This window comes from Saccoglossus kowalevskii, chromosome 15 (genome assembly GCF_978046115.1).
Source record: "Saccoglossus kowalevskii chromosome 15, keSacKowa6.1, whole genome shotgun sequence".
NCBI classification, from domain to species: domain Eukaryota; kingdom Metazoa; phylum Hemichordata; class Enteropneusta; family Harrimaniidae; genus Saccoglossus; species Saccoglossus kowalevskii.
In genome coordinates this window covers 31,329,074-31,473,252 of record NC_140655.1, presented here as the reverse complement: position 1 = coordinate 31,473,252, position 144,179 = coordinate 31,329,074, and the positions used below count along the sequence as shown (strand labels likewise).

At 38.8% G+C, this 144,179-nt stretch overlaps 1 protein-coding gene, 1 long non-coding RNA gene and 1 pseudogene across 4 annotated transcripts; 2 read left to right on the top strand and 1 right to left on the bottom strand.

Moving 5' to 3' along the window:
* Positions 1–48,206: 48,206 nt before the first annotated feature.
* Positions 48,207–54,456, top strand: LOC144342278 (uncharacterized). 2 transcript variants are annotated; one of them, XR_013418744.1, is made up of 4 exons: positions 48,207–48,288; positions 50,695–50,826; positions 53,712–53,858; positions 54,306–54,456. It is a non-coding gene; the product is annotated as an uncharacterized LOC144342278 (long non-coding RNA). The 2 variants fall into 2 exon arrangements; XR_013418742.1 differs by having other exon boundaries at positions 48,212–48,288; positions 50,764–50,826.
* Positions 54,457–62,317: 7,861 nt separating this feature from the next.
* Positions 62,318–113,275, top strand: LOC144364510 (uncharacterized; annotated as a pseudogene). Its single transcript, XR_014931738.1, has 12 exons — positions 62,318–62,445; positions 63,253–63,361; positions 63,697–63,885; positions 67,148–67,210; positions 69,145–69,344; positions 80,104–80,773; positions 81,325–81,398; positions 82,534–82,617; positions 83,028–83,160; positions 111,002–111,121; positions 112,490–112,620; positions 112,853–113,275. The product of XR_014931738.1 is annotated as an uncharacterized LOC144364510 (transcript).
* A 4,841-nt stretch (positions 113,276–118,116) lies between these two features.
* LOC102807499 (uncharacterized) lies at positions 118,117–143,612 on the bottom strand. Its single transcript, XM_085508394.1, has 11 exons — positions 143,308–143,612; positions 140,308–140,499; positions 138,629–138,691; positions 137,587–137,786; positions 130,734–131,139; positions 128,890–128,963; positions 121,916–121,999; positions 120,688–120,826; positions 120,255–120,374; positions 119,702–119,832; positions 118,117–119,221 (listed from the first exon to the last, which is right to left on the bottom strand). Exons 1-11 carry the CDS (start codon positions 143,387–143,389, stop codon positions 119,102–119,104), a joined length of 1,611 nt encoding a protein of 536 aa, XP_085364520.1. The 5' UTR covers positions 143,390–143,612; the 3' UTR covers positions 118,117–119,101.
* Between the last annotated feature and the right edge of the window lie 567 nt (positions 143,613–144,179).

Below are 144,179 nucleotides of genomic sequence, written 5' to 3'. Positions count from 1 at the left end.
CAGATAGGTCATTGATGTATATGTTAAATAATAATGGGCTTAAGTTGCATCCTTGTTTAACACCACTAGATGATACAAATGGTTTGGTGCACCCCTGACCAGTCTTAATAGCATAGCTAGTATTTGAATACATTGATTGAATCAAATTTATACATTTTCCTGTCACTCCTGCTTTCCCTAATTTAAATAATAGCCCTTCACGCCAAACACTATCAAAAGCTTTGCGTAAGTCAACAAAGCAGGCATAAAGATATTTCTTGCCAATGCTATTTGTATATTTATTGATAATTGACTTAAGAATGAAGATGTTGTCTGTTGTCCTCCTATTCTTTCTAAATCCAAATTGAGAATCTTGTAAGAAATTATTATTGTTAAGAACATTTTGAATTCTATTATGAATAATGCTATTAAAAATTTTAGATGTACCATTAGAAAGGGCTATTCCCCTGTAATTATTGATATCTGAAATGTTTCCAGATTTGTGAATAGGGACTATATAACTTGTATTCCACTCTGCTGGAAAACATCCACTTGATAAAATTTGATTGAATAGTTTATTAATACAAGCTAATAGTAATGGGTTATAGCACTTAAACATTTCATTGATAATAGAATCAGGACCTGCTGATTTACCACATTTAGTTTTTTTAATTGCAGTAATGATTTCATTGTTGGTAATTTGTTTATCAAGATCTGGATTACCATTGGATTTTTTGTTCAAGCTGTTGACAAAATATTTAACTTCAGAATCAATCTCTGAATTAGAATTTAATGGTTGAAATTTAATGTTTAACAGTGCTGAAAAATAGTCAGTCCAGTCAGTAGTTTGAATTGGGGGTAAATGATTAGTGCTGTTAGCGCTATTGAACTCTTTAATATTTTTAATAGCCTCCCAAAAATCTTTTGGGTTTTTATTTTCCAAATTCATTAAATTTTGAAGTAACATCGACTTGAATTCATTTTTCTTAAATTTAACTAGTTTTTTGTAGTTTTTGTTCAAGTTTTTTCTCTGTATTCTCAAGTTTTGATCAAATGGAAATTTGTCGAGTTGTTTAGAAATATCTTTTAGGCTTTTACGCACTTGCTCTAGATCACCGTTAAACCATTTCTGTTTTTTACGTATACCGCTTTGATTTGTTTTCCTAGTCTTAATTTTAATAAATTTCACAGCTTTATCAGCTGCACTATACATAATGTTATTGAATGCTGGGATAGCTTCATTATTCTGATCTAAAATGTTTTTAAGCAGAAAAGTTTTCATTTTATTAGTTGACTCTTCAGAGTTAAGCTGTGTAATGAAATTAACTTTAGATGTGCTATTCCAAATGTATTTTTTGTATGGATTTAATGCAATGTCATTGCTATTTTTTAGAGTAAAATTAGTCTTGATAGCTAATGATAGTGAGCAGTGGTCTGATACATGACTAAGAGTATTAACTTTTAAATAATTAATCTGTGGCAAAAATGATTTTTGTACAACACAATAATCTACTTGACTCACTCCATTATATTGGAAGCATGTGACTCTTCCTGACAAGTCCCCTATAATACGCCCATTGGCAATAATCATGTCAGTAGTAATACAAAGATTGCATAGGTGATGTCCATACTTATTGTTAACAGTATCCATAGATTGTCTGTTATCATTAATAATATTAGTATATGGAATTTGAATGTCTGACATACTAATCTCCTCTCCTAAAGTATCACTAAGACCAGTAGTCCTAGAGTTAAAATCACCCATTAAACAAATATCCCCATGACAGGAATATTTTAGTGCTTCATCTGTAATAATATTAAAGATGTCTTCAGCAGCAAGCTCACTGCTATTATAGTATGATGAACCAAGTGGAGGAATATAAGTAATAAAAATGTAGAGATCTTTTACTAAACCAAAGAAATCCTTACTGAGTTTAAGCCAAAATGACTCTTTGTATTTGCTTTCAATTTTAGTGATTCCTTTACTGAATTTAGATCTGAAAAGAACCATAATACCTCCAGAGGCTTTACGAGCATTTCTACTTTTCTTTCTGTCAGCCCTAAAATAAGAAAAACCACTAGGAAATCTAAAACAATCACTACTGTCTAACCAAGTTTCTAAAAGACAAATAATATCATGACTAATAATAAAACTAATAAATGATTGATCATAAATACTTGATTTGAGTCCATGAATGTTCCAAGAGGCTACCTTGAGCTGCTCTTTGTATTTTTCCATTTATGAACTAAACGGGTATCCCCATGGTGGATAAGAGAATGGTATTGAAGGAAGATATCTGTTGTATATTTGAGGCAATGACATTCGTCGATCCATGAGTGGTGGTGGTGGAGGTGGTGGCTGTAAGCCATATTGATACCAGTTTGACATTGCCATGTTACTTAGCCTTTGTGGATTTTGAAAAGTTTGTGAATTGTTTTTAGAATTGTTGTCATCTGCAATATAGCTTTGCACGTTTTCATTTGTTGAATTATTGATGATATTAGCTCCTGTTGTCATAGTACTATGCAATGGTTCATTGTTACTTTGATGAACACTGTTGTCACTAGTCAACATATTGCTGATATTTGGCTCACTGTTATTTCGGTTATCAATGCTGCTACCATCTTCTCTCTTGTATCTATCTTCTGTCTCTTGACGGTTTGGTCTCTTTTGATTTCTAGATGAGTGCTGTGCATTTCTTGACTGATGATTGGCTTTGCTATTTCTGAAATTAGTTTCCCTAGTACGAGTACTATAGTTTTTTCCTGTAATTGCATTAATAAGATTAGATGCAAGGACTTTAGTTCCAATGTCATTAAGGTGAATACAATCCTGATTATAGTATTGCCTTGATCTGTACAATTTTCTGTGGTGAACAAATACAATGTTCTATTTATTTTCTATCCTAGACTGAATACTTACGTTAACATTCTTAATCACTTCATTTAGTTCTGGATTTCCTCTAGGAAGGATGCCAGAAATGATAATGGTGGATGCTCCATTCATGTGGGTCTCAGTATAGTTTATTATAATATAATATTATATTATGTGTATAATTGGCTAATGTAATACTCCATATGTGTATAATTGACTAATGTAATACTCCCTATGGGTATAATTGATTAATGTGATACTCCCTATGTGCATAATTGACTAATGTTATACTCCCTATGTGTACAATTGGCTAATGTAATACTCCCAATGTGTATAATTGGCTAATGTAATACTCCCTGTGTGTATGATTGACCAATGTAATACTCCCTATGTGTATGATTGGCTAATATAATACTCCCTATGTGTATAATTGGCGAATGTAATATTCCCAATGTGTATAATTGACTAATGTAAAACTACCTATGTGTATAATTGACTAATGTAATACTCCCAATGTGTATAATTGGCTAATGTAATACTCCCTATGTGTATAATTGGTTAATGTAATACTCCCTATGTGTATGATTGGTTAATATAATACTCCATATGTGTATGATTGGCAAATGTAATACTCCCTATGTGTATGATTGGTTAATATAATACTCCCTATGTGTATGATTGGCTAATGTAATACTCCCTTGTGTATGATTGGCTAATGTAATACTCCCTATGTGTATGATTGGCTAATGTAATACTCACTGTGTGTATGATTGACTGATATAATACTCCCTGTGTGTATGATTGACTAATATAATACTCCCTATGTGTATTATTGGTTAATATAATACCTCCTATGTGTATGATTGACGAATGTAATACTCCCTGTGTGTATGATTGGCTAATGTAATACTTTCTATGTGTATGATTGGCTAATGTAATACTCCCTATGTGTATAATTGGCTAATGTAATACTGCCTATGTGTATGATTGGTTGGTGTAATACTCCCTATGTGTATAATTGGCTAATGTAATACTCCATATGTGTATAATTGCTAATGTAATACTCCCTATGTGTATAATTGACTAATGTAATACTCCCTATGTGTATAATTGACTAATGTAATACTCCCTGTGTGTATGATTGGCTAATGTAATACTCCCTGTGTGTATGATTGGCTAATGTAATACTCCCTATGTGTATAATTGACTAATGTAATACTCCCTGTGTGTATGATTGGCTAATGTAATACTCCCTATGTGTATAATTGACTAATGTAATACTCCCTATGTGTATAATTGACTATTGTAATACTCCCTATGTGTATAATTGACTAATGTAATACTCCCTGTGTGTATGATTGGCTAATGTAATACTCCCTGTGTGTATGATTGGCTAATGTAGTACTCCCTATGTGTATAATTGACTAATGTAATACTCCCTATGTGTATAATTGACTAATGTAATACTCCTTGTGTGTATACTTGACTAATGTGATACTCCCTATGTGTATAGTTGGCTAATGTAATACTCCATACGTGTATAATTGACTAATATAATACTCCATATGTGTATGATTGACTAATGCAATACTCCCTATGTGTATAATTGACTAATGTAATACTCCATGTGTGTATACTTGACTAATGTGATACTCCCTATGTGTATAATTGACTAATATTATACTCCATATGTGTATAATTGGATAATGTAATACTCCCTATGTGTATAATTGACTAATGTCATACTCCCTATGTGTATAATTGACTAATGTAATACTCCTTATGTGTATAATTGACTAATGTAATACTCCCTATGTGTATAATTGACTAATGTAATACTCCCTGTGTGTATAATTGACTAATGTAATACTCCCTGTGTGTGTGATTGGCTAATGTAATACTCCCTGTGTGTATGATTGGCTAATGTAATACTCCCTATGTGTATAATTGACTAATGTAATACTCCCTGTGTGTATGATTGGCTAATATAATACTCCCTATGTGTATAATTGACTAATGTAATACTCCCTGTGTGTATAATTGACTAATGTAATACTCCCTATGTGTATAATTGACTAATGTAATACTCCCTGTGTGTATGATTGGCTAATGTAATACTCCCTGTGTGTATGATTGGCTAATGTAATACTCCCTATGTGTATAATTGACTAATGTAATACTCCCTATGTGTATAATTGACTAATGTAATACTCCCTGTGTGTATACTTGACTAATGTGATACTCCCTATGTGTATAATTGGCTAATGTAATACTCCATATGTGTATAATTGACTAATATAATACTCCATATGTGTATGATTGACTAATGCAATACTCCCTATGTGTATAATTGACTAATGTAATACTCCATGTGTGTATACTTGACTAATGTGATACTCCCTATGTGTATAATTGACTAATGTAATACTCCATATGTGTATAATTGACTAATATAATACTCCATATGTGTATGATTGACTAATGCAATACTCCCTATGTGTATAATTGACTAATGTAATACTCCATGTGTGTATACTTGACTAATGTGATACTCCCTATGTGTATAATTGACTAATATTATACTCCATATGTGTATAATTGGATAATGTAATACTCCCTATGTGTATAATTGACTAATGTAATACTCCCTGTGTGTATGATTGGCTAATGTAATACTCCCTGTGTGTATGATTGGCTAATGTAGTACTCCCTATGTGTATAATTGACTAATGTAATACTCCCTATGTGTATAATTGACTAATGTAATACTCCTTGTGTGTATACTTGACTAATGTGATACTCCCTATGTGTATAGTTGGCTAATGTAATACTCCATATGTGTATAATTGACTAATATAATACTCCATATGTGTATGATTGACTAATGCAATACTCCCTATGTGTATAATTGACTAATGTAATACTCCATGTGTGTATACTTGACTAATGTGATACTCCCTATGTGTATAATTGACTAATATTATACTCCATATGTGTATAATTGGATAATGTAATACTCCCTATGTGTATAATTGACTAATGTCATACTCCCTATGTGTATAATTGACTAATGTAATACTCCTTATGTGTATAATTGACTAATGTAATACTCCCTATGTGTATAATTGACTAATGTAATACTCCCTATGTGTATAATTGACTAATGTAATACTCCCTGTGTGTATGATTGGCTAATGTAATACTCCCTGTGTGTATGATTGGCTAATGTAATACTCCCTATGTGTATAATTGACTAATGTAATACTCCCTGTGTGTATGATTGGCTAATATAATACTCCCTATGTGTATAATTGACTAATGTAATACTCCCTGTGTGTATAATTGACTAATGTAATACTCCCTATGTGTATAATTGACTAATGTAATACTCCCTGTGTGTATGATTGGCTAATGTAATACTCCCTGTGTGTATGATTGGCTAATGTAATACTCCCTATGTGTATAATTGACTAATGTAATACTCCCTATGTGTATAATTGACTAATGTAATACTCCCTGTGTGTATACTTGACTAATGTGATACTCCCTATGTGTATAATTGGCTAATGTAATACTCCATATGTGTATAATTGACTAATATAATACTCCATATGTGTATGATTGACTAATGCAATACTCCCTATGTGTATAATTGACTAATGTAATACTCCATGTGTGTATACTTGACTAATGTGATACTCCCTATGTGTATAATTGACTAATGTAATACTCCATATGTGTATAATTGACTAATATAATACTCCATATGTGTATAATTGGCTAATTTAATACTCCATATGTGTATAATTGACTAATGTCATACTCCCTATGTGTATAATTGACTAATGTAATACTCCTTATGTGTATAATTGAATAATGTAAAACTCCCTATGTGTATAATTGGCTAATGTAATACTGCCTATGTGTAAGATTGGTTAATGTAATACTCCCTGTGTGTATGAATGACTAATGTAATACTCCCTGTGTGTATGATTGGCTAATGTAATACTCCATATGTGTATAATTGACTAATGTAATACTCCCTGTGTGTATACTTGAGTAATGTGATACTCCCTATGTGTATAATTGGCTAATGTAATACTCCATATGTGTATAATTGACTAATATAATACTCCATATGTGTATGATTGACTAATGCAATACTCCCTATGTGTATAATTGACTAATGTAATACTCCATGTGTGTATACTTGACTAATGTGATACTCCCTATGTGTATAATTGACTAATGTAATACTCCATATGTGTATAATTGACTAATATAATACTCCATATGTGTATAATTGGCTAATTTAATACTCCATATGTGTATAATTGACTAATGTCATACTCCCTATGTGTATAATTGACTAATGTAATACTCCTTATGTGTATAATTGAATAATGTAAAACTCCCTATGTGTATAATTGGCTAATGTAATACTGCCTATGTGTAAGATTGGTTAATGTAATACTGCCTATGTGTAAGATTGGTTAATGTAATACTCCCTGTGTGTATGAATGACTAATGTAATACTCCCTGAGTGTATGATTGGCTAATGTAATACTCCATATGTGTATAATTGACTAATGTAATACTCCCTATGTGTATGATTGGTTAATGTAATACTCCCTCAATCTCCTTCCCAGAGGCCTTTGCGTTTTACGCAATAGTGCCTCTGCCACAGGCAGCCTTCAATTTTGTGGTCAATCACCTCACTACGCACGGCCATTTTCGTGTACCTGTTAGATCTGAAAACGTACTACAAAAAGTGGGGAAAAAACGTATGTGACATCCGAACTATTTATTAATGTCAGACCTCAGTAAAAACGGAAATACGAACCATTTTATCACGGACTATGTTTTGCAAGGTAATGTTACTGTAGTGAAATGACGCACGTGATACACTAAAACTTGGAAGAAAAAACGTTCTGTTATCGTATATAGTTGGGAAAGAAACATTAAAGACTAATTTAACTGAAAAAAGTTTCCTAACATTTCCGTTCATCTTGTATTCTGGTGAATATATCAATACTATTTCTGGCTTGAACGGGTTCGATTTTGCGCGTCTAACAGCAATAGAACGCACAGGTTCTATTAAATTTATAAAGTTAGTCATTTATAGTAGAAACTAGTGCTTGGCATGTAGGAAAGGATTGTAATTTTCTAACGCAAGTCATGTATATTTTGTATAAATAACTGAACATTTTATTTAGAGTCAGGGCGTGAAACCTCATAATAAAGTGACTAAAGTAACCGAGTGACTTACGCATAACTTTGTTAACCGACAGGGTCTTGTAGTTCGAACATATTCGAATATGCAAATGAGTTCTATGCAAAGCTGCTTTGTGCAGTGATGATAAGTAACGCGCATCGAACTGTGCGGAGTTCGATACTCTCTATGTGTATAATTGACTAATATGATACTCCCTATGTGTATAATTGACTAATATAATACTCCCTATGTGTATAATTGACTAATGTGATACTTCATATGTGTATAATTGACTTATATAATACTCCTTATGTGTATCATTGACTAATGTGATACTCCCTATGTGTATAATTGACTAATATAATACTCCCTGTGTGTATAATTGGCTAATATAATGCTCCATTTGTGTATGATTGACTAATTTAATACTCCCTATGTGTATGATTGACTAATGTAATACTCCCTATGTGTGTAATTGACTAATGTAATACTCCCTATGTGTATGATTGACTAATGTAATACCCCCTATGTGTATGATTGACTAATGTAATACTCCCAATGTGTATGATTGACTAATGTAATACTCCCTGTGTGTATGATTGACTAATGTAATACTCCCTATGTGTATGATTGGTTAATGTAATACTCCCTATGTGTATGATTGACTAATGTAATACTCCCTATGTGTATGATTGGTTAATGTAATACTCCCTATGTGTATGATTGACTAATGTAATACTCCCTATGTGTATGATTGGTTAATGTAATACTCCATTTGTGTATGATTGACTAATGTAATACTCCCTGTGTGTATGATTGACTAATGTAATACTCCCTATGTGTATGATTGGTTAATGTAATACTCCCTATGTGTATGATTGACTAATGTAATTCTCCCTGTGTGTATGATTGGCTAATGTAATACTCCCTATGTGTATAATTGACTAATGTAATACTCCATATGTGTGTAATTGACTAATGTAATACTCCCAATGTGTATGATTGACTAATGTAATACTCCCTGTGTGTATGATTGACTAATGTAATACTCCCTATGTGTATGATTGACTAATGTAATACTCCCTATGTGTGTAATTGACTAATGTAATACTCCCTATGTGTATGATTGACTAATGTAATACTCCCAATGTGTATGATTGACTAATGTAATACTCCCTGTGTGTATGATTGACTAATGTAATACTCCCTATGTGTATGATTGGTTAATGTAATACTCCCTATGTGTATGATTGACTAATGTAATACTCCCTATGTGTATGATTGGTTAATGTAATACTCCCTATGTGTATGATTGACTAATGTAATACTTCCTATATATATATACTTCCATTTTAAATATATATATATCAATATTTCATAATTTTAAATATGTATTTATTTAAACTACATATTAATTTCTTCCTTTTTTTTTTAATTTTAATTATTAGTTTAGCACTTGACTGTATGTTCTCTTCAAACAGAATGATGTCAATAAAGTAAAGTATAAAGTATATGTGTATGATTGGTTAATGTAATACTTCCTATGTGTATGATTGGTTAATGTAATACTCCATTTGTGTATGATTGACTAATGTAATACTCCCTGTGTGTATGATTGACTAATGTAATACTCCCTATGTGTATGATTGGTTAATGTAATACTCCCTATGTGTATGATTGACTAATGTAATTCTCCCTGTGTGTATGATTGGCTAATGTAATACTCCCTATGTGTGTAATTGACTAATGTGATACTCCCTATGTGTATAATTGGCTAATGTAATACTCCATATGTGTATAATTGACTAATGTAATACTCCCTATGTGTATAATTGACTAATGTGATACACCATATGTGTGTAATTGACTAATATAATACTCCATATGTGTATAATTGACTAATGCAATGCTCCATATGTGTTTAATTGACTAATGTGATACTCCCTATGTGTATAATTGACTAATATAATACTCCCTATGTGTATAATTGACTAATGTGATACTTCATATGTGTATAGTTGACTAATATAATACTTAATATGTGTATAATTGACTAATGTAATACTCCCTATGTGTATGATTGGTTAATGTAATACTCCCTATGTGTATGATTGACTAATGTAATTCTCCCTGTGTGTATGATTGGCTAATGTAATACTCCCTATGTGTGTAATTGACTAATGTGATACTCCCTATGTGTATAATTGGCTAATGTAATACTCCATATGTGTATAATTGACTAATGTAATACTCCCTATGTGTATAATTGACTAATGTGATACACCATATGTGTGTAATTGACTAATATAATACTCCATATGTGTATAATTGACTAATGCAATGCTCCATATGTGTTTAATTGACTAATGTGATACTCCCTATGTGTATAATTGACTAATATAATACTCCCTATGTGTATAATTGACTAATGTGATACTTCATATGTGTATAGTTGACTAATATAATACTTAATATGTGTATAATTGACTAATGTAATACTCCCTATGTGCATAATGGACTAATGTAATACTTCCTATGTGTATAATTGGCTATTGTAATACTCCCTATGTGTATAATTGTCTAATGTAATACTCCCTATGTGTATGATTGGTTAATGTAATACTCCCTCAATCTCCTTCCCAGAGGCCTTTGCGCTTTACGCAATAGTGCCTCTGCCACAGGCAGCCTTCAATTTTGTGGTCAATCACCTCACTACGCACGGCCATTTTCTTGTACCTGTTAGATCTGAAAACGTACTACAAAAAGTGGGGAAAAAACGTATGTGACATCCGAACTATTTATTAATGTCAGACCTCAGTAAAAACGGAAATACGAATCATTTTATCACGGACTATGTTTTGCAAGGTAATGTTACTGTAGTGAAATGGCGCACGTGATACACTAAAACTTGGAAGAAAAAACGTTCTGTTATCGTATATAGTTAGGAAAGAAACATTAAAGACTAATTTAACTGAAAAAAGTTTCCTAACATTTCCGTTCATCTTGTATTCTGGTGAATATATCAATACTATTTCTGGCTTGAACGGGTTCGATTTTGCGCGTCTAACAGCAATAGAACGCACAGGTTCTATTAAATTTATAAAGTTAGTCATTTATAGTAGAAACTAGTGCTTTGGCATGTAGGAAAGGATTGTAATTTTCTAACGCAAGTCATGTATATTTTGTATAAATAACTGAACATTTTATTTAGAGTCAGGGCGTGAAACCTCATAATAAAGTGACTAAAGTAACCGAGTGACTTACGCATAACTTTGTTAACCGACAGGGTCTTGTAGTTCGAACATATTCGAATATGCAAATGAGTTCTATGCAAAGCTGCTTTGTGCAGTGATGATAAGTAACGCGCATCGAACTGTGCGGAGTTCGATACTCTCTATGTGTATAATTGACTAATGTGATACTCCCTATGTGTATAATTGACTAATATAATACTCCCTATGTGTATAATTGACTAATGTGATACTTCATATGTGTATAATTGACTTATATAATACTCCTTATGTGTATCATTGACTAATGTGATACTCCCTATGTGTATAATTGACTAATGTAATACTCCCTATGTGTATAATTGGCTAATATAATGCTCCATTTGTGTATGATTGACTAATGTAATACTCCCTATGTGTATGATTGACTAATGTAATACTCCCTATGTGTGTAATTGACTAATGTAATACTCCCTATGTGTATGATTGACTAATGTAATACCCCCTATGTGTATGATTGACTAATGTAATACTCCCTATATGTATGATTGACTAATGTAATACTCCCTGTGTGTATGATTGACTAATGTAATACTCCCTATGTGTATGATTGGTTAATGTAATACTCCCTATGTGTATGATTGACTAATGTAATACTCCCTATGTGTATGATTGGTTAATGTAATACTCCCTATGTGTATGATTGACTAATGTAATACTCCCTATGTGTATGATTGGTTAATGTAATACTCCATTTGTGTATGATTGACTAATGTAATACTCCCTGTGTGTATGATTGACTAATGTAATACTCCCTATGTGTATGATTGGTTAATGTAATACTCCATTTGTGTATGATTGGTTAATGTAATACTCCCTACGTGTATGATTGATTAATATAATACTCCCTGTGTGTATGATTGGCTAATGTATTACTCCCTATGTGTATGATTGGCTAATGTAATACTCCCTGTGTGTATAATTGGCTAATGTAATACTCCTTATGTGTATCATTGACTAATGTGATACTCCCTATGTGTATAATTGACTAATGTAATACTCCTTATGTGTATAATTGGTTAATGTAATACTCCCTATGTGTATGATTGACTAATGTAATACTCCCTATGTGTATGATTGGTTAATGTAATACTCCCTATGTGTATGATTGACTAATGTAATACTCCCTATGTGTATGATTGGTTAATGTAATACTCCATTTGTGTATGATTGACTAATGTAATACTCCCTGTGTGTATGATTGACTAATGTAATACTCCCTATGTGTATGATTGGTTAATGTAATACTCCATTTGTGTATGATTGGTTAATGTAATACTCCCTACGTGTATGATTGATTAATATAATACTCCCTGTGTGTATGATTGGCTAATGTATTACTCCCTATGTGTATGATTGGCTAATGTAATACTCCCTGTGTGTATAATTGGCTAATGTAATACTCCTTATGTGTATCATTGACTAATGTGATACTCCCTATGTGTATAATTGACTAATGTAATACTCCTTATGTGTATAATTGGCTAATATAATGCTCCATTTGTGTATGATTGACTAATGTAATACTCCCTATGTGTATGATTGACTAATGTAATACTCCCTATGTGTGTAATTGACTAATGTAATACTCCCTATGTGTATGATTGACTAATGTAATACCCCTATGTGTATGATTGACTAATGTAATACTCCCTATGTGTATGATTGACTAATGTAATACTCCCTGTGTGTATGATTGACTAATGTAATACTCCCTATGTGTATGATTGGTTAATGTAATACTCCCTATGTGTATGATTGACTAATGTAATACTCTCTATGTGTATGATTGGTTAATGTAATACTCCCTATGTGTATGATTGGTTAATGTAATACTCCATTTGTGTATGATTGACTAATGTAATACTCCATTTGTGTATGATTGGTTAATGTGATACTCCCTATGTGTATGATTGGCTAATGTAATACTCCCTATGTGTATGATTGGTTAATATAATACTCCCTATGTGTATGATTGGCTAATGCAATACTCTCTATGTGTATAATTGGCTAATGTAATACTCCCTATGTGTATGATTGGTTAATGTAATACTCCATTTGTGTATGATTGTCCAATATAATATCCCGAAGTGTATGATTGGCTAATGCATTTCTGTATATCCATATTGGGTGTTTAGACCATTAATATTGTGAATACTGAAGTAATTTTACTTGTATTATCTATGAGAAGCCGTACAAGTACACACAAAAGAGTACTTATTCCTATGTGTTATAGGCCATGGGCTAATCAACAGATATAATCCGTATATATCGTTTGAAATTTGCATAATGGATACATCCACTCGTTTTATAGATATATATAAAGTTATTCTTAAAATAATTAAGCTCTTTAGGCTCTATTTTCGGTTAAAACTTCGCTTTCTAAATTTATTCAGGTAAGTAGATACCATTATGTTTATTTTATTACCAATTGTAATGTATGGATCTGCAGTATGGGGATTTGACGAAGCAAATGCTGATGTCATTATATTACACAAGTTTTACACAATGTCCTTAAAATTCCATATAATGGTATAAACCTTGCCGCAAGAGACAAGTCAACCAAGTCATGTCCGCTTGAGAAATGTGCCAAATATTGGTTACTTTTACTGGAAATAAGTAACATCCACTGATTTCTGGAGTGATACAAATTTCAACTTCACTAAACAAACAATAATTAACCATGTTGGGCTGGTAATTTAAAATGAATGTTATTTTATAGTTTTGTTTTGCTGTATATTTCTTAAATAATTTGAACAAAGATCGTGCAGAAACCTGACCAATATAAAAGAATTGAACTAATTTTTCATCGAGAAAAATATTTAAGTCTTACAGTATCCGCATATAATTTAAAAATAGAAATAGGAGAATACCTTCAACTTGCTAAAACTGAAAAACGTTATCCATTTTGTGTAAATAACTCCATTGAGGATGAATACTATTTTAGTACCACCTTCTATGAATTATTATATATCCCGTTGTATTATCGTACTGAGTGTCATTCTTATGAGATTCCTCTACGCAGCTCATTGTGATTACAATTGCGTTTAAGAAACAAGACACGCTTTTCAGATTATATTAATTATTGTGTACTGTATATAGTGTGCCCCTCCAACTGTTGTATATTTAATGATATTATTTTTGTACTTTCGGGCCAGTGGCCTATAGTATACATTTTTTTTTATTTTGGTTTCGTTGTTGCTGCTGCTGTTGCTGTTGTTTGTCTACCAGGGACGCCCTGTTTATATGCATATAATCGTTCAATAAATCGTCGAAATACGTAATTTGTTTGCAAGCAAAGCACTTCCGTAGTATACAAATGTTACAGTATTTAAGCACCGTTATAACCTTTTAGTAATGAAACAAAATCACAATTATATCTTCGTCATACCAACGCAATGTGTCACTGTAATTTATTATATTTTGATGAAGGAGTTAGGGATTGAGATGCGTGAATTAATTAAACTTAATTACCTCTGTCAGACATACTATGCATAATAAAATTGTTTTAAGGAACAACTAAGCGATTCTTCGCGAATGAATTAGTACTATATATGATTAGTGATGATATAAATCTTGTGCCACAGAAGATTTAAAATGACGAACACAATTTTGTTGTGGTGGGGGTATTTTTATGTGAATAAAGTACAAATAAATAAAGTTACATACACAGAAAACAAACTTACAAAAGGAAATACCGAAACAAAGGACGATCTGGTGTGCCAATACAGTATTTAATTACCCAACCAGTTGTCTGCTTTCTCACATTTTTTCAAATTGTAAGTTGACTTTATTATTTCTTCTTGCAATTTCATATTCAACTTTCCTATTGTCTTGTCTAAAAAACATCTTAAACATCATTTTGTTTTTTGTTATGATATGGTTTAACATTTTGTTTTCTAGAAATTTGTATATTCCCAAAAAAATATTTTTACAGTTACAGCTTATATGTATGAAATCTTTGAAAAAATTAATATAAGCTATGGTGAATCGGCATTTGCGTGTTCGTTGTATTCAATTCAAATGTCATTTATGGCATTTAATACACCTTTTCTAAACCCATTCACGGCTTTGGAGCGCCTTGTCATGTGATAGAGTGATTTATAGTAAAGGTGTGAAAAAGCCCGTGTTTTTTTTTTTATTATTTATTACAGAAATTATTGAAATACATAATGAGTTCGTACAGAGTTCGCTGTAAAAACTACCATTGGTCAATTTTCCCTGGATTACTATAGAACCAAATTGTGGAATAGCCTTCTAACCATATTAAAAACATTTCCAATCGCAATACTTTCAAGCAAATATCAAAAGCACATTTAGCCAACTCACATAGTTAGTCAACCGAGTTTATTGCATTTATGTTTATTGTTATTTCTATTGTATAAATTTAACAAAACGCCCGCCAAAATGAGTATTTAGCTCCATCAGTATTCGGGAGCAGACTAGACTAGCTTCACCTAACCTATGTCCTGCTGCCCAACCATTATTGCTTATTTTATACAGTTATATACTTTAATATAATGTTAATTGTGTCTTGATTTAAATAGCTATGTATGTAAATACAGTTATAAAAAAGTTATATGTCACCACCCCAATATTATTGCATGCTACAGTTTTATATGAACCTTTAAATAACTTTTGTCTTTTAAATGACATTCTGCACTTTTTACCAGAGAATTAGTCTTCCGTATAGAACACAGATCAGCTCCTTCGATCGGGGGGTGCAATATTTACTCACGACTTTCGTCGGAGTTTTGCTGAGCGAAGATTTCTGAGAACCTTCGTTCAGACCTTTGTCGTATATCCTGAGAATAGACTGACATTTCCATGCACTGTCTTTGAGATTAAAAAAACTTGACCAATTCGTAGTTTTAGAGATGGGCAGATAGTGAACAGGAAACGTTGAGACAAGGAACATTTGACGCCATTAACCGCCTATACGGAATTTGTGTTGTCATGCTGCCACCATATATTTTTGTAAGAAAGCAGTAATGGCACAATAAAGTAAGTTGGTATAAAACTGTTATACGTCAAGCATGTCTTCGGAGAATGCTCTTGATTTAGTTGAACTGTTTCTTATCCAAAATAAAGTACATCTCAGCAACGTAACAATGCATTCAAGATCATCAATTGTGAACATTTTCGAATGAACGTCTAAAAATTAAGTTGTTTTACACTCAACTATCAAATAATTTTGCAATCTTTATTTATGCAAGGTTCAACTCAATAATGCAGATGTATTCTGAGCATTTTTGACTGACTCGTAATATTTATGTGTGCCATTATTTGCATTGATTTTGCATTTATTATTTTCTATTCATGGATGAGGTAATGTTAAGGTATGATTTATTTAGTACAAGCAAAGAAGACTAAAATCCTACTTTCTTTCTTCTGACGTGTCCATAATCGAGTTGAAACGAACAGGAATGAATGCGATAGACGCTTTTTAGGAAATGTAGTTCAATATCAATATTTAGAATCCGACCCTGGACAAGAAACTAATGAATTTGAGAATCTCTAATAACCCAGACAGTTTTATGGGCATTTTGTTCCTAACAAAGTGTGAGTAAAACATTAGCCAGCGTCAACGAGGGGCCTTCAATACGTAATTCCCATGACCCATTTCTCATAGCAGGAGATTAATGAAACTTGGCACACTTATAAGTCTTTTTACTACATACGAACCACCCATTTCTCCCATCGTTCGATGCAGCTCTGGACATCGTTTTTGTAGAACACCCCAGGTTGGTCCTCCAATCACGTCGTAACTTCAGAAATCAAGGCTGCATCATCTGGGAAACGCTTTCAAAAACAACGTCATGGCTGGGAAGAGATGAAAGTCAGAGGGTGCAAGGTCAGGAAAGGGGGAAGGGGAGGATTTCATAGCCACACGCCCGTGCTTCGGATCTGGCGACATGCGAGTTGTGGCCCGGAGCGTTGTCCTGCAGGAGGGGGATACCTTTGCTGATCTTGCAGGAGACCCAAGTCAAGGTGAGTTTCTCTTATTAGATGTCACGATGGTGTGCCCTATATTACGAAAACAATTTAGGAAACAGACAAATATCATTTGTGGTGTAGTGGTACTGTCTGGGGAATTGGTTGATTCGAATTCAGCAGTCAACATTTTTATGACAATTAAATCAATTATATAAGGATCGGGTCAGGTAAGGTTCACGTACGCGACGAACACAAAATTTGAGGAAAGATTCGCACAGTAGATGTAGAAAAATGTGTCTTGGAATTATGGTTAAGGTTGGGTCTAGTAGGACTTAAACAAGGCAAACACCACAATGCTGGTATTGTCTGCACCGACGAATGAATTACCTCTTAAAGAAATGAGTAAATCTGTATATATATATATATATATATATAGTCTAGATTTGGGGGTCCAAAACAAAAGTGCTCAATACAAAGTATATGTAGAGCGGATAAATACGGTAATAGAGGAATTAGTACACAAATGCATAAATATTGAAACTCGACAGCACTGTTTCCTAAGGTACAAGTACCTCAGTCATTAAGAGCTTAATGTTTAATAATTTACTGCGCCAACGAGCATACATTATAAACTTCTCAAATTAACAAATTAATTAAAAAATTGATTAAAAATAAAAAATGTACAGGTTTAAGTGTTACATAATAAGGCTTTTGATCTGTGTCGGCACGATGATAGGAGTTCATTTCTTTTGTTTAGTGTGGAGTGGTGAGGTTTAAAAATTATGATATTTTTTTCCTTCAAACATAGAATGCATCGTTTGTTGGAGCTACTGTACGGACTACCCCGAGCAAGAATTTTCCATGTTATTGTATGCTCTATATTTTTTTCTTTGAGTCACCAAACATGTTTACTTAGTTCTGTCGCATTTCTAGAGGCCTGATTACGAAATGAGGCCGTGTGGTTTCTGTACCGCGTTTTGAATTAATTTCATGGTTCAGTGGATATATATCGTCTACTAGCAGCCAAATGAGAGTTTGCTTCACAGTATACATAGACGTGCACGAAAATTTTTTTTTATTTACACAATCTTTTGTTGCGATGCCCTAGAAATGCTTACCTGTATCTCACACATCTAATTTAAGTTGTTTTTGTTCTTTTTAATTGCAGCTTTTCTTGGATTTCCTCTTTGGAAATATAACAAACCAATACAGGTAAATAAGAACACATTACACTGCCCACCAACCTACTATCCTATCTGGTACAAACCAGCGCCCAAGACTACAAATTTATATCTGATGCAAACTAGTGTCTAAGAATAATATTTCTGATGCAAGCCAGTGTCTAAGAATATCATGTCTGATGCCAACCAGTGTATAAGAATATTATATCTGATGCAAACCAGTGTCTAAGAATAATATATATGATGCAAACCAGTGTCTAAGAATATCATGTCTGATGCAAACTAGTGTCTAAGAATATCATATCTGATGCAAACCAGTGTCTAAGAATAATATATATGATGCAAACCAGTGTCTAAGAATAATATATCTGACGCAAACTAGTGTCTAAGAATATCATATCTGATGCAAACAAGTGTCTAAGAATATTATATCTGATGCAAACCAGTGTCTAAGAATAATATATCTGATGTAAACCAGTGTCTAAGAATATCATATCTGATGCAAACAAGTGTCTAAGAATATTATATCTGATGCAAACCAGTGTCTAAGAATAATATATATAATGCAAACCAGTGTCTAAGAATAATATATCTGATGTAAGCCAGTGTCTAAGAATATTATATCTGATGTAAGTCAGTGTTTAAGAATATTATATCTGATGTAAGCCAGTGTCTAAGAATAATATATCTGATGTAAGTCAGTGTCTAAGAATATTATATCTGATGTAAACCAATGTCTAGGAATAATATATATGATGCAAACCAGTGTCTAAGCATATTATATCTGATGTAAGTCAGTGTCTAAGAATATTATATCAGATGTAAGCCAGTGTTTAAGAATATTATATCTGATGCAAACCAGTGTCTAAGAATAATATATATGATGCAAACCAGTGACTAATAATAATATATCTGATGTAAGCCAGTGTCTAAGAATATTATATCTGATGTAAGTCAGTGTCTAAGAATATTATATCAGATGTAAGCCAGTGTCTAAGAATATTATATCTGATGTAAGTCAGTGTCTAAGAATATTATATCTGATGTAAGCCAGTGTTTAAGAATATTATATCTGATGTAAGCCAGTGTCTAAGAATAATATATCTGATGTAAGTCAGTGTCTAAGAATATTATATCTGATGTAAACCAATGTCTGAGAATAATATATATGATGCAAACCAGTGTCTAAGCATATTATATCTGATGTAAGCGTGTCTAAGAATATTATATCTGATGCAAACCAGTGTCTAAGAATAATACACCTGATGCAAACCAGTCTCTAAGAAAATTATATCTGATGTAAGCCAGTGTCTAAAAATAATATACATGATGCAAACCAATGTCTAAGAATAATATATATGATGCAAACCAGTGTCTAAGAATAATATATATGATGCAAACCAGTGTCTAAGAATAATGCATCTGATGCAAACCAGTGTCTAAGAATAATACACCTGATGCAAACCAGTGTCTAAGAATATTATATCTGATGCAAGTCAGTGTCTAAGAATATTGTATCTGCTGTAAGCCAGTGTCTAAGAACAATATATATGATGCAAACCAATGTCTAAGAATAATATATATGATGTAAACCAGTGTCTAAGAATATTATATATGATGCAAACCAGTGTCTACGAATAATACACCTGATGCAAACCATTGTCTAAGAATATTATATGTGCTGCAAACCAGTGTCTAAGAATATTATATCTGATGTAAGTCAGTGTCTAAGAATATTATATCTGATGTAAGCCAGTGTCTAAGAATATTATATCTGATGCAAACCAGTGTCTAACAATAATACACCTGATGCATACCAATGTCTAAGAATATTATATGTGATGCAAACCATGTGTCTAAGAATATTATATCTGATGTAAGTCAGTGCCTAAGAATAATATATATGATGCAAACCAGTGTCTAAGAATAATATATCTGATGTAAACCAGTGTCTAAGAATATCATATCTGATGCAAACAAGTGTCTAAGAATATTATATCTAATGTAAACAAGTGTCTATGAATAATATATATGATGCAAACCAGTGTCTAAGAATATTATATTTAATGTAAACAAGTGTCTATGAATAATATATATGATGCAAACCAGTGTCTAAGAATATTATATCTAATGTAAACAAGTGTCTATGAATAATATATATGATGCAAACCAGTGTCTAAGAATATTATATTTAATGTAAACAAGTGTCTATGAATAATATATTTGATGCAAACCAGTGTCTAAGAATATTATATCTGATGTAAACCAGTGTCTAAGAATATTATATCTGATTCAAACCAGTGTCTAAGAATATTATATCTGATGTAAACCAGTGTCTAAGATTAACCGAGGTTACGACTTGGTTAGCCCCGCTCAACTGGTTCGTATGTCATGTGATTGGTTGTTGACAAATTCTGAACAGGCCACGCCTCCAAGCTGTGCCGTGCGTTTGGGCCAACCGTTAAGTATTCATAAATGGAGTCAATTTGTGTAGTTTTCTTGATTTATCCTGCAGATATAGGTAAAGCTTTGGCGAAATTTGAAAGAGCAACTAATATTCTTCAACCTGGTATTTTATTTCCCCTTCTTTTTGACCGTTTTTTCGAGTTTAAAAAATGTGAGATGGCTGGAGCCTTCATCCCTTGTCTATTTCTTACACTAGATGCCAGCCGACACCCCCCCCCCCCGTGCTCATATAGACTGCGTACAGTTGATTATAGTTCCTGGGCTCCCTGTGTTGCAAACCAGTGTATAAGAATATTATAGAGTAGACATATTAGAGCAGATAGAAATAGTTTTGTAAAATAAGTGTTGAGTTATATTGTGTTATGAACACAGATATTCCAGCTTAATTTACACAAGCAGTCAGCCGAGGTAACACCTCACTGCACCGTTCTTTCGTTCTCCCTTCTTACAAAAGTTACAAAACTCTCTATAATAAAAATCAAAACGCTAAGGCGTGGCGGAGTAAACATGCGACCAGCCCATCGCTGCAGTCGTTGGATGTGTGTCACGGTTAAAGCCATGCAAAGTTGCCCCTACTAAATACAATAAGTAAACAATTCATCAAATTCTTGTTATATGTTTATAAACTCTAAACATGCAAGTTGTTGATTCTAAACAATAGTCTACCGATGTGTGAACCGAATGTACGAAAGTGAAATCTCTATCATAGCAATATAATTGACTACTAAAAGATTATCAAATATATTATCCTATTAGATTATATCATAGACTTTATTGTGCGGTATTAGATCTGATTTGAAGATGCAATTATTGTATAATATAGCAGATAACATGTAGATAGCTTATATGAGTCGACACAGTACAGGTCAGGCATTTTATGCTGGCAATCCAGTATTAAATGGTGCAAATGTAACATGAAATAAAAATTGTACATATTTTGGCACATAGCATAATGGTGGATGACACTACACAAAAAATGGCACAGACAAGAATGGTGGATGACACTACACAAAAATGGTACAGACAAGAATGGTGGATGACACTACACAAAAATGGCACAGACAAGAATGATGGATGACACTACAAAAAATGGCACAGACAAGAATGGTGAATGACACTACACAAAAAATGGCACAGACAAGAATGGTGGATGACACTACACAGTAATAGCAGACAAGAATAGTGAATGACACTACACAGTAATGTCACAGACAAGAATGTTGAATGAAACTACACAAAAATGGCACAGACAAGAATAGTGAATGACACTACACAAAAATGCCACAGACAAGAATGGTGGATGACATTACACAAAAATGGCACAGACAAGAATGGTGAATGACACTACACAGTAATGGCACAGACAAGAATGGTGAATGAAACTACACAAAAATGGCACAGACAAGAATAGTGAATGACACTACACAAAAATGGCACAGACAAGAATGGTGGATGACATTACACAAAAATGGCACAGACAAGAATGGTGAATGACACTACACAAAAATGGCACAGACAAGAATGGTGAATGACACTACACAGTAATGTCACAGACAAGAATAGTGAATGACACTACACAGTAATGGCACAGACAAGAATGGTGAATGACACTGCACAGTAATGGCAAAGACAAGAATGGTGGATGACACTACACAAAAATGGCACAGACAAGAATGATGGATGACACTACAAAAAATGGCACAGACAAGAATGGTGAATGACACTACACAAAAAATGGCACAGACAAGAATGGTGGATGACACTACACAGTAATAGCAGACAAGAATAGTGAATGACACTACACAGTAATGTCACAGACAAGAATGTTGAATGAAACTACACAAAAATGGCACAGACAAGAATAGTGAATGACACTACACAAAAATGCCACAGACAAGAATGGTGGATGACATTACACAAAAATGGCACAGACAAGAATGGTGAATGACACTACACAGTAATGGCACAGACAAGAATGGTGAATGAAACTACACAAAAATGGCACAGACAAGAATAGTGAATGACACTACACAAAAATGGCACAGACAAGAATGGTGGATGACATTACACAAAAATGGCACAGACAAGAATGGTGAATGACACTACACAAAAATGGCACAGACAAGAATGGTGAATGACACTGCACAGTAATGGCACAGACAAGAATGGTGAATGACACTACACAATAATGGCAAAGACAAGAATGATGGATGACACTACACAAAAATGGCACAGACAAGAATAGTGAATGACACTACGCAGCAATAGCACAGACAAGAATAATGAATGACACTACACAGTAATGGCACAGACAAGAATAGTGAATGACACTGCACAGTAATGGCACAGACAAGAATAGTGAATGACACTACACAGTAATGGCACAGACAAGAATGGTGAATGACACTACACAGTAATGGCACAGACAAGAATAGTGAATGACACTGCACAGTAATGGCACAGACAAGAATGGTGAATGACACTACACAATAATGGCAAAGACAAGAATGATGGATGACACTACACAAAAATGGCACAGACAAGAATAGTGAATGACACTACGCAGCAATAGCACAGACAAGAATAATGAATGACACTACACAGTAATGGCACAGACAAGAATAGTGAATGACACTGCACAGTAATGGCACAGACAAGAATAGTGAATGACACTACACAGTAATGGCACAGACAAGAATGGTGAATGACACTACACAGTAATGGCACAGACAAGAATAGTGAATGACACTACACAGTAATGGCACAGACAAGAATAGTAAATGACACTACACAGTAATGGCACAGACAAGAATAGTGAATGACACTACACAGTAATGGCACAGACAAGAATAGTGAATGACACTACACAGTAATGGCACAGACAAGAATAGTGAATGACACTACACAGTAATGGCACAGACAAGAATAGTGAATGACACTACACAGTAATGGCACAGACAAGAATAGTGAATGACACTGCACAGTAATGGCAAGGACAAGAATAGTGGATGACATTACACTGTAATGGCACAGACAAGAATGGTGAATGACACTACACAGTAATGGCACAGACAAGAATAGTGAATGACACTACACAAAAATGGCACAGACAAGAATGGTGAATGACACTGCACAGTAATGGCACAGACTAGAATGGTGAATGACACTACACAATAATGGCAAAGACAAGAATAGTGAATGACACTACGCAGCAATAGCACAGACAAGAATAATGAATGACACTACACAGTAATGGCACAGACAAGAATAGTGAATGACACTGCACAGTAATGGCACAGACAAGAATAGTGAATGACACTACACAGTAATGGCACAGACAAGAATGGTGAATGACACTACACAGTAATGGCACAGACAAGAATAGTGAATGACACTACACAGTAATGGCACAGACAAGAATAGTAAATGACACTACACAGTAATGGCACAGACAAGAATAGTGAATGACACTACACAGTAATGGCACAGACAAGAATAGTGAATGACACTACACAGTAATGGCACAGACAAGAATAGTGAATGACACTACACAGTAATGGCACAGACAAGAATAGTGAATGACACTACACAGTAATGGCACAGACAAGAATAGTGAATGACACTGCACAGTAATGGCACAGACAAGAATAGTGAATGACACTACACAGTAATGGCACAGACAAGAATAGTGAATGACACTACACAGTAATGGCACAGACAAGAATAGTGAATGACACTACACAGTAATGGCACAGACAAGAATAGTGAATGACACTACACAGTAATGGCACAGACAAGAATAGTGAATGACACTACACAGTAATGGCACAGACAAGAATGGTGAATGACACTGCACAGTAATGGCACAGACAAGAATGGTGAATGACACTACACAGTAATGGCACAGACAAGAATAGTGAATGACACTACACAGTAATGGCAAAGACAAGAATAGTGGATGACACTACACAGTAATAGCACAGACAAGAATGGTGAATGACACTACACAGTAATGGCAAAGACAAGAATAGTGGATGACATTACACTGTAATGGCACAGACAAGAATGGTGAATGACACTACACAGTAATGGCACAGACAAGAATAGTGAATGACACTGCACAGTAATGGCACAGACAAGAATAGTGAATGACATTACACTGTAATGGCACAGACAAGAATGGTGAATGACACTACACAAAAATGGCACAGACAAGAATGTTGAATGACACTACACAGTAATGGCACAGACAAGAATAGTAAATGACACTACACAGTAATGGCACAGACAAGAATAGTGAATGACACTGCACAGTAATGGCACAGACAAGAATGGTGAATGACACTGCACAGTAATGGCATAGACAAGAATAGTGAATGACACTACACAGTAATGGCACAGACAAGAATAGTGAATGACACTACACAGTAATGGCACAGACGAGAATGTTGAATGACACTGCACAGTAATGTCACAGACAAGAATAGTGAATGACATTACACTGTAATGGCACAGACAAGAATGGTGAATGACACTACACAGTAATGGCACAGACAAGAATAGTGAATGACACTACACAGTAATGGCAAAGACAAGAATAGTGGATGACACTACACAGTAATGGCAAAGACAAGAATAGTGGATGACATTACACTGTAATGGCACAGACAAGAATGGTGAATGACACTACACAGTAATGGCACAGACAAGAATAGTGAATGACACTGCACAGTAATGGCAGAGACAAGAATAGTGAATGACATTACACTGTAATGGCACAGACAAGAATGGTGAATGACACTACACAGTAATGGCACAGACAAGAATAGTGAATGACACTGCACAGTAATGGCACAGACAAGAATAGTGAATGACACTACACAGTAATGGCAAAGACAAGAATAGTGAATGACACTGGACAGTAATGGCACAGACAAGAATAGTGAATGACACTACACAGTAATGGCACAGACAAGAATGGTGAATGACACTACACAGTAATGGCACAGACAAGAATAGTGAATGACACTACACAGTAATGGCAAAGACAAGAATAGTGAATTACACTACACAGTAATGGCACAGACAAGAATGGTGAATGACACTACACAGTAATGGCAAAGACGAGAATAGTGAATGACACTGGACAGTAATGGCACAGACAAGAATAGTGAATGACACTACACAGTAATGGCACAGACAAGAATGGTGAATGACACTACACAGTAATGGCACAGACAAGAATAGTGAATGACACTACACAGTAATGGCAAAGACAAGAATAGTGAATGACACTGGACAGTAATGGCACAGACAAGAATAGTGAATGACACTACACAGTAATGGCACAGACAAGAATGGTGAATGACACTACACAGTAATGGCACAGACAAGAAGAGTGAATGACACTACACAGTAATGGCACAGACAAGAATAGTGAATGACACTACACAGTAATGGCACAGACAAGAATGGTGAATGACACTACACAGTAATGGCAAAGACAAGAATAGTGAATGACACTGCACAGTAATGGCACAGACAAGAATAGTGAATGACACTACACAGTAATGGCACAGACAAGAATGGTGAATGACACTGCACAGTAATGGCAAAGACAAGAATGGTGAATGAAACTACACAAAAATGGCACAGACAAGAATGGTGAATGACACTGCACAGTAATGGCACAGACAAGAATGGTGAATGACACTACACAGTAATGGCACAGACAAGAATGTTGAATGACACTACACAGTAATGGCACAGACAAGAATAGTGAATGACACTACACAGTAATGGCACAGACAAGAATGGTGAATGACACTACACAGTAATGGCACAGACAAGAATAGTGAATGACACTACACAGTAATGGCACAGACAAGAATGGTGAATGACACTACACAGTAATGGCACAGACAAGAATGTTGAATGACACTACACAGTAATGGCACAGACAAGAATGGTGGATGTCACTACACAAAAATGGCATAGACAATAATGGTGGATGACACTACACAGTAATGGCACAGACAAGAATAGTGAATGACACTACACAGTAATGGCACAGACAAGAATGTTGAATGACACTACACAGTAATGGCACAGACAAGAATAGTGAATGACACTACACAGTAATGGCACAGACAAGAATGGTGAATGACACTACACAGTAATGGCACAGACAAGAATAGTGAATGACACTACACAGTAATGGCACAGACAAGAATGGTGAATGACACTACACAGTAATGGCACAGACAAGAATGTTGAATGACACTACACAGTAATGGCACAGACAAGAATGGTGAATGACACTACACAGTAATGGCACAGACAAGAATAGTGAATGACACTGCACAGTAATGGCAAAGACAAGAATGGTGAATGACACTGCACAGTAATGGCAAAGACAAGAATGGTGAATGACACTGCACAGTAATGGCAAAGACAAGAATGGTGAATGAAACTACACAAAAATGGCACAGACAAGAATGGTGGATGACACTACACAGTAATGGCACAGACAAGAAAGGTGAATGACACTACACAGTAATGGCACAGACAAGAATAGTGAATGACACTACACAGTAATGGCAAAGACAAGAATAGTGAATGACACTACACAGTAATGGCACAGACAGGAATGGTGAATGACACTACACAGTAATGGCACAGACAAGAATAGTGAATGACACTACACAGTAATGGCACAGACAAGAATAGTGAATGACACTACACAGTAATGGCACAGACAAGAATGGTGAATGACACTACACAGTAATGGCACAGACAAGAATGGTGAATGACACTACACAGTAATGGCACAGACAAGAATGGTGAATGACACTACACAGTAATGGCACAGACAAGAATAGTGAATGACACTACACAGTAATGGCACAGACAAGAATGGTGAATGACACTACACAGTAATGGCACAGACAAGAATGGTGAATGACACTACACAGTAATGGCACAGACAAGAATGGTGAATGACACTACACAGTAATGGCACAGACAAGAATAGTGAATGACACTACACAGTAATGGCACAGACAAGAATGGTGAATGACACTACACAGTAATGGCACAGACAAGAATGGTGAATGACACTACACAGTAATGGCACAGACAAGAATGGTGAATGACACTACACAGTAATGGCACAGACAAGAATAGTGAATGACACTACACAGTAATGGCACAGACAAGAATGGTGAATGACACTACACAGTAATGGCACAGACAAGAATGGTGAATGACACTCCACAGTAATGGCACAGACAAGAATGGTGAATGACACTACACAGTAATGGCAAAGACAAGAATGGTGAATGAAACTACACAAAAATGGCACAGACAAGAATGGTGGATGGCATTACACAGTTATGGCACAGACAAGAATAGTGAATGACACTGGACAGTAATGGTACAGACAAGAATGTTGAATGACACTACACAGTAATGGCAAAGACAAGAATGGTGAATGACACAACAGAGTAATGGCACAGACAAGTATGTTGAATGACACTACACAGTAATGGCACAGACAAGAATGGTGAATGACACTACACAGTAATGGCACAGACAATAATGGTGAATGAAACTACACAAAAATGGCACAGACAAGAATAGTGAATGACACTGCACAGTAATGGCAAAGACAAGAATGGTGAATGAAACTACACAAAAATGGCACAGACAAGAATAGTGAATGACACTACACAGTAATGGCAAGACAAGAATGGTGAATGACACAACAGAGTAATGGCACAGACAAGTATGTTGAATGACACTACACAGTAATGGCACAGACAAGTATAGTGAATGACACTACACAGTAATGGCACAGACAAGAATAGTGAATGACACTGCACAGTAATGGCAAAGACAAGAATGGTGAATGAAACTACACAAAAATGGCACAGACAAGAATGTTGAATGACACTACACAGTAATGGCACAGACAAGAATAGTGAATGACACTACACAGTAATGGCACAGACAAGAATAGTGAATGACACTACACAGTAATGGCACAGACAAGAATGTTGAATGACACTACACAGTAATGGCACAGACAAGAATAGTGAATGACACTACACAGTAATGGCACAGACAAGAATGGTGAATGACACTACACAGTAATGGCACAGACAAGAATAGTGAATGACACTACACAGTAATGGCACAGACAAAAATGGTGAATGACACTACACAGTAATGGCACAGACAAGAATGTTGAATGACACTACACAGTAATGGCACAGACAAGAATGGTGGATGTCACTACACAAAAATGGCATAGACAATAATGGTGGATGACACTACACAGTAATGGCACAGACAAGAATAGTGATTGACACTATACAGTAATGGCACAGACAAGAATGGTGGATGACATTACACAAAAATGGCACAGACAAGAATGGTGAATGACACTACACAAAAATAGCACAGACAAGAATGGTGGATGACACTACACAGTAATGGCACAGACAAGAATGGTGAATGACACTACACAAAAATGGCACAGACAAGAATGGTGAATGACACTACACAACAATGGCACAGACAAGAATGGTGAATGACACTACACAAAAATAGCACAGACAAGAATGGTGGATGACATTACACAAAAATGGCACAGACAAGAATGGTGAATGACACTACACAGTAATGGCACAGACAAGAATAGTGAATGACACTACACAGTAATGGCACAGACAAGAATAGTGAATGACACTACACAGTAATGGCACAGACAAGAATGTTGAATGACACTACACAGTAATGGCACAGACAAGAATAGTGAATGACACTACACAGTAATGGCACAGACAAGAATGTTGAATGACACTACACAGTAATGGCACAGACAAGAATAGTGAATGACACTACACAGTAATGGCACAGACAAGAATAGTGAATGACACTACACAGTAATGGCACAGACAAGAATGTTGAATGACACTACACAGTAATGGCACAGACAAGAATAGTGAATGACACTACACAGTAATGGCACAGACAAGAATGTTGAATGACACTACACAGTAATGGCACAGACAAGAATAGTGAATGACACTACACAGTAATGGCACAGACAAGAATAGTGAATGACACTACACAGTAATGGCACAGACAAGAATAGTGAATGACACTACACAGTAATGGCACAGACAAGAATAGTGAATGACACTACACAGTAATGGCACAGACAAGAATAGTGAATGACACTACACAGTAATGGCACAGACAAGAATGTTGAATGACACTACACAGTAATGTCACAGACAAGAATAGTGAATGACACTACACAAAAATGGCACAGACAAGAATGGTGAAGGACACTACACAACAATGGCACAGACAAGAATGGTGAATGACACTACGCAAAAATAGCACAGACAGGAATGATGGATGACATTACACAAAAATGGCACAGACAAGAATAGTGAATGACACTACACAGTAATGGCACAGACAGTAATGGTGAATGACACTACACAGTAATGGCAAAAACAAGAATGGTGAATGAAACTACACAAAAATGGCACAGACAAGAATAGTGAACGACACTACACAGTAATGGCACAGACGAGAATAGTGAATGACACTGCACAGTAATGTCACAGACAAGAATAATGAATGACACTATACAGTAATGGCACTGACAAGAATAGTGAATGACACTACACAGTAATGGCACAGACAAGAATGGTGAATGACACTACACAGTAATGGCACAGACAAGAATGGTGAATGAAACTACACAAAAATGGCACAGACAAGAATGGTGGATGGCATTACACAGTAATGGCACAGACAAGAATAGTGAATGACACTGGACAGTAATGGCACAGACAAGAATGGTGAATGACACTGCACAGTAATGGCACAGACAAGAATGGTGAATGACACTACACAGTAATGGCACAGACAAGAATAGTGAATGACACTACACAGTAATGGCACAGACAAGAATGGTGAATGACACTACACAGTAATGTCACAGACAAGAATAGTGAATGACACTACACAGTAATGGCACAGACAAGAATGGTGAATGACACTGCACAGTAATGGCAAAGACAAGAATGGTGAATGAAACTACACAAAAATGGCACAGACAAGAATGGTGAATGACACTGCACAGTTATGGCACAGACAAGAATGGTGAATGACACTACACAGTAATGGCACAGACAAGAATAGTGGATGACACTACACAGTAATGGCACAGACGAGAATAGTGAATGACACTACAGAGTAATGGCACAGACAAGAATGATGCATGACACTACACAGTAATGGCACAGACAAGAATAGTGGATGACACTACACAGTAATGGCACAGACGAGAATAGTGAATGACACTACAGAGTAATGGCACAGACAAGAATGGTGAATGACACTGCACAGTAATGGCACAGACAAGAATAGTGAATGACACTACACAGTAATGGCACAGACAAGAATGGTGAATGACACTGCACAGTAATGGCAAAGACAAGAATGGTGAATGACACTGCACAGTAATGGCAAAGACAAGAATGGTGAATGAAACTACACAAAAATGGCACAGACAAGAATGGTGGATGACACTACACAGTAATGGCACAGACAAGAATGGTGAATGACACTACACAGTAATGGCACAGACAAGAATAGTGAATGACACTACACAGTAATGGCAAAGACAAGAATAGTGAATGACACTACACAGTAATGGCACAGACAAGAATGGTGAATGACACTACACAGTAATGGCAAAGACAAGAATAGTGAATGACACTACACAGTAATGGCACAGACAAGAATAGTGAATGACACTACACAGTAATGGCACAGACAAGAATGGTGAATGACACTACACAGTAATGGCACAGACAAGAATGGTGAATGACACTACACAGTAATGGCACAGACAAGAATGGTGAATGACACTACACAGTAATGGCACAGACAAGAATAGTGAATGACACTACACAGTAATGGCACAGACAAGAATGGTGAATGACACTACACAGTAATGGCACAGACAAGAATGGTGAATGACACTACACAGTAATGGCACAGACAAGAATGGTGAATGACACTACACAGTAATGGCACAGACAAGAATAGTGAATGACACTACACAGTAATGGCACAGACAAGAATGGTGAATGACACTACACAGTAATGGCACAGACAAGAATGGTGAATGACACTACACAGTAATGGCACAGACAAGAATGGTGAATGACACTACACAGTAATGGCACAGACAAGAATAGTGAATGACACTACACAGTAATGGCACAGACAAGAATGGTGAATGACCCTACACAGTAATGGCACAGACAAGAATGGTGAATGACACTACACAGTAATGGCACAGACAAGAATGGTGAATGACACTACACAGTAATGGCAAAGACAAGAATGGTGAATGAAACTACACAAAAATGGCACAGACAAGAATGGTGGATGGCATTACACAGTTATGGCACAGACAAGAATAGTGAATGACACTGGACAGTAATGGCACAGACAAGAATGTTGAATGACACTACACAGTAATGGCAAAGACAAGAATGGTGAATGACACAACAGAGTAATGGCACAGACAAGTATGTTGAATGACACTACACAGTAATGGCACAGACAAGAATGGTGAATGACACTACACAGTTATGGCACAGACAATAATGGTGAATGAAACTACACAAAAATGGCACAGACAAGAATAGTGAATGACACTGCACAGTAATGGCAAAGACAAGAATGGTGAATGAAACTACACAAAAATGGCACAGACAAGAATAGTGAATGACACTACACAGTAATGGCAAAGACAAGAATGGTGAATGACACAACAGAGTAATGGCACAGACAAGTATGTTGAATGACACTACACAGTAATGGCACAGACAAGAATAGTGAATGACACTACACAGTAATGGCACAGACAAGAATAGTGAATGACACTGCACAGTAATGGCAAAGACAAGAATGGTGAATGAAACTACACAAAAATGGCACAGACAAGAATGTTGAATGACACTACACAGTAATGGCACAGACAAGAATAGTGAATGACACTACACAGTAATGGCACAGACAAGATTAGTGAATGACACTACACAGTAATGGCACAGACAAGAATGTTGAATGACACTACACAGTAATGGCACAGACAAGAATAGTGAATGACACTACACAGTAATGGCACAGACAAGAATGGTGAATGACACTACACAGTAATGGCACAGACAAGAATAGTGAATGACACTACACAGTAATGGCACAGACAAGAATGGTGAATGACACTACACAGTAATGGCACAGACAAGAATGTTGAATGACACTACACAGTAATGGCACAGACAAGAATGGTGAATGACACTACACAGTAATGGCACAGACAAGAATAGTGAATGACACTGCACAGTAATGGCAAAGACAAGAATGGTGAATGACACTGCACAGTAATGGCAAAGACAAGAATGGTGAATGACACTGCACAGTAATGGCAAAGACAAGAATGGTGAATGAAACTACACAAAAATGGCACAGACAAGAATGGTGGATGACACTACACAGTAATGGCACAGACAAGAAAGGTGAATGACACTACACAGTAATGGCACAGACAAGAATAGTGAATGACACTACACAGTAATGGCAAAGACAAGAATAGTGAATGACACTACACAGTAATGGCACAGACAGGAATGGTGAATGACACTACACAGTAATGGCACAGACAAGAATGGTGAATGACACTACACAGTAATGGCACAGACAAGAATGGTGAATGACACTACACAGTAATGGCACAGACAAGAATAGTGAATGACACTACACAGTAATGGCACAGACAAGAATGGTGAATGACACTACACAGTAATGGCACAGACAAGAATGGTGAATGACACTACACAGTAATGGCACAGACAAGAATGGTGAATGACACTACACAGTAATGGCACAGACAAGAATAGTGAATGACACTACACAGTAATGGCACAGACAAGAATGGTGAATGACCCTACACAGTAATGGCACAGACAAGAATGGTGAATGACACTACACAGTAATGGCACAGACAAGAATGGTGAATGACACTACACAGTAATGGCAAAGACAAGAATGGTGAATGAAACTACACAAAAATGGCACAGACAAGAATGGTGGATGGCATTACACAGTTATGGCACAGACAAGAATAGTGAATGACACTGGACAGTAATGGCACAGACAAGAATGTTGAATGACACTACACAGTAATGGCAAAGACAAGAATGGTGAATGACACAACAGAGTAATGGCACAGACAAGTATGTTGAATGACACTACACAGTAATGGCACAGACAAGAATGGTGAATGACACTACACAGTTATGGCACAGACAATAATGGTGAATGAAACTACACAAAAATGGCACAGACAAGAATAGTGAATGACACTGCACAGTAATGGCAAAGACAAGAATGGTGAATGAAACTACACAAAAATGGCACAGACAAGAATAGTGAATGACACTACACAGTAATGGCAAAGACAAGAATGGTGAATGACACAACAGAGTAATGGCACAGACAAGTATGTTGAATGACACTACACAGTAATGGCACAGACAAGAATAGTGAATGACACTACACAGTAATGGCACAGACAAGAATAGTGAATGACACTGCACAGTAATGGCAAAGACAAGAATGGTGAATGAAACTACACAAAAATGGCACAGACAAGAATGTTGAATGACACTACACAGTAATGGCACAGACAAGAATAGTGAATGACACTACACAGTAATGGCACAGACAAGATTAGTGAATGACACTACACAGTAATGGCACAGACAAGAATGTTGAATGACACTACACAGTAATGGCACAGACAAGAATAGTGAATGACACTACACAGTAATGGCACAGACAAGAATGGTGAATGACACTACACAGTAATGGCACAGACAAGAATAGTGAATGACACTACACAGTAATGGCACAGACAAGAATGGTGAATGACACTACACAGTAATGGCACAGACAAGAATGTTGAATGACACTACACAGTAATGGCACAGACAAGAATGGTGAATGACACTACACAGTAATGGCACAGACAAGAATAGTGAATGACACTGCACAGTAATGGCAAAGACAAGAATGGTGAATGACACTGCACAGTAATGGCAAAGACAAGAATGGTGAATGACACTGCACAGTAATGGCAAAGACAAGAATGGTGAATGAAACTACACAAAAATGGCACAGACAAGAATGGTGGATGACACTACACAGTAATGGCACAGACAAGAAAGGTGAATGACACTTCACAGTAATGGCACAGACAAGAATAGTGAATGACACTACACAGTAATGGCAAAGACAAGAATAGTGAATGACACTACACAGTAATGGCACAGACAGGAATGGTGAATGACACTACACAGTAATGGCACAGACAAGAATAGTGAATGACACTACACAGTAATGGCACAGACAAGAATAGTGAATGACACTACACAGTAATGGCACAGACAAGAATGGTGAATGACACTACACAGTAATGGCACAGACAAGAATGGTGAATGACACTACACAGTAATGGCACAGACAAGAATGGTGAATGACACTACACAGTAATGGCACAGACAAGAATAGTGAATGACACTACACAGTAATGGCACAGACAAGAATGGTGAATGACACTACACAGTAATGGCACAGACAAGAATGGTGAATGACACTACACAGTAATGGCACAGACAAGAATGGTGAATGACACTACACAGTAATGGCACAGACAAGAATAGTGAATGACACTACACAGTAATGGCACAGACAAGAATGGTGAATGACACTACACAGTAATGGCACAGACAAGAATGGTGAATGACACTACACAGTAATGGCACAGACAAGAATGGTGAATGACACTACACAGTAATGGCACAGACAAGAATAGTGAATGACACTACACAGTAATGGCACAGACAAGAATGGTGAATGACACTACACAGTAATGGCACAGACAAGAATGGTGAATGACACTACACAGTAATGGCACAGACAAGAATGGTGAATGACACTACACAGTAATGGCAAAGACAAGAATGGTGAATGAAACTACACAAAAATGGCACAGACAAGAATGGTGGATGGCATTACACAGTTATGGCACAGACAAGAATAGTGAATGACACTGGACAGTAATGGCACAGACAAGAATGTTGAATGACACTACACAGTAATGGCAAAGACAAGAATGGTGAATGACACAACAGAGTAATGGCACAGACAAGTATGTTGAATGACACTACACAGTAATGGCACAGACAAGAATGGTGAATGACACTACACAGTAATGGCACAGACAATAATGGTGAATGAAACTACACAAAAATGGCACAGACAAGAATAGTGAATGACACTGCACAGTAATGGCAAAGACAAGAATGGTGAATGAAACTACACAAAAATGGCACAGACAAGAACAGTGAATGACACTACACAGTAATGGCAAAGACAAGAATGGTGAATGACACAACAGAGTAATGGCACAGACAAGTATGTTGAATGACACTACACAGTAATGGCACAGACAAGTATAGTGAATGACACTACACAGTAATGGCACAGACAAGAATAGTGAATGACACTGCACAGTAATGGCAAAGACAAGAATGGTGAATGAAACTACACAAAAATGGCACAGACAAGAATGTTGAATGACACTACACAGTAATGGCACAGACAAGAATAGTGAATGACACTACACAGTAATGGCACAGACAAGAATAGTGAATGACACTACACAGTAATGGCACAGACAAGAATGTTGAATGACACTACACAGTAATGGCACAGACAAGAATAGTGAATGACACTACACAGTAATGGCACAGACAAGAATGGTGAATGACACTACACAGTAATGGCACAGACAAGAATAGTGAATGACACTACACAGTAATGGCACAGACAAGAATGGTGAATGACACTACACAGTAATGGCACAGACAAGAATGTTGAATGACACTACACAGTAATGGCACAGACAAGAATGGTGGATGTCACTACACAAAAATGGCATAGACAATAATGGTGGATGACACTACACAGTAATGGCACAGACAAGAATAGTGAATGACACTATACAGTAATGGCACAGACAAGAATGGTGGATGACATTACACAAAAATGGCACAGACAAGAATGGTGAATGACACTACACAAAAATAGCACAGACAAGAATGGTGGATGACACTACACAGTAATGGCACAGACAAGAATGGTGAATGACACTACACAGTAATGGCACAGACAAGAATGGTGAATGACACTACACAACAATGGCACAGACAAGAATGGTGAATGACACTACACAAAAATAGCACAGACAAGAATGGTGGATGACATTACACAAAAATGGCACAGACAAGAATAGTGAATGACACTACACAGTAATGGCACAGACAAGATTAGTGAATGACACTACACAGTAATGGCACAGACAAGAATGTTGAATGACACTACACAGTAATGGCACAGACAAGAATAGTGAATGACACTACACAGTAATGGCACAGACAAGAATGGTGAATGACACTACACAGTAATGGCACAGACAAGAATAGTGAATGACACTACACAGTAATGGCACAGACAAGAATGGTGAATGACACTACACAGTAATGGCACAGACAAGAATGTTGAATGACACTACACAGTAATGGCACAGACAAGAATGGTGAATGACACTACACAGTAATGGCACAGACAAGAATAGTGAATGACACTGCACAGTAATGGCAAAGACAAGAATGGTGAATGACACTGCACAGTAATGGCAAAGACAAGAATGGTGAATGACACTGCACAGTAATGGCAAAGACAAGAATGGTGAATGAAACTACACAAAAATGGCACAGACAAGAATGGTGGATGACACTACACAGTAATGGCACAGACAAGAAAGGTGAATGACACTACACAGTAATGGCACAGACAAGAATAGTGAATGACACTACACAGTAATGGCAAAGACAAGAATAGTGAATGACACTACACAGTAATGGCACAGACAGGAATGGTGAATGACACTACACAGTAATGGCACAGACAAGAATAGTGAATGACACTACACAGTAATGGCACAGACAAGAATAGTGAATGACACTACACAGTAATGGCACAGACAAGAATGGTGAATGACACTACACAGTAATGGCACAGACAAGAATGGTGAATGACACTACACAGTAATGGCACAGACAAGAATGGTGAATGACACTACACAGTAATGGCACAGACAAGAATAGTGAATGACACTACACAGTAATGGCACAGACAAGAATGGTGAATGACACTACACAGTAATGGCACAGACAAGAATGGTGAATGACACTACACAGTAATGGCACAGACAAGAATGGTGAATGACACTACACAGTAATGGCACAGACAAGAATAGTGAATGACACTACACAGTAATGGCACAGACAAGAATGGTGAATGACACTACACAGTAATGGCACAGACAAGAATGGTGAATGACACTACACAGTAATGGCACAGACAAGAATGGTGAATGACACTACACAGTAATGGCACAGACAAGAATAGTGAATGACACTACACAGTAATGGCACAGACAAGAATGGTGAATGACACTACACAGTAATGGCACAGACAAGAATGGTGAATGACACTACACAGTAATGGCACAGACAAGAATGGTGAATGACACTACACAGTAATGGCAAAGACAAGAATGGTGAATGAAACTACACAAAAATGGCACAGACAAGAATGGTGGATGGCATTACACAGTTATGGCACAGACAAGAATAGTGAATGACACTGGACAGTAATGGCACAGACAAGAATGTTGAATGACACTACACAGTAATGGCAAAGACAAGAATGGTGAATGACACAACAGAGTAATGGCACAGACAAGTATGTTGAATGACACTACACAGTAATGGCACAGACAAGAATGGTGAATGACACTACACAGTAATGGCACAGACAATAATGGTGAATGAAACTACACAAAAATGGCACAGACAAGAATAGTGAATGACACTGCACAGTAATGGCAAAGACAAGAATGGTGAATGAAACTACACAAAAATGGCACAGACAAGAACAGTGAATGACACTACACAGTAATGGCAAAGACAAGAATGGTGAATGACACAACAGAGTAATGGCACAGACAAGTATGTTGAATGACACTACACAGTAATGGCACAGACAAGTATAGTGAATGACACTACACAGTAATGGCACAGACAAGAATAGTGAATGACACTGCACAGTAATGGCAAAGACAAGAATGGTGAATGAAACTACACAAAAATGGCACAGACAAGAATGTTGAATGACACTACACAGTAATGGCACAGACAAGAATAGTGAATGACACTACACAGTAATGGCACAGACAAGAATAGTGAATGACACTACACAGTAATGGCACAGACAAGAATATTGAATGACACTACACAGTAATGGCACAGACAAGAATAGTGAATGACACTACACAGTAATGGCACAGACAAGAATGGTGAATGACACTACACAGTAATGGCACAGACAAGAATAGTGAATGACACTATACAGTAATGGCACAGACAAGAATGGTGGATGACATTACACAAAAATGGCACAGACAAGAATGGTGAATGACACTACACAAAAATAGCACAGACAAGAATGGTGGATGACACTACACAGTAATGGCACAGACAAGAATGGTGAATGACACTACACAGTAATGGCACAGACAAGAATGGTGAATGACACTACACAACAATGGCACAGACAAGAATGGTGAATGACACTACACAAAAATAGCACAGACAAGAATGGTGGATGACATTACACAAAAATGGCACAGACAAGAATAGTGAATGACACTACACAGTAATGGCACAGACAAGATTAGTGAATGACACTACACAGTAATGGCACAGACAAGAATGTTGAATGACACTACACAGTAATGGCACAGACAAGAATAGTGAATGACACTACACAGTAATGGCACAGACAAGAATGGTGAATGACACTACACAGTAATGGCACAGACAAGAATAGTGAATGACACTACACAGTAATGGCACAGACAAGAATGGTGAATGACACTACACAGTAATGGCACAGACAAGAATGTTGAATGACACTACACAGTAATGGCACAGACAAGAATGGTGAATGACACTACACAGTAATGGCACAGACAAGAATAGTGAATGACACTGCACAGTAATGGCAAAGACAAGAATGGTGAATGACACTGCACAGTAATGGCAAAGACAAGAATGGTGAATGACACTGCACAGTAATGGCAAAGACAAGAATGGTGAATGAAACTACACAAAAATGGCACAGACAAGAATGGTGGATGACACTACACAGTAATGGCACAGACAAGAAAGGTGAATGACACTACACAGTAATGGCACAGACAAGAATAGTGAATGACACTACACAGTAATGGCAAAGACAAGAATAGTGAATGACACTACACAGTAATGGCACAGACAGGAATGGTGAATGACACTACACAGTAATGGCACAGACAAGAATAGTGAATGACACTACACAGTAATGGCACAGACAAGAATAGTGAATGACACTACACAGTAATGGCACAGACAAGAATGGTGAATGACACTACACAGTAATGGCACAGACAAGAATGGTGAATGACACTACACAGTAATGGCACAGACAAGAATGGTGAATGACACTACACAGTAATGGCACAGACAAGAATAGTGAATGACACTACACAGTAATGGCACAGACAAGAATGGTGAATGACACTACACAGTAATGGCACAGACAAGAATGGTGAATGACACTACACAGTAATGGCACAGACAAGAATGGTGAATGACACTACACAGTAATGGCACAGACAAGAATAGTGAATGACACTACACAGTAATGGCACAGACAAGAATGGTGAATGACACTACACAGTAATGGCACAGACAAGAATGGTGAATGACACTACACAGTAATGGCACAGACAAGAATGGTGAATGACACTACACAGTAATGGCACAGACAAGAATAGTGAATGACACTACACAGTAATGGCACAGACAAGAATGGTGAATGACACTACACAGTAATGGCACAGACAAGAATGGTGAATGACACTACACAGTAATGGCACAGACAAGAATGGTGAATGACACTACACAGTAATGGCAAAGACAAGAATGGTGAATGAAACTACACAAAAATGGCACAGACAAGAATGGTGGATGGCATTACACAGTTATGGCACAGACAAGAATAGTGAATGACACTGGACAGTAATGGCACAGACAAGAATGTTGAATGACACTACACAGTAATGGCAAAGACAAGAATGGTGAATGACACAACAGAGTAATGGCACAGACAAGTATGTTGAATGACACTACACAGTAATGGCACAGACAAGAATGGTGAATGACACTACACAGTAATGGCACAGACAATAATGGTGAATGAAACTACACAAAAATGGCACAGACAAGAATAGTGAATGACACTGCACAGTAATGGCAAAGACAAGAATGGTGAATGAAACTACACAAAAATGGCACAGACAAGAACAGTGAATGACACTACACAGTAATGGCAAAGACAAGAATGGTGAATGACACAACAGAGCAATGGCACAGACAAGTATGTTGAATGACACTACACAGTAATGGCACAGACAAGTATAGTGAATGACACTACACAGTAATGGCACAGACAAGAATAGTGAATGACACTGCACAGTAATGGCAAAGACAAGAATGGTGAATGAAACTACACAAAAATGGCACAGACAAGAATGTTGAATGACACTACACAGTAATGGCACAGACAAGAATAGTGAATGACACTACACAGTAATGGCACAGACAAGAATAGTGAATGACACTACACAGTAATGGCACAGACAAGAATGTTGAATGACACTACACAGTAATGGCACAGACAAGAATAGTGAATGACACTACACAGTAATGGCACAGACAAGAATGGTGAATGACACTACACAGTAATGGCACAGACAAGAATAGTGAATGACACTACACAGTAATGGCACAGACAAGAATGGTGAATGACACTACACAGTAATGGCACAGACAAGAATGTTGAATGACACTACACAGTAATGGCACAGACAAGAATGGTGGATGTCACTACACAAAAATGGCATAGACAATAATGGTGGATGACACTACACAGTAATGGCACAGACAAGAATAGTGAATGACACTATACAGTAATGGCACAGACAAGAATGGTGGATGACATTACACAAAAATGGCACAGACAAGAATGGTGAATGACACTACACAAAAATAGCACAGACAAGAATGGTGGATGACACTACACAGTAATGGCACAGACAAGAATGGTGAATGACACTACACAGTAATGGCACAGACAAGAATGGTGAATGACACTACACAACAATGGCACAGACAAGAATGGTGAATGACACTACACAAAAATAGCACAGACAAGAATGGTGGATGACATTACACAAAAATGGCACAGACAAGAATGGTGAATGACACTACACAGTAATGGCACAGACAAGAATAGTGAATGACACTACACAGTAATGGCACAGACAAGAATAGTGAATGACACTACACAGTAATGGCACAGACAAGAATGTTGAATGACACTACACAGTAATGGCACAGACAAGAATAGTGAATGACACTACACAGTAATGGCACAGACAAGAATGTTGAATGACACTACACAGTAATGGCACAGACAAGAATAGTGAATGACACTACACAGTAATGGCACAGACAAGAATAGTGAATGACACTACACAGTAATGGCACAGACAAGAATGTTGAATGACACTACACAGTAATGGCACAGACAAGAATAGTGAATGACACTACACAGTAATGGCACAGACAAGAATGTTGAATGACACTACACAGTAATGGCACAGACAAGAATAGTGAATGACACTACACAGTAATGGCACAGACAAGAATAGTGAATGACACTACACAGTAATGGCACAGACAAGAATAGTGAATGACACTACACAGTAATGGCACAGACAAGAATAGTGAATGACACTACACAGTAATGGCACAGACAAGAATAGTGAATGACACTACACAGTAATGGCACAGACAAGAATGTTGAATGACACTACACAGTAATGTCACAGACAAGAATAGTGAATGACACTACACAAAAATGGCACAGACAAGAATGGTGAAGGACACTACACAACAATGGCACAGACAAGAATGGTGAATGACACTACGCAAAAATAGCACAGACAGGAATGATGGATGACATTACACAAAAATGGCACAGACAAGAATAGTGAATGACACTACACAGTAATGGCACAGACAGTAATGGTGAATGACACTACACAGTAATGGCAAAAACAAGAATGGTGAATGAAACTACACAAAAATGGCACAGACAAGAATAGTGAACGACACTACACAGTAATGGCACAGACGAGAATAGTGAATGACACTGCACAGTAATGTCACAGACAAGAATAATGAATGACACTATACAGTAATGGCACTGACAAGAATAGTGAATGACACTACACAGTAATGGCACAGACAAGAATGGTGAATGACACTACACAGTAATGGCACAGACAAGAATGGTGAATGAAACTACACAAAAATGGCACAGACAAGAATGGTGGATGGCATTACACAGTAATGGCACAGACAAGAATAGTGAATGACACTGGACAGTAATGGCACAGACAAGAATGTTGAATGACACTACACAGTAATGGCAAAGACAAGAATGGTGAATGACACAACAGAGTAATGGCACAGACAAGTATGTTGAATGACACTGGACAGTAATGGCACAGACAAGAATGGTGGATGACATTACACAAAAATGGCACAGACAAGAATGGTGAATGACACTACACAAAAATAGCACAGACAAGAATGGTGGATGACATTATACAAAAATGGCACAGACAAGAATGGTGAATGACACTACACAAAAATGGCACAGACAAGAATGGTGAATGACATTACACAAAAATGGCACAGACAAGAATGTTGAATGACACTACACAGTAATGGCACAGACAAGAATGGTGAATGACACTACACAAAAATGGCACAGACAAGAATGGTGAATGACACTACACAACAATGGCACAGACAATAATGGTGGATGACATTACACAAATATGGCACAGACAAGAATGGTGAATGACACTACACAGTAATGGTAAAGACAATAATGGTGAATGAAACTACACAAAAATGGCACAGACAAGAATAGTGAATGACACTACACAGTAATGGCAAAGACAAGAATGGTGAATGAAACTACACAAAAATGGCACAGAAAAGAATAGTGAATGACACTACACAGTAATAGCACAGACAAGAATAGTTAATGACACTACACAGTAATGGCACAGACAAGAATGATGGATGACACTACACAAAAATGGTGGATGACACTACACAGTAATGGCACAGACAAGAATAGTGAATGACACTATACAGTAATGGCACAGACAAGAATGGTGGATGACATTACACAAAAATGGCACAGACAAGAATGGTGAATGACACTACACAAAAATAGCACAGACAAGAATGGTGGATGACATTATACAAAAATGGCACAGACAAGAATGGTGAATGACACTACACAAAAATGGCACAGACAAGAATGGTGAATGACATTACACAAAAATGGCACAGACAAGAATGTTGAATGACACTACACAGTAATGGCACAGACAAGAATGGTGAATGACACTACACAAAAATGGCACAGACAAAAATGGTGAATGACACTACACAACAATGGCACAGACAAGAATGGTGGATGACATTACACAAAAATGGCACAGACAAGAATGGTGTATGACACTACGCAAAAATTGCACAGACAGGAATGATGGATGACATTACACAAAAATGGCACAGACAAGAATGGTGAATGACACTACACAAAAATGGCACAGACAAGAATGGTGAATGACATTACACAAAAATGGCACAGACAAGAATGGTGAATGACACTACACAAAAATAGCACAGACAGGAATGATGGATGACATTACACAAAAATGGCACAGACAAGAATGGTGAATGACACTACACAAAAATGGCACAGACAAGAATGGTGAATGACATTACACAAAAATGGCACAGACAAGAATGGTGAATGACATTACACAAAAATGGCACTGACAGGTATGGTGGATGACATTACACAAAAATGGCACAGACAAGAATGATGGATGACATTACACAAAAATGGCACTGACAAGTATGGTGGATGACATTACACAAAAATGGCACAGACAAGAATGGTGAATGACATTACACAAAAATGGCACAGACAAGAATGGTGAATGACACTACACAAAAATAGCACAGACAGGAATGATGAATGACATTACACAAAAATGGCACAGACAAGAATGGTGAATGACACTTCACAAAAATGGCACAGACAAGAATGGTGAATGACATTACACAAAAATGGCACAGACAAGAATGGTGAATGACATTACACAAAAATGGCACAGACAAGAATGGTGGATGACATTACACAAAAATGGCACAGACAAGAATGTTGAATGACACTACACAGTAATGGCACAGACAAGAATGGTGAATGACACTACACAAAAATGGCACAGACAAGAATGTTGAATGACACTACACAGTAATGGCACAGACAAGAATGGTGAATGACACTACACAAAAATGGCACAGACAAGAATGGTGAATGACACTACACAGTAATGGCACAGACAAGAATGGTGAATGACACTACACAAAAATGGCACAGACAAGAATGGTGAATGACACTACACAAAAATGGCACAGACAAGAATAGTGGATGACATTACACAAAAATGGCACAGACAAGAATGGTGAATGACATTACACAGAAATGGCACAGACAAAAATAGTGGATGATACTACAAAAAATGATTCGGAAACCTAATGCATTATTGAAGTGGCTGAATATAAAATAAATTTAAAAAAAAATGCATTTACAGATGAATAGTGCAGCTTTGATACAGACCAAAGTGATTAAGCATGACAATGTAAACATGTATTGACTCAAGCTTCTTAGCTCAACACTCTATGTGGCTTATAATTCATATTCGAAATGTAATTTCTAAGTATTCCTCCTGAGTCGTTACTATACATACCTAATTCATGCAAATTAGCGTATGTCTGAGGGGGGTAATGATGTCAATGATGTACAGTATCAGTTCTGTCAAAATTCCAAGCAGAGCATTTTCACCATTTCAAAAAAAGATCAAATCAACCTTTATCCATGAACCTATACAGTCTTGATTAAAAATAACTAACTTCACTTTTATTTACTGTTATATAAGTCATTGTCCCTCTATCTGTGATAAAATAAACCAAAAAAATGATTGTGATTATATGCAGTATTTTACGTCAGTTTACAATTCTTAGTTTAGTTCTTTGTCAGCTTTGATAATTGCAGTTGATTTGTTTATTGCATAAAAACGTTTATAACATGTATGCAATGTTATGCAGACCACCAGCCACGATATCCTGATAAATAACAAGTAATAAGTAGCCCACCCATCCCACAATGGTATACTTATTACAACCGTGAACCCCTACCTTTCCAACATGCTTGCTTTAGTCCTCACTCCATGCAGTACTTAAAGGGCGGTAGTCGTCGCGCCACGCATGTGCTAGGTATATGGGTCTCATATAAACAAAGATGGCGACTTTGGCTGTTGCGCAGATTAACGAGTACAAAATGAGAAGTAACTAAGCTTTAATTAGGTATTTTTTTTAGGTGATTGGAAGGTATCCAAGGATTTACCGGCTGTAATTAGTGCAAGTAGCGCCCAGGTCAAACCTCATACTTGGGATTTCCATTAGAAGAGCACATTGGACTGTGGGAAAATTAATGTTTATCAACACAAATGTCGCACGTTCGCGGCGCGACGACTACCGCCCTTTAATGTGCAATACCAACCAATTTTTTGTATGACCAAGTCTAAATTTCCGTTTTCATGAGCATTGTTGTCATTGAATCAACGCATGGAATCAAGTGTTTTTTTGATTTTGAATATGTGGGCGGTCGCAAATGCTACGTCACATGAAGGCATGCGCGAATGCATTATGGGTGTAAACAATGTTTAGCTCTTGACCAATCACTATTAAATATTTAAATTTGAGTGACAGCTGATGACCGGGATTTACAATTTTTACAAGCAAAGACTCTGCTTTGCGCTATACACTGTATATTCAGTAAATAAACATAATAAACATTCCTGAATATATTAATTACTTTAATGTCGTGTATGTTCAGTAGAGAATGGATTGTTTCCATGACAATGTATGAAAAATGTATCATAGCGTGACAAGACTTGACACTCATTTACACTTGACAGTAAAAACCAGTTCCACACAATAACACAAAGTCTTTGATGTCATGATCATTATATGTTAACGTACATGATAACTGTATATTAGTTTATTCAACAAAACGGTTCAGTTAGATTTATTTTTGAATTATAAAATCACTATTTACAGACTTGTTTCACCGATGTTTCAATGACAATTATATAGGTGTATTTCCAACTTCATGTAAGTAGCTCTAGGACACCTAAAACGGCTTCGGATTTATGTTTTACATGTATGCTGATAATATATTTTGATTTATAACAGCTAATTGTATTAATTATTGTGTTCATGTGTTATACACCCCATGATAATAAATATTCGCGCACGCGAATAATTACTATGTCAATTAAATGTATGGCTATGAAAACAATTTAAAATAACTTGATATATTGGCAAATGTCAAATAGTTTGCCTTAAATCTAAGTAAGGACATATTGATACATAGTCGGCAATAATGTAAATCCTTTGAAGGCCAAGGTCAATTGTATCTTTCATAAGATAACAAGTTTTCTAAACATTGAACCTGTTTCCAATAGAAAATTCGGTCCACAATGATATAATCAAAAATATATGAAAATGCCTCAAAATATAGCGTTCAAGGGGTTAATTGATCGTTCTTAACACTGATCGATTACAGGGTTAAAGTAAATTTAATTACTTTTTTAAACGATGTGCACTTGATTACTTGCACGAAAGGTCTCAGATAATAGAAAGTGTTGTTTATGTGCAATTTGAAGGCTATATCATTCGCACGAGTGTAACGGTCTGTCACGCGCTTCTACCGTATAAATACCCGTTTCACATTGGCCATATTACAAAACATTTTTCACGCTCTCACTTTGAAAGTACCAAGTTGTACTGATTGGTAAGTGTGATTACATATCGTGTTAAGTCGTTTTCATCATCCTTTTGTAGTTTTCACTTTTCGCAACGTTGAAAGAACCCGTGCTCCGATTGGGGGTAAAATCGTAGATTTGGCGCCTTTAGTACCAACTCTTGTGCATATAATGTAAAGACAACCACCAATAGTACGTGAAGCAAGTGTGAATTTCATTAATATACTAATGCTACAAGCCATGCTCCGATTTGCCGAGATTGCCTGCGTTCTCTATTGCTTAGATATCATAGTATTATCGCCTATTATTTTGTGTCAATCTATCTAGCAATTTTAGCCCTACATTAATATCTGTAATCAACACTATCCGCGTTTACCAATACATCCAAGCTTGGGGGCAAGGAGGATAAAAGAGGGGTGGCAACGGATTTGTTTTTAGGGTTTTTTCACAGACAGCAGTGTATTTCATGCCAGAGAGGTAGTGAGTGTGGCACCGACAATTTAGCTTGTTTTTGCCACCTTTTAAAAAAATTACGTGTATTAAATAATGGTCGGTCATCGCCTCACCACTATCACCTGAAATGTAAGTGTGTCTTATTTGCGCAAAAACGAACGCCATGGATGTTTGTTTTTTTTAAACAGATAGTCACGTCTCCGCAAGTACGGTGTTTAAGATTATTAAGATTTAAAAAACAATACAAAATAATGTTATTTTTCAATCTTTATGTCTTTATTCCTTTTGTGAACCTCCCTGGCAAAACTGACCTGGAATTTAACCATTCAGAGTACCCTTCCCGTGCATTACACTACGAAAATAAAATACGTAAATATTATGAAGTCTCACGATAATAGACGGCTTCTAGTCTACAGCGAACACGCTGGTGAATCTCCGGGCGAGTATGTATTCCAGTATACATAACGCTCCTGGGAATTCCTTTGCAAATAGAGGTTGATTTTGGAGTTTTGGTACATGGAATGGTTCATTTTCTTGAAAATGTATCTACGCCTTTAAAGGCTTTTAAAGAAGCCATGTTTGTTTAGGCATGGGTACATATGGTACAATTTGGGTGTATTTATTTTGTCTGCCCGACATCCGATCAATTATGGCACATTTTTTCAGCGATGTCTTTTCTGTACATTTTTATTTTTTCTTAAATGTTCAAACATTTCTTCCCCGTGACACCTTGCATGCATTATTTTCTCTCGGTGTCAATCTTTCATTTTTTTGAACAAATATTTTAGCCACTTTAGTAATTTAAAATGATCGACCCCTTGTCTATTGCCATTTCCTCCGCCAACTGTGACTTGGCGCTTCCCGTCATGGTCTATGCGTTTTACCTAAGTGAAAGACACGGTCTCACGCATGTACGGGTTTGTTGGGAAAATGTTTACATCAAGTTCGCAAAGCATGCTATTTGGGAGATGTGATAGTTGCCGTAGTGCGACGAAACAGGTGGTTGTTGTAGAGTTTAGAAATATGGAATAAACACGTGGTTATAAACCCCATGTTTTCGTAACATTTCCATACCCAGCCACCCTTTTTAAACTATTTGATTTGTAAATTGATTATAACGGAAGCATATTATACACATTACACTTCAATGGGGTGTTCAAATACACTCGGTACTTTTTGACGGATTAACGAATGGACTTTAAAGTACTACAGTCTTCGTGAAGCGCCTCTTCAAATTTCGTGTAAACAAACGATGTATTTTACATGCGTTTTCTACGTCGATATTGAGCCTATAAAGAACACGATGCTGAGTGACGATTGTAACGCTTTAAATTTGCATTCCATGTAAAATGATTGCAATATCAGTCTGATACATTATAATTATATTATGAGGTTATTACGAGGATACCTCAAAGTATGCACAAATACGTACAGCGGAAGTATCGACTGACGCGCAGCGGAGATCGATGCGACGGCACACTGTCTGAGTGCATACTTTGAGGTATCCTCGTAATAACTTATTATTATACATCTTTTCCTTCCAATGATACTTCATGGGAATGCCGGAATCCAAATAGTTTAGAACAGAATCAGCGAACTTCTTTGTGTGGAGTCCTGCCAATCCCTGATGGCAGCCATGTTTGTTTTTATCATTAGAGGATGCATACGCGCGTAATTATTCCATATTTGGAATTACAATTTCCCTATATAGTAGGATGAAACTACCCTGTAAAATACCGCAAAATTACGGCATGCTGTAACTTGTTGAGTTACGGTTACTGATTCATTATATTTGAATATAATTTTTCTGAAAATAGTTATTCTGTTTACCTTCAACACCTAACGTACGTAACTTGATTTTAGTCGCCATGAAACAGTTCCCCCATGTTTTCTGTAACGCACAGGTTCACTCACTACTACTCATATGTCCGTACAACACAACCGATGACGTCAGCTTCCCCCATGTTTTCTGTAACGCACAGGTTCACTCACTACTACTCATATGTCCGTACAACACAACCGATGACGTCAGCATAATTATTTTTTCATAGACACCATCATGAGATTGTTAATTGTGGTAGCTTTCGTATGTGCTTTGGCTGGACGAACTTTAGGTAAGTACGCCTCGATTGTCAAAGCGCGGAAGGTGTTTTTTGTGTTCATCAATAATTGTAAGGCGTCAACTTTTTTACTGCTTTGTTTCAGCAATTATTAATACACGTTCATATAAATCGCGCCCTCTAGCGACAAAAAATATTTCGTGACGTAAAAATGACGTTGCCGGATGTTTAAAATATGTTGTTCAATAGACAACCCTGATTGGTTGATGGTAAACTTTAAAGCATGATATATGTCATTGACCAATCAAATGGCGTCTCTTACAGACAATAAAAACATTGGGACGTTTTGCCGCTTGAGGGCATGACTCCAACATGCTCAATCGTGATTATGATTACTGTAAAAACATTAATTATTCACTGGGTTTTAACTTTGCTATTTTCGCCGATTGGAAAACTTCGCTGAATTATAATTCACAAAAACATGTAAAATTACTTTACTACTCATTATACTATGGCAAATTAAATGCCAGTGAAAATACATGGTTTTACAGTACTTTGACGTCATTACTGGAATAGATTGTTTAAACAAAACACATAATAATGATAATGGAAAAAAAAAAGTGAGTAAAAAATAGTAGAACCTATTGTAAACGTTTGTATGCCACTAGCTAAAAATGATAATTTTTTTGGAGAAGATTATTTGCTCTCTGACGGCAGAGGGCGTGATTATATGATTACCAATAACGTTCGTGAATGGGCGTAATCGAATATGTAATCATGATCGTGATTGGGTATTCACATTACTGATTGAACAGACGCACCGAACTATACATCCAATTTATCGATGGCAAAAATAGGCATAATGACAATCTTCTTAACAAACTTTTCCTATTGACTAATTTGTTTGCCTGGTTACCATGGTATCCTCCTTGTTGCTAATATATTGCTGACCACCACGTGATATAATGAAATGAAAAACAAAATTCAGTTATTAAACCTTAGAGCAAAACTAGGTCAATCACGATCAGCGTTCTCTTCGATGTGTGACTCATAACAACGTACACAACGCGTATAAAATTCGTTGTTTTACATGGGATTCGAACACGCGCTGTGCGACGACCACCGCCCTTTAAATTAAATCTTTAATCAACACTAGGTCAATCGACACACATTTGATCTGTTGGGAGATTCAATTATTAAAGCTGTAATCAACACTAGGTCAATCAGCACAAAATTGATTTCTGGGAAATTCAGTTGCAGAAACCTTACGAAGTTATTAATTAGATTAAAGGGCGACGGTCGTTGCCCAGCGCGTGTTCGAATTCCATTTTAAAAAAACAATTCATTTTACACGAGTCGTGTACGTCGCTACGAGTCCCATATAAGGACGCGGCGCAGCGACCACCACTTTTTAATTGCTATTTCGTGAGTCATTCAGGTCGCCGTCGATTAACTTACCCTTGCGTATTGAAGGTTTTGAATTCGATTTTTTCACATAGTTGTTAAGTGATGTTTGTTTCATCCACTTCTCCAATTTATACTCTCTCTAACTTCATCTGTTCTCTGGATCCAACGGATTCACTTCGAAAATGGTAACTTTGGAGTTCCGTCTATTTTACCTTTTTCTGAATTATTTCGTTTGTGGGCCCTTTTCCCCATGTCATGCCATTGTTGATCCGTTACAATGTCATTTGAAAGTTTGCGTGCTAGTCGTTCAATGTATACAATTTGCATAACATATTAGTGCAACATATTAAAGGTTTGTGTTCGAATCCCGTATAAGACTGACGGCTGAAGTTTTTCGCGTAGTGTTGATCTGATATTGTTAAATTGTTAAAGCGGGGGAGTCGTCACCAGCGCATGCGTAAGATGGCCATAGCATGTTGTTTACAAACAAGCGTCTACCCATGAGCCTTTGCGTTTTTACCGTGTGTTGTTATCGTCGCCTGGGACTCAATTCCAGCGCGTGCGCAGGTGACGACCCTCCCGCTTTAACACAGTGTTGATCTTATGTTGATGATTTCTCTTTGTTGCATCCACCCCTGTAATTTATGTACTCACTCTACCTGCATCATTCACTGGCCCGGGCTCCATCACATCTACTTCGAAAATAGTAACCTATTTGTGACCGTCTATGAATCTATTCTATATGCACGACACTCTTAAAATGTGCTATGCCAAGTGTCGTAAATTTGCGTGACAATCACCAGCCACAGTGTCAAGAAATAACAAACAACTTTTTGCCGGAGAGCGGCTAACCAGTGCAAAGCGGCGGGTTACATCTGTCTTGGACAAAGTATTTGTCTCAATTTACGATCAGCAGACAATTTTCAGAGTGGTTATTGTTGTTATTGTTTTCTTGGGACAATATTAATCGAAACAATGAACTATTTAATTATATAACACAAGTGACTATGGGAGAAAAAAATCACTTTTCTAGAAGCCATGGATCGATTAGTTATTTGCAAGATCTCCTCCCCGGCAGGTTCTATGAGGCCATGCATTTTCTTGCCAGAACCGTATTAAGTCTAAGTTAAGTCTGACACCAGTTCATTTATCTTGGCTTATGAAGAACTTGAGGGTAAACCCAGTAATGATTTAAAATTTGTAAAAGCAGCATTATATTTTAATAACTGTAAAAATAGAAGAAAACCAAGTAAATAATGCAGATTGCTGACATGTAAAGGCTGAATGAACATGTAAATAAAGTACAATATAAATGTGATTAATGCCTGTTTATGTTTATTGTGTAATAGTTCGTGCAAACAAATATTTAAAAAAAATAAAGTGCGATAGCGTCAGGGACCCCACATATTTTTAAGGGACCCACACATTTTATAAGGGGTGGGTCCCAGGGACTCCACATTATCAAACACTAATGCAACCCCTGGTGGTGGTGTATGTTGTTTTAATGATTCGTCATCTATTATATTATCTAGGGGATGTCACGTATAAGATGAATATTAACCTTGACTTAGATGGTAGTGACTCTGATACTGCAATTAAAATGTATGGTAGTGGACCGATTCCAGCATATTGTCCCTGTTTCAATTGTCATGCCAACACCGAGTGTCCGCCATGCGCTGGTCAGTGTAACTCAGTTTTAGTCTTGACGGGCGACTGCAGATCAAAGAAATACAGAGGCGGCGGCACGAAATGCTGCATGGGGGACGAGATCTGCTCACCAACCTCGTGCTCAAGGCGCGACCTTACTAGAGGGTACGGGGCATGCTCTCACTTAACAAATTTGAAATCTTAACCCTCTGAAACGCTATTTCCTATATTTTGAGGGACAAATTTTGCTGACACAAAGGGTTTCTGCTTGATTTTGGAGGGGCGACGCCCACCAACATTCCTTTCGAGGGGCCGCCCCCTGTGCCGCCGCCACTGAAATATTGACTCTTTGAACTTCTTTCGTTTTATCGTCGCTACTCAATAGTGACAATGTTATATTAAGTCGCAGCTTCCTGGGCATATATTAGTTAGTATGGACAAAATGAATGAATGAATGAATGTTTTTTTTGTCTTTCCAGTGCTTGGCTGCTCTTAATAAGCTGTGATGATTTATGGCATTGACTGAGAATGTATTGGAGGATAAGAAGAATGGCGTCACTATTTGCATACATCGATAACAGACACAATTCAAGTTATTACAGTTTATACAATAAAGCATTACATAAAGTATTACATTGTTTAATGAGAATTATTGATGACTACAACCATTTGATTTTACACACTGAATATCAGATTTGTGAATGTTTTATAACATTGCAATACGTTTTGAATAACAGGTGTAAGCACTTTTATTCAAATAAACGACTCTGTTCAAGCGTTGTAGTCGTTCGTTATTAATTTTAACTATTTTTAAAAAATCAATTGGTTTTAATCACGAACAACATATAATACATAATTATTTCAATTTAAACCGAATTACATTAATGACACTTTGCGACTTAAACAGTAAAATTGTCAACTACCCAGATTTTAAAATTATGTGCACTAAATAGAGAACATGTTATTTATATATAGAGCATATTTCGTTTATTACATATCTCTTTTTTAAACAATTGCATTATTACCAATTGTAACCATGACCAATAGTGCGTTCCAATACCTGCATCCACGCAGCAAATATACAGCAAAAACATCAATGCACTCATGTTCGTTATATATTAGTAATTGACCCACGGTGTAAATCTACAACCTTTGCCATCTATTCACTGACGTACCTTTTTATAACTGTACTTGTTTCATCGTTACCATGGCAACAACAAAAACTGATTGTTGAATGACTTTGAATTTGGGGTAACTTTTCGTCAAGGACGGCTTAACTTTTTTGTGATTTGGGAGAGGGCAGTATTGGTCAAACTTGACAGGCAGGCCACGCTACAAAGATGGACAAATTTGAAGAAAAAAATAGTTGCTGCCATGACAACGGGCGAAAATTTGATATTTGGCCATAGCTTCAGGCAAAATATATGCTCATAAACATCTTTGACTCATTTTAATTTGCTTGAGTGTGTGCCTGAAGTTATCTGCTCTATCATTACCATGACAACACCCGTTTTTTCCTAGCGTTGCATATCACCAATTAGCCTACTGACTTGTTGCAGTTGTCTGTTATTCGATGTTAAAAAAACTAATGGCGCAGCACCGGTCGTTCACGCAAGTTTGATAACAATAGTTTGATAACACTGGTACTTAACGAGATAAAGCACGTATTAATTTCAAGATGTTGTTATTCGCATTCAAAATCATTAACAGTATTGTTTCACAATATATGACAACTCAAGTAGACTTATAGTATACCAGTAGTATATTTGACTCAATTTAATGAATTGGAAATACAATAACCGTGGTCATAATCATACACACAAAAACCAATAACAAGAAATACAGATAAAAAAGAAAATAAAATGTTAAAACAGATAACACTAACAACTATTAGGTATTACGTTGTAAAATTATGTTGATAAACTTTCCTAGACTATTGGCAATGAAACTGTCTTTTATTCCCATAAGATGCACAAACATATCTTCTTTTGGTAATTTTAAAATATTATCATTGTATAATGATAGAGTATTCCAAATATAGCTATGTGCCTTTACAATTTCATCTAGTTTGCAGTCAAAAAGAGCATGCATTTCATTACCAACAGACTGATCAGAACACAGAAATTCTAAATTTGGTTACACTTACTCTGTGATTAAGATCTTCTCTCAACCGAGAAGATATGATTGGTTCCCCACTGTGGCAAATTTAATTAATCTTAAGCTTAGAAAGCATTTTCAGTATTTACGTCACTATTGTGGTACAAGTACCGTTTGATATCCGTAATTCTAGGAGTACTGAAGTAGAGAAATAACACTACTACCCATCAAATTCAATGTCCTGAGCCGAGTAATCATAGGCAGAATAATGAACGGGGTTGACAAATGTCTCAGAAATGAATAGGCTGAATTTCGGGATGGAAGAGGTACAAAAGAAAAATATTCATTTTACGTACTAATATTATTGAGTTAATGAATGACAAGCAGCACAGAATTAATTTGAATGAAAGGCATTCGATTATGTGCACCGAGATAGCCTTTGGGGACTAATGAGAAATAAATAGGAGAAAAGTTAACAACTCTTGTAAAAGCTTTTAACGACTTCAAATGTGCAGTGATACACCAAGGGGAAACGTCAGAATGCTCTGACATCAAAACAGGAACACGGCTGCATTTATATGTCAGGTATTTTGTCTCTAATAGTGGTCGTTGGATAATGAGAAGGACTGGCGCTGATATCATCCACAAAACAACATAAAATATACACAAAACTAAAAGGGTAATTTACAGAAGCTAAACGAGTTGGCCTAAAAGTGAATTCGCAGAAGACAAAAAAAATTTAAATTCTTGGAAGAAATGTTGACAAAATTTACATCAAAGGCGAAGTTATCTTGGCAAAATTAAGTTGTCAACGAATTTGTGTACCTAGATGCAACCTTAACAAAATCAGAAGGAGGAATGGAGACATAGTAAACAGAATTTCAAAGGGAAGTAATGCATTCAGGCAGCTCAATAAAATATGGAACAGTAACACAATCAAGAGAGCAACTAAACTAAACTCAAATCTTTGGTGTATGGATCTCAAAACTTGGTAGATAGCAAAAGGCGACGAAAGAAGACTCTCAGTACGTTTCAAACAAAATGTTTAAGAAGGATATTGAAGATTGCAAGACCGTTTTAGGACTGAAGAACTACTAACCGGGATTAGAGTGGAGAAAATGAGCAGTATAGTATTGTAGATGAGATGGAAATGTATTGGGTACACGATTCTACAAGCATTGTAACACATCATTGACATGGGCCCAGAAGGAACAAGGAAACATGCGACACATTGTTGAGAAGGAAAGAAACAAGGCTGGATGGAAGTCATGGGTGGAAGCCAGAGTTGCAGCACCTGATAGGAAGCCCCATGTGCCACTAGGCATCTGGAGGATAGATAGAAAGAAACATGTTGCTTAGTTTATAATACACAAAATAACCAGTATTAGAGAATTTCATTATTTCATCGAATGAATTCTCAGATGTGTGTAACACGAACAGAATTTTCAGGACGTGATAAATCATTGTGAAATGAAGTCAGCAATATACAGCATTAAAACAATATCAAACATTACATGTTCTCATTCATATTTCATCTTTGAACGCAATTTAAGGTAGAAGCCTGGTCATAATTTTTGACAAAATTGGTCATGAATCGCATGACAATGTTCATTAGTTTATTATGTACAATCATGAAGCTAATGTCCCATAGTACAATGAAATTACATTATTCTGTGTGTTACAGTTAAGCTTTTTGAGAAATGTGCCCTACAATTGATATTTTTAGAATAATTCAATCGAACACAATGTTAAAGAAAATTGTTTGACACTTTTCAAAACCCAGATTTTTCAAATAATTCAGAACAACAAAAAGTACTCCATCATTAACAATATATGATTTTTTCAGTCTATGTCACCAGGCTAGATTTTGAGATATTGCATAATAACATGTAACACATGAATAAGGAGCCCCGAAACTTCGAAACTAGCCCTTTATATAGGTGTGTATCGAACGTGAGAGAGAACACGTAAGCGGGAAATACAAAATGTAAGTACGCGGGAGAAAAAGATACAATACAGAGTAAAATGATTGGCTGAAATTAATTGATTCCAATTGGTCGAGTATTACTCAGAGGAATCCTTCATGCGAATGGTAAACGAATTAACTATAGCGAAATGACATGTAATAAGAATGATAATAGCAATATAAAAACGAATACAAACATATGTTATGAATCTCCGACAGAAGTACAGTTTATTGCAAAATGAATAAGTTCAGGGCTTTTCAATTTATGAGTAGGCTTCTACCTTAAAGACTTACATTTTTTCTAAATATTACCCCGGATTGTGGTTATCATAGTTTATGTACAGCACGCTGAGACGTATGTGTAGTGCCTGTAAAGATATTTCAAGTAATAATAATGTGCTAGCTTCATATGTATATGCACAAAAATGGGTTAGTGGTAGTCCTGTCATGAATTTGTTTTTGCGTATCTGTTGACCGACTTAATTAACTGATTATTAGCGAATTGCTGTGTTATGTCTGTCATCGTGTAGGCCTATTTGAAGTTTTGGACGGAACTTGGCTCAGTGGTTTGGAACTAATTACAAGATACCGTCGCTATTCTGACATCCGTAGTTATTAATGTAGTGAACGATTAATCAAAAGATATGACGTATTCAGTACTTAGTGTGATTGGCTTTATGATTGAAGGTTACGCCCTAGAGTCTTTTTACTGCTTTGTAATTGGTTAGAGTTTTGAAAATGAATAAAGAAAGTTTGAGTTGGTCTTGAAGAGCACAGCACGATAGACGCAGTAGAGAGAGAGTGCAGTCCTGCAGTCAGTCCGAGAGAGTCTTGGGGCGAGCCTTGACGCAGTCCAGTCTTGGGCGAGTCTTGGTTCAGCCTTGCGAGAGTCTTGGGGATTTTTCCCCAGGGCGCTGTGTCTGATGGAGTGCTCCAAAAGATCGACTAAGACGAGAGCTGAAACGTATTTCGTTGTATGTGTCTTATTTGACTGTAAAGTTAAAGTGACATTCCCGATCCCGTACCTCAAGGGGACTAGATAGAGAGACGAGACGAGTTTCCCCCCTGACAAGTGTGGAGAACCCCAGAGAGAAGAGATTTTACCCCTGACAGTCCATTGTTTTTAAGTATATTATTAGTTTAAGTATATTTGCGAAAATGCAATGTATATAGAAAAGTATGCATTGTATATTGGTAAGTATGTATCATATTTTAAAACGTATGCATAATATATTGAAAAGTATAGGTTATGACAGTACTGGCGTTCCATACAGACGACCGTGACATGTCGTTGTTTACTACCGATAATACTCGTCATCCCATTAGCTTTTGCGTTTTATTGTGCGTTGTTATTGTCACCGTCTTAACTGTATAGGTATATAGTAGCAATTATCACAGATTGTGTCTGATTGTTTTAATATATGGCATCTGACATCGATGGAATACCACCAGAGATGTTAAAATATGGTAGCTCACTTCAAGTCAAGTCAAGCTCTACAATTATTATACAACCATGTACTTACTACTGAACATTACCCACAGCTTTGGAACATCAATACAATAACACCTATCCGTAAGAAAGGCAATGCGTTGAATCCATCAAATTTCCGTGGCATTTCAACTAGCAGCAATATAGGCAAAATATTCGCAATTATTCTAAATACAAGACTTATCAACTTTCTAGAGACACAGAATATCATACACAAAAAACAAGCAGGATTCAGGAAAGGATACAGAACCATAGACCACATATTAACATTACACACACTGATCAAAAAGTACCAATCAAAGAACAAAAATCTGTATGCATGCTTCATCGATCCCAAGAAATGTTTTGATACAGTATGGCAAGATGAACTCCGGTACAAACTAAAAAGCACAACATAAGTGGCCCAATGTACAACATCATTAAAGACATGTACAGCAGCATGCAATTCCAAATCAAACTGGATGGAAAAATCTCGCCACTATTCCAATTAAATAATGGAGGGAAACAAGGCTGCCCCCTGAGCCCAACACTTTTCAATGTATTTATAAATGACCTATCAGAAGACCTCAACACAGACCATATAGACAAAACTCAACAATAAGGCTATATCAAATCTGATGTATGCTGATGATATAGCCCTGCTTTCAAAGTCAAAGTCTGGACTCCAAGCAAACATCAACTCACTACAAAAATACATAGAAAAATTGGGCTTGACAGTGAACACGGAAAAGACAAAACAAAACGTTCACAAAAACGGACATAAATCAGAGAACACTTTTTTCACATACAGTAAAACAATATACTACAGAAGACAAATCAGTTCACATATCTGAGCATCACCATCAACTCCAATGGCACCATGACAAAAACAACACAAATACTGGCAGATAAAGCAATCTACCCAAAACAAAAGAACAACGTCAGATTGAAGACCAAACTATTTGATACTATACAACAACCTATACTATTATATGGCTCATAAATATGGGGAATACATACAAACATACAACAATGGGACCACACAGACACTGAAAAATGTCACCTAATGTCTCACCAGATATTATCCCTAAACAACAAATGCAGCAACATTGGATGTCGAATAGAATTATGAAGGCTGCCACTCTTATCCATAGTACAACAAAGAGCCATAAAATATTATCAGCACATCACCAAGAGTGGATCAATAACATTTGCATATGACGCCTTAATGGAGCTGAAAAAACAATGTTATCACAATCGTCAACGCATCAGATAAACATTTACTGAAAACACTAATCCAATACATTGATAATGCAAACTTGAAAAGAAGCATTTAGTAACTTTCTTTGTTTTTGATACTTTTATTATAATTAATTTGTGTTCATGTTTATTAATTTAACTTTATTACTCAGCGCCCAAAAAGATTGTAATTTCTTTACGGTGATAATAAAATGTTTATTATTATTATTATTATTATTATTATATGCATTTGTATATTATTATTATATGCATTTATGCATTTATGCATTCACAACATATATTGTGATTGGTGTCAATGGGCAACACTTTCCGTATAGTGCTTTCATATTGTCTTGTCATGTTAATCATAACAATCAGTCACGTGTTTGGTCGGCAAATTAAAATGTGGTTTTTACAGCACATGCCTCAGACCATATTGCAGTTAGTGCCAGCGTTTTCACATCCTGGATGTTTTGGCTCTGTATTTATTCCCGTGACAGTATGTGTTCACAGGAATATATTCAACACTGTTATTTAAATTACAGAATTCTGACACTGACACGAATATGTGAATCATCATATTGTCATCTCGTCTCAATCTCCGTGGACGTCACGCCTCGTCCTGTTCGACGTGGGACGTACACAATACGTATCAAATATATTGTTTGTTTACTTGAAATTTGAACACGCACGACAATCACAACATTGAAATATACAGGCAATTAATGGCAATTGTGCGTTATAATCACTTGTATATACAAAAATCAACAAATTATACCAATGTAAATTTTCAAGCATTTTGAGGAAACAAAAGACCATCAAGTGAAAATGCTCCCACATCGTACGAGACTTCAAATGTCACCAAGATGTCACTGTTGACAGTTCCCTTATAAATGTTAAAATTGTAAACTGCTCAACAGTTCATCTCAATATAGCCATTCTTGCAAATGCTTTTCGAGTCACGTTTCAACTGTGCATGAATTTATACAAATTATGTATGCCATCCAATCTATATGAAAGAGAGTTAGCAGCAATGTAACAACCCACAGATACCAACAAGAAGTATTCCTACGTGAAATATTGAAGCTATTCTGTACAGTTTCAAACAAAATACTAAGTACAATCTGATTAAATACATGTAGGCATAGGCTCCATTATTTTTATATAAGTTTTATTTTGTATTTATGAATATTTTTATTTTATTTGTCGTTATAAAGTTTTTTTTTATACAAAAACGAAATGTATCCTATGGCTACAGCGCATTTTAGTAAGATTTATATTAGTAAAGACTTTCCAGACATGTCCTTGGGTGGAGAACTCGAACAAAAAGCCCATTTTAGCAATGACAATTTATTTATTTATTTATGTTCCACGCCTCAGTTTAGATAAGTACACTAATTGACGGTGTAACGAAATTATACTAATTTCCGCTGTAAATATATTGTATTTAGCATGTGAGGGCGCCGTGGCGTTGAAGACAAAATAGAGGGCGCCATGTAAGTCCAGTATCAGGTCATTCGACGGTCAAAGTTGTACACAATCAGTTAGTTGCTGGTTAACTGACATATCGTGCACAATAACCCGGTCACTTTGTGGTAGGCTATTGTGCTGTGACGGAAATTGAAGATTCATACACTGCACCAAATGCCACGATTTCATCACTGCATCACGTCCAGGAACTGAACTTGACGTATAATACTGAAGAACAATGGATTTAGTCATTCGTTAATGAGTGACATTTGTTCACATATTTGGTTCTCAAAACAAACCTACGACTGTATATACTAACCTGACCCTTTTCGCTTTGAAGAGAAGACTTTATTGAATTTTAAACAGCCTATACTAGTAGGTAAAATGTCAACCATTTGTATTTTAACCGCATGTTCCCCTGATTTTAATAGATGCATAGTAATCAATCATTTTCAGGTATTCTATAATATTTCAAGAACCAATTACCTAATTTCATTGAAACTTGGTATATAGATGCTATGGGGTAATGTGCAGATCTGAATAGTTTTTAGTTGAAATCAGTGCATATTAATTACCTAATTTGCATAATAATCAACCATTTTCAGCTATTCTATAATATTTCAAAAACCCCTTGTAAAATTTCAAAGTAACTTGGTACGTAAGTACTATGGGGTGAATATAATATAAAATATCTTTTATTCTGGACACCATGAGGTACATAACAGTGGTGACACAACATAAAAACAGTCACAATATTGAGTGCCAAACCATTTGATTGGCATAATCTTAAAGCGGGAGGGTCGTCACCTGCGCATGTGTGGAAATTCCAAGCGATGATAACACGTGCTAAAAATGCACAGGCTCATGGGTAGACGCTTGTTTGTAAACAATGACACGCTATGGCCATCTGACGCATGCGCAGGTGACGACTCCCCCGCTTTAACATACTGCAGTTAAGTGTTTAGATGCCATCAGTAAAGTAAGACTCCACCGCTAATATTTTTAACACATGTGTGGGTTCCAACGATACAAAATAGTGCATCTCAAAGTGTTATATTAACTGACAGGCATTTTGTTCAAGTACGGCAATGGTATGATGCAACATGCAAATATGGACAATAGCATGTTATTATTCAATTTTGTACATTACTCTCACAACTGAAACGTTTTATCTTAAATTTTACAGATGTGAACAGTTTACTTCATGCCTCTACAAATTATGAAATTGAAGACAAAAAAACGACTGACCAATTTTTGTATTGGAATATACTTCATGTTAGTAGGTATAGAATATGGTACGTAACACAATTCTGATTAATGGGATGGAATAGAATAAGATAGGTTGAACTGAATTAGAATAAAAGTTTTTGATTTAAAAATGTGTGCATACACTTGAACACATATTTTCAAACATGATGTGGCACATGGTTGGTGCTTCAAAGCATTGAATGGCCAAAGAAAAAAAAGTGTGGCATCAAGGTTGATGCGTCAAAGAACTGAAAAACTCTGATCAAGAAACAGGTTTATGATGACATGAGCTTTCATTGTGTACATATGTGCAAAATTTTGTGATATAACATCATGGGTTAATTGTTTATAATAATTCAAAAATTTCACGTTCTCTAAATAGCCGTAATATTGCCAACAATATGGTTTTATTTGTCTGATGTCTATCAAACCCAGCCCTATTTCCTTGGACTATGTATCTCATCATTCAGTCTGAGTGGCTTGCTGGCTTCACCTCTGTTTGGAAAATGGTATGACAAAACACAGAAAACCAAATTTATTATCATTTTTTCAAATCTATGGGAGATAGCAGGTAAGATTGTTATTATAAATTAATGCAGATTTTGTTTTTTTAGCTCTGCTGTTGACTTTGTCGAGCGGAGCTTATCATATGAGTGATTGTCCGTCGTCGTCTGTGTCAATGTTTTACTTTTTCGACTTCTTCTTGAAAACTACAAGCCTGAATGCTTTTATACTTGGTGTATATGTACCTTGGGTAGGCCTCTCTTAGATTTGTTCATTTCATGATGATATCTTCAATTCTCTAATTTTGGTGAATATTTTTGTCATTTTTAGCTCCACTGTCGACAAAGGTCGTCATCGGCGTCAACTTTACAATTTCAACTTCGTCTTTGAAACCGCAAGTCAGAATGTTTTCAAATTTGATATGCAAGTACCTTGGATGGTTCTTTCTCAGATTTGTTCATTTCATGTCAAATTTTCTATTTTTGGTGAATATTTTTGTCATTTTTGGTAAAAAGTAATATTTTCGACTTCTTGTTAAAAACCACAAGTTCGATTGCTTTGATATTACATATATAGGTACTACATGTAGAACTCTCTCAGATTTGTTCATTTTGTGATGATATCTTTAATTCTTTAATTTTGGTGAATATTTTTGTAATTTTTGGTAAAAAGTTATATTTTCGACTTCTTGAAAAATCAGCAAGTCCGATTGCTTTGATATTTAATATATAGGTACTACATGTGGACCACTCTCAGATTTGTTTATTTCGTAGTGATATCTTCAATTCTCTAATTTTGATGAATATTTTTGGTAAAAAGTTATTTGAATTCTTGTTGAGAACAGCAAGTCCGATTACTTTGATACATAATCTGGAAATCCAGACAAGTATGGAAAAAAAAAATCCTGGAAATCCAGGCAGTTATGGCTACTAAATAAAATATGGCCTAGTTTATCTCGCCACATACCGGTTGATGAGGTTGGATTTCCAACAGTATGATTAAAAAAACTTGGAATTCTGACTGTATATGGTAAAAAAATTGGGCCAGTATGAAATAGTTATTACTGATAATTAGATAAGGATGGTGGCACGAATGAGCTCATCAACACCGTGAATCAGGACTAGTTTGGATTTCCATTGTCAAATATAAAATTTTGAACTTGGTAAATTAGCATATGATGAGAGTTATATTTGGAAATCCTACTCTGTATGGTGGCACAAAAGAACTCATCAACACCATAAGTAGGAACTATAGTTTTGGATTTCCATTACTGTATGGTGAATGGTGATTTGGAAATAAAACTTTGTATGACTTATACACCCATGGAAATTATACCCTGTATGAAGTAAACGCACAAGCTCATCAACAGGGGGGGGGGGTGCAGATATAAACTGGAATGGCCCATTTCCTGAATACATGATACGAGTTTGATGTATAACTACATAATGCATGACAATAACTTTTCATGAAATACCCTTAAAATGCTATTAAAATCCACAGTTCTGACTAACAGTGTTTATGACAACAATTTAAAAATCACAAATGTTACGATTACAAACTGCGTTAGTAGTTCTAAAAGATTGTAATGTTTTGATGTGAAATCCATTCGAACTAGCATTATTAGACCAGACCCAGCTGTGTTGATTTTTTTTCAGTTAACTTGTAATAATAAAAAACTTAAAAAAGGAATTGGATGCGTGCGCACTGCATAGTGAGGTAAACATTGTGGGTCGCATTAAAGGTCAACTTGTCAGCCATTTCCAAATTCGTCTGCAGACTTTAAACATTCATTCTTTTAAGAAGTGTAGCAGTTTTTAGTTTAGTTTATTATCCGTTAATGATATAGATACCATATGTTGAGTTGATTGCGATACCGGCCACGAGTATGGAGCGGATGCGAAACTTAGCGCCGACCACACTGATCAAGATGGTAAAAAAATGTAACTATTGCCGCAAACTACTCTTAAAATATGTGTCATTTGCTGTAAAGGCGTTCAAGCCACAGTTACGTAAAATTATTTAAAGCAAATGGAGAAACAGAAGTCTGTTTAGAAATAGAACGTGTAGTTGAAGCTGAAATTGAACAATATTTATAAATAAAGTACGAATGATCGTCTAGAATACCGAAAACTTGAAGAAACACTTCACATAAACAACGTCGATAATTAGAGATCAAAAACAAGTAGATGTTTAGATAGCGCCGAAGCCAGGAAGTTACACAGAACAGCAACAGAAGAAAATTACTCTGATTGGATAATAATTCTGTTCATTAACATAAAAACTAGTTCCTGCTTTCACCACAGAGGGCACGGCAATTGCGTCCAGTCTGGGTGATTTCACAATCACAGGGGATTTTGCGTTAATTACACCTCCATTTCTCGATATTTTTGTTTAAATTTAAACTTCAAAAAGAAATAAATCACCAGTCTATAGCCTTATGTGCATCAGGTGTTAAATACTGAACATGTGCTAATTTATAAAACTGAATTTAACCATTTACCAATTTTATTGTTTTCATAATGATCAAAAAGCATTCTTTTCACCTTAATTATCTTGTCAAAAGAAAATACCAAAAAGATATATAGTGACATTAGTGTCGCACTTAGGGAGTCAAATTTTCCAGAGTGTGTTTGTGTTGCTGGCTCAGGCAAGCATGGTAGGCAAAAGTTTTTGGTCACTTTTATATATAAGAGTACAAATATCCATAGAGAAAAACAAAATGGTCGCCATAGATCAACTTGATCTATGATAATTCAATTGTGCATTTCTTTATCTTGCGTTATCAAACAGTTGAAGTGAAACAGCACTTTTTTGTTCTTTAAAGTCATTATGAACAAATCTTCAATGTGTATTGTTTCCATCAATTTAGTTCTGAACTGTAATATTTTATACATGAACACAAGTGCACAAGTTTTGTGCCATTGATGAGACTATTGGTATTCGACGAAATCGAAAAGTAATGAATTAGGGCAATTTTTGATAGAATATATTGTTCAATATTCCATACTATACAGATCATAATAATGATATGCACGACTTTAGTTGTTTATATATTGTTCAGTTGGATTGGGTAAAAATTACAATAATCATAAATTCACAGTTCTGAATGTATTTATTTATTTATTCGCCAGAATATAGTGCATCGAATTGCCATTTGACAGAGAATTGGTCGCACAGCCATGTCATGTAGTTCTGTTCAGCCATGTAGATTTCTGTGGCAGAGTATAAAATTGTCACTTGGCACAAAAATATAGAAAAAAAACATCGCTACATTATCTGTACTATGTTATAAAAATTGTGACTGACAGCTTTTTTCATTGAAATTACAGGGAACTTTTTGTATTTTGCTAACATTTCCCAGTATTTTGTACTGATAAGCAGATTTATTGCAGGTATGTGAGAATATTTCTTTACTAATGATTATCTTGAATTTGAATGCACAAAACTTTGGAATGTTTTCTTTAAGGACATTTTGTACTACTACTGAGAAGTCATAAAAGTTGTGCATATTTAGGTTATTTAGTTATTTTATTTTTTTATATATATATTTACCGTACATATTTTTCAAAATAGATTTGTCATGGTAAGAAAATTGTATTATGTATATTGTCTAGCTGCCCCTCTGTAATGCTCTTCAAATAATTTCCTGTATACTTTTTTGACATTCCAACTAGTGGTCATTTTGCTGTCTGAAAATGAGGACTTGTGTATTGACCAATGTGCATGCGTCTATGCATCTGTCCAGACTCATATCTTAGACATGCCTGCACCAATTACATTAAAACTTCTCACATCAATCATACATAATAATATACATGTGCACATCAATTCGTTTCCCGATCTGATTCAAGATCGCTGAATGGCGACCATTTTTGTGTTGCAAAATCAAGCATTTCTGGCTTTTTGGAACCGGATCTCAGCTGCTGATGGATTATTTTTTCAAACTTGCTACATATATTGTACATTATGGGACATTGAAGCATGTCAATTTGTTTTTCAGATCAAATTCAAAATGGATGACTGGCAACCATTTTGTTCTAATGTAGTGCCATATCTCTGACATGCTTTGACTTATTATGTTCAAATTTTATACATCATGTCATGGTGGCCATTTTTGTTCTAAAAATCAAAAATCAAGCATTTCTGGCATTCGAGAACTGGATCTTGGTCGTTTATGGATAGATTTTGTTCAAACTTGGCACATACGTTGGAAATTATGAGACCTTGATGCATGTCATTTTGTTCGCCAGATCAGATTCAAAATGGCCGACCAGTTACCTTTTTGTTTTAATTGTTCCATAGCTGTATCACTCAATATGGATAAATATACTCATTTGACGATCAGATACAGGATGACTGAATGTCAATCATTTTAATGTTAAAAAATCATAATCAAGCATCAGCTTTTGGATCCATATATCTCTGACATATTTATGTTCCAACTATATTACTATAAACAAAACTATATATCTTAAATTTGATAACTAAAGGGAACTGTGTCATGCATGGCTTGTTAGTTCGAACGGGCACTTGTGGATTGATTTTTGTGTGTCTGTGCGTGCGTGCGTGCGTGCGTGCATGTGTGAGTGTTAGTTAGACATGCCTGGACCAATTACATTCAAACTTCACACATACATCATACATAATATTATACATATGCACATCAATTTGTTTCACGATCTAATTCAAGATGGCCGAATGGCAGCCATTTTTGTACTGAAAATCATCAAAATCAAGTATTTATCGGCTGTTTACAGATGGATTTTGTTCAAACTTGGTACCGGTATATACATTGCAATATCTCTCAATATGGACAAGTACTCATTGATGATCAGATACAAATGTCAATCATTTTAATGTTAAACAATCATGATAATCATATTCCTGACATATTACTATAAACAAAACTATATATCTTAAGTTTGATAACTAACGCGGACTGTGGCATCATGCGCATGGCTTGTTTTTATTCATGTCAATGCGGATTTCTGTAATGCCGATTACTGCTTCTGCCTGTAAACATGTCTTGAACCATTTTTCTGGGATAAACAGGCAGATTTTATCCAAACTTGGTATCAGATGCACATCTCATTTGTTTTTACTGGAAGAATAATGGCCAACTGGTGGCTATTTTGTTTTTATTCATGTCCATGCCAATTCTTCACTAGTTCATCGTCTAATCAGTTGAAAATTTGCATATAAGTTCTGTAGATTCATACGATAGGCTGTGTTATTTTGTCATGTGATCAATTGATGACCATTATTTAGTACACATGTACATGTGACTTGTGATTTGCAATGTGATTTGTCAATGCTTGTTTCCTAGGTGTTGGAACTGGAAGTACTTCTGTTATATTTGCACATATTGCCAGAACTACAACAGAAAAAGAAAGAACTGCTGCAATGACCTTGACAATGGCATTACGAGAAATAGGCCTACTGTTTGGTCCTGGTCTAAATATATTCCTTGCTTCTGCTAATTTTTATATCGGACCATTTCATGTGAATAAGTACACTGCACCAGGGGTAGGAATAATTTATTTGTTTGTTTTGGTAATATAGTCATAGCAACCACACAAGAAAAGTCATTAAAATATTCTTGATAATTTTATGGATTCAAATTGCTAACTCATAATAATAATTGTACAAAAAAATGATCTCCAAAGGTGAATCTGTAAAAATATCGGTCTTTATACACAGGTTACTCATGCTATGGGACTGCCTAAAAGTGGTCACTCTACCTTGGTAGATAGGTGGTCTTTATACACAGGTAACTCATGCTATGGGTCTGCCTAAAAGTGGTCACTCTACCTTGGTAGATAGGTGGTCTTTATATAGAGGTCACTCATGCTATGGGACTGCCTAAAAGTGGTCACTATACCCTGGTAGATAGGTGGTCTTTATACACAGGTCACTCATGCTATGGGACTGCCTAACAGTGGTCACTCTACCTTGGTAGATAGGTGGTCTTTATACACAGGTTACTCATGCTATGGGTCTGCCTAAAAGTGGTCACTCTACCCTCAGGCTGGTAGATAGGTGGTCTTTATATAGAGGTTACTCATGCTATGGGACTGCCTAAAAGTGGTCACTATACCCTGGTAGATAGGTGGTCTTTATATAGAGGTCACTCATGCTATGAGACTGCCTAAAAGTGGTCACTCTACCCTGGTAGATAGGTGATCTTTATACACAGGTTACTCATGCTATGGGTCTGCCTAAAAGTGGTCACTATACCCTGGTAGATAGGTGGTCTTTATACACAGGTTACTCATGCTATGGGACTGCCTAAAAGTGGTCACTATACCCTGGTAGATAGGTGGTCTTTATACACAGGTTACTCATGCTATGGGACTGCCTAAAAGTGGTCACTATACCCTGGTAGATAGGTGGTCTTTATATAGAGGTCACTCATGCTATGGGACTGCCTAAAAGTGGTCACTATACCTTGGTAGATAGGTGGTCTTTATATAGAGGTCACTCATGCTACGGGACTGCCTAAAAGTGGTCACTATACCCTGGTAGATAGGTGGTCCTTATATAGAGGTTACTCATGCTATGGGACTGCCTAAAAGTGGTTACTATACCCTGGTAGATAGGTGGTCTTTATACACAGGTTACTCATGCTATGGGACTGCCTAAAAGTGGTCACTCTACCTTGGTAGATAGGTGGTCTTTATACAAAGGTAACTCATGCTATGGGACTGCCTAAAAGTGGTCACTATACCCTGGTAGATAGGTGGTCTTTATACACAGGTAACTCATGCTATGGGACTGCCTAAAAGTGGTCACTATACCCTGGTAGATAGGTGGTCTTTATACACAGGTTACTCATGCTATGGGACTGCCTAAAAGTGGTCACTATACCCTGGTAGATAGATGGTCTTTATACACAGGTTACTCATGCTATGGGTCTGCCTAAAAGTGGTCACTATACCCTGGTAAATAGGTGGTCTTTATATAGAGGTTACTCATGCTATGGGACTGCCTAAAAGTGGTCACTCTACCTTGGTAGATAGGTGGTCTTTATATAGAGGTTACCCATGCTATGGGACTGCCTAAAAGTGGTCACTATACCCTGGTAGATAGGTGGTCTTATACACAGGTTACTCATGCTATGGGTCTGTCTAAAAGTGGTCACTATACCCTGGTAGATAGATGGTCTTTATACACAGGTTACTCATGCTATGGGTCTGCCTAAAAGTGGTCACTATACCCTGGTAGATAGATGGTCTTTATATAGAGGTTACCCATGCTATGGGACTGCCTAAAAGTGGTCACTATACCTTGGTAGATAGGTGGTCTTTATATAGAGGTTACTCATGCTATGGGACTGCCTAAAAGTGGTTACTATACCCTGGTAGATAGGTGGTCTTTATATAAAGGTTACCCATGCTATGGGACTGCCTAAAAGTGGTCACGCTACCTTGGTAGATAGGTGGTCTTTATATAGAGGTCACTCATGCTATGGGACTGCCTAAAAGTGGTCACTCTACCTTGGTAGATAGGTGGTCTTTATATAGAGGTTACTCATGCTGTGGGACTGCCTAAAAGTGGTCACTATACCTTGGTAGATAGGTGGTCTTTATACACAGGTTACTCATGCTATGGGACTGCCTAAAAGTGGTCACTCTACCTTGGTAGATAGGTGGTCTTTATATAGAGGTCACTCATGCTATGGGACTGCCTAAAAGTGGTCACTCTACCTTGGTAGATAGGTGGTCTTTATATAGAGGTTACTCATGCTATGGGACTGCCTAAAAGTGGTCACTATACCCTGGTAGATAGGTGGTCTTTATACACAGGTTACTCATGCTATGGGTCTGCCTAAAAGTGGTCACTATACCCTGGTAGATAGGTGGTCTTTATATAGAGGTTACTCATGCTACAGGACTGCCTAAAAGTGGTCACTATACCCTGGTAGATAGGTGGTCTTTATACACAGGTTACTCATGCTATGGGTCTGCCTAAAAGTGGTCACTATACCCTGGTAGATAGGTGGTCTTTATACACAGGTTACTCATGCTATGGGTCTGCCTAAAAGTGGTCACTATACCCTGGTAGATAGGTGGTCTTTATACACAGGTTACTCATGCTATGGGTCTGCCTAAAAGTGGTCACTATACCCTGGTAGATAGGTGGTCTTTATACACAGGTCACTCATGCTATGGGACTGCCTAAAAGTGGTCACTATACCCTGGTAGATAGGTGGTCTTTATACACAGGTCACTCATGCTATGGGACTGCCTAACAGTGGTCACTCTACCTTGGTAGATAGGTGGTCTTTATACACAGGTTACTCATGCTATGGGTCTGCCTAAAAGTGGTCACTCTACCTTGGTAGATAGGTGGTCTTTATATAGAGGTCACTCATGCTATGGGACTGCCTAAAAGTGGTCACTATACCTTGATAGATAGGTGGTCTTATACACAGGTTACTCATGCTATGGGTCTGCCTAAAAGTGGTCACTATACCCTGGTAGATAGGTGGTCTTTATACACAGGTTACTCATGCTATGGGACTGCCTAAAAGTGGTCACTATACCCTGGTAGATAGGTGGTCTTTATATAGAGGTTACTCATGCTATGGGACTGCCTAAAAGTGGTCACTATACCCTGGTAGATAGGTGGTCTTTTTACACAGGTCACTCATGCTATGGGACTGCCTAAAAGTGGTCACTATACCCTGGTAGATAGGTGGTCTTTATATAGAGGTTACTCATGCTATGGGACTGCCTAAAAGTGGTCACTCTACCCTGGTAGATAGGTGGTCTTTATATAGAGGTTACTCATGCTATGGGTCTGCCTAAAAGTGGTCACTATACCCTGGTAGATAGGTGGTCTTTATACACAGGTTACTCATGCTATGGGACTGCCTAAAAGTGGTTACTCTACCCTGGTAGATAGGTGGTCTTTATATAGAGGTTACTCATGCTATGGGACTGCCTAAAAGTGGTCACTATACCCTGGTAGATAGGTGGTCTTTATATAGAGGTTACTCATGCTATGGGACTGCCTAAAAGTGGTCACTATACCCTGGTAGATAGGTGGTCTTTATATAGAGGTTACCCATGCTATGGGACTGCCTAAAAGTGGTCACTATACCCTGGTAGATAGGTGGTCTTTATACACAGGTTACTCATGCTATGGGTCTGCCTAAAAGTGGTCACTATACCCTGGTAGATAGGTGGTCTTTATACACAGGTTACTCATGCTATGGGTCTGCCTAAAAGTGGTCACAATACCCTGGTAGATAGGTGGTCTTTATATAGAGGTTAATCATGCTATGGTACTGCCTAAAAGTGGTCACTATACCCTGGTAGATAGGTGGTCTTTATACACAGGTTACTCATGCTGTGGGTCTGCCTAAAAGTGGTCACTCCAGCCTGGTAGATAGGTGGTCTTTATACACAGGTTACTCATGCTATGGGACTGCCTAAAAGTGGTAACTATACCCTGGTAGATAGGTGTCTTTATACACAGGTCACTCATGCTACGGGACTGCCTAAAAGTGGTCACTATACCCTGGTAGATAGGTGGTCCTTATATAGAGGTTACTCATGCTATGGGTCTGCCTAAAAGTGGTCACTATACCCTGGTAGATAGGTGGTCCTTATATAGAGGTTACTCATGCTATGGGACTGCCTAAAAGTGGTCACTATACCCTGGTAGATAGGTGGTCTTTATACACAGGTTACTCATGCTATGGGTCTGCCTAAAAGTGGTCACAATACCCTGTAGATAGGTGGTCTTTATACACAGGTTACTCATGCTATGGGTCTGCCTAAAAGTGGTCACTATACCCTGGTAGATAGGTGGTCTTTATACACAGGTTACTCATGCTATGGGTCTGCCTAAAAGTGGTCACTATACCCTGGTAGATAGGTGGTCCTTATATAGAGGTTACTCATGCTATTGGACTGCCTAAAAGTGGTCACTATACCCTGGTAGATAGGTGGTCTTTATACACAGGTTACTCATGCTATGGGTCTGCCTAAAAGTGGTCACAATACCCTGGTAGATAGGTGGTCTTTATACAGAGGTTACTCATGCTATGGGTCTGCCTAAAAGTGGTCACAATACCCTGTAGATAGGTGGTCTTTATACACAGGTTACTCATGCTATGGGACTGCCTAAAAGTGGTCACTATACCCTGGTAGATAGGTGGTCTTTATATAGAGGTTACTCATGCTATGGGACTGCCTAAAAGTGGTCACTCTACCCTGGTAGATAGGGGGTCTTTATACACAGGTCACTCATGCTATGGGACTGCCTAAAAGTGGTCACTCTACCTTGGTAGATAGGTGGTCTTTATATAGAGCTTACTCATGCTATGGGACTGCCTAAAAGTGGTCACTCTACCCTGGTAGATAGGTGGTCTTTATACACAGCTTACTCATGCTATGGGTCTGCCTAAAAGTGGTCACTATACCCTGGTAGATAGGTGGTCTTTATACACAGCTTACTCATGCTATGGGACTGCCTAAAAGTGGTCACTATACCCTGGTAGATAGGTGGTCTTTATATAGAGGTTACTCATGCTATGGGACTGCCTAAAAGTGGTCACTATACCCTGGTAGATAGGTGGTCTTTATACACAGGTTACTCATGCTATGGGACTGCCTAAAAGTGGTCACTATACCCTGGTAGATAGGTGGTCTTTATATAGAGGTTACTCATGCTATGGGACTGCCTAAAAGTGGTCACTCTACCTTGGTAGATAGGTGGTCTTTATACACAGGTCACTCATGCTACGGGACTGCCTAAAAGTGGTCACTCTACCCTGGTAGATAGGTGGTCTTTATACACAGGTTACTCATACTATGGGTCTGCCTAAAAGTGGTCACTCTACCTTGGTAGATAGGTGGTCTTTATACACAGGTCACTCATGCTACGGGACTGCCTAAAAGTGGTCACTCTACCCTGGTAGATAGGTGGTCTTTATACACAGGTTACTCATGCTATGGGTCTGCCTAAAAGTGGTCACTCTACCTTGGTAGATAGGTGGTCTTTATACACAGCTTACTCATGCTATGGGACTGCCTAAAAGTGGTCACAATACCCTGGTAGATAGGTGGTCTTTATATAGAGGTTACTCATGCTATGGGTCTGCCTAAAAGTGGTCACTATACCCTGGTAGATAGGTGGTCTTTATACACAGGTTACTCATGTTATGGGACTGCCTAAAAGTGGTCACTATACCCTGGTAGATAGGTGGTCTTTATATAGAGGTTACTCGTGCTATGGGACTGCCTAAAAGTGGTCACTATACCCTGGTAGATAGGTGGTCTTTATACACAGGTTACTCATGCTATGGGTCTGCCTAAAAGTGGTCACTATACCCTGGTAGATAGGGGGTCTTTATACACAGGTCACTCATGCTATGGGACTGCCTAAAAGTGGTCACTCTACCTTGGTAGATAGGTGGTCTTTATATAGAGGTTACTCATGCTATGGGACTGCCTAAAAGTGGTCACTCTACCCTGGTAGATAGGTGGTCTTTATACACAGGTTACTCATGCTATGGGACTGCCTAAAAGTGGTCACTATACCCTGGTAGATAGGTGGTCTTTATATAGAGGTTACTCATGCTATGGGACTGCCTAAAAGTGGTCACTCTACCCTGGTAGATAGGTGGTCTTTATACACAGCTTACTCATGCTATGGGTCTGCCTAAAAGTGGTCACAATACCCTGGTAGATAGGTGGTCTTTATATAGAGGTTACTCATGCTATGGGTCTGCCTAAAAGTGGTTACTATACCCTGGTAGATAGGTGGTCTTTATACACAGGTCACTCATGCTATGGGTCTGCCTAAAAGTGGTCACTATACCCTGGTAGATAGGTGGTCTTTATACACAGGTTACTCATGCTATGGGACTGCCTAAAAGTGGTTACTATACCCTGGTAGATAGGTGGTCTTTATACACAGGTCACTCATGCTATGGGTCTGCCTAAAAGTGGTCACAATACCCTGGTAGATAGGTGGTCTTTATATAGAGGTTACTCATGCTATGGGACTGCCTAAAAGTGGTTACTATACCCTGGTAGATAGGTGGTCTTTATACACAGGTTACTCATGCTATGGGACTGCCTAAAAGTGGTCACTCTACCCTGGTAGATAGGTGGTCTTTATACACAGCTTACTCATGCTATGGGTCTGCCTAAAAGTGGTCACAATACCCTGGTAGATAGGTGGTCTTTATATAGAGGTTACTCATGCTATGGGTCTGCCTAAAAGTGGTTACTATACCCTGGTAGATAGGTGGTCTTTATACACAGGTCACTCATGCTATGGGTCTGCCTAAAAGTGGTCACTATACCCTGGTAGATAGGTGGTCTTTATACACAGGTTACTCATGCTATGGGACTGCCTAAAAGTGGTTACTATACCCTGGTAGATAGGTGGTCTTTATACACAGGTCACTCATGCTATGGGTCTGCCTAAAAGTGGTCACTATACCCTGGTAGATAGGTGGTCTTTATATAGAGGTTACTCATGCTATGGGACTGCCTAAAAGTGGTTACTATACCCTGGTAGATAGGTGGTCTTTATATAGAGGTTACTCATGCTATGGGACTGCCTAAAAGTGGTTACTATACCCTGGTAGATAGGTGGTCTTTATACACAGGTTACTCATGCTATGGGTCTGCCTAAAAGTGGTCACTATACCCTGGTAGATAGGTGGTCTTTATACACAGGTTACTCATGCTATGGGACTGCCTAAAAGTGGTCACTATACCTTGGTAGATAGGTGGTCTTTATATAGAGCTTACTCATGCTATGGGACTGCCTAAAAGTGGTCACTCTACCTTGGTAGATAGGTGGTCTTTATATAGAGGTTACTCATGCTATGGGTCTGCCTAAAAGTGGTCACTATACCCTGGTAGATAGGTGGTCTTTATACACAGGTTACTCATGCTATGGGTCTGCCTAAAAGTGGTCACTATACCTTGGTAGATAGGTGGTCTTTATATAGAGGTTACTCATGCTATGGGACTGCCTAAAAGTGGTCACTATACCCTGGTAGATAGGTGGTCTTTATATAGAGGTTACTCATGCTATGGGTCTGCCTAAAAGTGGTCACTATACCCTGGTAGATAGGTGGTCTTTATATAAAGGTGGTTACTAACACAGGTTTCACTGTATGGCTATTTTGTCAAACACATTTCGCCATCGGTGGAATTAAATTTTTTTTGGTTAACCTAATTTGAAATTCTATCAATCATACAATCTTACCATTGGTTTGGTTTTACACACCAGAGGGGTAGGAATTAAATCTCTTATTGTTTAAACAAATATGTTAATTCGTCAATCATATGCTTTCACCAATGGTCAATTTCATTTGAAATAATACATTGTATCGGGGTAAGAATTAATCTCTTATTTTTAAACTAATATGTTAATTCATCAATCATATGCTTTCACCATTGGTCAATTTCATTTGAAATAATACATTGTATAGGGGTAAAATTAATCACTTATTTTTAAACTAATCTTAATTCATCAATCATATGCTTTCACCATTGATCAATTTCATTTGAAATAATACATTGTATCGGGGTAAGAATTAATCTCTTATTTTTAAACTAATGTTAATTCCTCAATCATATGCTTTCACCATTGGTCAATTTCATTTGAAATAATACATTGTATCGGGGTAAGAATTAATCTCTTAATTTTAAAATAATGTTAATTCCTCAATCATATGCTTTCACCATTGGTCAATTTCATTTGAAATAATACATTGTATCGGGGTAAGAATTAATCTCTTATTTTTAAACTAATGTTAATTCCTCAATCATATGCTTTCACCATTGGTCAATTTCACATGGATAAATGCATCGTACCTATAGATAATTCACACCATTGGTGGAGTACCAGAAGGGTATGAAACATTTATTTTGTCAACACTGTGGTACATTATTTTGGTAAATGAAGTATTTTCAGCAATAAAACTAACTTGTAGACAATATAAAATTATATATGGGGGCAGTGCAAATGTCTGTGACAAAGAAATTTACACTTTAACTACTTAATGGGGACAAATGACCTATTTTAACCTTTCCACCTCTGCTTCATATAAAAAAACAAAAATTATGATTTTTAATAAAAATGGCAAATTATTAAATCATAAGTATAGTGTTTGTTATGAAAATGAAGAACAAGATATAGTTAAAAATTATAAATATTTAGGAATAGAATTTAAACTAAATGGAAAGTTTGATCAAAAGCACATTTATATAAAAAAGCGTTAAAAGCATTTAACTATACCAAAAAAATAATTAGCACATCAACAAATATTTACATGTTTGACCAATACTAACTCATGGATGTGAAATATGGGGTTCAGAGAAGTATACAGATAGAACATACATAGAAAAATTGAATTTTTGAAATTGTGTGAAATGCTTTTACAAGTTAACCAGACTGCATCAAATCTAGCAGTTCGTGGGCAGACACTCAATCTCAGTTTTCATTAAAAAATTATGGCCAGATATTGGTAAAAAATATGTAACAAAAATGGTAACAAACTAGTAAATGAGGCAATTTCCTGTAATATTATTGATCAATCACAATGGGAAAAATCAATACAAGAAATAATAGGCGAATTAATAATTATTGGAAAGAGACCAAGAAAAGCATACATCACATAAGTGATCAAATAGAAGCCAGTTATGTAGATTTGTGGAGAAAAGCAATTACTGTAAAATCTGTATTAGAAGCCGCAGCTTCTATTAAAATGTTACAATGCAACAGAGGAGATGCGGCTTCTATTAGAGCATCTACACATACGAGAAATGATGAATTTTTTATTCTCAATTATTCAAAAAGAATGGGTGTGACTTCTATTAGGGTTGCGGCTTTTAATACAGATTTTATGGTAATTCAGAAAGATCTAAATCTGAGGAAAATAATAAATTAAGAACTTACAGTAAATTCAAGAAAGAATTTAAAACAGAGCAGTACTTGACAAAAATTAAAAATCCAATATATAGGACATATATATGCAAACTCAGAATTAGTAATCATAATTTAATGATAGAGAAAAGTCGTCATACAAGACCAAAAACGAAAGTGGATGATAGAATGTGTGAAAGCTGTGGTACTAATGAAGTTGAGGATGAATTTCACTTTCTGATTGATTTTCCAAAACACAAATCAGCACAAACCACAAATCATAATTTCAATATGTTAGATAACGAAGCAAAGTTTATATATATTATGGTCAATATGCATATAGAACTGGCAATTTATATTAACGAAAGTGCCAATATCTTAACCAGTGTCAACAGTATATTTATTTTCATCTCATTTTTTTTTTTTAGTCCCGGGGACTTGTGTTTTGACCTCCGTGCGTCCATGTTTCCTGCATCCGTGCTTCACACATACATCATACATGATAATATACATATGCACATTAATTTGTTTCACGATTTGATTAAAGATGGCCGAATGGCGACCATTTTTGTTCTAAAAATCAAGCAATTCTCGGCTGTTTATAGATGGATTTTGTTCAAACTTGGTATATACGTTGGACATTATAGGACCTTGATGCACATTATTTTGTTTTCAGATAAGATTCAAAATTGCCGACTGGCGGCCATTTTGTTTTAATAAATGTGGTTCTAGTGCCATATCTCTGACTTGCTGTGACTGATTATGTTAAAATTTTAAATATTCATTATACATCATGTCATAGATATACAGATATATTGGTTTGACGATCCTATTAAAAATGGCCGAATGTGCTAAAAAATCATCAAATATCAAGCATTTCTGGATGGATTTTGTTCAAACTTGGTACATACATTAGACATTACGGGTTCCTCATGCATGTTATTTTATTTTTTAGATCAGATTCAGAATGGCTGACTAGTGGCCATTTTGTTTTAATGAATGAACTTCTAGAGCCATATCTCTGACATGGTTTCACTATGTTTAAATTTTATATTTTCATTATACATGTACTCAATATGGCTGATTTTGTTTTAAGTAATGCTGTTCCAGAGCAATATCTCTCAATACTCGTTTGACAATCAGATACAAATGTCAATCATTTAAATGTTAAACAATCATCATAATCATATTCCTGACATGTTTATATTCCAGCTATATTACTATAAACAAAACTATATATCTTAAATTTGATAACTAACAGGGACTGTGCCATGCATGGCTTGTTCTTCTTAGAATAGTATTTGACTATGTTCTATTCAAAATGAATAATGTCAATGAAGTTATTATTATTATTATTATATAGACTATTTCACCTCAATTCCAGATATTTATGTGTGTGTTATGGGTATTAATGCAGATCGTCATGGTATTCATATATTTTGATATACCGTGTCTAGAAGAGCAAGAAAAAATATTAGCTGCGGAATTACTTCGTGCTTCACAGCACCTTGATAATGAGTACTGTGAAGTTAAAAACGCTACTGAAAACAAGGATTATGAAGTTAAAAATGCTGTAGAAAACACAAGTAAAGAGCAGAGTGAAGAGTCATCTCATTGGCTAAATGTTGGTAACTATGGTAATGAAGATCACAAACCAGAAGAGATGAGTGCGCATTCACTTATTGAGAGGACGATAATCAACACATCGCCACACTTACCTACTTGCATGAGTTCCAGTTTTCAGGAACCTTATATTATGACCAAATCGTTAGTTCCTCGTCAAAGGACACAGTCTCTGACATATGATAGAGTAAATCAAAGTTGTCATGACAACAATCATGAAAAGATGTCATGTGACTTGCATGTAGATAATGCAACTAATAATGGCGAGTATGATGTTTTGGGATCTAATGATGTTGGCAAGGCAACAGAGGATACAAACTCACTTGACCACAATGGTGAACATGTTACTAGTGCAGAACTTAAAACAGCAATGGAGTTGGCTCAGACTGAAGGATCTGATATTTATCCTGGAAAGTGGACGTATTCAAATGGTAAATTGTGTTTTAGTGAATGGCTATAGTGCACTCATGTCAAGGAGTTGTGAAATTTTGAGAACTAATTGTTTTTTGGACTTCTATGGCCCCATGCAGTATAATCAAATTCAATGTTCCACTTCAGATGTTGACAAATTCTTGGACCTGTATTTGTCCCAAAACATTCATGTACTCATACTTTATTTACTAAAGATGCAGAAAATGTAAGATATTCTGCCAAATGAAAAGTACACCAAATATATGATAAAGATTTGTTTCTATGGAAACAAATTCCCCAACACTATTCCCACACATTCTTGAACTTACTGCTATATTAGCAAAAAAGGTCAAAGTTATTTCTGTCTGTGTTGGGTGGGGATGATTATGGAGACATGCTCATTGATGGTGAATTAGACCAGGATGTGTGACCTTTGAAGCTCGAAAAGTGCTAGGATGTGTGACCTTTAGTTGTCATAAATGCCAGGATGTGTGACCTTTAGAGGTCATGCTATATTTTATCAGTGGTGAATCTGGTCTTATATGTGAGAATGTTTTGTTATACATTGCAGAATACATCAAAGAAGAGGTTGTAGTGTTACTAACAGTTCAATTTTTTTTCTCTTTCAACCAGTGTGGTTTAGAGGTAAGATATTCTTTTTTGTCCTGACCCTTCAGATGTAATCCAAAAACAAGGACTTGTTTATGTCAGCCATACCTGGACCGATTACACTCATACTTCACACATGCATCATATTATACATATGCATTTGTTTCATGATCCACTTCAAGATGGCCGAATGATGGCCATTTAAGTGCCAGAATATCATCAAAATCAATCACTTTTGCCATTAGAGAACAAGATCTCGGTTTTGCATAGACTTATTTCATTTATAATCGGTATGTCCATTTACAATAATTGCTCCTTGATGGACATCATTTTTTTGGGATCATATTCAAAATGGATGACTATAAGTGGCCATTTTGTTTTAACTTGTGTCAGGGCCATATCTCTTACATGTCTTGATGTAAAATGGTGGCCATATTAGTGCTAAAAATGAAAAAAAATCTAGCATTTCAGCCACTCGGAATATAAATGCAATATTTCATTCAAACTTTGTCCATTGACCATATTGGGTCTTTGATGCATGTAATTTTTTTGCATTGAAGATCTCTAAAATCATTCATCTGACATATCGTTTAGATGGGAAGGTTGATAGTGTTAACAGAAATGAGTGCAGATTAGTGTCGTATTCACAAAGACAAAAAACACTCAATTGCAAATAGACATGCATATCTTACAATTTACTTGACTTTCAATTTGGATCTTATTGCAGTTATATCACTCTTGGGTGAACCTCTGTCAGATTTGTTCATTTTGTGACAATACAATGTATATTCAATTCTCTATTATTGGCGAATATTTTTGTCATTTTTGGTTAAAAATTACTATTTTAACTTCTTTTTGACAACCACCATCTCAATTGCCTTGGTACTTAGTATGTAGGTACCTTGTGTGGACCTCTGTCCGATTTCGTGTCTGAAATCTTCAATTCCTTTAGCAAATATTTTTGGCGTTTTTGATCAAAAATCTTATTGTTGACTTCTTCTTGAAAACCATTTTGCTTAGATACTTAATATGTGTGTACCTTGGATGGTCCTCTATTAAATTAGTTCCTTCTGTGCAGTGGGGGAACACTTGTGGCCTTAGCTGCTGAAACAGTGGAGCTGTTTCAACTATCACGTCACTTGTTTTATATAAATTTGTGTTATTGTTGCAGGCAGTATTGACTCCTTTGACACAAAAATACTTAGAATTTGGAGAGTTTCAAAATAGTCTGATATTTTGTGGAGCCGGAGTAGAGGTAGGTGTATTTGTCTCTTTTATAGCACATATTTAAAACATGAACATTGAGTAGTTTAATTAATTCTGGTTTCAGACACAGCCTAAAACATTGATATATACTAAGTAAGTCAATGACATTCTGTGCATCGCCAACCTTTTCTTATAAATTCTTAAGCAGATTTCAATAAAACTGAACATGTTAATAAAAAATAATGTTAATTTGTTTCCAAATCAGAGCATCCCAAGTCTGACTTTTTCAGTTTTAATAAATTAAAGCTATTAAACTTTCTTTATGCCATGTGCCATTTGACGGTATTGAAGTTCTGATTGTCTCTCCGTATTTCACTCTCCATAACAGCTTTGTTTTTAAGCTGTTTTTAATATTATGTGTTGATGTATTTAAAACCATATTCAATATCTTCATTGCAGATATTGTTGGTATTTGTTGCTGTTATTATTATTAGTAAAAAAGTCCAAGATCGTCTGTTACTGGTCATAGGACTAGTACTCAGTTTAATGGCTGTATCATGGATTTTATATTTTTTACCAACTGCAAAACGAGGTAAAGTGTCATACATGCAGTACGTGAGTAAGTGTGTCATGGTTGAATAGAAATAAGTTAATGTTTCTTGTCATTATCCATTGGGTTAAAAAAGGTATGCATAACAGCTTTTTCCTTAAGTTTAGATTAAAAAGTGAAAGAAAAAAAGAAAAATTTCAGAAAATCATAAAAACACATGATATTATTATACCCAGGTAATTTAGTGCCTTGTTACATCATCATTCAGACACTAAACATCACACAGTAAACAACACATCACTTGGGTGAGTTTGCTACAGACTCAATGGGAATGCCAAAGCCACTGTATCGTAGGCAAGTATGCTACAGACTCAATGGGGAGGCCAAATTAAGCCACTGCACCCTGTACTCAATGGCAAGCCAACATCACTGTACCTTGGGTGAGTGTGTCACAGACTCGATTGAAAGACCAATACAATGCTGGGTGTGAGTGTGCTATAGACTCAATGGGGAGTATAAACCACTGTACAATGGGTGAGTGTGCCAGACTCAATGCAAAGGCCATGCAAAGCTATACTGTACCCTGGGTGAGTGTGTCACAGACTGTATGGAGATGCCAAACAAGTACACTGGGTGAGTGTGTCACAGACTGTATGGAGATGCCAAACAAGTACACTGGGTGAGTGTGTCACAGACTGTATGGAGATGCCAAACAAGTACCCTGGGTGAGTGTGTCACAGACTCTATGGGAAGGCCAAAACCAATGTATACTGAGACTCGCAGACTCACTAGGGAGGCCAAAGTCACTGTACCCTGGGTGAGTGTGTCACAGACTGTAGATGCCAAACAAGTACACTGGGTGATCGAGTGTGCCACATACTCTATGGGAAGGCCAAAACCAATGTATGCTGAGACTCGCAGACTCACTAGGGAGGCCAAAGTCACTGTACCCTGGGTGAGTGTGTTACAGGCTGTATTAGAAGGCCAAAACCAATGTATGCTGAGACTTGCAGACTCACTAGGGAGGCCAAAGTCACTGTACCCTGGGTGAGTGTGTCACAGACTGTAGATGCCAAACAAGTACACTGGGTGAGAGTGCCACAGACTCTATGGGAAGGCCAAAACCAATGTATGCTGAGACTTGCAGACTCACTAGGGAGGCCAAAGTCACTGTACCCTGGGTGTGTGTGTCATAGACTGTATGGAGATGCCAAACAAGTACACTGGGTGAGTGTGCCACAGACTCTATGGGAAGGCCAAAACCAATGTATACTGAGACTCGCAGACTCACTAGGGAGGCCAAAGTCACTGTACCCTGGGTGAGTGTGTCACAGACTGTAGATGCCAAACAAGTACACTGGGTGATCGAGTGTGCCACATACTCTATGGGAAGGCCAAAACCAATGTATGCTGAGACTCGCAGACTCACTAGGGAGGCCAAAGTCACTGTACCCTGGGTGAGTGTGTCACAGGCTGTATGGGAAGGCCAAAACCAATGTATGCTGAGACTTGCAGACTCACTAGGGAGGCCAAAGTCACTGTACCCTGGGTGAGTGTGTCACAGACTCTATGGGAAGGCCAAAACCAATGTATGCTGAGACTTGCAGACTCACTAGGGAGGCCAAAGTCACTGTACCCTGGGTGTGTGTGTCATAGACTGTATGGAGATGCCAAACAAGTACACTGGGTGAGTGTGCCACAGACTCTATGGGAAGGCCAAAACCAATGTATGCTGAGACTTGCAGACTCACTAGGGAGGCCAAAGTCACTGTACCCTGGGTGAGTGTGTCACAGGCTGTATGGAGATGCCAAACAAGTACACTGGGTGAGTGTGCCACACACAGACTCTATGGGAAGGCCAAAACCAATGTATGCTGAGACTTGCAGACTCACTAGGGAAGCCAAAGTCACTGTACCCTGGGTGAGTGTGCCACATACTCTATGGGAAGGCCAAAACCAATGTATGCTGAGACTCGCAGACTCACTAGGGAGGCCAAAGTCATTGTACCCTGGGTGAGTGTGTCACAGACTGTAGATGCCAAACAAGTACACTGGGTGAGTGTGTCACAGACTGTATGGGAAGGCCAAAACCAATGTATGCTGAGACTTGCAGACTCACTAGGGAGGCCAAAGTCACTGTACCCTGGGTGAGTGTGTCACAGACTCTATGGGAAGGCCAAAACCAATGTATGCTGAGACTTGCGGACTCACTAGGGAGGCCAAAGTCACTGTACCCTGGATGAGTGTGTCACAGGCTGTATGGAGATGCCAAACAAGTACACTGGGTGAGAGTGCCACAGACTCTATGGGAAGGCCAAAACCAATGTATGCCGAGACTTGCAGACTCACTAGGGAGGCCAAAGTCACTGGACCCTGGGTGAGTGTGTCACAGGCTGTATGGAGATGCCAAACAAGTACACTGGGTGAGAGTGCCAGACTCTATGGGAAGGCCAAAACCAATGTATGCTGAGACTTGCAGACTCACTAGGGAGGCCAAAGTCCCTGTACCCTGGGTGAGTGTGTCACGGGCTGTATGGAGATGCCAAACAAGTACACTGGGTGAGTGTGCCACAGACTCTATGGGAAGGCCAAAACCAATGTATGCTGAGACTTGCAGACTCACTAGGGAGGCCAAAGTCACTGTACCCTGGGTGAGTGTGTCACAGGCTGTATGGAGATGCCAAACAAGTACACTGGGTGAGAGTGCCACAGACTCTATGGGAAGGCCAAAACCAATGTATGCTGAGACTTGCAGACTCACTAGGGAGGCCAAAGTCACTGTACCCTGGGTGAGTGTGTCACAGGCTGTATGGAGATGCCAAGCAAGTACACTGGGTGAGAGTGCCACAGACTCTATGGGAAGGCCAAAACCAATGTATGCTGAGACTTGCAGACTCACTAGGGAGGCCAAAGTCACTGTACCCTGGGTGAGTGTGTCACAGGCTGTATGGAGATGCCAAACAAGTACACTGGGTGAGTGTGCCACAGACTCTATGGGAAGGCCAAAACCAATGTATGCTGAGACTTGCAGACTCACTAGGGAGGCCAAAGTCACTGTACCCTGGGTGAGTGTGTCACAGGCTGTATGGAGATGCCAAACAAGTACACTGGGTGAGAGTGCCACAGACTCTATGGGAAGGCCAAAACCAATGTATGCTGAGACTTGCAGACTCACTAGGGAGGCCAAAGTCACTGTACCCTGGGTGAGTGTGTCACAGGCTGTATGGAGATGCCAAGCAAGTACACTGGGTGAGAGTGCCACAGACTCTATGGGAAGGCCAAAACCAATGTATGCTGAGACTTGCAGACTCACTAGGGAGGCCAAAGTCACTGTACCCTGGGTGAGTGTGTCACAGGCTGTATGGAGATGCCAAACAAGTACACTGGGTGAGAGTGCCACAGACTCTATGGGAAGGCAGAAACCAATGTATGCTGAGACTTGCAGACTCACTAGGGAGGCCAAAGTCACTGTACCCTGGGTGAGTGTGTCACAGGCTGTATGGAGATGCCAAACAAGTACACTGGGTGAGTGTGCCACATACTCTATGGGAAGGCCAAAACCAATGTATGCTGAGACTCACAGACTCACTAGGGAGGCCAAAGTCACTGTACCCTGGGTGAGTGTGTCACAGACTCTATGGGAAGGCCAAAACCAATGTATGCTGAGACTTGCAGACTCACTAGGGAGGCCAAAGTCACTGTACCCTGGGTGAGTGTGTCACAGGCTGTATGGAGATGCCAAACAAGTACACTGGGTGAGTGTGCCACAGACTCTATGGGAAGGCCAAAACCAATGTATGCTGAGACTTGCAGACTCACTAGGGAGGCCAAAGTCACTGTACCCTGGGTGAGTGTGTCACAGGCTGTATGGAGATGCCAAACAAGTACACTGGGTGAGTGTGCCACATACTCTATGGGAAGGCCAAAACCAATGTATGCTGACATTCGCAGACTCACTAGGGAGGCCAAAGTCACTGTACCCTGGGTGAGTGTGTCACAGACTCTATGGGAAGGCCAAAACCAATGTATGCTGAGACTTGCAGACTCACTAGGGAGGCCAAAGTCACTGTACCCTGGGTGAGTGTGTCACAGGCTGTATGGAGATGCCAAACAAGTACACTGGGTGAGTGTGCCACAGACTCTATGGGAAGGCCAAAACCAATGTATGCTGAGACTTGCAGACTCACTAGGGAGGCCAAAGTCACTGTACCCTGGGTGAGTGTGTCACAGGCTGTATGGAGATGCCAAACAAGTACACTGGGTGAGAGTGCCAAAGACTCTATGGGAAGGCCAAAACCAATGTATGCTGAGACTTGCAGACTCACTCGGGAGGCCAAAGTCACTGTACCCTGGGTGAGTGTGTCACAGGCTGTATGGAGATGCCAAACAAGTACACTGGGTGAGTGTGCCACATACTCTATGGGAAGGCCAAAACCAATGTATGCTGAGACTCGCAGACTCACTAGGGAGGCCAAAGTCATTGTACCCTAGGTGAGTGTGTCACAGACTGTAGATGCCAAACAAGTACACTGGGTGAGTGTGCCACATACTCTATGGGAAGGCCAAAACCAATGTATGCTGAGACTTGCAGACTCACTAGGGAGGCCAAAGTCACTGTACCCTGGGTGAGTGTGCCACAGACTCTATGGGAAGGCCAAAACCAATGTATGCTGAGACTTGCAGACTCACTAGGGAGGCCAAAGTCACTGTACCCTGGGTGTGTGTGTCATAGACTGTATGGAGATGCCAAACAAGTACACTGGGTGAGTGTGCCACAGACTCTATGGGAAGGCCAAAACCAATGTATGTTGAGACTTGCAGACTCACTAGGGAGGCCAAAGTCACTGTACCCTGGGTGAGTGTGTCACAGGCTGTATGGAGATGCCAAACAAGTACACTGGGTGAGTGTGCCACACACAGACTCAATGGGAAGGCCAAAACCAATGTATGCTGAGACTTGCAGACTCACTAGGGAAGCCAAAGTCACTGTACCCTGGGTGAGTGTGCCACATACTCTATGGGAAGGCCAAAACCAATGTATGCTGAGACTCGCAGACTCACTAGGGAGGCCAAAGTCGTTGTACCCTGGGTGAGTGTGTCACAGACTGTAGATGCCAAACAAGTACACTGGGTGAGTGTGCCACAGACTCTATGGGAAGGCCAAAACCAATGTATGCTGAGACTTGCAAACTCACTAGGGAGGCCAAAGTCACTGTACCCTGGGTGAGTGTGTCACAGGCTGTATGGAGATGCCAAACAAGTACACTGGGTGAGTGTGTCACAGACTGTATGGAAAGGCCAAAACCAATGTATGCTGAGACTTGCAGACTCACTAGGGAGGCCAAAGTCACTGTACCCTGGGTGAGTGTGTCACAGACTCTATGGGAAGGCCAAAACCAATGTATGCTGAGACTTGCAGACTCACTAGGGAGGCCAAAGTCACTGTACCCTGGGTGAGTGTGTCACAGGCTGTATGGAGATGCCAAACAAGTACACTGGGTGAGAGTGCCACAGACTCTATGGGAAGGCCAAAACCAATGTATGCCGAGACTTGCAGACTCACTAGGGAGGCCAAAGTCACTGTACCCTGGGTGAGTGTGTCACAGGCTGTATGGAGATGCCAAACAAGTACACTGGGTGAGAGTGCCACACACAGACTCTATGGGAAGGCCAAAACCAATGTATGCTGAGACTTGCAGACTCACTAGGGAAGCCAAAGTCACTGTACCCTGGGTGAGTGTGCCACATACTTTATGGGAAGGCCAAAACCAATGTATGCTGAGACTCGCAGACTCACTAGGGAGGCCAAAGTCATTGTACCCTGGGTGAGTGTGTCACAGACTGTAGATGCCAAACAAGTACACTGGGTGAGTGTGTCACAGACTGTATGGGAAGGCCAAAACCAATGTATGCTGAGACTTGCGGACTCACTAGGGAGGCCAAAGTCACTGTACCCTGGATGAGTGTGTCACAGGCTGTATGGAGATGCCAAACAAGTACACTGGGTGAGAGTGCCACAGACTCTATGGGAAGGCCAAAACCAATGTATGCCGAGACTTGCAGACTCACTAGGGAGGCCAAAGTCACTGGACCCTGGGTGAGTGTGTCACAGGCTGTATGGAGATGCCAAACAAGTACACTGGGTGAGAGTGCCAGACTCTATGGGAAGGCCAAAACCAATGTATGCTGAGACTTGCAGACTCACTAGGGAGGCCAAAGTCCCTGTACCCTGGGTGAGTGTGTCACAGGCTGTATGGAGATGCCAAACAAGTACACTGGGTGAGTGTGCCACAGACTCTATGGGAAGGCCAAAACCAATGTATGCTGAGACTTGCAGACTCACTAGGGAGGCCAAAGTCACTGTACCCTGGGTGAGTGTGTCACAGGCTGTATGGAGATGCCAAACAAGTACACTGGGTGAGAGTGCCACAGACTCTATGGGAAGGCCAAAACCAATGTATGCTGAGACTTGCAGACTCACTAGGGAGGCCAAAGTCACTGTACCCTGGGTGAGTGTGTCACAGGCTGTATGGAGATGCCAAGCAAGTACACTGGGTGAGAGTGCCACAGACTCTATGGGAAGGCCAAAACCAATGTATGCTGAGACTTGCAGACTCACTAGGGAGGCCAAAGTCACTGTACCCTGGGTGAGTGTGTCACAGGCTGTATGGAGATGCCAAACAAGTACACTGGGTGAGTGTGCCACAGACTCTATGGGAAGGCCAAAACCAATGTATGCTGAGACTTGCAGACTCACTAGGGAGGCCAAAGTCACTGTACCCTGGGTGAGTGTGTCACAGGCTGTATGGAGATGCCAAACAAGTACACTGGGTGAGAGTGCCACAGACTCTATGGGAAGGCCAAAACCAATGTATGCTGAGACTTGCAGACTCACTAGGGAGGCCAAAGTCACTGTACCCTGGGTGAGTGTGTCACAGGCTGTATGGAGATGCCAAGCAAGTACACTGGGTGAGAGTGCCACAGACTCTATGGGAAGGCCAAAACCAATGTATGCTGAGACTTGCAGACTCACTAGGGAGGCCAAAGTCACTGTACCCTGGGTGAGTGTGTCACAGGCTGTATGGAGATGCCAAACAAGTACACTGGGTGAGAGTGCCACAGACTCTATGGGAAGGCAGAAACCAATGTATGCTGAGACTTGCAGACTCACTAGGGAGGCCAAAGTCACTGTACCCTGGGTGAGTGTGTCACAGGCTGTATGGAGATGCCAAACAAGTACACTGGGTGAGTGTGCCACATACTCTATGGGAAGGCCAAAACCAATGTATGCTGAGACTCACAGACTCACTAGGGAGGCCAAAGTCACTGTACCCTGGGTGAGTGTGTCACAGACTCTATGGGAAGGCCAAAACCAATGTATGCTGAGACTTGCAGACTCACTAGGGAGGCCAAAGTCACTGTACCCTGGGTGAGTGTGTCACAGGCTGTATGGAGATGCCAAACAAGTACACTGGGTGAGTGTGCCACAGACTCTATGGGAAGGCCAAAACCAATGTATGCTGAGACTTGCAGACTCACTAGGGAGGCCAAAGTCACTGTACCCTGGGTGAGTGTGTCACAGGCTGTATGGAGATGCCAAACAAGTACACTGGGTGAGTGTGCCACATACTCTATGGGAAGGCCAAAACCAATGTATGCTGACATTCGCAGACTCACTAGGGAGGCCAAAGTCACTGTACCCTGGGTGAGTGTGTCACAGACTCTATGGGAAGGCCAAAACCAATGTATGCTGAGACTTGCAGACTCACTAGGGAGGCCAAAGTCACTGTACCCTGGGTGAGTGTGTCACAGGCTGTATGGAGATGCCAAACAAGTACACTGGGTGAGTGTGCCACAGACTCTATGGGAAGGCCAAAACCAATGTATGCTGAGACTTGCAGACTCACTAGGGAGGCCAAAGTCACTGTACCCTGGGTGAGTGTGTCACAGGCTGTATGGAGATGCCAAACAAGTACACTGGGTGAGAGTGCCAAAGACTCTATGGGAAGGCCAAAACCAATGTATGCTGAGACTTGCAGACTCACTCGGGAGGCCAAAGTCACTGTACCCTGGGTGAGTGTGTCACAGGCTGTATGGAGATGCCAAACAAGTACACTGGGTGAGTGTGCCACATACTCTATGGGAAGGCCAAAACCAATGTATGCTGAGACTCGCAGACTCACTAGGGAGGCCAAAGTCATTGTACCCTAGGTGAGTGTGTCACAGACTGTAGATGCCAAACAAGTACACTGGGTGAGTGTGCCACATACTCTATGGGAAGGCCAAAACCAATGTATGCTGAGACTTGCAGACTCACTAGGGAGGCCAAAGTCACTGTACCCTGGGTGAGTGTGCCACAGACTCTATGGGAAGGCCAAAACCAATGTATGCTGAGACTTGCAGACTCACTAGGGAGGCCAAAGTCACTGTACCCTGGGTGTGTGTGTCATAGACTGTATGGAGATGCCAAACAAGTACACTGGGTGAGTGTGCCACAGACTCTATGGGAAGGCCAAAACCAATGTATGCTGAGACTTGCAGACTCACTAGGGAGGCCAAAGTCACTGTACCCTGGGTGAGTGTGTCACAGGCTGTATGGAGATGCCAAACAAGTACACTGGGTGAGTGTGCCACACACAGACTCAATGGGAAGGCCAAAACCAATGTATGCTGAGACTTGCAGACTCACTAGGGAAGCCAAAGTCACTGTACCCTGGGTGAGTGTGCCACATACTCTATGGGAAGGCCAAAACCAATGTATGCTGAGACTCGCAGACTCACTAGGGAGGCCAAAGTCGTTGTACCCTGGGTGAGTGTGTCACAGACTGTAGATGCCAAACAAGTACACTGGGTGAGTGTGCCACAGACTCTATGGGAAGGCCAAAACCAATGTATGCTGAGACTTGCAAACTCACTAGGGAGGCCAAAGTCACTGTACCCTGGGTGAGTGTGTCACAGGCTGTATGGAGATGCCAAACAAGTACACTGGGTGAGTGTGTCACAGACTGTATGGAAAGGCCAAAACCAATGTATGCTGAGACTTGCAGACTCACTAGGGAGGCCAAAGTCACTGTACCCTGGGTGAGTGTGTCACAGACTCTATGGGAAGGCCAAAACCAATGTATGCTGAGACTTGCAGACTCACTAGGGAGGCCAAAGTCACTGTACCCTGGGTGAGTGTGTCACAGGCTGTATGGAGATGCCAAACAAGTACACTGGGTGAGAGTGCCACAGACTCTATGGGAAGGCCAAAACCAATGTATGCCGAGACTTGCAGACTCACTAGGGAGGCCAAAGTCACTGTACCCTGGGTGAGTGTGTCACAGGCTGTATGGAGATGCCAAACAAGTACACTGGGTGAGAGTGCCACACACAGACTCTATGGGAAGGCCAAAACCAATGTATGCTGAGACTTGCAGACTCACTAGGGAAGCCAAAGTCACTGTACCCTGGGTGAGTGTGCCACATACTTTATGGGAAGGCCAAAACCAATGTATGCTGAGACTCGCAGACTCACTAGGGAGGCCAAAGTCATTGTACCCTGGGTGAGTGTGTCACAGACTGTAGATGCCAAACAAGTACACTGGGTGAGTGTGTCACAGACTGTATGGGAAGGCCAAAACCAATGTATGCTGAGACTTGCGGACTCACTAGGGAGGCCAAAGTCACTGTACCCTGGATGAGTGTGTCACAGGCTGTATGGAGATGCCAAACAAGTACACTGGGTGAGAGTGCCACAGACTCTATGGGAAGGCCAAAACCAATGTATGCCGAGACTTGCAGACTCACTAGGGAGGCCAAAGTCACTGGACCCTGGGTGAGTGTGTCACAGGCTGTATGGAGATGCCAAACAAGTACACTGGGTGAGAGTGCCAGACTCTATGGGAAGGCCAAAACCAATGTATGCTGAGACTTGCAGACTCACTAGGGAGGCCAAAGTCCCTGTACCCTGGGTGAGTGTGTCACAGGCTGTATGGAGATGCCAAACAAGTACACTGGGTGAGTGTGCCACAGACTCTATGGGAAGGCCAAAACCAATGTATGCTGAGACTTGCAGACTCACTAGGGAGGCCAAAGTCACTGTACCCTGGGTGAGTGTGTCACAGGCTGTATGGAGATGCCAAACAAGTACACTGGGTGAGAGTGCCACAGACTCTATGGGAAGGCCAAAACCAATGTATGCTGAGACTTGCAGACTCACTAGGGAGGCCAAAGTCACTGTACCCTGGGTGAGTGTGTCACAGGCTGTATGGAGATGCCAAGCAAGTACACTGGGTGAGAGTGCCACAGACTCTATGGGAAGGCCAAAACCAATGTATGCTGAGACTTGCAGACTCACTAGGGAGGCCAAAGTCACTGTACCCTGGGTGAGTGTGTCACAGGCAGTATGGAGATGCCAAACAAGTACACTGGGTGAGTGTGCCACAGACTCTATGGGAAGGCCAAAACCAATGTATGCTGAGACTTGCAGACTCACTAGGGAGGCCAAAGTCACTGTACCCTGGGTGAGTGTGTCACAGGCTGTATGGAGATGCCAAACAAGTACACTGGGTGAGAGTGCCACAGACTCTATGGGAAGGCAAAAACCAATGTATGCTGAGACTTGCAGACTCACTAGGGAGGCCAAAGTCACTGTACCCTGGGTGAGTGTGTCACAGGCTGTATGGAGATGCCAAACAAGTACACTGGGTGAGTGTGCCACATACTCTATGGGAAGGCCAAAACCAATGTATGCTGAGACTCACAGACTCACTAGGGAGGCCAAAGTCACTGTACCCTGGGTGAGTGTCTCACAGACTCTATGGGAAGGCCAAAACCAATGTATGCTGAGACTTGCAGACTCACTAGGGAGGCCAAAGTCACTGTACCCTGGGTGAGTGTGTCACAGGCTGTATGGAGATGCCAAACAAGTACACTGGGTGAGTGTGCCACAGACTCTATGGGAAGGCCAAAACCAATGTATGCTGAGACTTGCAGACTCACTAGGGAGGCCAAAGTCACTGTACCCTGGGTGAGTGTGTCACAGGCTGTATGGAGATGCCAAACAAGTACACTGGGTGAGTGTGCCACATACTCTATGGGAAGGCCAAAACCAATGTATGCTGACATTCGCAGACTCACTAGGGAGGCCAAAGTCACTGTACCCTGGGTGAGTGTGTCACAGACTCTATGGGAAGGCCAAAACCAATGTATGCTGAGACTTGCAGACTCACTAGGGAGGCCAAAGTCACTGTACCCTGGGTGAGTGTGTCACAGGCTGTATGGAGATGCCAAACAAGTACACTGGGTGAGTGTGCCACAGACTCTATGGGAAGGCCAAAACCAATGTATGCTGAGACTTGCAGACTCACTAGGGAGGCCAAAGTCACTGTACCCTGGGTGAGTGTGTCACAGGCTGTATGGAGATGCCAAACAAGTACACTGGGTGAGAGTGCCAAAGACTCTATGGGAAGGCCAAAACCAATGTATGCTGAGACTTGCAGACTCACTCGGGAGGCCAAAGTCACTGTACCCTGGGTGAGTGTGTCACAGGCTGTATGGAGATGCCAAACAAGTACACTGGGTGAGTGTGCCACATACTCTATGGGAAGGCCAAAACCAATGTATGCTGAGACTCGCAGACTCACTAGGGAGGCCAAAGTCATTGTACCCTAGGTGAGTGTGTCACAGACTGTAGATGCCAAACAAGTACACTGGGTGAGTGTGCCACATACTCTATGGGAAGGCCAAAACCAATGTATGCTGAGACTTGCAGACTCACTAGGGAGGCCAAAGTCACTGTACCCTGGGTGAGTGTGCCACAGACTCTATGGGAAGGCCAAAACCAATGTATGCTGAGACTTGCAGACTCACTAGGGAGGCCAAAGTCACTGTACCCTGGGTGAGTGTGTCACACACAGACTCTATGGGAAGGCCAAAACCAATGTATGCTGAGACTTGCAGACTCACTAGGGAAGCCAAAGTCACTGTACCCTGGGTGAGTGTGCCACATACTCTATGGGAAGGCCAAAACCAATGTATGCTGAGACTCGCAGACTCACTAGGGAGGCCAAAGTCATTGTACCCTGGGTGAGTGTGTCACAGACTGTAGATGCCAAACAAGTACACTGGGTGAGTGTGCCACAGACTCTATGGGAAGGCCAAAACCAATGTATGCTGAGACTTGCAAACTCACTAGGGAGGCCAAAGTCACTGTACCCTGGGTGAGTGTGTCACAGGCTGTATGGAGATGCCAAACAAGTACACTGGGTGAGAGTGCCACAGACTCTATGGGAAGGCCAAAACCAATGTATGCTGAGACTTGCAGACTCACTAGGGAGGCCAAAGTCACTGTACCCTGGGTGAGTGTGTCACAGACTCTATGGGAAGGCCAAAACCAATGTATGCTGAGACTTGCAGACTCACTAGGGAGGCCAAAGTCACTGTACCCTGGGTGAGTGTGTCACAGGCTGTATGGAGATGCCAAACAAGTACACTGGGTGAGAGTGCCACAGACTCTATGGGAAGGCCAAAACCAATGTATGCCGAGACTTGCAGACTCACTAGGGAGGCCAAAGTCACTGTACCCTGGGTGAGTGTGTCACAGGCTGTATGGAGATGCCAAACAAGTACACTGGGTGAGAGTGCCACAGACTCTATGGGAAGGCCAAAACCAATGTATGCTGAGACTTGCAGACTCACTAGGGAGGCCAAAGTCCCTGTACCCTGGGTGAGTGTGTCACAGGCTGTATGGAGATGCCAAACAAGTACACTGGGTGAGTGTGCCACAGACTCTATGGGAAGGCCAAAACCAATGTATGCTGAGACTTGCAGACTCACTAGGGAGGCCAAAGTCACTGTACCCTGGGTGAGTGTGTCACAGGCTGTATGGAGATGCCAAACAAGTACACTGGGTGAGAGTGCCACAGACTCTATGGGAAGGCCAAAACCAATGTATGCTGAGACTTGCAGACTCACTCGGGAGGCCAAAGTCACTGTACCCTGGGTGAGTGTGTCACAGGCTGTATGGAGATGCCAAACAAGTACACTGGGTGAGTGTGCCACATACTCTATGGGAAGGCCAAAACCAATGTATGCTGAGACTCGCAGACTCACTAGGGAGGCCAAAGTCATTGTACCCTAGGTGAGTGTGTCACAGACTGTAGATGCCAAACAAGTACACTGGGTGAGTGTGCCACATACTCTATGGGAAGGCCAAAACCAATGTATGCTGAGACTTGCAGACTCACTAGGGAGGCCAAAGTCACTGTACCCTGGGTGAGTGTGCCACAGACTCTATGGGAAGGCCAAAACCAATGTATGCTGAGACTTGCAGACTCACTAGGGAGGCCAAAGTCACTGTACCCTGGGTGTGTGTGTCATAGACTGTATGGAGATGCCAAACAAGTACACTGGGTGAGTGTGCCACAGACTCTATGGGAAGGCCAAAACCAATGTATGCTGAGACTTGCAGACTCACTAGGGAGGCCAAAGTCACTGTACCCTGGGTGAGTGTGTCACAGGCTGTATGGAGATGCCAAACAAGTACACTGGGTGAGTGTGCCACACACAGACTCTATGGGAAGGCCAAAACCAATGTATGCTGAGACTTGCAGACTCACTAGGGAAGCCAAAGTCACTGTACCCTGGGTGAGTGTGCCACATACTCTATGGGAAGGCCAAAACCAATGTATGCTGAGACTTGCAAACTCACTAGGGAGGCCAAAGTCACTGTACCCTGGGTGAGTGTGTCACAGGCTGTATGGAGATGCCAAACAAGTACACTGGGTGAGTGTGTCACAGACTGTATGGGAAGGCCAAAACCAATGTATGCTGAGACTTGCAGACTCACTAGGGAGGCCAAAGTCACTGTACCCTGGGTGAGTGTGTCACAGACTCTATGAGAAGGCCAAAACCAATGTATGCTGAGACTTGCAGACTCACTAGGGAGGCCAAAGTCACTGTACCCTGGGTGAGTGTGTCACAGGCTGTATGGAGATGCCAAACAAGTACACTGGGTGAGAGTGCCACAGACTCTATGGGAAGGCCAAAACCAATGTATGCCGAGACTTGCAGACTCACTAGGGAGGCCAAAGTCACTGTACCCTGGGTGAGTGTGTCACAGGCTGTATGGAGATGCCAAACAAGTACACTGGGTGAGTGTGCCACAGACTCTATGGGAAGGCCAAAACCAATGTATGCTGAGACTTGCAGACTCACTAGGGAGGCCAAAGTCACTGTACCCTGGGTGAGTGTGTCACAGGCTGTATGGAGATGCCAAACAAGTACACTGGGTGAGAGTGCCACAGACTCTATGGGAAGGCCAAAACCAATGTATGCCGAGACTTGCTGACTCACTAGGGAGGCCAAAGTCACTGTACCCTGGGTGAGTGTGTCACAGGCTGTATGGAGATGCCAAACAAGTACACTGGGTGAGTGTGCCACATACTCTATGGGAAGGCCAAAACCAATGTATGCTGAGACTCGCAGACTCACTAGGGAGGCCAAAGTCACTGTACCCTGGGTGAGTGTGTCACAGACTCTATGGGAAGGCCAAAACCAATGTATGCTGAGACTCGCAGACTCACTAGGGAGGCCAAAGTCATTGTACCCTGGGTGAGTGTCACAGACTGTAGATGCCAAACAAGTACACTGGGTGAGTGTGCCACATACTCTATGGGAAGGCCAAAACCAATGTATGCTGAGACTTGCAGACTCACTAGGGAGGCCAAAGTCACTGTACCCTGGGTGAGTGTGTCACAGGCTGTATGGAGATGCCAAACAAGTACACTGGGTGAGTGTGCCACAGACTCTATGGGAAGGCCAAAACCAATGTATGCTGAGACTTGCAGACTCACTAGGGAGGCCAAAGTCACTGTACCCTGGGTGAGTGTGTCACAGGCTGTATGGAGATGCCAAACAAGTGCACTGGGTGAGTGTGCCACATACTCTATGGGAAGGCCAAAACCAATGTATGCTGAGACTCGCAGACTCACTAGGGAGGCCAAAGTCACTGTACCCTGGGTGAGTGTGTCACAGACTCTATGGGAAGGCCAAAACCAATGTATGCTGAGACTTGCAGACTCACTAGGGAGGCCAAAGTCACTGTACCCTGGGTGAGTGTGTCACAGGCTGTATGGAGATGCCAAACAAGTACACTGGGTGAGTGTGCCACACACAGACTCTATGGGAAGGCCAAAACCAATGTATGCTGAGACTTGCAGACTCACTAGGGAAGCCAAAGTCACTGTACCCTGGGTGAGTGTGCCACATACTCTATGGGAAGGCCAAAACCAATGTATGCTGAGACTCGCAGACTCACTAGGGAGGCCAAAGTCATTGTACCCTGGGTGAGTGTGTCACAGACTGTAGATGCCAAACAAGTACACTGGGTGAGTGTGCCACAGACTCTATGGGAAGGCCAAAACCAATGTATGCTGAGACTTGCAAACTCACTAGGGAGGCCAAAGTCACTATACCCTGGGTGAGTGTGTCACAGGCTGTATGGAGATGCCAAACAAGTACACTGGGTGAGTGTGTCACAGACTGTATGGAAAGGCCAAAACCAATGTATGCTGAGACTTGCAGACTCACTAGGGAGGCCAAAGTCACTGTACCCTGGGTGAGTGTGTCACAGACTCTATGGGAAGGCCAAAACCAATGTATGCTGAGACTTGCAAACTCACTAGGGAGGCCAAAGTCACTGTACCCTGGGTGAGTGTGTCACAGGCTGTATGGAGATGCCAAACAAGTACACTGGGTGAGAGTGCCACAGACTCTATGGGAAGGCCAAAACCAATGTATGCCGAGACTTGCAGACACACTAGGGAGGCCAAAGTCACTGTATCCTGGGTGAGTGTGTCACAGGCTGTATGGAGATGCCAAACAAGTACACTGGGTGAGAGTGCCACAGACTCTATGGGAAGGCCAAAACCAATGTATGCTGAGACTTGCAGACTCACTAGGGAGGCCAAAGTCACTGTACCCTGGGTGAGTGTGTCACAGGCTGTATGGAGATGCCAAACAAGTACACTGGGTGAGTGTGCCACAGACTCTATGGGAAGGCCAAAACCAATGTATGCTGAGACTTGCAGACTCACTAGGGAGGCCAAAGTCACTGTACCCTGGGTGAGTGTGTCACAGGCTGTATGGAGATGCCAAACAAGTACACTGGGTGAGAGTGCCACAGACTCTATGGGAAGGCCAAAACCAATGTATGCCGAGACTTGCAGACTCACTAGGGAGGCCAAAGTCACTGTACCCTGGGTGAGTGTGTCACAGGCTGTATGGAGATGCCAAACAAGTACACTGGGTGAGTGTGCCACATACTCTATGGGAAGGCCAAAACCAATGTATGCTGAGACTCGCAGACTCACTAGGGAGGCCAAAGTCACTGTACCCTGGGTGAGTGTGTCACAGACTCTATGGGAAGGCCAAAACCAATGTATGCTGAGACTTGCAGACTCACTAGGGAGGCCAAAGTCACTGTACCCTGGGTGAGTGTGTCACAGGCTGTATGGAGATGCCAAACAAGTACACTGGGTGAGTGTGCCACATACTCTATGGGAAGGCCAAAACCAATGTATGCTGAGACTCGCAGACTCACTAGGGAGGCCAAAGTCATTGTACCCTGGGTGAGTGTGTCACAGACTGTAGATGCCAAACAAGTACACTGGGTGAGTGTGCCACATACTCTATGGGAAGGCCAAAACCAATGTATGCTGAGACTTGCAGACTCACTAGGGAGGCCAAAGTCACTGTACCCTGGGTGAGTGTGTCACAGGCTGTATGGAGATGCCAAACAAGTACACTGGGTGAGTGTGCCACAGACTCTATGGGAAGGCCAAAACCAATGTATGCTGAGACTTGCAGACTCACTAGGGAGGCCAAAGTCACTGTACCCTGGGTGAGTGTGTCACACGCTGTATGGAGATGCCAAACAAGTACACTGGGTGAGTGTGCCACATACTCTATGGGAAGGCCAAAACCAATGTATGCTGAGACTCCCAGACTCACTAGGGAGGCCAAAGTCACTGTACCCTGGGTGAGTGTGTCACAGACTCTATGGGAAGGCCAAAACCAATGTATGCTGAGACTTGCAGACTCACTAGGGAGGCCAAAGTCACTGTACCCTGGGTGAGTGTGTCACAGGCTGTATGGAGATGCCAAACAAGTACACTGGGTGAGTGTGCCACAGACTCTATGGGAAGGCCAAAACCAATGTATGCTGAGACTTGCAGACTCACTAGGGAGGCCAAAGTCACTGTACCCTGGATGAGTGTGTCACAGGCTGTATGGAGATGCCAAACAAGTACACTGGGTGAGAGTGCCACAGACTCTATGGGAAGGCCAAAACCAATGTATGCTGAGACTTGCAGACTCACTCGGGAGGCCAAAGTCACTGTACCCTGGGTGAGTGTGTCACAGACTGTAGATGCCAAACAAGTACACTGGGTGAGTGTGCCACATACTCTATGGGAAGGCCAAAACCAATGTATGCTGAGACTTGCAGACTCACTCGGGAGGCCAAAGTCACTGTACCCTGGGTGAGTGTGTCACAGACTGTAGATGCCAAACAAGTACACTGGGTGAGTGTGCCACATACTCTATGGGAAGGCCAAAACCAATGTATGCTGAGACTCGCAGACTCACAAGCGAGGCCAAAGTCATTGTACCCTGGGTGAGTGTGTCACAGACTGTAGATGCCAAACAAGTACACTGGGTGAGTGTGCCACATACTCTATGGGAAGGCCAAAACCAATGTATGCTGAGACTTGCAGACTCACTAGGGAGGCCAAAGTCACTGTACCCTGGGTGAGTGTGTCACAGGCTGTATGGAGATGCCAAACAAGTACACTGGGTGAGTGTGCCACATACTCTATGGGAAGGCCAAAACCAATGTATGCTGAGACTTGCAGACTCACTAGGGAGGCCAAAGTCACTGTACCCTGGGTGAGTGTGTCACAGGCTGTATGGAGATGCCAAACAAGTACACTGGGTGAGTGTGCCACAGACTCTATGGGAAGGCCAAAACCAATGTATGCTGAGACTTGCAGACTCACTAGGGAGGCCAAAGTCACTGTACCCTGGGTGAGTGTGTCACAGGCTGTATGGAGATGCCAAACAAGTACACTGGGTGAGTGTGCCACATACTCTATGGGAAGGCCAAAACCAATGTATGCTGAGACTCCCAGACTCACTAGGGAGGCCAAAGTCACTGTACCCTGGGTGAGTGTGTCACAGACTCTATGGGAAGGCCAAAACCAATGTATGCTGAGACTTGCAGACTCACTAGGGAGGCCAAAGTCACTGTACCCTGGGTGAGTGTGTCACAGGCTGTATGGAGATGCCAAACAAGTACACTGGGTGAGTGTGCCACAGACTCTATGGGAAGGCCAAAACCAATGTATGCTGAGACTTGCAGACTCACTAGGGAGGCCAAAGTCACTGTACCCTGGATGAGTGTGTCACAGGCTGTATGGAGATGCCAAACAAGTACACTGGGTGAGAGTGCCACAGACTCTATGGGAAGGCCAAAACCAATGTATGCTGAGACTTGCAGACTCACTCGGGAGGCCAAAGTCACTGTACCCTGGGTGAGTGTGTCACAGACTGTAGATGCCAAACAAGTACACTGGGTGAGTGTGCCACATACTCTATGGGAAGGCCAAAACCAATGTATGCTGAGACTTGCAGACTCACTCGGGAGGCCAAAGTCACTGTACCCTGGGTGAGTGTGTCACAGACTGTAGATGCCAAACAAGTACACTGGGTGAGTGTGCCACATACTCTATGGGAAGGCCAAAACCAATGTATGCTGAGACTCGCAGACTCACAAGCGAGGCCAAAGTCATTGTACCCTGGGTGAGTGTGTCACAGACTGTAGATGCCAAACAAGTACACTGGGTGAGTGTGCCACATACTCTATGGGAAGGCCAAAACCAATGTATGCTGAGACTTGCAGACTCACTAGGGAGGCCAAAGTCACTGTACCCTGGGTGAGTGTGTCACAGGCTGTATGGAGATGCCAAACAAGTACACTGGGTGAGTGTGTCACAGACTGTATGGAAAGGCCAAAACCAATGTATGCTGAGACTTGCAGACTCACTAGGGAGGCCAAAGTCACTGTACCCTGGGTGAGTGTGTCACAGACTCTATGGGAAGGCCAAAACCAATGTATGCTGAGACTTGCAGACTCACTAGGGAGGCCAAAGTCACTGTACCCTGGGTGAGTGTGTCACAGGCTGTATGGAGATGCCAAACAAGTACACTGGGTGAGAGTGCCACAGACTCTATGGGAAGGCCAAAACCAATGTATGCCGAGACTTGCAGACTCACTAGGGAGGCCAAAGTCACTGTACCCTGGGTGAGTGTGTCACAGGCTGTATGGAGATGCCAAACAAGTACACTGGGTGAGAGTGCCACAGACTCTATGGGAAGGCCAAAACCAATGTATGCTGAGACTTGCAGACTCACTAGGGAGGCCAAAGTCACTGTACCCTGGGTGAGTGTGTCACAGGCTGTATGGAGATGCCAAACAAGTACACTGGGTGAGAGTGCCACAGACTCTATGGGAAGGCCAAAACCAATGTATGCCGAGACTTGCAGACTCACTAGGGAGGCCAAAGTCACTGTACCCTGGGTGAGTGTGTCACAGGCTGTATGGAGATGCCAATCAAGTACACTGGGTGAGAGTGCCACAGACTCTATGGGAAGGCCAAAACCAATGTATGCTGAGACTTGCAGACTCACTAGGGAGGCCAAAGTTACTGTACCCTGGGTGAGTGTGTCACAGGCTGTATGGAGATGCCAAACAAGTACACTGGGTGAGTGTGCCACAGACTCTATGGGAAGGCCAAAACCAATGTATGCTGAGACTTGCAGACTCACTAGGGAGGCCAAAGTCACTGTACCCTGGATGAGTGTGTCACAGGCTGTATGGAGATGCCAAACAAGTACACTGGGTGAGAGTGCCACAGACTCTATGGGAAGGCCAAAACCAATGTATGCTGAGACTTGCAGACTCACTCAGGAGGCCAAAGTCACTGTACCCTGGGTGAGTGTGTCACAGGCTGTATGGAGATGCCAAACAAGTACACTGGGTGAGTGTGCCACATACTCTATGGGAAGGCCAAAACCAATGTATGCTGAGACTCGCAGACTCACTAGGGAGGCCAAAGTCATTGTACCCTAGGTGAGTGTGTCACAGACTGTAGATGCCAAACAAGTACACTGGGTGAGTGTGCCACATACTCTATGGGAAGGCCAAAACCAATGTATGCTGAGACTCGCAGACTCACAAGCGAGGCCAAAGTCATTGTACCCTGGGTGAGTGTGTCACAGACTGTAGATGCCAAACAAGTACACTGGGTGAGTGTGCCACATACTCTATGGGAAGGCCAAAACCAATGTATGCTGAGACTTGCAGACTCACTAGGGAGGCCAAAGTCACTGTACCCTGGGTGAGTGTGTCACAGGCTGTATGGAGATGCCAAACAAGTACACTGGGTGAGAGTGCCACAGACTCTATGGGAAGGCCAAAACCAATGTATGCTGAGACTTGCAGACTCACTAGGGAGGCCAAAGTCACTGTACCCTGGGTGAGTGTGTCACAGGCTGTATGGAGATGCCAAACAAGTACACTGGGTGAGTGTGCCACAGACTCTATGGGAAGGCCAAAACCAATGTATGCTGAGACTTGCAGACTCACTAGGGAGGCCAAAGTCACTGTACCCTGGGTGAGTGTGTCACAGGCTGTATGGAGATGCCAAACAAGTACACTGGGTGAGAGTGCCACAGACTCTATGGGAAGGCCAAAACCAATGTATGCCGAGACTTGCAGACTCACTAGGGAGGCCAAAGTCACTGTACCCTGGGTGAGTGTGTCACAGGCTGTATGGAGATGCCAAACAAGTACACTGGGTGAGTGTGCCACATACTCTATGGGAAGGCCAAAACCAATGTATGCTGAGACTCGCAGACTCACTAGGGAGGCCAAAGTCACTGTACCCTGGGTGAGTGTGTCACAGACTCTATGGGAAGGCCAAAACCAATGTATGCTGAGACTTGCAGACTCACTAGGGAGGCCAAAGTCACTGTACCCTGGGTGAGTGTGTCACAGGCTGTATGGAGATGCCAAACAAGTACACTGGGTGAGTGTGCCACATACTCTATGGGAAGGCCAAAACCAATGTATGCTGAGACTCGCAGACTCACTAGGGAGGCCAAAGTCATTGTACCCTGGGTGAGTGTGTCACAGACTGTAGATGCCAAACAAGTACACTGGGTGAGTGTGCCACATACTCTATGGGAAGGCCAAAACCAATGTATGCTGAGACTTGCAGACTCACTAGGGAGGCCAAAGTCACTGTACCCTGGGTGAGTGTGTCACAGGCTGTATGGAGATGCCAAACAAGTACACTGGGTGAGTGTGCCACAGACTCTATGGGAAGGCCAAAACCAATGTATGCTGAGACTTGCAGACTCACTAGGGAGGCCAAAGTCACTGTACCCTGGGTGAGTGTGTCACAGGCTGTATGGAGATGCCAAACAAGTACACTGGGTGAGTGTGCCACATACTCTATGGGAAGGCCAAAACCAATGTATGCTGAGACTCCCAGACTCACTAGGGAGGCCAAAGTCACTGTACCCTGGGTGAGTGTGTCACAGACTCTATGGGAAGGCCAAAACCAATGTATGCTGAGACTTGCAGACTCACTAGGGAGGCCAAAGTCACTGTACCCTGGGTGAGTGTGTCACAGGCTGTATGGAGATGCCAAACAAGTACACTGGGTGAGTGTGCCACAGACTCTATGGGAAGGCCAAAACCAATGTATGCTGAGACTTGCAGACTCACTAGGGAGGCCAAAGTCACTGTACCCTGGATGAGTGTGTCACAGGCTGTATGGAGATGCCAAACAAGTACACTGGGTGAGAGTGCCACAGACTCTATGGGAAGGCCAAAACCAATGTATGCTGAGACTTGCAGACTCACTCGGGAGGCCAAAGTCACTGTACCCTGGGTGAGTGTGTCACAGGCTGTATGGAGATGCCAAACAAGTACACTGGGTGAGTGTGCCACATACTCTATGGGAAGGCCAAAACCAATGTATGCTGAGACTCGCAGACTCACTTGGGAGGCCAAAGTCATTGTACCCTAGGTGAGTGTGTCACAGACTGTAGATGCCAAACAAGTACACTGGGTGAGTGTGCCACATACTCTATGGGAAGGCCAAAACCAATGTATGCTGAGACTCGCAGACTCACAAGCGAGGCCAAAGTCATTGTACCCTGGGTGAGTGTGTCACAGACTGTAGATGCCAAACAAGTACACTGGGTGAGTGTGCCACATACTCTATGGGAAGGCCAAAACCAATGTATGCTGAGACTTGCAGACTCACTAGGGAGGCCAAAGTCACTGTACCCTGGGTGAGTGTGTCACAGGCTGTATGGAGATGCCAAACAAGTACACTGGGTGAGTGTGCCACATACTCTATGGGAAGGCCAAAACCAATGTATGCTGAGACTTGCAGACTCACTAGGGAGGCCAAAGTCACTGTACCCTGGGTGAGTGTGTCACAGGCTGTATGGAGATGCCAAACAAGTACACTGGGTGAGTGTGTCACAGACTGTATGGAAAGGCCAAAACCAATGTATGCTGAGACTTGCAGACTCACTAGGGAGGCCAAAGTCACTGTACCCTGGGTGAGTGTGTCACAGACTCTATGGGAAGGCCAAAACCAATGTATGCTGAGACTTGCAGACTCACTAGGGAGGCCAAAGTCACTGTACCCTGGGTGAGTGTGTCACAGGCTGTATGGAGATGCCAAACAAGTACACTGGGTGAGAGTGCCACAGACTCTATGGGAAGGCCAAAACCAATGTATGCCGAGACTTGCAGACTCACTAGGGAGGCCAAAGTCACTGTACCCTGGGTGAGTGTGTCACAGGCTGTATGGAGATGCCAAACAAGTACACTGGGTGAGAGTGCCACAGACTCTATGGGAAGGCCAAAACCAATGTATGCTGAGACTTGCAGACTCACTAGGGAGGCCAAAGTCACTGTACCCTGGGTGAGTGTGTCACAGGCTGTATGGAGATGCCAAACAAGTACACTGGGTGAGAGTGCCACAGACTCTATGGGAAGGCCAAAACCAATGTATGCCGAGACTTGCAGACTCACTAGGGAGGCCAAAGTCACTGTACCCTGGGTGAGTGTGTCACAGGCTGTATGGAGATGCCAATCAAGTACACTGGGTGAGAGTGCCACAGACTCTATGGGAAGGCCAAAACCAATGTATGCTGAGACTTGCAGACTCACTAGGGAGGCCAAAGTTACTGTACCCTGGGTGAGTGTGTCACAGGCTGTATGGAGATGCCAAACAAGTACACTGGGTGAGTGTGCCACAGACTCTATGGGAAGGCCAAAACCAATGTATGCTGAGACTTGCAGACTCACTAGGGAGGCCAAAGTCACTGTACCCTGGATGAGTGTGTCACAGGCTGTATGGAGATGCCAAACAAGTACACTGGGTGAGAGTGCCACAGACTCTATGGGAAGGCCAAAACCAATGTATGCTGAGACTTGCAGACTCACTCAGGAGGCCAAAGTCACTGTACCCTGGGTGAGTGTGTCACAGGCTGTATGGAGATGCCAAACAAGTACACTGGGTGAGTGTGCCACATACTCTATGGGAAGGCCAAAACCAATGTATGCTGAGACTCGCAGACTCACTAGGGAGGCCAAAGTCATTGTACCCTAGGTGAGTGTGTCACAGACTGTAGATGCCAAACAAGTACACTGGGTGAGTGTGCCACATACTCTATGGGAAGGCCAAAACCAATGTATGCTGAGACTCGCAGACTCACAAGCGAGGCCAAAGTCATTGTACCCTGGGTGAGTGTGTCACAGACTGTAGATGCCAAACAAGTACACTGGGTGAGTGTGCCACATACTCTATGGGAAGGCCAAAACCAATGTATGCTGAGACTTGCAGACTCACTAGGGAGGCCAAAGTCACTGTACCCTGGGTGAGTGTGTCACAGGCTGTATGGAGATGCCAAACAAGTACACTGGGTGAGTGTGCCACATACTCTATGGGAAGGCCAAAACCAATGTATGCTGAGACTTGCAGACTCACTAGGGAGGCCAAAGTCACTGTACCCTGGGTGAGTGTGTCACAGGCTGTATGGAGATGCCAAACAAGTACACTGGGTGAGTGTGTCACAGACTGTATGGAAAGGCCAAAACCAATGTATGCTGAGACTTGCAGACTCACTAGGGAGGCCAAAGTCACTGTACCCTGGGTGAGTGTGTCACAGACTCTATGGGAAGGCCAAAACCAATGTATGCTGAGACTTGCAGACTCACTAGGGAGGCCAAAGTCACTGTACCCTGGGTGAGTGTGTCACAGGCTGTATGGAGATGCCAAACAAGTACACTGGGTGAGAGTGCCACAGACTCTATGGGAAGGCCAAAACCAATGTATGCCGAGACTTGCAGACTCACTAGGGAGGCCAAAGTCACTGTACCCTGGGTGAGTGTGTCACAGGCTGTATGGAGATGCCAAACAAGTACACTGGGTGAGAGTGCCACAGACTCTATGGGAAGGCCAAAACCAATGTATGCTGAGACTTGCAGACTCACTAGGGAGGCCAAAGTTACTGTACCCTGGGTGAGTGTGTCACAGGCTGTATGGAGATGCCAAACAAGTACACTGGGTGAGTGTGCCACAGACTCTATGGGAAGGCCAAAACCAATGTATGCTGAGACTTGCAGACTCACTAGGGAGGCCAAAGTCACTGTACCCTGGGTGAGTGTGTCACAGGCTGTATGGAGATGCCAAACAAGTACACTGGGTGAGAGTGCCACAGACTCTATGGGAAGGCCAAAACCAATGTATGCCGAGACTTGCAGACTCACTAGGGAGGCCAAAGTCACTGTACCCTGGGTGAGTGTGTCACAGGCTGTATGGAGATGCCAAACAAGTACACTGGGTGAGTGTGCCACATACTCTATGGGAAGGCCAAAACCAATGTATGCTGAGACTCGCAGACTCACTAGGGAGGCCAAAGTCACTGTACCCTGGGTGAGTGTGTCACAGACTCTATGGGAAGGCCAAAACCAATGTATGCTGAGACTTGCAGACTCACTAGGGAGGCCAAAGTCACTGTACCCTGGGTGAGTGTGTCACAGGCTGTATGGAGATGCCAAACAAGTACACTGGGTGAGTGTGCCACATACTCTATGGGAAGGCCAAAACCAATGTATGCTGAGACTCGCAGACTCACTAGGGAGGCCAAAGTCATTGTACCCTGGGTGAGTGTGTCACAGACTGTAGATGCCAAACAAGTACACTGGGTGAGTGTGCCACATACTCTATGGGAAGGCCAAAACCAATGTATGCTGAGACTTGCAGACTCACTAGGGAGGCCAAAGTCACTGTACCCTAGGTGAGTGTGTCACAGGCTGTATGGAGATGCCAAACAAGTACACTGGGTGAGTGTGCCACAGACTCTATGGGAAGGCCAAAACCAATGTATGCTGAGACTTGCAGACTCACTAGGGAGGCCAAAGTCACTGTACCCTGGGTGAGTGTGTCACAGGCTGTATGGAGATGCCAAACAAGTACACTGGGTGAGTGTGCCACATACTCTATGGGAAGGCCAAAACCAATGTATGCTGAGACTCGCAGACTCACTAGGGAGGCCAAAGTCACTGTACCCTGGGTGAGTGTGTCACAGACTCTATGGGAAGGCCAAAACCAATGTATGCTGAGACTTGCAGACTCACTAGGGAGGCCAAAGTCACTGTACCCTGGGTGAGTGTGTCACAGGCTGTATGGAGATGCCAAACAAGTACACTGGGTGAGAGTGCCACAGACTCTATGGGAAGGCCAAAACCAATGTATGCTGAGACTTGCAGACTCACTCGGGAGGCCAAAGTCACTGTACCCTGGGTGAGTGTGTCACAGGCTGTATGGAGATGCCAAACAAGTACACTGGGTGAGTGTGCCACATACTCTATGGGAAGGCCAAAACCAATGTATGCTGAGACTCGCAGACTCACTAGGGAGGCCAAAGTCATTGTACCCTAGGTGAGTGTGTCACAGACTGTAGATGCCAAACAAGTACACTGGGTGAGTGTGCCACATACTCTATGGGAAGGCCAAAACCAATGTATGCTGAGACTCGCAGACTCACAAGGGAGGCCAAAGTCATTGTACCCTGGGTGAGTGTGTCACAGACTGTAGATGCCAAACAAGTACACTGGGTGAGTGTGCCACATACTCTATGGGAAGGCCAAAACCAATGTATGCTGAGACTTGCAGACTCACTAGGGAGGCCAAAGTCACTGTACCCTGGGTGAGTGTGTCACAGGCTGTATGGAGATGCCAAACAAGTACACTGGGTGAGTGTGCCACAGACTCTATGGGAAGGCCAAAACCAATGTATGCTGAGACTTGCAGACTCACTAGGGAGGCCAAAGTCACTGTACCCTGGGTGAGTGTGTCACAGGCTGTATGGAGATGCCAAACAAGTACACTGGGTGAGAGTGCCACAGACTCTATGGGAAGGCCAAAACCAATGTATGCTGAGACTTGCAGACTCACTCGGGAGGCCAAAGTCACTGTACCCTGGGTGAGTGTGTCACAGGCTGTATGGAGATGCCAAACAAGTACACTGGGTGAGTGTGCCACATACTCTATGGGAAGGCCAAAACCAATGTATGCTGAGACTCGCAGACTCACTAGGGAGGCCAAAGTCATTGTACCCTAGGTGAGTGTGTCACAGACTGTAGATGCCAAACAAGTACACTGGGTGAGTGTGCCACATACTCTATGGGAAGGCCAAAACCAATGTATGCTGAGACTCGCAGACTCACAAGGGAGGCCAAAGTCATTGTACCCTGGGTGAGTGTGTCACAGACTGTAGATGCCAAACAAGTACACTGGGTGAGTGTGCCACATACTCTATGGGAAGGCCAAAACCAATGTATGCTGAGACTTGCAGACTCACTAGGGAGGCCAAAGTCACTGTACCCTGGGTGAGTGTGTCACAGGCTGTATGGAGATGCCAAACAAGTACACTGGGTGAGTGTGCCACAGACTCTATGGGAAGGCCAAAACCAATGTATGCTGAGACTTGCAGACTCACTAGGGAGGCCAAAGTCACTGTACCCTGGGTGAGTGTGTCACAGGCTGTATGGAGATGCCAAACAAGTGCACTGGGTGAGTGGCCACATTTCCCACTAATGGGTGCTGCTTCAGAGTTACTTTGGATAATGTCTGCAGGTGCTTGTGTTCATGGTGTGGTTCATGCAAGTATATGATAAATGCAATAAATTATAAAAGAAATTAAGATACAACAGCTGTCACATTGTTCCAAGCAGTTACCATATTTACAGTCAATTTTTGAAAATATTTTTGAAATGTTCACTACGAAAAAAATTTATGGAGAAGTACCTGATGACCCCCCCAATTGTATTAGTAAACATTGGAATAGTATTAGTAAACATTGGAATTGTATCAGTAAACATTGGAATTGTATATGTAAACATTGGAATTGTATCAGTAAACATTGGAATTGTATCAGTAAACACTGGAATTGTATCAGTAAACACTGGAATTGTATCAGTAAACACTGGAATTGTATCAGTAAACATTGGAATTGTATCAGTAAACATTGGAATTGTATCAGTAAACATTGGAATTGTATCAGTAAACATTGGAATTGTATCAGTAAACACTGGAATTGTATCAGTAAACACTGGAATTGTATCAGTAAATACTGGAATTGTATCAGTAAACACTGGAATGGAAAGAAAGAAATTCTACACTGGGATACTTAAGTCATAAACTTAAACAGCTATCGGGTAATGGTTGTCATTTTTTTTCTTTTTTAGGTGATCCTTATCTGTTACTTATACTAGTAATTCCTGTAGTTGTTGACGTAGCTGGATTACCGTTCTTAGCGGCTGTTGTCGTATCACTGTACTCAAAGGTGACTACCGATAGAACACAAGGCAAGACAATTTTCAGTATTTTCAATAGGAGGGTCTTTCCCTGATGGAAGCACCTCCATGATCAATGTTAACCCTTAGAGCTACATGCATGTGTCTGGCTTATGATCCTCTGAGTTTCAGATATTTATTCCACCAACAATTTAGTGTAAATATTTTCACATTTTGTTGTAACATTCATACTAAATTTCATCATTATTTTTGACTATACAGACAGATTCAGATGCAAGTTTTAGTTTTTTATCAAAAGCTTTGTCAATTTTTATCAACATTTCATTTAACACTTGCTTTATCCCATTAACAAGTAACTTTCTGTTTGTAGTAGTAGTTATCACAACAATCTTTATTGCTGTTGATTTGTTTGTTTGGCGGCCATTTTGAATTGATGATAAAGTCATTAGCGACATCTAAAATTAGCGAATCAGTTCTCTCGCTAAATTCCCGAAAAAGACATGCTCGCGAAAAAAACATGTTTTATAGTATTTGTTCATTTCATGGTGATATCATCAATTCTCTAATTTTGGTGAATATTTTTGTCATTTTTGGTAAAAAGTGATATTTTCGACTTCTTGTTAAAAACCGCAAGTCTGATTGATTTGATACTATATACATATAGATACCTCAGGTAGACCTCTCTCAGATTTGTTCATTTCGTGATATCTTTAATTTTCTAATTTTAATGAATATTTTTGTCATTTTTGGTAAAAAATGATATTTTCAAATTCTTATTGAAAACAGCAAGTCTGATTGCTTTTATACTATACATATTCTTCATTTTCTAAGGATATCTTCTGTTCTTTAATTAAATTGTGCATTGCTAACAGCGGAGCTATCTCAGCCGACAGACTGCATGTCTTAGAATAATAGTTTATTTAAGGCCTATATATCAGGGGATACTTGTATGAAATCTAGTGACAAAATTTACTAATTTAGCCTACCTAAAATTATCAGTATTTAAAAATACTTGCAAAACAATCAACACTTAAAGTTTGCTATTAAACATGCTTCTAGTTTCATAGACCAAACAGTAAATTACCCTCTGGAACACTTTTAAACACTTTGAGGGTGTTATGTATCATGTTCTGAGGAGGAGGCATTTAGACGGTGAGGGTGTTATGTATCATGTTCTTAGGAGGAGGCATTTAGACAGTGTATAGGATGTGAAGTCAACATGATTAAATCATTATTTAAACAATGGAGCCAAGATGATTGCATCGTTCTTTAAATGGTAGATTGGATGCGATTGCATCATTATTCAGACGTATTAGGCCTGTGCTAAAAATAATTAATTTATGACTTTGTCTGGTAAATCAGATGTTGCATCGTGGCCATTTAGATCAGATGAGTTAATAGTTTCATATTTCCTCCTAGGTTTAAGTCAAGGAATTCGCCGTGTTGTGGATGGCATCGGTACTATATTAGGACCGCTGTGGGCCAGTGGTACATTTCATATCCTCTAGCTTAATTTTGGGGTCATGGAAGGTTTACTAGTCCTCTTATTTGTAAGTATTATAAGTCTAGAGAATGCTCATTTCTTAAAATTAAATAATTATGAATAAAATACCTACTTTTCATTAAATATAACTAACTGAAGGAAAAGTCATACATAGATCACAATGAAAGTTGATTTTTTTTGTGTTATTCTAAATATGTTTCAAGTTTAATTAATGTCACTATTAACTCCTAGTCTGTTCAAGTATGCACTTTTTTTTTTAAATGTTCTAAAATCTACAGCTGATGATGGTTGTATCCTGGAAGAAATTGAAACCAACCGAGAAATATTGGTGGGTAAAAGAAAATAAGATGGAAGACATAGATGAGAATGGTTGCCATGACAATGACGAAACTAGACTTGTATTACCAAACAATGCACAGTCAATAAATGTTTAAGGTTTTCTCAAAACAGCAAAATTTAATGTCACACTTTTTATTCTATACAAGTTATACTTTCTGTTCATTGCAATATTGTGTAATTAATCATGAAGACGTTCAAGTTAAAAAAAAACAAAAACAATTAATGCACCAGTTACAACATGGATGTTGTATTTCCATATGGCGTATTTCATATTTACGCACAGCAATCGTCACGAACAAAATCTTTTGTGGCTGGGACTCATTAAAAATTACTGTGAAAGAACACAGTTGACTTTCAACACATCATGCATTGTTATCTGTGATATTCATTTTACTGTGCATGGGAAGGTATCACACAAAAAAATGTTTATATATTGATAGTAGCCAGTTTTAAAAGATCTGCTATATACTTTTTTCAGAGAGATATTTGTGAAGCTGGCTTCATTTACTTAGGTCAGTTGTATGATAGGGATGATTTAATTACTATAATGAAAGGTATTGAAAAGGGGAAGAAAAGGGGTTCCCATAACTGTCTCCTTGGGCTGGTATGGTATTCACCAGTGATCTACCAAATGGATGGAGTAAGTACAACACTCCTGACAACTTCTGGGTGATGACCATTTAAATTGTATATAAAATGTTATCACTTGAAGAGCTGTTAATAAATCCCTAAAGATTCATATATTAAAGGTAGGTAGTCTTTGCGCCACGCATGCGAGAGATATACATGTTTTTGGTTTCATATAAACAAAGATGGCGACGTTGAATGTTGTGCAGATCAAAGAGTACAAAATGAGATGTTTTCAAGCTTTAATTAGATAATTTTTAGGTGATTGGAAGGCATCAAAGGAGTCACCGGCAGTAATTAGTGCAAGTCGTGCCCAGGTCAAACCTCAGTTTGAAGTGCACACTGGATTGTGGGAGAATCTGTTTATCAACACAAATGTCGTACATGCGCAGCGCCATGACCACCGCACTTCACACCACCATGCTGTTTAATGTGTTTTAATTTTACTTGATGACAAACATTTCCCTTATTGGACTGAGAGACTTTAAGTGGGATTTACTGACATAACATTTTATATAGTATTGTGGAGTTGTATAATTGCATGCCACACAAATCTGAATCAAGTTTAACATTTTGTGGTGGAGAAGGAGGTACATGCAAGTCTCTGGTTCATCTCTTCTGTGAATATACTCATCAAATTGTTGTGGCATACATTCCTCATAAGTGGGGGGCATATTTGACAAACTAAATTAATTCGGACATGAAGACGTACTTCAGGATACTGCTTAACTTTCTCATTTAATGTGGGAAAAAATTAATTGAAAAAACAAACTTTTGTGCCTTTCAATCAATTTATTTTTAATTATTCAGCTACAGTAGTTGAATTTATAATTGCAAATAAAAGAGGAAAATTAAAATCTCAAAGAAATTGGGACAATTGTGTTGTGTGCAGAATATAGATAAAAATACCTTTCAATTGAAATAATGTACTTGTCTTTATACATTTTATTTAACGTGATTAAAATACTTCAAATAATGAGACTAATAATTGCTCAAATTATACGTTGTGCTTTTTGGGGGGGAGGGTGATTAAAATACTGTTGCGACAGTGAGCAATGTTTGTTAGAAATGAAGAGGTTTATTGAAACTGTAAAATTTAGAAAAACTGTAGGTAAAGACATAATAAAACTGTATAATATAACAGGTGTAGCTTTAGAATGAATAGAAACACTTACCAAATGGTTGATGTTTGTGAAAGTGAAATATTCACTGTAAATAGATTTCATTATTTTATTGAGTTATGAATTCAAAGTAATTTATATGTAAACAAAGTGTTCTAAAACTTATTTTTGGTATTTTGATAATTTATAGCAGAGGGGTCGTCACCTGCACATGCAGGAATTGAGTTCCAAGCAATGAGCTAAAAACGCAAAGGCTCATGGGTAGATGCTTGTTTGTTAACAAGTACAATGTAATTATGGCCATTTGCCGCATGCCTGGGTGACGAAACCCCCACCCCCGACTTTAAGTACCAGATGCCAATTGTATCATTGCTTGATATGTCTCTTGTGAAACACGTGGTTACTGCCAATATTGATTTTTTTTTACGTTAAGTTGGTTTGAAACCCACAATTTCACATGTATGAAGGTAACATAATAGTCTGTATGTGCACCCCTGCATTTCTGGGGGTAATGTTCTATAACCATTTTCTAAAGTACCTCAATTTATTCCATTCCTAAACTTCAATAACAAGTGATTCCATTGATTGTGAATCGATACCACCAGGGCCCACCCCCCCAAAAAAAAATACCAGGATATATAAACTTTAAAAATACAAGTCATTTACACAATTAAGATGAATGTAAGTAAAATGTAAAAAATTTGAATTTATAAAATTATCATGTACTAAATAAAATTATTTACATATTTTATACAACATGTAATACTATCAAAAAGTAATGGCATTATACAGTGTCCGTAGGAGCCAAATGCTCTTGTCCACATTTTGTAAAACTTACCAACCCCAGAACATTTACAATACAAATCCAGTTTTTGCCCTCCTTCTCCCCTAATTGTTGTACCCATAAAATCATCAATAATTCACAAATATTTTGACTTCTCTATGCACATACAACGTTTCGGCAGTAAATTTTCAAAATTGTGGATAATAACGTTGTGGTCATGCTTGATTGTGGTCATACTGAGCACACCATATTAAAAAATAGTCTACAGACATTATCACTAGAAATAATATTTTGCAGCTTTATGAAATCTGCCTGTTCAAAACATATGAAAGAAAGATTGTTCTCACAAAATTTAATTTGAAAAACATGACAAATGTGTGCCACAGCAACTCGACGATTGAAATCTGCGTGTGGTTTATTGCACGATTACCCACTGATCCAAGGACATTCCTCCAGCTCGTTTTTGGGTTGTACTTAACTGGGGTAAAAATTCTAATAAAACCCTAATTATATTGTATATGGAGTTAATGCTAAAGACTACAGAATATATTACATTGCACTGTGAGTTTGGTTCCTATCTAATTAAATTCAAATACGATCACGGTTGGTATTTTTGACTTTTACATTGTTATTTATTTTAATATTTTTTGAGGATAAAAAAAAACCTTGAATTAAAAAAAGCTGAGAAAGAACATCCATGTGCTGTGAATATTCAAGGAATGTATAAAATTAATTGAAATGATTTAAGATTAGCCTTTCAAACAAAAGCTTGGCACTAATATTGGTCTTTTATTTGAGATGCATAACATAAAACCAATGTGATCCATGGTACTGATTATAATATGAAGTTATTATGAGGAGATACCTCAAAGTATGCATGAAGACAGTACAACAGGAGTATCAACAGACATGCAGCGGTGTACCGTCTGAGTGCATACTTTACAGGATCCTCATAATAACCTTATTATTATACATCTTTTCCACCCAAAAACATTTCGAACAGATTTAACGAACTTCTTTGTGTGGAGTCCGGTCAAACCCTGGGCGCTGCCATGTTTGTTTTTTTATTAGAGGATGCTCACGCGCCTAATTGCTCCATATTTGGAATTTGCGTTTCCTACTATAGTAGGATGAAAATACGCCGTAAAATTGTGACAGATGTATAATATTCATTATGCAGTCTGATTTAACCCAGAGCAAATTAGGTAGTATGCCTGTATTTCAACCTAAAACTAATCAGGTCTGTGTCTTGTCCCAGGACACCGATGTACCAAATGTGGAGAAGCCAAAAACGTAATTATCATCCATATATTAAACCCAACACTAAGTAGATTATTGCATTGTCTTAGAGCATTTATGTAACAAAATTCCTTGAAATAAGATTATTTGTACTTGAGATTTCTGAAAACAGATTAATTATTCAAATCAGGCTAGTAATATGTGCTTATTTTAATGTAAATCAGGTCTGCAATGTCACACAGCATGTGTGTACAAAGTATCATTGTGATGATTAGTACTTGAGATATTGACACTAATTAATATGCACAGATTGAAACCCAAAAACTAATCAGGTTTACAAATTATTCCAGAGCATCTACCGGTATGTACCAAGTTTTATTGAAATCTGATAATTGGTTCTTGAGATATCAGTGGAACAGACGCACTAACTGCAAAGACCCCCATTGTGTACTCACACACAAGAGTCAAAACAGTTCTGGCAGCAAATAAATTTTATCCTCAAGAAATATAATAAAAGTGCTTGACGATTTATATTTACAGCAAGTTACATATGAGATGTCATGAAACCCTGTATACAAAACATAAGACTGATATTTACAAACAAGATAAGTAAATGAACCATGAGCTGTGCTTTTTGCTAATCTACGTATGGTTGTACTGAGCCAATCCGTGTACGCTTGTACTGAGCCAATCCGTGTACGCTAGTACTGAGCCAATCCGTGTACGCTAGTACTGAGCCAATCCGTGTACGCTAGTACTGAGCCAATCCGTGTACGCTAGTACTGAGCCAATCCGTGTACGCTTGTACTGAACCAATCCGTGTACGCTTGTACTGAGCCAATCCGTGTACGCTTGTACTGAGCCAATCCGTGTGCGCTTGTACTGAGCCAATCCGTGTGCGCTAGTACTGAGCCAATCCGTGTGCGCTAGTACTGAGCCAATCTGTGTACGCTAGTACTGAGCCAATCCGTGTATGCCAGTACTGAGCCAATCCGTGTACGCCAGTACTGAGCCAATCCGTGTACGCCAGTACTGAGCCAATTCGTGTACGCTAGTACTGAGCCAATCCGTGTACGCTAGTACTGAGCCAATCCGTGTACGCTAGTACTGAGCCAATCCGTGTACGCTAGTACTGAGCCAATCCGTGTACGCTAGTACTGAGCCAATCCGTGTACGCTAGTACTGAGCCAATGCGTGTACGCTAGTACTGAGCCAATCCGTGTACGCTAGTACTGAGCCAATCCGTGTACGCTAGTACTGAGCCAATCCGTGTACGCTAGTACTGAGCCAATCCGTGTACGCCAGTACTGAGCCAATCCGTGTACGCCAGTACTGAGCCAATCCGTGTACGCCAGTACTGAGCCAATCCGTGTACGCCAGTACTGAGCCAATTCGTGTACACCAGTACTGAGCCAATCCGTGTATGCCAGTACTGAGCCAATCCGTGTACGCTAGTACTGAGCCAATGCGTGTACGCTAGTACTGAGCCAATCCGTGTACGCTAGTACTGAGCCAATCCGTGTACGCTAGTACTGAGCCAATCCGTGTACGCTAGTACTGAGCCAATCCGTGTACGCTAGTACTGAGCCAATGCGTGTACGCTAGTACTGAGCCAATCCGTGTACGCCAGTACTGAGCCAATCCGTGTACGCTAGTACTGAGCCAATCCGTGTACGCTAGTACTGAGCCAATCCGTGTACGCTAGTACTGAGCCAATCAGTGTACGCTAGTACTGAGCCAATCCGTGTACGCCAGTACTGAGCCAATCCGTGTACGCCAGTACTGAGCCAATCCGTGTACGCCAGTACTGAGCCAATCCGTGTACGCCAGTACTGAGCCAATTCGTGTACGCTAGTACTGAGCCAATCCCTGTACGCTAGTACTGAGCCAATCCGTGTACGCTAGTACTGAGCCAATCCGTGTTCGTTAGTACTGAGCCAATCCGTGTACACTAGTACTGAGCCAATCCGTGTACGCTAGTACTGAGCCAATCCGTGTACGCTAGTACTGAGCCAATGCGTGTACGCTAGTACTGAGCCAATCCGTGTACGCTAGTACTGAGCCAATCCGTGTACGCCAGTACTGAGCCAATCCGTGTACGCCAGTACTGAACCAATCCGTGTACGCTAGTACTGAACCAATTAGTGTACGCGAATACATAGACAAGCCAACATTGCCTAAATGCGTCATCAAATGGCATACATTTATGATTGCTGAAAACTGATGTTTGTTTCTATAAACATCATAACATACCCTGTGAGGTTATTTTAGCTCAGTTTTAAAAAAGCACAGAATGTGGTCCTCTTAATTTTATAAAAATAACTTTTTTTGTAAATATTTCTTGAATAAACATCACTCTTACATGGAAATTTTGATTTCTGTAGCATGTTGATATTACTAAAGTCCTATTTTGATTTCTATAGGATCCTGTCATTGTAGTATGGTGCATCAGAATTGATAGATTTACTTTGATCTTTCTTCAGCCACCAGAACTTCTCTGGAGTCTTGAGATGTTTCCAAGACAATATCATCATCATCTGAAAAAATATAATTCATGTAGAGATTTGGATGATTCTGTATTGATATTATTTTAGTGGTTGATTGTCCAGGCTTTTCTGTTCACTGGTTGGTCTAGACACATCGTAAACACTATTATAAGCAGTACTACTGTAAAATGCAAATACTTTATTAAGGGGTGATTCAGTGAAAATAAAATCCAGCAATATACCTATTTTCCTAATTACAATTCAACTCATCAAAAATCAGTGAAAATAAACTCCATACAAAAATGCCTTTTTTCGCGAAAATTAATTCCAGTTAAAATAAAGTATTTTACAGTAGTTCATTGAAATGCTGTCAAGACACAGATCAGGGTCATAACCCTCATCATATTTTATTTACTCATCACAAAACTTTGAACTATGAATAAGCAAGTTATTTTAATTATATGTTATTTATAAGCCTGGATGCATGTCATTGTTCAGCCTTCCATACACTTGTGCATTGAACATACTTACTATAATAAGAAAAAGAAGTCCAACCATCACACCCATGTTAACATACAGAATATTCAATGTACCACCTGCCCAGATTGGTCCCAGTATTGTTCCAATATTAGCCACACCACGGCGGATACCCTGACTAAGTCCTTTAATATAAAAACAAGTTTTTAATTGCAATTAATAATCAAGATTAAGGAATGTATAAAGTTTGCTTCGAAACAACATTCATTAAAACAATATGGCCGTGAGTTGGCCATTTTTGAATTCAATCTGAAAAACAAAGTAACATGCAGCAAGATAACATAATGTACAATATAAGTACCAAGGTTGAATGAAATTCATCATTACAAAACTGAAATCTGGTTCCAGGAAGACAGAAAAGATAAATTTGATGAATTTTTACCGCAAAAATGGCCACCATTCGGATATCAATATTTAGCGCCAAAAAATGCCAGAATTGTTTTCATTCCTTGGTTTGGATGCAACTTGGCTGGTTAATATCAAGAATGGTTGTTCATGTGTTCACAGTAATTGCTGTGAACATTTCAGAAGTGTTTGTCATACTTACCCTGAGTACGTTCTGTTGTGTGTTTTGAAAACATAGAAACGACACAAGCAGATATGAAGGGCAAGCCAAATACTTGCACTAGAACAATGCAGATAAACATGGCCAATTTGTAAGACTCATCTGAAAACAAAACATATATAATGGGCATAAATAAAATGATTTATAAAATAAGTAGTGAGATATGAGCCATTAAACACCATACATAATAGCGTTGTTTGATATCACCAAGTATTCATGTGATTAAATTTTACTTAAAAGTGTTTTCCCATTTATTTCACCGCTGCACAGCGCCCTCTGTCGACAAATTGATTAAACCTGCAAAATGTGTGTGCTGTCAAATACTTTACCCAGTAATTAGCAAAAATAATTTAAAAGACAAAATGCAGTATTTTGGGAGTAACAAGATATTTTTAAATTCCAAAAAAACACTCACTCTTGCTTTCCTCAGCAGCAGGGAAATACCACACAGCCACAGAGATTGAAACAATTTCAATAGCAAACCCCAGCGCTAACATTGAACGATCTTCAATTTTTTTGCTTAGTATTTTGACCAGGATGAATGTTAAAAGTACCTAAAGAAAGCAATCGTATGTTAAAGTTTTCATCTGTGACTACAGTTCTTTTATGAGTGTTTTAGGACATACAGATATGATGGTATGAATGAAGAAACTCAAATGAAAGTAAAAAAAACACAATTATGACAATTAATATATGAAAGAGTCTTTGTTGTGCAAGTCTGATTTTAAATCAGTACTTGTGATGAATACATGTAAATATATGTGATGTATGTGTTTGCAATTAGTCTCAATTCATGATAGAGGTCTCAATCATTAAACTGCTAATATATTTCATAGGTGTACTAAGGTGTTATGCCTAATTAGCATAAGATTAGTAGTTTTTATAAAATAATGTTTTCTGAAATTTTGACACTCGGATTTGAAGATGTGGTGGTTATTCGTAAGGCTGATTGATGCTTGTGGTGTCATGAACTGTATTTTGTCTGACTACCTTCAGTTTGATATTGGAAATAACAAGCAGCCTGTCGACTGAGATAGCTCTGCTGTTAGCAATGCACATTTCAATTAAAGAACAGAAGATATTAGAAAATGAACAATTTGTATACTATTAAAGCAATCGAACTTGCGTTTTTTAACAAGAAGTCGAAAATATCACTATTCACTAAAATTAGAGAATGAAAGATATCTTCACAAAATGAACATATCTGAGAGAGGACCTCATGTAGTACCTATACATTTGTATATGTAATATCAAAGCAATCGGACTTGCGATTTTCAACAAGAAGTTGAAAATATCACTTTTTACCAAAAATGACAAAAATATTCACCAAAATTAGATAATTGAAGATATCATCATGAAATGAACAAATCTGAGAGAGGCCTACCCAAGGTACATATACGCCAAGTATCAAAGCATTCAGGCTTGTAGTTTTCAAGAAGAAGTCGAAAAAGTAAAACATTGACACGGACGACGGCGACAGACACTCACTCCTGTCATAAGCTCAGCTCGACAAAGTCGACAGCAGAGCTAAAAAAAATCATTTTTTTTCCATGCCGGACATCAAGATTTTCCAAATTAGTTTTGAAATGTACACTGCGTAAAAAATTTGACACAGAAAAAAGTGTTTATTTCACTCAACTTACTTCTAACCCTGCAAAACAGTAAAACAAACTGTTTTCCATTTCACCAAAGCCAAGAATATTCTGTGCCAACGGTGTTAAATTGGTCTGAAAAGACAAAGACAGAGTAAAATGTAGAATCAATTAATTGAAATTTTTCCAAACAACATTGGTGCAACATTTTGCTCATTTTTATATATTTATTTAAATAAACAATTCATCATTGCTACAGCAACTTGTTTATCCCTGTAAATCCAGATTAGTAAACTGCTACAAATTATATGCAGATTAGTAAACTGCTACACATTATATGCAGATTAGTAAACTGCTACACATTATATGCAGATTAGTAAACTGCTACACATTATATGCAGATTAGTAAACTGCTACACATTATATGCAGATTAGTAAACTGCTACACATTATATGCAGATTAGTAAACTGCTACAAATTATATGCAGATTAGTAAACTGCTACAAATTATATGCAGATTAGTAAACTGCTACAAATTATATGCAGATTAGTAAACTGCTACACATTATATGCAGATTAGTAAACTGCTACAAATTATATGCAGATTAGTAAACTGCTACAAATTATATGCAGATTAGTAAACTGCTACACATTATATGCAGATTAGTAAACTGCTACAAATTATATGCAGATTAGTAAACTGCTACAAATTATATGTGTATTGTCATTGTTAATGACACAGTCCCAGTCCAAAATTTTGTGATCTGACATATCAATTTGATGCTGATGAAGTCATTGAGATTAGATTGAAACCATTAATAGGAGATGGATTTGTAAAAAATTATGATTTAGTGCTTTTACATTGGTCCGTCATATTGAATCAAATTACAAAAATAATGTTCATGTTGATGTATCTATTGGTATACTGTCTTTGTACAAAATTTAAACAGAAATGTTCATTGCATTCATTGGAAAGTAGGCATGGGTATCATGAAAAACAAAATGGCCACCAGTCAGCCATATCAGTTTGAATCACAGAAAAAATATGACGTGCTACTATAACCCAATCTGTATGATCATCATACCAACTTTGATCCAAATTGGCCTAGTCATCTCTGAGAAACAGCTCCGGACATGTAAAAATTACAATTTAGCACTTTTACATGAAAATTGGGCATTGGCCGGCCATATTGAATCGAAGCACAAAAATAATGTTGGTGCGCATGTATCCCTTGGTATACTATCTTTGTACAAAATTTATAGAGAAAGTAGCATGGGTACCATGAAAACCAAAATGGCCGCCAGTCGGCCATATTTGTTTGAATCACGGAAAAAATAAGACGTGCACCTATAACTCAATATGTATGATCACCATACCAACTTTGATCCAAATCGGCCTAGTCATCTCTGAGAAACAACTCCGGACATGTAAAAATTACAATTTAGCACTTTTACATGAAAATTGGGCATTGGCCGGCCATATTGAATCGAATCACAAAAATAATGATGGTGCAGATGTATCTTTTGGTATACTATCTTTGTACAAAATTTAAACAGAAACGTTCATTGCATTCAAAATAAAATAGCATGGGTACCATGAAAAACAAGATGGCCGCCAGTAGGCCATATTTGTTCGAATCACGAAAAAAAAAAAATGACGTGCACCTACAACCCAATATGCATGATCATCATGCCAACTTTGATCCAAATCGGCCAAGTCATCTCTGAGAAACTGCTGCAGTATCAGAAATAGCAAATTTTACATCCAAAATGGCCGCCAGTCGGCCATTTTTTCTCCGATCATAAAGTAACTTGACGTGCATATGTAAGACATTATATGTATTGTCTTCATTTAAAGTTTGAATGAAATCTGTCAATGGGTGTCCGAGATATAGCTACGAACGGACGTACAGACGGAACGAACCCAAATTAATAGTCTCCGTTAAACTGCTACAAATTATATGCAGATTAGTAAACCACTACACATTACACTGCACTTTATACAGATATTCATGGATGTAATATAAAAAAAGAAAACATGCTCAATAATACTCAATTATTCACATCACCTCTTCAACAACAAAACATAGTTGAACTCTGGTGACCTTGCCCTTTGTTAGTCCCCGTTTGGACGTAGTCCGAAAACGGGGACTTATGGTTTGCCCTGTGTGTGTCCGTGCGTCCATGATCACCTGTATCTTGAACATGCATGGACCGATTAAGTTCAAACATCACACATTATATGGGACATATGCACATGCATTTTTTTCATGATCCGATTAACGATAGCGGCCATTTTAAGGCCGAAAATGCATCAAAATCGCACATTTTCACCATTCCGGACCCGGATCTCAGTTATGCATAGACAGATTTTGTTCAAATTTGGTACATACATTAAACAAAATAGGACCTTGATGAACGTCATTTTTTTTTTTTGGATCGGGTTTGAAATGGCCAACTGGCGGCCATTTTGTTTTAAAGAATTCAGTTCTGGATTCGTATCTGAGACATGTCTGGATTGATCAAGTTCAAACTTCACACACACATGTTACATCATGTCACAAATAATTATGTGCATTTGTTTCAAGATTAGCTGAATGATGGCCATTTTAAGGCCGAAAATGCATTTCAGTCATGATCTGCTTTGAATGCATATGTCACTCAAATATGAACGGAACGGGGACGTGTCATTGACAATGACTTGTTATATATTATTTTTTTTATCATAGTTTGTTTCAATATGAATATGCATTGTCATAATTAATTTTGAATACAAACAAGTATTAGGCTTGAAACAACAGTTTACCGAATGTCAATGATAGATGTAAATATTTCCAGCTTTATTCAAAGCAATTCAGATTTTTTAGTATAAAAACAAATGCCTCATCTCAGAAAAAAGGTGCTGCATTTAGACGCGAATAGATTCATAAACCATGCAACTACAATTTTCTCTATAAAATGTGAATGCAACGTTTTGCTTTTTATGTATTTTTGACTCCCATGTGCGAAGCACAAAATGGGAGTCTTTGCAGTTAGTGTGTCTGTATGTATGTGTGTATGTGTGTATGTGTGTCCGACTGTTCCACTGCTATCTCAAGAACCATACATCGGTTTTTGATGAAACTTGGTGCATAGATGCTCTGGGCCAATGCGCAGATTTGATTAGGTTTTGGTAAAAATCCATGCTCATTAATTATCTAATTTGCATGATAATTAGCTAATTTTTAGCTGTTCTATGACTGTTCCACTGATATCTAAAGAACCACTCATTGGATTTTGATGAAACTTGGTACATAGATGCTCTGAACATATGCGCAGATTTGATTAATTTTTGGTAAAAATCCGTGCATATTAATTACCTAATTTGCATGATAATTAGCTATTTTTTAGTGGTTCCATGACTGTTCCACTGATATCTAAACAACCACTCATTGGATTTTGATGAAACTTGGTACATAGATGCTCTGAACTAATGCTAGGTTTTGATTAGTTTTTGGTAATAATCCGTTGATACTAATTACCTAATTTGCATAATGATTAGTCAATTTTCGTTTTTTCCACTGATATCTCAAGTACTAATCATCACATTTCAATGAAACTTGGTACATATATGTCATACGACACTGCACAGACCTGATAGTTTTTATGGTAATATCAGTACATATTAATTACCTAATTTGCATAATTAATTAATTTTCAGCATTTGATACAAGTAGTTAGCATTACATTTCAATGAAACTTGGTACTTACATACTCAAGGACTATGCAGAGATTGATTGTTTTCAATAAATATTTGTGCATATTAATCACCTAATTTGCATAATTAGTTAATTTTCAGCTTTTCCACGGGTATCTCAAGTACTAATCATCGCATTTCAATGAAACTTGGTACATAGATCCTTTAGGACTATGCAGAGACCTGATTAGTTTTAGGGTAAATAATTGTGCATATTAAATACCTAATTTGCATAATTAATTTTCAGCTTTTCTACTGATATCTAAAGTACTAATCATCACATTTCAATGAATCTAGAATTATGCAGACCCAATTAGTTTCCGAAAATATTTGTGCATATTAATCACCTAATTTGCATAATTAACCAACTTTCTCACTGATATCTCAGGTACTATACATCACATATCAATGAATGTACATGGATGCTGTAGGACAATAGACAGACTTGAATAATTGTGGGTTAAAATCTGTACATATTAATTACCTAATTTGCATAATTAACCAATTTTAAGCTTTCACACTGATATCTAAAGTACCGTAAAAACTCCAAAATTTCGACCGGTTTTAAATAATTGGTGTTAGAAATGTGACGTGTTTTTAGAGTCAAAATTAAGGTGCATTTTCGGACGGTCGAATTTTTCAGAATAGAAATCAGCAAATGAAAAAATGGGGATGATAGACAGTGTGCTTCATTAGTTTTTAAAAAATGCAATGTCCGTCAATTGACGTAAACTTCCTCATGTTTCACGATAAAAGCAAAGGTCGTGGCCGAGTTGTAACTCAAAATCTAAACAAAGTCATCAATCAGTATTATGACAAGCAAAACAAAACATCAAGACGCGGAGAAGAGGTCAGCACAAAACTAATAGGTCAAAAGACAAAGCTGTCTCGCACTACCTAGGAAAACTTGCGAATGTTCGAAGTACAGGTACCCATTGGACAAAAGATACATGGAAGTTTAGCAAACTATCTCCCCGACCCAGTGCAATGTATCCGGTTAGAATCAAAGCTCACGTGTCCCTTATTTGAGGGACCAAATTCTGCCGTAAATTCGCCCTTGGATTAAAAAATAAAATGGGATTTAAGAAAATAAAATGGGACTTTTAAGGTGTATTTTGGCATCATTTTTCGGACATTTCAATCAATCCTGCCGGCTAAAATAGAGTCTAAGTTTTACCGTAGTCATTGACGTCTGTCTATTCAAGAGTACACGTGTATGATTTTTATCGTGACTAGCGTGAGCGGGTAAGCTTCCTTTCGAGAATGAGCTGTTATCACTGTGAACAATGTTAAATTATTCTTCAGATGACCAGTTTATTTTTTAAAAACAACTATTTTTTTTATTTAAAAAAAATCATGCCGTTTTCGCATCAAAATCCAAGCCAAAATATCGTACTACAACATCAATCTCTTCCGCATTGCGTTCAATAACATTAACATATTTAAATAAGCTATGGTAATTTGAACACGTTGGCATCATCCAGCTTTTTGATTGGTTAATTAGCGATTTGACCTATTTGACCTAAGAGAACATGGCGGATATCCTACAGCATCAAACGTTTATACGAGACCGGAATCATTCGCTTACGATGAAACTAGGTTGACTTTTATTTGTATTTCATAACCATTCAACAAATTTATTTTGTGTACATTATTATAATCACTACTGAGTACAGTAATAATCAACAATTCAGAAACGCAGCATGCCGAGATTTTTGTGTTCGTTTTTATTTGAAACTTCGTTTATTTAGAATATATTTTCGTTACCAATAAAATAAAAATCTCTCAGTCAATCAGAAACCCGGATTCATGCCTTCGAGGAAGGTCCCGTTTGAACGCTCACATTGTTTTTTTTTTTCGTTTGGGGGAAAACTAAAACTGGTCGCAATTTTCGAATAAGAATGAGTCGGCAATTTTTAGTGGAGTCGAAAATTTGGAGGTAAATAAAACACCGAAACCCGGCAAATAAATAGGCGGCCGAATTTTTAGAGGGGTCGAAATTTTGGAGTTTTCACGGTACTAATTATTCCATTTCAATGAAACTTAGTACAAAGATGCTCTAGGACAATGTACAAACCTAATTAGTTTGGGGTAAAAATCTGTTCATATTAATTCCCTAATAAGCATAATAATTCATAATTGTTTGGTTCTAATCACATTTCAATTAAACTTGGAGACATAGATTTTCTGTTACATTGTGCAGACCTCATTAGTTTTACACTCAAATCTGGTCATATTAATTTTCTGATTTGCATAATTAGTTTTCAGCTAAGTAATTTCGAATTAAATTTAATGTGTCTCCAATACTCTCAGCACATGGGAGTTCTTTCTAAGCTTTCTTTGATTTATGTATTGTTTTTGATTTGATAACTTAGGACTAAACAGATTTTCTATTAGATTCAGATCTTGATCAAAGTTTGGCACCCAATTCATAGGAGTGCTTATATTGATTTTTTTGTGACATCTTGTTTTCTGTAATGATTTTAGGTTTGCAAATGTGCAAAAACTCTCTCCATGAGTTGGTTTTAAAACCCAGTCTAGTATTCCCATGGGATACCAAGGTTATTATTACAAGATAAATCATTTGCTTCATTGAACACAGACAACAATGCATATTTCCACTGAGATAAGTGACCTTTGAATGTGTATCAGTCATCAGTGTGTGATGTGTATCACCAGTGATCAGTCAAGTAGAAACAGTCAAAATATTTTATCAGATTTTCTCAATTTTCGCACGATATTTTCATACAGGACATCTGTCATTCATACTCAGGGAAGACTTTATACTGATGAATAAGGTGACCAAGTTTGATAAAGTTTATAATAAAATTAGTAAAGTTATTATGCACACAATGACAATTATTAACGACGACGACAACAACAACAACAACAACAACAACAACAACAACGCCGGACAGAAATTTTTCCCTTAATATACCTTTCCCTTCCATCTTTGATGTTACGGGCAAGGTAATAAAACCCATATTATTTTCAGTTTTTTTTCCCCAAATTGTGATCATGATTTGTAGACAATAGAAAAGTTGGTCCAAAATTTTGAAAACAATTATAGAAAAATACATAAAATCTTGCAAATAATGGAATGAAAAATGATGACATTCAAAGCGTTAAGAACTGCAAATCAAAGTAGGTATTGGTGGTACAGATAATGAAGAAAACTTTTGTTTGAAAATATACTGCAACAACTCAACACATCAACCATGACAAACTTGGAATTCACTTTCAGTGTCTCAACAAAACATGTACAGAATAATGATTCACAGATTCTTACTTCTAGTGCAGTCTGGTTGTAAAGAAAGAAAAATTGCCCTGTTAAAATTACAACAACTTCTTCTCTGACATACTCTGAAAAAGAAAATACAAAACAATAAGTATATGTGAAGTCAGAGGAAATTTGTATCAACTTGCAAATAAGTGCATTATAAGAGTTTGGCAATGACATTACTGATTGAAACAGCTTGATCAATCTAATTCAGGTTAGGGGGCTTGATCAATCTGATTCAGATTAGGGGGCTTGATCAATCTGATTCAGATTAGGGGGCTTGATCAATCTGATTCAGATTAGGGGGCTTGATCAATCTTTTTGAGGTTAGGGGCTTGATAAATCGTGTTAAAGTTTACTGAATGAGCTTGATAAATCTTGTTGAGGTTTATCGAGGGGGATTAATACATTCTGTCAAGGTTCACTTAGGGGGCTTGATAAATTCTGTCAAGGTTCACTTAGGGGGCTTGATAAATTCTGTCAAGGTTGACTTAGGGGGCTTGATAAATTCTGTCAAGGTTTTGTATCACACATTACTCTCTAGTTCAGCTGTATCAGTATCTTACCCAGCTCCCTAGTTCATCTGTGCCAGTATCCTACTAAACTCCCTAGTTCAGCTCTACCAGTATCATACTTAACTCCCTAGTTCAGCTGTGCCAGTATCATACTTAACTCCCTAGTTCAGCTGTGCCAGTATCCTACTTACTGAACTCTAGTTCAGCTGTACCAGTATCATACTTAACTCCCTAATTCAGCTGTACCAGTATCATACTTAACTCCCTAGTTCAGCTGTGCCAGTATCCTACTTAACTGCCCAATTCAGCTGTACCAATATCATACTTAACTCCCTAGTTCATCTGTTCCAGTATCCTACTTAACTCCCTAGTTCAGCTGTACCAGTATCATACTTAACTCCCTAGTTCAGCTGTGCCAGTATCATACTTAACTCCCTAGTTGAGCTGTGCCAGTATCATACTTAACTGCCTAATTCAGCTGTACCAGTATCATACTTAACTCCCTAGTTCAGCTGTGCCAGTATCATACTTAACTCCCTAGTTCAGCTGTGCCAGTATCATACTTAACTGCCTAATTCAGCTGTACCAGTATCATACTTAACTCCCTAGTTCAGCTGTGCCAGTATCATACTTAACTCCCTAGTTCAGCTGTGCCAGTATCATACTTAACTGCCAAATTCAGCTGTACCAGTATCATACTTAACTCCCTAATTCAGCTGTACCAGTATCCTATTTAACTCCCTAGTTCAGCTGTACCAGTATCTTACTAAACTCCCTAGTTCAGCTGTTCCAGTATCCTACTTAAAGGCCCAATTCACTTGCCCCGGGCAAGTGTGAATTGGAGGTGTGGCTATTCTAATGCATGGTATTAAACACTTGCATAGCCTATGACGCATCCTGTTCCAGCGGTCCAACATCACGTGACTTTGATTGACAATAGTAATTATTCAAGATTAGTCGCGCATCCCTTTCCCCGGTTCATGTTTTTTACTTTTATCCGCCAAAATCTCAGCTCGTACACTATTTATTGTCATAAATACTACACACAGTCACTGCTGTGATATTCATAGTCACATGCATCCACTTTGGCACGACATAATAGACATGTAAGTTCGAGAAAACGCGTTTTTACTGGAGCTTGGCTGGAGCTGTTTACTACAGCGTAACAAGCAAGGAAATAATCCCTATTGTTTAGGAGCGTATTTATAGTATACCTGGGCCTTTAACTGCCAAATTCAGCTGTACCAGTATCATAATTAACTCCCTAGTTTAACTGTTTTAGTACCTTACTTATCTAAATCAAATGTCATGTACATCATGTGAAAAAGTTAGATATACCTTTCATCCAAGTCCACTTTCCAGGATACAACTCTGATCCATGTTCCAGAGAGTATTTTTTAGCTTCTTTGAATTCATCATCTTCTGAAGTTCTCTCTATACTCAAGTACTGGGTTGGCATGTTTGACCTTTGACCGGAAGATCTTCCATTATCCTGTTGGGGATCAAATTCCTCATCATACCAAGTCGTACGAGATGATTTGTGATCACCAGCAAAATCAAGTGTATCTGATAGTGCCTCACCATTTGGTATCAGTTGATCGGTTTCATCATAATTTATGACGTTAGCCAGTACCCTGGCAGCCTCTGTTGCAAGAATCTTCTCTTGTTCCTCAATATTTGGTAAATCATAGTAAGCAAAGAAGACCAGCAATTCCATCAAGATCCATAAAACAGTCATAAAAATCTGAGAAATACATGAACATAACATTATAAGACAAGTGGGTGAATATGCATATGCCATATTTGACATCAGAACAGAACATCTAATTAAAAGATAATTCTTACTTTTATCATTTTTTCCCCCTTTTCTTTTGTGCATTTTTCATTTTTTTTTTTTTTTAATGTATTTCATTGTTATTGCTTTTAACTGATGACAATTTATTTCAAGGATGCAATAAAAATTTGTTATTATTATTAACATGTATAGTAATAATATTACGATTGTTTCGTTGATAAACACTGTGTGATGTTTACAGTAGTGCAACAATGTTTTTGTTTCTATGACAAACTATGTTGTACTCAAAAGGTGATTTGTGGCCACATTACCTGCAGCAAAATTAGTAATTTTATTCAGAACTGTGAAACCAAAACTCAATTGTGAAAAGCGGCTTTGAAGAGAATATCCTCTGGCAAGCCTTTGTTCTCTCCTGGTGAACAACATTAAATATTATTGTAATAATTATATATTTGCATACCATACCAACTTTTGGTGAAAATCATAGTCATAGAGACCAAATTCACCCTCTGAAACAACTTTTAATTTTACAATTTTACACTAGTTTAAAATTATGGTAAAAATTTATAGTGTTAAGAGTAAAGTCATACTGCTTTTTAAAAAAAAAAACATTGAACAGGCCTGGCTGATGTATGGCGTCAGTTTTCAAAATGAAAATGCAAACATTGTTCCACTATTGTAAACAGGACATTGGTTTTATTGAGGAAACACTCATAATATTATTACTTTTACACTCACTGTAAAGGTCATTAGTGACTACGCTGAGTAGTCGCTTCACTCCGCTCAGGTGTTAGCGGTAATAAATGTATTACATTTACCATAGTCCATATGAATTCAAGTTTTATTACCAAACGCTTCAGCGTGGTATTAAGATTTTGTTTTCAGGCTTGGGTGGTACCAAGGTGGAAAATGGTTGCACATACGGGGGGTAATTCCTGGAATTGCAATAGAGAGGGTTCAGGCCGAAATACATATATATAGTGTTTCCATGTTTCGTCTGATATTTCTGTGGTATTCTGCTGCTGTAAATAATGCAAGATTTGTTCCGAAATTCAGTGTGTTGTGTGCACTCCAGGGTTATTCGTTTTTTGCTCAAAACACCCCTATTTTTTAATGGCAGAGTCGAATAGTTTCACTCCCACTGGGAAATCTGCATTATTACTTGAATGAGAGCTAACTAAACACATTTTCCAGACCGGCGAAAGTGTATGCAACAGCCAATTTTAACAGCCTGTCACGTGATTTTAGTCTGAATATCAACATCAAAAGAGGCTAATCCATTTACGCAGGTATAACTGGGAATAGAATATGTGAGGGATTGTATCAACAGAGATGTGTATAATGAAAAGTAACATCTATCCTTCTTTTGAATCGCTGAGCATTTCTGTTTTTAGTATACTGGTTTGAAAATGTTGAATTTGCATGATTTGCAATGTGTTTTTTTACTGAAACTCCCCTATTGATCGAATCCCGGGTTTGAAAGAGAACGGCACACCACGTGACTCGTTTGAATACAATGGTGAAGGCACGCAAGCATGACTTACGTTGTCAGCAGTAGTCGCTGAGCTTCACGCTACAACTTCACTTGTGATGTTGCTTGTTAGCCGTGGATTGAATTAATTTTGATTACCGGTTAAAATGTTGCTTATTTGGCGTTGGTGATCTTTATTTGGAACTGGGTAACGTCGCCAGCAGAAACCTCCTGGGATTTTGATGTTGATGGTTGCGCCTCCATGGCAATCGCTAATTTTACTGCGGGTGGATCTTCCAAGAGCCCTTCGGGGTTTATAAAACTCATTCAACATACATAAAGTTCTCTCAATCGTAGTAGTCCATGTGATGTACACCTGTTATGCCAAACATGTTGCTGAACGATTTTGCCAATGAAAACAAGCCGGTTGGCGATCCACTCCACTAAAAAAAACTAGCAATATGTTTTCGGCTGTTGCCATGGTAGGACATGAATGTGAAGCAAACGTCGGTTTATAACTAAAACCGGGCACCGTATACAAATTTCGCAAAAAAACATTCAGTCCTTAGAAGTCATTTTATTTTATTGCTAGGACGTATGCTGTTGTTAGGGATTGGTCAGTTACTTCGGCCTGGGGGTGGATCAGTAGGGGGGTTACCCTGTTTTTGATTTTGCGAATGGGGGGGGGGGTCACCCTGTTTTCCACAATTCACACACGCGCTTATGCATATATTTTTTAAAATTTTATTTCAGAACAATAGATTAAAAAGTTAATCGTACAAATGTGTTCTTAATAATAACTATTACCCATATTGCCTATAAATTTGTTGATGCAAAAAATGTTATAGGCTAAATATTTTGGGGTTGAAGTTGACAAATAACTAACAGATTATGCAATGCGGCAGAGCCCCATGCAATTATACAGTTAAGTTTTGAACACATCCCAAGTCCATGTGATATCAGATTACTTTATTTAAAGTCTGAAGTCACCATTGTATAAGATATTTACTGGATTTATCCAATTGTAGCTGGAGACGGAAAAACACAGCAATTAGTACAAAGAGCAGTGACAGTTTTTGTTCAGCAAATCAAAAAAGTTAAATGGATTCATGTATATAAATAAATAGTTTTTTTGTTTTTTTAACTTTTAAATATGCATATTTTGCTCTGTAAAATACCAAAATCCAACACAAATTTATACAAAAATCAAAGTGTCCTTTGTTTTCATAAGCACAGACTGTGCTTCAGGTGTAAAGCTTTCCTGGTCTATAAGATATGAAAGATATATTAAATCCAAATTAGTTTTCAAACCGCCTAGATTCAAATCCTCTTTTCCTATCTTATAAGGGCGTTTATCAAGTGAGTACTCCACAGCTTTGTTTTTATTTACTATCTTTAGCAGCGTAGATTTCCCTACTTCCTGCAGCCTTTTCTGTAGTCGTTTTTTGGCTTTATGCTTCCCCTCCCCTCCTAAGGTGACTGGTCTATTACATGCAAACACTAAAATTACGGCAAACCACGATATTTTCAATGCACATCATACATTTTGCAATCATGTCAGAACCAAAACTGTTAATGTTTCTTTGTTTTTCTGGGGGAGGGGATCAGCATGTTTTAAAATATAATGTTAGGGGGTCGCCCACTTTTTGTTGTTGATAGGGGTGGGTCAACTGAGATTTACAGCTGACAAAATGGAATCTGCCGACCCCCCCCCCAGGCCAGAGAAACTGAACAATCCCTTAAATTTATTATTTCCAACCGATAGTATTTTCTAGATTGCAGGCAGCATTTACAGTTCATTCAAAGTTCAAAGTTGCGTCGGGATTACGTTGATACAGTGTAACAATGTCGGCGTCGGTGATCTCTTACCGGTGTGCAACGTAGCCAAAATAAAAGGCATGAATACAAGACTAGTGGGAGATAATAAATTTGGGGTCGAAAGTATTCAAAAAACAGTTTTGAGCTGTTGCCATGGTAGCTGTGGACCAGGATTGTTTTGCCAATTAGTGACGGTACGACCTGCCTGTCAATTATAAACAAAATTAGCCAAGCCAAAAAAAATCTCAGTAAATTGTTGCCCACACTCAAGCGGATTAGAATGAGCTACGTCCATGCTTTTTTATTCATAGAAATGTAGTGTGTGATGCATGCATTTGACGTGAAGGTATTAAAAAATTCAGTTGTTGGCTGTTTCCGTGGAAACGGTGGTCAGAATTTGTTTTCAGATTTTACCAATAGTAACTTTGTGCCCACACTCAAGCTGAGCAAAATGAGCTATGTCTGAGGTGTTGTATCCAAAATTTGTAGGAGATACATTTCCTGATAACTAGGGTGAAGGTGTGACCTACCTGCTAAGTTTGAGCGAAATCGGCCAAGCCAAACAAATCACAGAAGAATTAATACGTGAAAACACTAGAAATCACACACACACACACAGATACACAAAATTAAAGTGATTTTAAGGGCAATCCAAGTGGATTAGTTTTAGTCAAAATAAGTTACTGCTTAGAAGTACCATTACAGTTGTTCAAATTTCATTTCACTCGGCAAATATATTCATGTACCCAAACGTAAAGTATCGTACTTCTAAATATTGTTTATTTCTGCTATGTTTCGAAAAACGCTACTCTTGAACGGACTACTTTATTCGCTCTCAGACCTCATTTGCATATGGGGTGTGGAAGTACCGATTTTGATTTCAGGGACGAATCAAAATAAACTGCAGTATATATGTAATAATGTGGAATACTTCCTTTCACTGTGAACATTTTTCCGCTAAAATAAATTCCAGTGAAAATGCCATTTCCCTCATACTCTATTGAGACTTGACACAGCACAGTGAAAATTTGATTCACACCGTATGCTTGAAAACTTTTCATTGAAAATAAATTAAGTGAAATTCTGTGTGATTTCATGATAGTTGAAAATGAAAAAATTATATGACACCCAACCCTGCCACTCCATACACAATGTAACCACACCTCAAAAACATCCTTTCACCAGTGTATTCTATTTGAATTCAGGAGAAATTTAAATAAACAAATTATACGACAACGAACTTAATTATAATTTCAACCTCTAGTTCAGCACTGATTAAATAAACTATCTCGTCTTTATGCCAACTTGAAGTTATTCAATGCCTACATCAGTGACTTCAAAATCTATGTTTCAATTCCAGGAATTTCACTTGCTATTAATTGTATGGGAGTGCCAGTCTTTTATTTTCTATTGTAATGTCAATTTCTTGAGGTTACTCGGAAAATGAAGCTGTAACCACAGACCACAGTGCTGCAACTAAATCCTGGTATAAGCACCGGTTAGGCAGTCTTGAACTATGCATGTGAAGCCAGCTGAGAGGTCTAATATCCAATCCTATAGATTTCTCATTGTTTGGCAACTATTTGCTGCAAATGCAACAAAAATCAATATAAAAATATTACCCACACAGCATTCTACAGGTTACTTGTAATATATAAAGTTTCAACAACAAACAGTCAATGCATGCCAGGGATATGGCTTCAGAACTGAATTCACTAAACAAAATGGCTACCAGTCAGCCAATTTGAATCTGATCTGACAAACAAAATGACGTGCACCATGGTACCGCAACTTGTAATATGTATATACTGTGCTGAACAAAATCACCCTGAGCAACTCAGATTCAAACACAGAACATTAAAATAGCTGCAATTCACATGGACGCAGAAATCTGACAGAGGTACACCTGGGGTACCTACATACCAAATATCCAAGCAATTGAGCAGGTAGTTTTCATGAAGATTCAAAATTGCATTCATTAAAATAAAATATAATGGCCACCTGATTCAGAAAATAAAATAACATGCATCTTGGCTATATTATGTTCAATGTATGTACTGTAAAATACTTTATTTTAGCTGGAATTAATTTTCGCTGAAAATATTTTTGGGTGTTTTGTATGGAATTTATTTTCACTGATTTTTGATGAGTTTAATGTAAAATATAGGAAAAGAGGTATATTCGCTGGATTTTATTTTCACTGAATCATTCCTTCAGCGAAAATAGCGAAAATTAATTCCAAGTGAAAATAAAGTATTTTACAGTACCTAGTTGAACAGAATCCATCCATCTATGCATGACTTGTTTCTGGAAAAGTGCGAATGTGTGATTTTGATGTACTTTTAGCCTTGAAATGGCTGCCATTCGGTCATCTTGAATCGGTCATCTTGAGTTTGAAATTGGTCTTTTCAAGATTGTGTGAAAAAACTGCTGGATACAAATGCACATATACAAGGATACACAGATGGTATATCATACATATACTGTAAAATCTGTATTAAAAGACACATCCCTAATAGAAGCCGCACCCATTCTTTTTGAACAATTGAGACCAAAAAAAATCACCATTTCTCATATGTGCAGATGCTCTAATATAAGCCACATGCCCTCTGTTGCATTGTACCATTTTAATAGAAGCCACGGCTTTTAATACAAATTTTACAGTAAGTCATATAAGTCCCCATTTTTCTAACTGTTCAAGTATTCAATCATTGATTTTTCTGGGAATTAAAGACTTTTTAATTAGAGTATTTCTGGAAGAAAATGCATTTCTAACAGATTACAATAATAATAATAATAATAATAATAATAATAATAATAACTTTATTGCATCTTTAGAAATACAATGTTTCTATCAGTTAATAGCAATAAAGATTAGTTGTGATAACTACTACTACAAAAAGTTATTTGTTAATGGGATAAAACAAGTGTTACATATCAAATGGCATTTTCATTTCTTGATTGAAATGCATTATGAATATAGTTGCCAATCTTTTTTGTTATTACATCATCTTTTGAAGTCATCAAGAAATTAAATATGACATATAATACCAAAATTCAGTCACATCTCGAGTCAAAACATGTTTTGAATACATATCTGTACTTACCCCAGGTGCAGACAAGGCATTTACATGCCAAGGACCAATCCAAAAATTCAAATGCTCCAGAAATAAATTTAAGCCTGGTCCTATCAATAATCCAACTTGTCTAGCTGCCATGGCAACAGATATTGCTGCTGTCCTTTCTTTATCAGTCGTTGTGTGAGTGATCTGTGCAAAGATGGCAGCACCAGCACCAGAACCAACACCTTAGTGAACCAAGTAACAAGTTTTCATGATTCAAAATAGATGTGTTTCTCAAAAAGCTAAAATGATTCAGTTTTAACAAAATTAGTAAAACATAGTGAAACTATTACAACCTTGCCCTTTGGAAATGTTGCAAGTAGCAGATAATTAACACACCAAACATCGTGCGATTGGGTAAAATGACAGTTAAATATATTCGGGTGTAAATTGATGCAAAGGCTAAATACCTAAGATGTATCAATTTGAAATAGATCACATGCAAACTTTTTGCATAGTTGAGCTCACAAGAGACCAGCAGACAGACAGACATTTTGCCAAATTTATACCTTTATATAAAAGTGTTACAGCAACATGTACCTTTCAGACTGTATACTGATCAGAATCAAATCTCTTATCTATATACAACCAGAGGTACATTACTTGGGGTTTGCAAGTAGCGTGACATGATACCAAGATCCCGTTACAATCTCGCTCTCGTATAAGCGTTCCCAACTCAGAACAATGCGAATGCACATGCCAAAGGTAACTAGGATACTGGGAGGTCCAGGTGGAACAAAATAGCTGCTTACCATATGACGGATTACGAGAACTATATTTTCTGCACATTTTCGATGTATTACATTTTTTCACTATGATAGTGGCAAGACATGTTTTATTACAAACCTTGAACATTGATATACATGTATGTCATGGCAGAAGGTCGTAGCATCAGTCTCGCTATCTACGAGATGAGACTTGAATGGGATTTTGACATGATGTCACCATACAGAACTATGCGCGTTGCAAACCCCAAGTAATGTACCTCTGATACAACCTATTGTAGAAGTGATAAAATTTCACTAACCTGCTACCAAACGACTTAATATCAGAAAATATTTGGATATCCCCACAAAATACATTAGATTGCCTGTTGAAATAAGATATTTAAGTCATTATAATGCAACTTAATAAGTTCTTTGTATGGACATATTAAAATATATTGAAATTGTTTCATGCAGATTTCCTGATATATAATATAAGGTTATTACGAGGATACCTTAAAGTATGCATGAAGACAGTACAGCGGGAGTCTCAACTGAAGCGCAGCAGAAGTTGATGCGACGGCGTACTGTCCGAGTCATGGGAATGCCGAAATCCAAAAAGTTTAGAACAGAATCAGCGAACTTCTTTGTGTGGAGTCCAGTCAAACCCTGATTGCAGCCATGTTTGTTTTTATTATTAGAGGACGCTTATGCGCATAATCATTTCATATTTGGAATTAGCATTTCCTTATATGGCAGGATGAAAATGCCCTGTAAAATACCTCAAAATTACAGCACGCTGTAACTTATGGTATTACGGTGACAGATGTATAATAATATAAGAGAATGCCATGACCTCATCTAGACGTCAGTGGAGTGTTAAAGTTTTTTCACAGTGATGCAGTGTACTCAGCGACATTATTTTGTGGGGTATGAAAGTTATTCATACACCACGTAGTGTGGTGTACATCCTGCACTTTAGTTGTGAAAATACAATTGCAGGATACAGTGTATCAAAATTCAGAGCGATGTGCCAGGATGTTCTGTTATTATCACATAATTATGTTCTCAGACTTTACAAAAATCACCAGTGGAGTTGCAATAACTTCATCCAAAAGCACTGACCTATTTTAATTAAATTCTGTGTAATGATTGGATAATCTAGCAATCCATTCTATTCATATGCAAATTCTAGTAGACACACACTCATAGTGCTTTTCATTGAGTTAGCAACTGAAATGCCAATAATGCAGCAAACAGAAAATAATTTCAAAGTTTTTTAAAATAAAAATAATACATTTCTTGTGACATCTTGTGCAGATATTATTTACATAATAATAGAAATAATTGGGCATCATCTTTACATTCTATATGTATTATAATGTATCTTTTTTAACTGACTTTTATTTCTTGGCTTCTGCTAACCTTTTGCAAATTTCAAAGTAAAAGGATAAGTGGGGGATCAGTAAAAAACTTCTAAGTACTTCCTGTTTAGAAGATATCCAATATGCCGGTCAAACCATGTGACCAATCTCAAACAATTTTCAAACATTAATGTGCTTTACAAATAGACAACTTTTACATCAATATGTTTAGTGGTTCTAAAGAAGAAGATTTTAAAACATGTTTTAACATTTTTCAGAGAAAAAAACATTTGTGAAATAGGTAGGCAATATCCCAATAGAGCAAAACAAAACAAAAATCAGAATGACTAGGCTCTCAAAAAGGGTTCAAAATGGCTATTTCCAATGCAATCTAAAATGGCTCCCCAACCAATGCACCAATCAAAATTCTGAAAACCAAGCAAACCAAGTTACATTAGGGTCTATTTGTATGCAAAATTTCATACCATTCCTTTCAGCAGTTTTCTTAACACCGCTTGACGAAAAAGAATGTGGAAAATAACTGTGTTATAACAAAAATTTCACATTAAATTCATGCACATCTTAAACATTTTTGACTCTGATCTGAGAAAGATAAAAATATAATTTTAATATTTTACCTGCTATTTCCCAGAGATTTGCAAATAAAATAATTCCTTTGACGTTTCCCGTTTTATCATGCCATTTACCAAAGACAATACCAGCAAACAAACCAGATAAACTGAAGGCAGCAATACACAAACCAAGAAATATTGGCTCCACGTCTTCATCCATGCTTTGTAGGTACTTCCATATAGTGGGAAGAATCACGGCTGAAAGCACAAAAACAACATAGTGCAACTATTACTACTTTGTCCATTGAGAATCTAGATTGAATAACAAATGATACATGATCTTTTCTTTGCATGGAGAAAGTGAGTATATCAACACAATAATATATCTAAACATTTTGTGTGAACCATACTGGCCAAAATTTAGATTCAATTCTGACCAAAAAGAACAAGAACAATAAAGTCATCATAATTACATAAAAAAATTATTAATGTTCTTGTACTGTATTATACTCAATGTCCCTCATAGAACAATATAACATGAATTGTATAAACGTTCCTAAAATAGTAAAACAGCAATATATGCAAGCAAAATTCTACAAGAAAATACTAGCCAACATGTTCCTCAATTAATATGTACTGTAATAAATTTCCTCACAGAATAATATAACATGAATAGACCATTTCCCGTTCACTGCGATATCCTGTGTTATGCGTGAAATCAAACATAAAAACAGGACAAACAAAGGTCAAACATCGTGTGAGAATCGACAAACGCGAAAGTATTTTGGGGAAATTTCCATGCTTAATAATGTACTGTACACATTTGATAATGGTCATTTTCGATGAAGTAAGGGTAATGAAACGCAATATTCCCCTGTCAAAGATCGGCCTTTCGATGTGAGCTACGAAATAAAGAAATTCAAAATCAAATTGCGGGCTTCTTTCACACAACACTCATGATCTTACAGTTGAACGGGAAATCACCTATTGTATAAAAATTACCAAATAATAGTTCAGTATATATATATATACAATTTAAGCAAAATAAAATACAGATTTGTAAAAGGCGAGAAAACTATACTATACTAACTTTTTTGATTTTACAAACATTCAATAAACTGGATTGCACGATAGATAGTATACACTGTACATAGATGCATGGATTATTTATATATTAGCACATTACATAAGACTTTTGACCTAGTAACCTCAGGGCAAATTGTACATTCTGAGTATAAACACAGCAGACCTTTTAACTGAGAAACTATAATCCAATGAATCTGTTTTTTGATATGATCTTGGACTTTTTACCTTTTAACCCCAAAATAAACCAGGACACACATACACAGGACAACAATAACTTGATATTTTTCTGAATTGTCCCCTTAGGTGGAAGTTAGAATAAAATGGTTTCAATACTCCCACAGAACTATATGGTGTGCTATCTCCGGTGAGAGCTGACAAGGAACGGGAAATTGTTGTGGTTTCATCCAGAGATAGGGCAGGGAAAGGGCAGTTCTATATCTGGTAAAAGTGTATATAACCAGCGCATTGAACACTTCTGGCGAGATGTATTTTTCATTTATTGGAAGATAAATTTGCATTTGATTGCCATAAAGACATTGAAGTATTCTGTCTCCACTATGCACTTAAAAAAGTAAATAAAATATAATAAGTTCAAATCACATGTTTTTTTGTGCGTTATGTATGTACCAAAGATAATTTAAACCAAGACCTATCATCTGTCATTGTTAATTTCAATTTTCCAATAAGACAATATTAGTTTGCTGATGTTGAATTTGATTTGGTCAATTTGAGTTGTTGAAAGAGTGTTATGAAAGAAATAATGACCTTTTATTAATGTCTTTCCAGGCCACAGGCCCATATGACTATAACATATAATAATATACAACACAGAGTACATATACTAATTTCATGATTTCCTTGTGAGGACGTTCTCCCTTATTTAGTTGGCCTTGTATAAATATATTTTCCAAGATTTATAAGCACTATTACAGAGTTGAATGTCATTAAATTTTTAAATTTGTCACAAGTAGGGATATGCCAAAAATATTTTGTAATCAATGTTTATGCATGTAAGTAACAGTATTTTGCTCAATTCTATTTAGGAAGCATATAATTTCAGGAAAAAATTTGCTTTGAAGGTTTTTGTTAAATGTGAAAGTCACAGTCTCATTAATAATTTACAGTTGTTTGATGAAAACATCAAGGAAATATATGCTTAGCTCACTATAGAGCTCCATGATTGGTATTTTTCGAGATACCCCTAGAACATAATGACAGAATCCAACATTAACTTCTTCAACTGGTGATTTGGTCGAAAACTCAGCACCCCAGACGTCACATCCACATGTGAGAATAATAATATATACAAGCAGGTCATGCACTCATTAACTATGGATGATCAAATTGGGAGTTAAGATATAGGGTTACGATATAATATAAGTTAGGATTGTGGACTCAGAGTTAATATACACTAAACCCCACAACTCTAACCCTGTTACCGGTAATTTAGGTAACCCATGGAGGGTAAAATTATATTTAGCTCCACGGGTTTATTAATAATAACTTTATTACACAACTAAATCATCAGAGGATTTAGTAATGTAAAGAGAATAACAATACATAAATAAACAAATGTAATAAAAACAAACAGTAAAATTAAAAAAAAATAAAGACTAAAGAAATATAAAAACAATAACTTCAATAATTCTCGCAATTTTTAATCAGGGGATTTATACTAGACAGTACCGTTAGTATCTTCAAGGTATATTTATTGCCGGTTATTTCGTCTGTCGTATAGTGGTCGCGATATGGGGGCGGGGTCTTTCTCCGAGGAGTTACAGTACTGTAATAGCACTACCAGCAATAAACAACTAACTTCAGTGAAACGAAAAGAGCTACAGAACTGCAGCTAGGTACACCCTAACCCTATATAACCCCCGATTCGAGTAACCATGAGTCGTACCACAAACAAGGAAACCCGGTAACTTTGATAGATAACCATACACAAAGTGCCAGGACAAAGTGAGACTTCGTACTCACCGTATTCAATTCCTCCCATCAGAAAAAAGACACCAGTTGTAACATTGGTCAAACGTTTTTTGGTTTTTAACTTCATTGCCATGTTTGAAATACCAACTCCCCCCCAAAACGACAAGTCGGTTTGAAGTCGATTAAGTCCAGCGTTGTAAAGTACGGTATCCTCCTGTACTACCACTGCGATGTCAGAATATGATTACAGTCAATCATAGTCGAACATTGATTCAATAGAGAAGTACAATAAGAATTTCAGGATGCATTATGACAACTCCTCCCACTAGCACATCCCATGCAAGACCAGTCGCTATCATGACTTGAGCGCAGGGGCGTGAGTCAGGTGATTTCGAGAATGAACTCTGTATCAGGGGTGAAAGGTCAATGATGTATGTCATACGACTTTAATACGAAACATCAAGAAAACAATGACCACGCCCATATTTTAGAAACCACGCCCACTTTTGTGAAAACCACGTTAAGTTTTAACTCGATGTTCAATTACATCAAATTTCAGAAGTAGTGAGAGAACAAATTTGCAAACTCGCCACAGAGTGGGACAGGCGACGTCGCTCAAGTATACCACGTCGCATTGTGTACACACTTGTGTTGCGTTGCGTCAAACACTGTACTTGTTCCAGTTCATATCATCTTTTTGTTTTTACACTAAATGAACGAAGAATTAGATCCAGCTAGCTTTTCAATTACCTGTATCCTTCATTTCATCACGGTCACCGTGATTTTATTTATTTATTGACACAACCCTTACTTTGGAAAGTACAGCAGTATGACCACTAAATACTACAACTTTACAACTTGAAAAAGATAACAAGCAGCCTATCGGCTGAGATAGCTCCGCTGTTAGCAATGCACATTTCAAT

What these genes read in the sequence shown, in the direction of transcription:
- LOC102807499 (XM_085508394.1), bottom strand. Translation starts at nt 143,389, where the DNA reads ATGGCAATGAAGTTAAAAACCAAAAAACGTTTGACCAATGTTACAACT. An exon ending in AAATCTCTGGGAAATAGCAG is followed by an intron (nt 138,692 to 140,307) that starts GTAAAATATTAA and finishes TTATTTCAACAG; the next exon opens with GCAATCTAATGTATTTTGTG. An exon ending in CACAACAGAACGTACTCAGG is followed by an intron (nt 119,833 to 120,254) that starts GTAAGTATGACA and finishes TTTATATTAAAG; the next exon opens with GACTTAGTCAGGGTATCCGC.